Consider the following 144,179-nt stretch of genomic DNA (forward strand, 5'->3'; position numbering starts at 1 on the left):
GAGATTGAACCTGCTGTTGATCTTGATAACCCACAATCAAAGAATCAACATTATGATAAGAGAGACTTCGTTGCTAGGAAGCACTGTAAAGAAAGAGAACCATGGGTTCAGAAACCCATGCCTTTTCCTCCTAAGCCATCCAAGAAAAAGGATGATGAAGATTTTGAGCGCTTTGCTGAAATGATTAGACCTATCTTTTTGCGTAAGCGTTTGACTGATATGCTTAAAGTGAATCCTTATGATAAGTACATGAAAGATATTGTTACAAATAAAAGAAAGATACTGGAAGCTGAAATTTCCACCATGCTTGCTAATTATACTTTTAAGGGTGGAATACCAAAGAAACTTGGAGATCCAGGAGTACCAACTATACCATGCTCCATTAAAAGAAACTATGTTAAAACTGCTTTATGTGATCTTGGAGCCGGTATTAGTGTTATGCCTCTCTCTTTATATCATAGACTTGAATTGAATAAGTTGACACCTACTGAAATATCTTTGCAAATGGCCGATAAATCAACTGCTATACCTATCGGTATTTGTGAGGTTGTGCCTGTTGTGGTTGCAAACGTTACTATCTTAATGGACTTTGTTATTCTTGATATTCCCGAGGACGATAGTATGTAAATTATCCTTGGTAGACCCTTTTTGAATACTGCAGGGGCTGTTATTGATTGCAACAAAGGCAATGTCACTTTTGATGTCAATGGTAATAAGCATGGTACACTTTCCGAGGAAACAATCTCAAGTTCATAGCATAAATTCTATTGGAAAAATTTCAACTATTATTATTGGAGGTTTTGAATTTCCTCTTCCTACTGTCAAAAATAAATATGATATTCTTATTATTGGGGATGTGCATATCCCCGTTGAGGTAACCTAGTGTTATTCGAAATTTCTCCAGTTTCATGCGATTCGGAACGAGTTTGTTAACAAGACTTGATCAACCTTGTTAGTGGATTCCTTTTGATGAGCATGAGATGGATGAAGTTAGAAAGCACAACTCTCTATACCCTCCTTTTACTTTCTGTTATTTAGATTAAGTAAATCAAAAATAGTATTTTCTGTCTATTTTCTGAATTATCCGTGCAATAAAAAAATACCCCGAAAATAAAAGTTCTCCAAATGCCTTGAAAATAAATTTGATTTTTTCTAGAATATTTGAGAATATTTGGCACTGAGAACACATCAGGGGGAGCCAGCACCTGACCACGAGGGTCCAGGGTGCGCCCACCCCCTGGGGCACGCCCCTGCCTCGTGGGCCCATGGTGGCCCCCTCCACTTATTCCTGCACCCACACACTTCATCTTCCTCCCAAAAAAATCACCATCCAGCTCAAGCACGAGTTCTAGCTCATTTTGCTGCCATTTTCGATCTCCTCGCTCAAAGCTCCACTCACAAAACTGCTTTGGGGGATTGTTCTTTGGTATGTGAATCCTCCAATGGTCCTATTAGTTTTTGTTCTGGTGCTTTATTCATTGCAATTTTTTGTTGCTAAGGTGACCCTGTTCTTGAGCTTGCATGTCAAATTTATATGGTCTCGAGCAGTTCTAATGCATGACATGGTCTCGAGGCACTTGTGGGAGTAGTTGCTATCAATTTTGTTGAGTTTGGTTCACTTTTATTTTGAGTTACTAAAATTTTTAGAAATTTTTTCAGAGGAAGAAATATGTCTAGGAAAATGTACCAAGGCGGTTCTTCAAGGAAGCAAGGACCCAGACTCGCAATACATGAGCCGGACGATGAACCACCGAGGGAAGCTCAACTACGGACTTGTGAATGGCCGTCAGAGGAATTTATGGTCAAGGCAGGCATTAAGGATGAATTTGACGCATATGTGCGTAATGCCGATCTTGAGGACTTCTTGGTAGATAAGTGCTCCCAACACTACTACCTTACTGACTCCTTTGTGAGAAGGTTTGAATTCGCGTCTACACGCAATACTCACACTGTCTTATTTCATCTTTATGATAAATTATACACCATGGACCTAGAAGACTTTACTACTGCTTGTAAACTCCCAGAGTTGGGCAATGTCAATGAACCTTGTAAATCTGAATATAAAGACTTTCTTGCTAGTATCACTGTGGGGGAATCCAGAGAAATAGCACAAGCTACCATAGGGAGCATTCATTTTCCTGCTATACAGTATTTTGCTCTCTTCATAGGTAGATGCATTAACGGTGAAGATGAAGCTTGTCACATGTGTGTTCTAGATCTTAGTGTTCTCAAGAGTGTTGTATTAGGTGACAAACAATATAACTTGGGGGCAATTGTTGCATGAAGGTTGCATAATAATGGTTTAGATAGAGACTTGTTTGGAGGGATTTATGCAACCCGTGTGGCTAATTATCTTGGTATACCCATACATGGAAGTGACCCGGAGTTGCCTCCTGCTTATCTAGATTATAATGCCATGGTTAGCCATCAGTTTCTAGAGAGGAATGAACAATTCCTCCAATACCGACTAATCTTTGACAGGCATCACACTGTCCATGTTGTTCTCCCTGCTCCTAGTCTCTTTGACTTTCAGGCAAAAAGGAGATATATTATAACCAAGGAGGAGGCGAATGAGTACGAGAGGAGGACGGAGGAAGCCCGCCTCCAAGCTGCAGCCCGTGAGGCAGTAGCTGCTGCATCTCAGTACGACCCCAGCTACCATTTTGATCCATGGGCATATACCAACTTAGGCCAAAAGCCTAAGCTTGGGGGAGTACTTATTTCTCACCGACATTACATTTATGTTCACACACTCATTCTAGTTGTCGGTGCTCATACTTTTTCATTGTACTATCCATGCTAGTTTAATTTCTTTTTCTAGCTTTCTTCTTGTGTGTTTGAATAACCTTAAGAAAAACCAATAAAATTAGTTAGTTTACTTTCCATGTAGTGTAGTAGTAATAATTAAAAGAAAACCCAAAAAGATTTCTCGTTCTCCTTTTGCTTGTTGCGAGCTTTCCTGTGTAAATAGTTTTATTTCTTTTCTTTTCTTTGGGGGTTGAGAGGAGAAGACCATAATGAAAATGTTGAGTGGCTCTTATATGCTTTATTGTTGATTTAACCAAGAGCCCATATTACCTTGTCTTCTCCCTTGAATTGAATGCTTGCAGATTCCAGCTTAGTCCAATGCACATGCACTATTATTATTATTATTATCCACATCGTTCAGTCGTGCAAGTGAAAGGCAATAATGATGATATATGATGGACTGATTGAGACGAGAGAAGCTGATATAAACTCGACCTCTCTTGTTTTTGTAAATATGATTAGTTCATCGTTCCTGATTCAGCCTATTATGAATAAACATGTTTGCAATGACAATTAGAGATTATAGTTGCTTATGCCATGCTTAAGTAGCTAGGAGTTTATAATGGTTTACCTTGCGTGCCAACATGCTATTAAAATGGTTGTGATGTGGTATGATAGGGTGGTATCCTCCTTTGAATGATTCGAGTGACTTGACTTGGCACATGTTCACGCATGTAGTTGAAACAAAATCAACATAGCCTTCACGATATTTATGTTCATGGTGAATTATATCCTACTCGTGCTTGCACTCAGTGTTGATTAATTTAAATGCATGTTCATGACTGTTGTCGCTCTCTAGTTGTTCGCTTCCCAGTCTCTTTCTAGCCTTCACCTGTACTAAGCAGGAATACTGCTTGTGCATCCAAACTCCATAAAACCCCAAAGTTATTCCATATGAGTCCACCATACCTTCCTATATGCGGTATTTACCTGCCGTTCCAAGTAAATTTGTATGTGCCCAACTCAACCTTCAAATGAAATTCGGTTTTGTATGCTCGAACAACTCATGTATCAACTAGGGCTGTCTGTATCTTCCAAGTTAGGCGGGTTATTCTCAAGAGGAGCGGACTCCGCTCCTCATTCACGAGAAAATGGCCGGCCACTGGGATGCCTAGTCCCATGCTCAAATCAAATCAAAATAATTACAAACAAAACACCCCCAGGATTGTTGTTAGTTGGAGGCACCCGTTGTATCAGGCAAGCCATGGATTGATGCTTGTTGGTGGTGGGGGAGTATAAACTTTACCATTCTGTTTGGGAACCGCCTATAATGTGTGTAGCATGGAAGATATCGAGATGTCTTGGTTGTTATGTCGACAGTGAAAGTATATCGCTCAAAATGTTATTTATCTCTATTTCAAAATCGAGCTCTGGCACCTCTACAAATCCCTGCTTTCCTCTGCGAAGGGCCTATCTATTTACTTTTATGTTGATTCATCAACCTCTTATTAAAAAGCACCCGCTGGAGAGCACCGCTGTCATTTGCATGCATTACTATTAGTTTATATTGGGTATGACTATGACTAGATCTCTTTTACCATGAATTGCAATGTTTAGTCAGTATTTGTCCTTTAAAGGTGCTCTGCATTTATGTTTTGCGGTCTCAAAAAGGGCTAGCGAGATACCATCTTGTTATATCATATTATGATTGTTTTGAGAAAGTTTTGTCGTCCGAGATTTATTATTATTGCTCGCTAGTTGATTATGCCATTGATATGAGTAAACATGAGACCTAAGTGTTATTGTGAATGTGGTTAGTTCATAATCTTTGCTGAAAACTTGATTGCTAGCTTTACATATTTACAACAACAAGAGCAAACAGAGTTTGTAAAAGTTTTTCTTTATCACTTTCAGTTTGTCAACTGAATTGCTTGAGGACAAGCAAAGGTTTAAGCTTGGGGGAGTTGATACGTGCCCATCATATCTACTTTTGCAAACACTTTTGCCCTTGTTTTGGACTCTAACTTGCATGATTTGAATGGAACTCACCCGGACTGACGCTGTTTTCACCAGAACTGCCATGGTATTATTTTTGTGTAGAAATAAAAGTTCCCGGAATGACCTAAAAATCCATGGAGCAACTTTTTGGAATTAATAAAAATATTGCGAAAGAATCAACGTCAGGGGCCCACACCCGGTCCACAAGGGTAGGGGGCACCCCCCTACGGCGCGCCCCTGCCTCGTGGGCCCCCTGAAGCTCCACCGACCTAAACTCCAACTCCATATATTCACGTTCACGGACAAAAAAATCAGAGAGAAAGATTCATCGCGTTTTACGATATGGAGCCGCCGCCAAGCCCTAAACTCTCTCGGGAGGGCTGATCTGGAGTCCGTTCGGGGCTCCGGAGAGGGGGATTTGTCACCGTCGTCATCATCAACCATCCTCCATCACCAATTTCATGATGCTCACCGCCGTGCGTGATTAATTCCATCGTAGGCTTGCTGGACGGTGATGGGTTGGATGAGATTTACCATGTAATCAAGTTGGTTTTTTAGGGTTTGATCCCTAGTATCCACTATGTTCTGAGATTGATGTTGCTATGACTTTGCTATGCTTAATGCTTGTCACTAGGGTCCGAGTGCCACGATTTCAGATCTGAACCTATTATGTTTTCATGAATATATGTGAGTTCTTGATCCTATCTTGCAAGCCTATAGTCACCTATTATGTGTTATGATCCGTTAACCCCGAAGTGACAATAATCAGGATACTTACAGGTGATGACCGTAGTTTTAGGAGTTCATGTATTCACAAAGTGCTAATGCTTTGGTCAGGTACTCTATTAAAAGGAGGCCTTAATATCCCTTAGTTTCCATTAGGACCCCGCTGCCATGGGAGGGTAGGACAAAAGATGTCATGCAAGTTCTTTTCCATAAGCACATATGACTATATTCGGAATACATGCCTACATTACATTGATGAATTGGAGCTAGTTCTATGTCACCCTATTTTATAACTATTACATGAGGAATCACATCCGACATAATTATCCATCACTAACCCAATGCCTACGAGCTTTTCACATATTATTCTTAGCTTAGTTACTTTACCCTTGCCACTGTTACAATTACTACGAAACTGCTGCTATTACTTTTGCCACTGTTACCGTTACTTCCATACTACTTTGCTACTAAATACTTTGCTGTAGATACTAAGTTATCCAGGTGTGGTTGAATTGACAACTCAACTGCTAATACTTCAGAATATTCTTTGGCTCCCCTTGTGTCGAATCAATAAATTTGGGTTGAATACTCTACCCTCGAAAATTGTTGCGATCCCCTATACTTGTGGGTTATCAAGAGGGTGCATGTGAGTCACATGCAAACAAATATCAGAGAGAAATGAGATCCCGAGAGACGGAGTTTTGTGTCTGCGAGAGAGAAAGATATTTCAAAACGAGAGTGATAGCTAGAGAGACATATGAGGGAACACAAGATATCTCAAGGGAGATAGAGTGTGTGTGAGCGACATACAAGAGAACAGTGGAGAAATATGAGACCATGGGAGATAGAGTTTGTGTTTGTGTGTGAGAAAGAGATATTTAAGAGGAAGAGTCGTAGGTTCTCATACCTAAGGAGCGAAAGACATATCTGTATGAGGGGTGTGCGAGTGGCACACAGGGGAATAGTAGAGAGAAATGAGACCCCGGGAGACAAAGTTTTGTGTTTGTGTGAGAGAAAGAGATTCCAGATGGAGAATCATAGTTAGAGACACATAGCAGGGAGCGAGATATACTTAGAGAGAGATAGAGTGATGAAGGTCGAGGGAGAGAGTACCGTCAGTGTGTTACGAAGATAAAAGATCATTGTCGACATATAGGTAGCACGAGAGATACCCGAGAGACGATGAACACTTATAGGTCTAGAGAGATACTCCTATATAAGCATGAGTGATAGCTATATGAGACGAATATCTGGATTAAAGGGGATTCAAATATTTAAACTGGAGATCACGACATCGATAATATCATAACGCAAATTGGTGTATCGAACATGCATATTCATTTAAATTTGGGGACACATGTAATGTTATATAGTTTATCAATATTGGTGATCCATAGATTCTTTAATTAGAATCAATGCATGTTTTATATGAAATTAATGTCTAAATGGGATTACACTATATGTTGCATGTGTGAAACACATCATACATGTTTGAGAAGTAAAAAAAGCCGCATGAACCACACATTAATTGGAGGCAGTTAGCGAGGAATGCATACATTGGATTTCAACATAAAGTGGTTTCAAATATTTGAAAACCCAAATTGATGGATACAACCTTATGAATCTGAGATCATGCCATTTGTAAACCATATTTATGTATAAATGGTGTTGTGCTTTTGAAAGTATATATAAAGAATGATTGATAACCCACAAGTATAAGGGATCGCAACAGTTTTCGAGGGTAGAGTATTCAACCCAAATATATTGATTCGACATAAGGGGAGCAAAAGAATATTCTCAAGTATTAGAAGTTGAGTTGTCAATTCAACCACACCTGGATAACTTAGTATCTGCAACAAAGTATTTAGTAGCAAAGTAGTATGGAAGTAACAGTAACAGTGGCAAAAGTAACAGTAGCAGTTTTGTAGTAATTGTAACAGTAGCAACGGTAAAGTAAATATGCAAAGCACAATATGTGAAAAGCTCGTAGGCATTGGATCAATGATGGATTATTATGTCGGATGCGATTCCTCATGTAATAGTTATAACATAGGGTGACACAGCACTAGCTCCAGTTCATCAATGTAATGTAGGCATGTTTTCCGAATATAGTCATACGTGCTTATGGAAAAGAACTTGCATGACATCTTTTGTCCTACCATCCCGTGGTAGAGGGGTCCTAATAGAAACTAAGGGATATTAGGGCCTCCTTTTAATAGATTACTGGACCAAAGCATTAGCACATGGTGAATACATGAACTCCTCAAACTACGGTCATCACCGAGAAGTATCCTAATTATTGTCACTTCGGGATTGTCGGATCATAACACATAATAGGTGACTATAGACTTGCAAGATAGGATCAAGAACTCACATATATTCATGAAAACATAATAGGTTCAGATCTAAAATCATGGCACTTGGGCCCTAGTGACAAGCATTAGGCATAGCAAAGTCATAGCAACATCAATCTCAGAACATAGTGGATACTAGGGATCAAACCTAACAAAACTAACTTGATTACATGGTAAATGTCATCCAACCCATCACCGTCTAGCAAGCCTATGATGGAATTAATCACGAATGGCGGTGAGCATCATGAAATTGGTGATGGAGGATGGTTGATGATGACGACGGCGACGAATCCCCCTCTCCTCGTAGTTCAGGGCTAGATGGCAGTTCCTTACCTCCCCTCGTAGTTCAGGGCTAAATCTTAGTCCTTTTGTCTTTCAAGTTCCTCATAGTGATCAGCTGATATAACTCCCAAGTGACTCAAAGAATAGAGCTATGCTCCCCGGCAACGGCGCCAGAAAATAGTCTTGATAACCCATAAGTAGAGGGGATCGCAACAGTTTTTGAGGGTAGAGTATTCGACCCAAATTTATTGATTCGACACAAGGGGAGCCAAAGAATATTCTCAAGTATTAGCAGTTGAGTTGTCAATTCAACCACACCTGGATAACTTAATATCTGCAGCAAAGTATTTAGTAGCAAAGTAGTATGGAAATAACGGTAACGGTAGCAAAAGTAACAGTAGCAGTTTTGTAGTAATTGTAACAGTGGCGACGGCAAAGTAACTAAGCAAAGAGCAATATGTGAAAATCTCGTAGGCATTGGATCAGTGATGGATAATTATGTCGGATGTGATTCCTCATGTAATAGTTACAACATAGGGTGACACGGAACTAGCTACAGTTCATCAATGTAATGTAGGCATGTATTCCGAATATAGTTATACGCGCTTATGGAAAAGAACTTGCATGACATCTTTTGTCCTACCCTCCCGTGGCAGCAGGGTCCTAATGGAAACTAAGGGATATTAAGGCCTCCTTTTAATAGAGTATCGGACCAAAGCATTAGCACTTAGTGAATACATGAACTCCTCAAATTACGGTTATCACCGGTAAGTATCCCGATTATTGTCACTTCGGGGTTAACGGATCATAACACATAATAGGTGAGTATAGACTTGCAAGATAGGATCAAGAACTCACATATATTCATGAAAACATAATAGGTTCATATCTTAAATCATGGCACTCGGGCCCTAGTGACAAGCATTAAGCATAGCAAAGTCATAGCAACATCAATCTCAGAACATAGGGGGTACTAGGGATCAAACCCTAACAAAACTAACTTAATTACATGGTAAATCTCATCAAACCCATCACCGTCCAGCAAGCCTACGATGGAATTACTCACGAACGGCGGTGAGCATCATGAAATTGGTAATGAAGGATGGTTGATGATGACGACGGCGATTAATCCCCCTCTCCGGAGCCTCGAACGGACTCCAGATTAGCCCTCCCAAGAGAGATTAGGGCTTGGCGGTGGCTCCGTATCGTAAAATGTGATGAAACTTTCTCTCTGGTTTTTTCTTCACGAAAGCAAATATATGGAGTTGGAGTTGAGGTCGGTGGACGTCCAGGGGGCCCATGAGGCAGGGGCGCGCCCCCCGCCCTCGTGGACTGGGTGTGGGCCCCCTGACGCTGATTATTTCACCAATATTTTTTTATTAATTCTGAAAAGTTGCTCCATGGATTTTTAGATCATTCTGAGAATTTTTATTTCTGCACAAAATTAACACCATGGTAGTTCTGCTGAAAACAACGTCAGTCTGGGTTAGTTCCTTTCAAATCATGCAATTTAGAGTCCAAAACAAGGGTAGAAGTGTTTGGAAAAGTAGATACGACGGAGACGTATCAACTCCCCCAAGCTTAAACCTTTGCTTGTCCTCAAGCAATTCAGTTGACAAATTGAAAGTGATAAAGAAAAACTTTTACAAACTCTGTTTGCTCTTGTTGTTGCAAATATGTAAAGCTAGCATTCAAGTTTTCAGCAAAGATTATGAACTAAGCATATTCACAATAACACTTAGGTATCATGTTTACTCATATCAATGGCATAATCAACTAGCGAGCAATAATAATAAAACTCGGATGACAACACTTTCTCAAAACAATCATAATGTGATATAACAAGATGGTATCTCGCTAGCCCTTTCTAAGACCGCAAAACATAAATGTAGAGCACCTATAAAGATGAAGGACGGACTAAGCATTGTAATTCATGGTAAAAGAGATCCAGTCATAGTCATACCCAATATAAACTAATAGTAATGCATGCAAATGACAGCGGTGCTCTCCAGCGGGTGCTTTTTTATAAGAGGGTGATGGCGCAACATAAAAGTAAATAGGTAGGCCCTTCGCAGAGGGAAGCAGGGATTTGTAGAGGTGCTAGAGCTCGATTTTGAAATAGAGATGAATAACATTTTGAGCGGTATACTTTCACTGTAAACATAACAACTATGAGATCTCGATATCTTCCATGCTACACACATTATAGGCGGTTCCCAAACATAATGGAAAAGTTTATACTCCCCCACCACCAACAAGCATCAATCCATGGCTTGCCCAAAACAACGGGTGCCTCCAACTAGCAACAATCCTGGGGGAGTTTTGCTTGCAATTATTTTGATTTGATTTGAGCATGGGACTAGGCATCCCGGTGACCAACCATTTTCTCATGAATGAGGAGCGGAGTCCACTCCTCTTGAGAATAACCCACCTAGATTGCATGGAAGATATAGACAACCCTAGTTGATACATGAGTTGTTCGATCATACGAAACAGAATTTCATTTGAAGGTTTGGAGTTTGGCACATACAAATTTACTTGGAACGGCAGGTAGATACCACATATAGGAAGGTATGGTGGACTCATATGGAATAACTTTGGGGTTTATCGAGTATGGATGCACAAGCAGTATTCTCGCTTAGTACAGGTGAAGGCTGGCAAAAGACTGTGGAGCGACCAACTGAGAGAGAGACAACAGTCATGAACATGCATTAAATTAATCAACACTGAGTGCAAGCATGAGTAGGATATAATCCACCATGAACATAAATATCGTGAAGGCTATGTTGATTTTGTTTCAACTACATGCGTGAACATGTGCCAAGTCGAGTCACTCGGATCATTCAAAGGAGGATACCACCCTATCATACCACATCACAACCATCTTAATAGCATGTTGGCACATAAGGTAAACCTTTATAAGCTCCTAGCTAATTAAGCATGGCATAAGCAACTATATTCTCTTATTATCATTACAAACTTGTTTATTCATAATAGGCTGAATCAGGAACGATGAACTAATCATATTTACAAAAACAAGAGAGGTCGAGTTCATACCAGCTTCTCTCATCTCAATCAGTCCATCATATATCGTCATTATTGCCTTTCACTTGCACGACCAAACGGTGTGGATAATGATAATAGTGCACGTGCATTGGACTAAGCTGGAATCTGCAAGCATTCAATTCAAGGGAGAAGACAAGGTAATATGGGCTCTTGTTTAAATCAACAATAATGCATATGAGATCCACTTTAACATTTTCATTATGGTCTTCTCCTCTCGACCCTCAAAGTAAAGAAAAGAAATAAAACTATTTACACGGGAAAGCTCCCAACAAGCAAAAGAAGAACAAGAAATCTTTTTGGGTTTTCTTTTAATTATTACTACAAGCATGGAAAGTAAACTAACTAATTTTTTTGGTTTTCCCTTAAGGTTTATCAAACACACAAGAAGAAAACTAGAAAAAGAAAACAAACTAGCATGGATAGTACAATGACAAAGTATGAGCACCAACAACTAGAGTTAGTGTGTGAACATTAATGTAATGTTGGTGAGAAATACGTACTCCCCCAAGCTTAGGCTTTTGGCCTAAGTTGGTCTATGGCCATGGGTAGCCTGGCTAATATCCGAAGTTATAACTGGGGTCGTACTGAGATGCAGCAGCCATTGCCTCCTGAGCTGCAGTATGGTGGCGAGCTACCTCCGTCCTCCTCTTGTACTCGTTTGCCTCCTCCCTAGTGATAACATATCTTCCTTTTGCCTGATAATCAAAGAGGACATGAGCAGGGAGAGTAATATGGACAACGCGACATCTATCAAAGATTAGTCGATACTGGAGGAATTGTTCATTCCTCTCAAGAAAATGATGATTAACCATGGCATTATAATCTAAATAAGCGGGAGGCAACTCCCTATCATTTTCACGTGCGGGTATACCAAGATAATTAGCTACACGGGTTGCATAAATACCTCCAAATAAGTCTCCAACTAAACCAATATTATGCAACCTACGTGCAACAATTGCCCCCAGGTTGTATTGTTTATCCTCTAATACAGCACTCTTGAGAACACAAAGATCAGGAACACACATGTGACATGCTTCATCTTTACCATTAATGCATATACCAATGAAGAGAGAAAAATAATGTATAGCAGGAAAGTGAATGCTCCCTATGGTAGCTTGTGCTATTTCTCTAGATTCTCCCACAGTGATGCTAGCGAGAAAGTATTTATATTCAGATTTACGAGGTCCGTTAACACTGCCCCACTGCTGGAATTTACAAGCAGTAGTGAAATCTTCTAGCTCCATGCTATATGATTTATCTTAAATATCAAACAGGACATTCTGAGAATTACACGAAGATGTAAATTTAAACCTTCTCACAAAGGAGTCAGTCAAATAGTGGTATTGCGGGCACTTATCTTGCATGAAGTCCTCAAGATTGGCATTACACACATATGCATCAAATTCATCCTTGATGCCCGCTTTGACCATAAACTCCTCTAACGGCCATTCACAAGGCCGCACGTCATCTTCCCTCTGTGGTTCTTCATCCTGCTCACGTATTGCAAGCCTGGGTCCTTTCTTCCTTGAATAACCACCTTGGTACATTTTCCTAGACATATTTTTTCCTCTAAAAAATTTCTGAAATTTTTAGTAAATCAAAATAAAAGTGAACCAAACTCAATATAATTGATAGCAACTACTCCGACAAGTACCTAGAGACAATATCATGCATTAGAATTACTTGGGACCATATAATTTAACATGCACGCTCAAGAACAGGGTCACCTAGGCAGCAAAAATTTGCAATGAATAAAGCACTAGAACAAAAACTAATTGGACCACTGGAGGAGTCACATACCAAAGAAAAATCCCCCAAAGCAGTTTTGTGAATGGAGCTTTGAGCTAGGAGATCGAAAATCGCAGCAAAATGAGCTAGAACTCGTGCTTGAGCTGGATAGTTAATTTTTTGGGAGGAAGATGAAGTGTGTGGGTGCAGGAATAAGTGGAGCGGGGCCACCATGGGCCCACGAGGTAGGGGACGCGCCCTGGGCCCTCGTGGCCAGGTGCCAGCTCCCCTTGATGTGTTCTCAGTGCTAGATATTCACAAATATTCTAGAAAAAATCATACTAAATTTGCAGGGCATTTGGAGAACTTTTATTTTCCGGGTATTTTTTATTGCATGAATAATTCAGAAAACAGACAGAAAATACTATTTTTACTTTATTTAAACTAAATAACAGAAAGTAAAAGGAGGGTACAAAAGGTTGTGCCACCTAACTTCATCCATCTCATGCTCATCAAAAGGAATCCACTAACAAGGTTGATCAAGTCTTGTTAACAAACTCATTCCGAATAACATGGAACCGGAGAAATTTCGAATGGCACTAAGTTACCTCAACGGGTATATGCACATCCCCAATAATAAGAATATCATATTTCCTCTTGACAGTAGGAAGAGGAAATTCAAAACCTCCAATAATGATAGTTGGAATTTTTCCAATAGAATTGATGCTATGAACTTGAGGTTGTTTCCTCAGAAAGTGTACCGTATGCTCATTACCATTAATATGAAAAGTGACATTGCCCTTGTTGCAATCAATAACAGCCCCTGCAGTATTCAAAAAGGGTGTACCAAGGATAATCGACATACTTTCGTCCTCGGGAATATCAAGAATAACAAAGTCCATTAAGATAGTGACGTTTGCAACCACAACAGGCACATCCTCACAAATGCCGACAGCTATAGCAGTTGATTTAGCAGCCATTTGCAAAGATATTTCAGTAGGTGTCAACTTATTCAATTCAATTCTATGATATAAAGAGAGAGGCATAACACTAACACCGGCTCCAAGATCACATAAAGCAGTTTTAACATAGTTTCTTTTAATGGAGCATGGTATAGTTGGTACTCTTGGGTCTCCAAGTTTCTTAGGTATTCCACCTTTAAAAGTGTAATTAGCAAGCCTGGTGGAAATTTCAGCTTCTGGTATCTTTCTTTTATTTTTAATAATATCCTTCATGTATTTAGCATAAGCATTCACTTTATCCCCGGTAATGGCGCCAGAAAATAGTCTTGATAACCAACAAGTATAGCGGATCGCAACAGTTTTCGATGGTAGAGTATTCAACCCAAATTTATTGATTCGACACAAGGGGATCCAAAGAATATTCTCAAGTATTAGCAGTTGAGTTGTCAATTCAACCACACCTGGATAACTTAGCATCTGCAGCAAAGTAGTATGGAAGTAACGATAACAGTGGCAAAAGTAACAGTAGTAGTTTTGTAGTAATTGTAACAATAGCAATGGTAAAGTAAATAAGCAAAGCACAATATGTGAAAAGCTTGTAGGCATTTGATCAGTGATGGATAATTATGTCGGATGCGATTCCTCATGTAATAGTTATAACATAGGGTGACACAGAACTAGCTCCAGTTCATCAATGTAATGTAGGCATGTATTCCGAATATAGTCATACGTGCTTATGGAAAAGAACTTGCATGCCATCTTTTGTCCTACCCTCCCGTGGCAGCGGGGTCCTAACAGAAACTAAGGGATATTAAGGCCTCCTTTTAATAGAGTACCGGACCAAAGCATTAGCACATAGTGAATACATGAACCCCTCAAACTACAGTCATCACCGAGAAGTATCCTGATTATTGTCACTTCGGGGTTGTCGGATCATAACACATAATAGGTGACTATATACGTGCAAGATAGGATCAAGAACTCACATATATTCATGAAAACATAATAGGTTGTGATCTGAAATCATGGCACTCGGGCCCTAGTGACAAGCATTAGGCATAGCAAAGTCATAGCAACATCAATCTCAAAACATAGTGGATACTAGGGATCAAACCCTAACAAAACTAACTTGATTACATGGTAAATGTCATCCAACCCATCACCGTCCAGCAAGCCTATGATGGAATTAACCACAAATGGTGGTGAGCATCATGAAATTGGTGATGGAGGATGGTTGATGATGACGACGGCGACGAATCCCCCTCTTCGGAGCCCCGATCAACCCTCCCAAGAGAGATTAGGGCTTGGCCGCGGCTCTGTATCGTAAAACGTGATAAAACTTTCTCTCTGGTTTTTTTCTTCGCGAAAGCAAATATATGGAGTTGGAGTTGAGATCGTTGGACGTCTAGGGGGCCCATGAGGCTGGGGGCGCGCCCCCCACCCTCGTGGACAGGGTGTGGGCCCCCTGACGCTGATTCTTTCGCCAGTATTTTTTACTAATTCTGAAAAGTTGCTCCGTGGATTTTCAGGTCATTCCGAGAACTTTTATTTCCGCACAAAAATAACACCATGGCAGTTTTGCTGAAAACAACGTCAGTCCGGGTTAGTTCCATTCTAATCATGCAAGTTAGAGTGCAAAACAAGGGCAAAAGTGTTTGTAAATGTAGATACGACGGAGACGTATCAATGATGTATATATAATTTTATTTCAATCAAAAATGTATCCTGCCCGAAAAAATAGAATAGAATTTTGATTTGAATTGAGTTGGCACGGTAAACGAGCACTCTGCAAAATTTGAATGAAGGGGGAAAGTTGCAGTAACCGCCTGAATCCAAAATTCGCGAGATGGAAATTACTACTGCCCATCTGCTTGATTTCTATCGGTTTCATTAGGGGTAGGTTTGTAATTTCACTCAAACGTGACATAACCACCTCTCACCCGGATTCATACATGGTGGGTGCCAAAACACAGTGTCTCCTCGACCAAAATCGACTCCCTCCCCGATTCATACACGGTGGGCCCCAAAAACAAACTCTCGTCGGATAGTATCTGGTGTATGCGAGATTACCGTCCTATCCCCAACCGACTAATATTGCTGTGATGTAGGAAATTTGAAACGGGGGCTAAGTTTGTAAATTTCCTCGCATTTGAGACAAGCGAGCCCTGAAGACATGGTCCCCCCTTCCTCTCTACCTCCATTTCCCCATTTGTACTCCGTGGGCGCCAAAACAACCTCTCCACCCCAGCCTCCTCCATCTGCCACCACATCCACCGCCGTCCTCCTCCACCATGCCGGAGCTGATACCCCGACGCCGCCGTCCATTACAAGAGATCGATCTCTCTCATCCATGGCTTCGGACCGGGATCCTTGCATCCCGTCCTCTCGCTTCATCCCCGCCGTCGTCCACCTTGCCGGTGCCGCTCCTACGACTGTCTCGTCCACCGTGCCTCACGGCCACCGTCTACCCACCTAGATCTGCTTCCACGCCACCGACAGCCATCACTACCGTAGCACCGTCAAATTATCAGCAGATGCATACACGGCGCTGCACCGGAGGCGGTACCCTTTTGTATCTGCTCAACTTATTTATCGCAGCAAGAAAATAGATCGCCACTGCTTTACTCTGATTTCTTGTCCATCACTTACTTGCTAGTTGAAAGCAAACATTGGTTGTGAAGTTGCCTTTGTCCGGTTTGCACCTTCAGATTCGCCATGGCATGCTCAACACTATACTTCCAATGCTTATGATTTTCCCCTTTTATATTCCACACTAGTTAAATCACAGTAGACTAAATTTAAAAATTGGGTTGGTCGATTTTTCAGAGCTCGTCGGAGTTCGCCGGTGCGAAGGAAGGGGCTCGGGTGGGGACGATGCAGGGTTGTGGGGGGCGGTGGTGGGGCCTCGCCGAACGAAGAAAACTCGACGCGGGTGGCGGCGGGGGTGGGGGTGTGGGTGGCGGAGGAACATAGGCGGTGGGGGCCGGTGATCCAGCCGGCGGCCCGTGCGGTGTTCTGTATGGGAAGAATCAGAGACAAGGAAGAAGAAGGGTCAGGAAACATAGGATCTTCATCCAAACGCTTGAAATGGTCGAAAGACAGCAGGGAGTTCCATTCTTAATGCTCTCTAGTTCATCATGTGTGGACACTACGCAATGAACATTTTATTATCCAAAATATGCTTGCTCTTCTTTAGCATGTTCCTCTTCCGTTCTTCTTTAATAAGTACTCTCTCCGTTCCTAAACACAAGTCTTTGTATAGATTCCACCATGGACTACATATGGAGCAAAATAAGTGAATGTACACTCTAAAATGTATCTGGATACATTGTATGTGATCCATAGTGGAAATCTCTACCAAGACTTATATTTTGGAATGGAGGGAGTATGATAGTAGTACAGTATGTTCCTTGTAGTGAAGATGAGCAGGTACATTTGCAGTGTAGAGGTCTATACGGTCGGTTGTGATGGACACTTTGAACTCTTCGGGCCTCTTTGATTCGTAGGATTTTGTAAACATGGGAATAGGATTTGTAGTGGCCTGCCCACTTGAATCCTCTAAGAATAGCAAGGAAATGCGGGGAGCTATGTCGCCTTTGAGAGTTACACTGATATTAATAGTACCACACCTTCAGTTGAAGAGAGCTGGTATCCGAAGCATTCTAGCCGTACCGCCAATACTAGCCGTACCGCCAATTTATTTTTGCAGAGCCGGACACTATCCCGGTGTTCACAATCTTCTATAATTTATTCGGAGGAAGAACCCGCCTTGCAATGCCGAAGACAACATGTGTGCCGGACTCGTCGTCATTGAAGCCTGGTTCAGGGGCTACTGAGGGAGTTCCGGACTAGGGGGTGTCCGGATAGCCGAACTATCATCATCGGCCGGACTCCAAGACTATGAAGATACAAGATTGAAGACTTCGTCCCGTGTCCGGATGGGACTTTCCTTGGCGTGGAAGGCAAGCTTGGCGATACGGATATGTATATCTCCTACCATTGTAACCGACTCTGTGTAACCCTAGCCCTCTCCGGTGTCTATATAAACCGGATGGCTCTAGTCCATAGGACGAACAACAATCATACCATAGGCTAGCTTCTAGGGTTTAGCCTCCTTGATCTCGTGGTAGATCTACTCTTGTAACACACATCATCAATATTAATCAAGCAGGACGTAGGGTTTTACCTCCATCAAGAGGGCCCAAACCTGGGTAAAACATCGTGTCCCTTGTCTCCTGTTACCATCCGCCTAGATGCACAGTTCGGGACCCCCTACCCGAGATCCGCCGGTTTTGACACCGACATTGGTGCTTTCATTGAGAGTTCCTCTGTGCCGTCACCAATAGGCTCGATGGCTTCTTCGATCATCATCAACGATGCAGTCCAGGGTGAGACCTTCCTCCCCGGAGAGATCTTCGTATTCGGTGGCTTCGCACTGTGGGCCAACTCGCTTGGCCAACTGGAGCAGATCGAAAGCTACGCCCCTGGCCGTTAGGTCAGATTTGGAAGTTTGAACTTCATGGCTGACATCCGCGGGGACTTGATCCTAGATGGATTCGAGCCACAACCGAGCGTGCCGCACTGTCACGGCGAGCATGATGTAGCTCTGCAGCCGGACAGTACCCTGGAGGCCGCACTCGAAACCGCTCCGATCTTCAATTCGGAGCCGGCTGCGCAGATCGAGGACGGATGCCTAGACACTGTGTCGGGGGCTGCAACCTCTACAGCGATAGAGGCGAACACTGACCTTGTCCCTCATAAAGCTCGTGACTCCGAGGTGCTGGACTCCTCGCCGGACTCCGAACCTCCCGCGCCCTCCCCGATTGAATCCGATTGGGAGTCGATCATGGAGTTCACCGCAGCGGACATCTTTCAACACTCACCTTTCAACGACATCTTGAGTTTGCGAAAGTATCTCTCATTATCAGGAGAGCCCTGGCCGGACTGCGGTCAGGACGGTTGGGATGCGGACGACGAAGAAATTCAAAGCCCACCCACCACCCACTTGGTAGCCGCTGTCGAGGATCTAACCGACATGCTAGACTACGACTCCGAAGACATCGACGGTATGGACGACGATGCCGGACATGACCAAGAACCAGCGCCTACTGGGCACTGGACAACCACCTCATCATATGACATATATATGGTGGATATCCCAAAAGATGGGAATGGCGAAGGAACGGAGGAGGATGACCCCTCCAAAAAGCAGCCCAAGCGCCAGCGTCAGCGGCGCCGCTCTAAATCCCGCCACAGCAAGAATGAAGACTCCGGCACCGGAGATAATAATACACCGGACAACGCCGAAGACAACCCACTCCAGCAAGATCAAGTGCAGGAGGAAGGAGACGCCAGCCCTTATGAAAGAGCGGCAGAAGAAGAGGTAGAGGATTATATGCCTCCCTCCGGAGACGAGGCAAGCCTCGACGACGACGAATTCATCGTGCCTGAGGATCCCGTCGAACAAGAGCGTTTTAAACGCAGGCTTATGGCCACGGCGAACAGCCTCAAGAAAAAGCAGCAACAGCTTAGAGCTGATCAAGATCTGCTAGCCGACAGATGGACTGAAGTCCTCGCGGCCGAAGAGCATGAGCTCGAACGCCCCTCCAAAAGCTACCCTAAACGCAAGCTGCTCCCCCGATTAGAGGAGGAGGCGTATGAACCCGCATCACCAGGAGACAATACGGCTGACCGACCACCCCGTGGTCGCGACAGAGAGGCCTCTAGGCCCTTCACTAGACCCGTACCCCAGCATCGCTCGAAAAGCACAAGGCCACAGGGGAACGCTCCGGACTTGCGAGATATATTGGAGGATAAGGCAAGACAATCAAGATCGATCTATGGATCGCGTGGGCGCCCGACGATACGTGACGACAACCGTCGCGTCGGACACAATAAGTCTGACCGGGCCGAACAAAATAGACAAAGCTCCCTCGAGCTCCGTCGTGATATCGCCCAGTACAGAGGTGCCGCACACCCACTATGCTTCACAGATGAATTAATGGATCATCAAATCCCCGAAGGGTTTAAACCCGTCAATATTGAATCCTATGATGGCACAACAGACCCCGCGGTTTGGATCGAAGACTATCTCCTTCACATCCACATGGCCCACGGCGACGATCTTCACACCATCAAATACCTCCCCCTCAAGCTTAAAGGACCAGCCCGGCATTGGCTCAACAGCTTGCCAGCAGAGTCAATTGGGAGTTGGGAAGACTTGGAAGCTGCATTCCTCGATAACTTCCAAGGCACGTATGTGCGACCACCAGACGCCGATGACCTAAGCTACATAATTCAGCAGCCAGACGAATCGGCCAGACAATTCTAGACATGGTTCTTAACCAAGAAAAACCAAATCGTCGACTTTCCGGATGCGGAGGACCTCGCGGCCTTCAAGCATAACATCTGCGACGAGTGGCTTGCCCGGCACCTGGGACAGGAAAAGCCGAAATCCACGGCAGCCCTCACATCACTCATGACCCGCTTCTGCGTGGGTGAGGACAGCTGGCTAGCACGCAGCAATAACCTCAGCAAAAATTCTGGCAGTCCAGATTTCAAGGACCGAAATGGCAGGCCGCGTCATAACAAAAACAAACGCCACATTAACGGCGACAACAGTGAGGATACAGCAGTCAATGCCGGATTCAGAGGCTCTAAACCCGGTCAGCGGAAAAAGCCATTCAAAAGAACTACTTCGGGTCCGTCCAATTTGGACCGCATACTCAACCGCTTGTGCCAGATACACGGCACCCCCGAAAAGCCAGCTAACCACACCAACAGGGACTGTTGGGTATTCAAGCAGGCTTGCAAGTTAATTGCCGAAAAGAATGACAAGGGGCTGCATAGCGATGATGAGGAAGAGACCCGACCGCCGAACAATAGAGGACAGAAGGGTTTCCCCCCATAGGTGCGAACGGTGAACATGATATACGCAACGCACATACCCAAAAGGGAGCGGAAGCGTGCACTCAGGGATGTCTACGCGATGGAGCCAGTTGCCCCGAAGTTCAATCCATGGTCCTCCTGCCCGATCACTTTTGACCGAAGGGACCACCCCACCAGCATCTGCCATGGCGAATTCGCCGCATTGGTCTTAGACCCAATCGTCGATGGATTTCACCTAACCAGAGTCCTGATGGACGGCGGAAGCAGCCTGAACCTGCTTTATCAGGATACAATGCGCAAAATGGGCATAGACCCCTCAAGGATTAAACCTACCAAGACGACCTTTAAAGGCGTCATACCAGGTGTAGAAGCCAATTGTACAGGCTCAATTACACTGGAAGTGGTCTTCGGATCCCTAGATAACTTCCGTAGCGAGGAGTTAATCTTCGACATAGTCCCGTTCCGCAGCGGCTATCATGCCTTGCTCGGACGCACCGCGTTAGCAAAGTTCAACATGGTGCCGCACTACACATACCTCAAGATCAAGATGCCAGGCCCTCGAGGAGTCATCGCGGTCAACGGAAACACTGAACGTTCTCTCCCAACGGAGGAACATACAGTGGCTCTCGCGGTAGAAGTACAATGCAGCCTCTTAAGGCAATTCTCGAGTCCGGCCATTAAGCGGCCGGACATAGCTAAGAGCGCCCGGAGTAACCTACAACAAGACCACCTGGCACGTTCCGAGCACGCGTAGCATTGCGGCCCCAACCCCAGCCCCTGCAAAACGGCAAAGCAGGTCCTTCGCGTACACCATTACGCTCTGAAGATACCATGGGCATGGGGAGAGGGGCACGACCACGATAAGCTCAGACTGCGGCTCAACCACACCAGGGGCTCTCAAGTGTGTCGTTCTTTTTTTTTCTTTTTACCTTTCATTTTTTACCCACAGGACTCCGTACGTCAGAGGCCCTGTCCGGCAGCAGAACTGCCGAACTCACGATGCAACAGCCAGGGAAGGATAAAGGCTACAATGAATATCCAGGTGGTCTCCATTATGAGCATTTTTATACACCAATCCGCAGCCTACCCCTGGAGGGGGACATGTTTAACAGTCCCATCCCTTGCTTATCGCACTATTTGTATTGTTCTGCATTCATAGCAGCACTTATTGAATAAAACAATGCAACACCTTCTTGCTTATAATTGCATTTGTTTTTTCTACATATGTTCATTTACGGCATGTTGCATCCATACACTTTGGTACGGCTAATATACACCAGGGGCTTATGTTTCCCGCATTATGGTGTGATAAGTCCGATCACTTTCACAAGTGCGGCACCCCGAACTTATAGCACTATATGAATCGGCTCCGAATCATGTCTTGGGTCAATAGTTGGGTTTGCTCGGCTCCCATGTTTTGGTACCTTACGTTCCGTTATATCGGCTAAGGTAGCACTGGGAGAACCACTGCAATTGCGCCCCAGTTGAGCTGGGTTAACGCCTCAGTGGAGAAAGCTAAAACTGACCGTCATGATGAGGCGAGAGCCGGTCGCTGTTTGAGAGGTTTTTTGCGAGTCCTTAAAGACTTATGCCGCTTAGAGCGAGGAGCCAGATCCTCTCCGGCCCAGGCGTGGATAGCGCCCGAAATTCGGCCTTCCGAAGACTAGGGGCTTCGCCGAAATTTAAAATTATAGAATTCTATGGCTAAGTGAGAGTGTTCAAGCATTATAAGTCCGGTTGCCTTGTTCGCTGTGTTGAGCGCCTCCCTAGATGGACCCAAAAATGGGAACAAGAGTGCTCAAGTTTATCCCGAACACCCCAACACTCGTGGCATGGGGGCTGAAGCCGACGACTTGCCATCTCTCAGATTTGGTAAACAGCCGCACAGAAGGTAATATTTTAAATTAACAAGCGTTGCTTAGCGCATATGAACTAAGTTTTCAGCGCACAGGATAACAAAATGCGAGTCTACTCAAATATTACATCTTTGGAGCACTCACCCGCAATAGTGCGGGCGCCCTTCAGCACACTCTTATAATACATCTCGGGCGTGCGATGCTCCTTGCCCTCTGGTGGCGGGTCCGTCATGAGCTTCTGGGCATCCATCTTGCCCCAGTGCACCTTTGCACGGGCAAGGGCCCGACGGGCACCCTCAATGCAAGCGGAGTGCTTGATGACTTCAACCCACGCGCACGCATCCACCAGCCGCCACACCAGGCCGAAGTAACTCCCAGGCATGGCCTCCTTAGGCCACAGCCGAACTATGAGGCCCTTCATAGCCTGTTCGGCCGCCTTGTGGAGCTCGACCAGCTGCTTCAGCTGGTCGCTAATGGGCACCGGATGTCCGACCTCAGCATACTGAGACCAGAAGACCTTCTCCGTCGAGCTCGCCTCCTCGGCCCGGTAGAATGCGGCAGCATCAGACACGCTGCAAGGAAGATCTGCGAACGCTCCTGGAGAGCTCCGAATTCGGGTAAGCAACAGGTAATTAACACTCACATGCTTACTTTGCATGAAAAATGCCTTACCCGCTGCTATTTTCTTCACCGCCTCAATCTCCTGGAAGGCCTTGTAGGCTTCAGCCTTAGAGGCTTTGGCACTCTCAAGAGCCGTTGCAAGCTCAGACTCTCGAGTCTTCGAGTCACGCTCCAAGCTCTCATGTTTTTTCATGAGATCCTGGAGCTCTTGCTGTACCTCTGCCACCCGCGCCTCCTGCTTCTCTCGCTCGGTGCATTCCGCGACCGCATTGCGTTTGGCCGCGGCCACCGCCTCCTTCAGGGTCGCCACCTCGTTAGTGGCCCCTGCAATACCCACGTTATCCTTGTCATTTTTCTTGCAACCAAATCCTTTTCTGTAAGGTACAATTTTAATAAGGTATTGCTCACCTTCTTCTTCCTCGAGCTGCTTCTTGGCATGGCCGAGCTCGTTCTCGGACCGCTCGAGGCTTTCCTTCAAAGTATAGACCTCCGCAATCAGTGCGGCGGAGGTCAGCAGCACAGCCTGCAATCCCATATTGACATATTTTTTATGACTCCTGCGTATCCCTTTTTAAAGATCCTCAGTCTGGCTTTTCTTTCCGAACACCGAACCAAGCATCAGGGGCTACTATCTATGCGGTACCATTTTACATATATTGAAATTCTTACCTCAAAGCCTGTTAGAAGGCTACTGCAGGCTTCGGTCAGCCCGCTCTTGGCGAGCTGAACCTTCTGAATCACCACACTCATAACAGTGCGGTGTTCCTCTTCAATGGAGGCGCCATTGAGCGCCTCCAGCAAATTATCCAGTGCCTCCAGTTGGATGGAGGCAGCCGGCGTCACGGTCTTGCCCTTCTTACAAAGGGGTCGCCCGCCGGACTCTGGAGCCACTGTGGCCTCCGAGGCTGAGTCCGGTGCAAAGTCCGGGAGGTTGTCCTGCGACACCTCCGGGGCCTCCCCCTCCTGGTGGGTCCTTTCCTGGGATCCCACCTCGGCGTCGTCCGCATCACGAGGGGTGGAGGCAGTTGGAAGAGAATCCATATCCGACGCACCTAAGGACCCGCTCGACGAAGCGGGAAGATCATCCTTGGGCGGACTGCAGGGTTGTATGCGGCATTAGAAATACATTATGTGACGAAAGGGAAAAACCTTGAAGTTATTCGGGAGTCCGGATACTTACGTTCTCGCCAGGGGCTTGGCCCTTGGAGGCCAGTCCTCATCGTCGTCGCTGGCGTTGGCAGAGTAGTCCGGGGGAAGATTTTTCCCTTCTTGGACCCTTCGGCCTCCCTTGTTGGGGGCCCTTCCTTTTCTTCCCTCCCCCCGCTGGGGGAGAGGCTTTCTTCTTCTCCTCCTCGCCTTGGTGGGAGGAGTCAGCCCCGGATTCATCATCCGATAGGACCTGAAAATGGGAACTCTTCCGAGTCCCCGTGGCCTTCTTCTTGGCCTTCTTCTCCGGCACCACGTGGGGTGCCGGAGCCAGCAGCCCCGTTAGGCGGGCGTCCGCTGGGTCCTCTGGCAATGGGGCCGGACAGATAGTCCGTTTGGCCTTCGCCAGCCAGTCCTGTCAAAGGTAAAGGGAGTTTAGATCCCGCATAGAGTCAAACTATGGAAAACAAGTGGCATAATCACTTACCTCGTCAGCTGGACGCTGCAGTGGAATCCGCGATCTTCGGTAGCGGATGCGGGAGCCTCGGCGCCCTTGAACAGCACCTTCCAGACATCTTCGTACGTAGTGTCGAAGAGCCCGCTCAGGGTCTGGTGCTGCGCCGGATCGAACTCCCACATGTTGAAACCCCGTCGTTGGCACGGGAGAATCCGGCGGATGAGCATGACTTGGACTACGTTGACAAGCTTGAGCTTCTTGTCCACCAGCTTCCGGATACATGCTAGGAGTCCCGTCAGCTCCTCCGAATTCCCCCAGATCCGGCCACTCTCTTTCCAGGAGGTGAGCCATCTAGGGACGCCGGATCTGAATTCGGGGGCCACTGCCCAATCAGGGTCACGTGGCTCGGTGATGTAGAACCACCCCGATTGCCACCTCTTAATGGTTTCCACGAAAGTGCCCTCCAGCCACGTAACGTGGCACATCCTGCCCACCATGGCACCTCCGCACTCCGCTTGGCTACCCTTCACAACCTTCGGCTTCACACTAAAGGTCTTGAGCCACAAGCCGAAGTGGGGCTGGATGTAGAGGAAGGCCTCGCACACGACGATAAACGCCGAGATGTTGAGGATGAAATTCGGGCCAGATCATGGAAATCTAGGCCGTAGTAGAACATGAGCCCCGGACAAAGGGATGAAGTGGGAAGCCCAGTCCGCGGAGGAAATGGGGAAGAAATACTACCCTCTCATGGGGCCTGGGGGTGGGGATGAGCTCTCCCTCGTCGGGGAGCCAGTGCGCGATGTCGCTGGACAAATATCCGGCGTCGCGCAGCTTCTGGATCTGCCCCTCCATGACGGAGGAGGCCATCCACTTGCCTCCCGCTCCGAACATAGTTGGAGAAGGTTGAGATGAGAAGTGCGGACTTGGGCGCTGGAGCTCGAGTTCGCGGAGATGGATAAGCCAAGGAGGAAGAAGGCGTAGGTAAAAGGGTTGGATCTTTATCCCCTTATATGGGCGGACAAAAACATGTGTCCCCACCGGCCTGGTAAAACTCGCTTATCTCCCAAGCGTGACAATCAATGGCGCGCTTGGGTTACCCACGTCCGTATTGATGGGAATCCCGGAATAAGGGGAACACGATCTCTGCTTCGACAAGATGTGCCAAGGAAACCGCTTCGCTAAACGCGCTGAGTTGGAACAATAAAAACAATTCGAGTAAAGGCTTGGAAGTGGTGTGACGTCACACCACAGAATACGTCAGCAGATTGATCTTGTGTAATATTATTCTCTCTACGGTGGTACGTGGAATTTATTTTTGCAGAGCCGGACACTATCCCGGTGTTCACAATCTTCTATAATTTATTCGGAGGAAGAACCCGCCTTGCAATGCCGAAGACAACATGTGTGCCGGACTCGTCGTCATTGAAGCCTGGTTCAGGGGCTACTGAGGGAGTTCCGGACTAGGGGGTGTCCGGATAGCCGAACTATCATCATCGGCCGGACTCCAAGACTATGAAGATACAAGATTGAAGACTTCGTCCCGTGTCCGGATGGGACTTTCCTTGGCGTGGAAGGCAAGCTTGGCGATACGGATATGTATATCTCCTACCATTGTAACCGACTCTGTGTAACCCTAGCCCTCTCCGGTGTCTATATAAACCGGATGGCTCTAGTCCATAGGACGAACAACAATCATACCATAGGCTAGCTTCTAGGGTTTAGCCTCCTTGATCTCGTGGTAGATCTACTCTTGTAACACACATCATCAATATTAATCAAGCAGGACGTAGGGTTTTACCTCCATCAAGAGGGCCCGAACCTGGGTAAAACATCGTGTCCCTTGTCTCCTGTTACCATCCGCCTAGACGCACAGTTCGGGACCCCCTACCCGAGATCCGCCGGTTTTGACACCGACAGCGACAAAAACAGCTTCTCCGTGGAGCTCCCCTCATCGGCTCAGAAGAACTCCGCAGCGTCTGAAATGCTATGTGGTAGATCCGCAAACGCCCCTAGAGAACTCCAAATCCGTGTCAGTAAGAGGAACCTTTTCTTCACATATTTGCTCTGCATAATAAAGGCCTTACCCGCCGCGATTTTTCTGGCCTCCTGGACTTCCTGGAGGGCACCCTAGGCTTCAACCCGGGCATTGTATGCGCTTTGGCGGGCCTTGGCAAGTTCAGACTCTTGATCCGCAATGTTGCACTCCAAGGACTCGCATTTCTTCACGGCGTCCTCGAGCTCCTGCTAGACCTCACTGACCCTGGCCTCATGCTTTTCACGGGCGGCTTGTTCCTTGGCCGCTCTCTCCTCGGCCTTGGCCAACGTCTTCTTGAGGGTCTCCACCTCGGTCGCCGCTCCTAATAAATATCATGGCACTTTAGTCAACACAAATCATTCATCCTTCCTGAATACAGACAAGGTTATGGCATACCTTGATTATCTTCCAACTGCTTCTTCACACGGGCGAGCACTTCCTCGGTCCGCTCCATACTCTGCTTCAATCCAGAGACCTCAGCAGCATGAGAGGTTGCAGCCCGCAACGACGCCTGCTTATTCACATAGACATGTCAGGTTATTCTTCTGCGAATATTATTTGATCCTCTATTCGGCTTTTCTTTCCGAATCCCGGACATAGTCTCAGGGGCTACTGTCTATACTGTGACATCCTTTTTATAATTGTGTTGCTCACCTCAAAACCTGTTAGAAGGCTGGTACAGGCGTCGGTCAGTCCGCTCTTAATGGACTGTACCGTCTCAATCACCGTACCCATAAGGAAACGGTGTTCCTCAACAATGGAAGTGCCTTGCAGCGCTTCCAGCAAATTATCCGGTGCCTCTGGATGACAGAGGTCACCGATGGAATAGGCGGACCTCCTTCTATCGACAGAGGCTGCTTGCCCGATTCCGGGGCCGTATAGGTCTCCAGAATTGTATTCGGCTGGGGGCCGAACTGGATATGGCCCCCATCGTCGGTATCCATGGGGATTTGCTCCCCCATGTGTCCGGCGGCCGAGGTTTCACCCTCTGGTGCTGCCTTGACTGCCTCCTATGTCTTTCCTTTGCCTGGGGTCCTTCGGGACAACACCTCAGTGTCATCCATGGCCTTGGGAGAGGAGGCCGCTGGAAGGGACCCACTGTCCATCACCTTCGGGTCCAACGAATTCCTTGTTGATGAGGATCGCTGGAGGACGGAACGGTTCAGGCTGCAGCACACGATTTGACATATTAAAACCATGAAGGAAAAGGGCCGGATATATGAGTGGATCTTCAAGTACTTACGACTCGGCCAGGGGCTTATCCCTGGGGCACCATTCTGAGCTGCTATCGGAGTCTGCTGTGGAGTTGTCCGGGAGGGAAGCCTTCCCCTTCTTGGATGCTTCGGCCTCCAGACGCGTGGAGGTCGTCCTTTTCTTCCTTCCCCCCTCAGGGGGGAATGTCTTTCCTCTTCTTCCTCCTCTTCCTCGTTGTTCTCGGTGATGGAGGAATGAGTCTCGGCGTCTCCGAACGTCACATCTGAAGTGCCCTTCTGACGGAGGCCACCTATGGTCTCCTTGGCCTTCTTCTCCGGCGCTTGATAGGGCACCAGAACCAGCATCTTCATCAAAAGTGGAATTGCTGGGTCTTCGGGCAGCGGAGCCCGATGGTGAATCCGCTCCGCCTTCTTTGTCCACTCCTGAGAGAACCAGTAGGGAGGTTTAGGCGTATTCCTCGCGTATGCAAGTAAAGGATACACCTTGAAAACATGAAAAAACTTACCAAACTAGCGGGATGGGCCAAGTCATGCCCACGGTCCTCGGCCGTATCCGACCACGTCTTGTTGGACTTGAAAAGCACCTTCCAGATGTCTTCGTGCATAGTGCCGAAGAACTACAGCAAGGTCTGGTGCTTGGCCGGATCAAACTCCCACAAATGGCAAGTCCGGCTTTGGCACGGAAGGATCCGGCGAACAAGCATCACCTGGATCACATTGACAAGCTTGATATTCTTGTCTATCATGCTTCTGATGCGCATCTGAAGCGCCGTCAGCTCATCTGACGAAGACCAATCTAGGCCTTTCTCTAGCCGGGAGGTGACCCACATCGGGGCTCCGGACTGGAATTCGGGAGCCGTGGCCCAGGTGGTGTCGTGCGGCTCTGTGACGTAGAACCACTGTGGTTGCCACCCTTTGACGGTCTCCACGAAGGCGCCTCCGCACTCCGCATGTTGACTGCTCACGACCGTCGGCTTCACATTGAAGATCTTTAACAATAATCTGAAGTGGGGTGAGATGTGGAGGAACGCCTCGCACACGACAATGAATGCCGAGATGTTGAGGAAGGAGTTGGGGGCCAGATCGTGGAAATCCAGTCCATAGTAGAACATGAGTCCGTGGATGAGACGAATGGGTGGAGAGGAAATCCCAACCCGCGGATGAAGTGGGGGATGAATACTACCCTCTCATGGGGCTCCAGGGTGGGGACGATCTGTCCCTTGGCCGGAAGCTGGTGGGCGATTTCCTTGGCCAAATACCCAGCCTCGCAGAGCTTGGTAATGTCATTCTCCTTAACGAAGGAGGCTATCCACTTGCCCTGCGCTCCAGATCCGGACATGGTTGGAGTGCTCTCTTGGGGCGGAAAAGATGAGAACTTGGGCGCTGGAGCTCGAGAATGGGGGAGGAAGAGAGAGAGAAGGCGTGGGTGAAAGGGGTGAATCCTTATCTCTTTATAAAGGCAGTGAATATCAAGTGCCTCCCCACTCGACCTAAAAGCTCGCCTACTCCCAAGGGCCCTGGAGACGATACGGTGGGATTACCCATGCACGTATTGATGAGATTCATGCAATAAGGGGACACGATCTCTGCTTTGACAAGACGTGCCAATGAAACCTTAGCTCAAAATATGGAGCAGCAGGCTAAAAACGGTTTGAAATAATGGCCGGGCAGCGAGGTGATGTCACACTACAAAAAGTTGTCAGTGGATTGGACTCGTCAAATATTATACTCTCTACGGTTGTGTGTGGAATTTGTTTTGCAGAGCGGGACATGATTCTTGTGTTCAAAGACTATTTTGGAGTATTCGGAGAAGGAACCCGCCTTGCAATGCCGAAGACGATTCGCGCGCCGGACACCTCGTCATTGAAGCCTGGTTCAGGGGCTACGGAGGGAGTCCTGGATTAAGGGGTCCTCGGACGGTCGGACTATGTAGCGTGGGCCGGATTGTTGGGCTGTGAAGATACAAGACAGAAGACTCTCTCCCATGTCCGGATGGGACTTTCCTTGGTGTAGAAGGCAAGCTTGGCGCCCGGATATGAAGATTCCTTTCTCTGTAACCGACTTTGTACAACCCTAGTCCCCTCCGGTATCTATATAAACCGGAGGGCTTAGTCTGTAGAGGCAATCATAATCATACAGGCTAGACTTCTAGGGTTTCAGCCATTACAATCTCGTGGTAGATCAACTCTTGTAATACTCATATTCGTCAAGATCAATCAAACAGGAAGTAGTGTATTACAACCATAGAGAGGGCCCGAACCTGGGTAAACATCATGTCCCCTGCCTCCTGTTACCATCAACCTCACATGCATAGTTCGGGACCCCCTACCCAAGATCTGCCAGTTTTGACACCGACACCAAGCACTACTGGCCGTTGGATATCATCTATATTCCACCAGATTCTGCCACATGTAGAATCTAGAAGACTCCATGGTTGAACTTAGGGTCTATTTTGTTCATGACTAACTTTGCCACAACTAAGCTTAGGCAAAGTGTGTCTGCCAAAAAAAATGTCGCTAACAAAATGGGCACCACAAGTGTGTCAAGATTTGGCAAGAAGTTGAGTCTATGACATGTGGACCATGTAGCTAGAGAAGTGTGGCAAGCCACAAGTGTAGCAATGAACCAAACGTATTCCTAAGATATTGTGGCACGCCTAAGCTTAGGCGTGGCAACCTTAGGCTGCAAACCAAACATCTATACCCCTATATAGTGTGTGAATAACTTTGAAAGTTGGTCGTTGGATGAAGCCAATCCGACGGTACAAAGATGGCAAATCCGAGCACTACTGGTTGTTGGATATCATTGATGCGACTCCAACGTGTCTATAATTTTTGATTGTTCCATGCTATTATATTACCCCTTTTGGATGTTTATGGGCTGTATTTTACATATTTATATCATTTTTGGGACTAACCTACTAACCGGAGGCCCAGCCCGTATTGCTGGTTTTTTTCCTATTTCAGTATTTCAAAGAAAAGGAATATCAAACAGAGTCCAAATGGAATGAAACCTTCGGGAGCGTGATTTTTGGAATGAACGTGATCCAGAGGACTTGGAGTTCAAGTCAAGAAGCAATCAAGGCGGCCAGGAGATAGGAGGGCGCGCCCACTCCTACAGGGCGCGCTCCCTGTCTCCTGGGCCCCTCGGGCGGCCACCGACGTACTTCTTCCTCCTATATATACCTACGGAGCCCGAAAACATCTAGGGAGCCAACAAAAAACAATTTCCACCACCGTAACCTTCTGTATCCGCGAGATCCCATCTTGGAGCCTTCGCCGGCGCTCCACCGGAGGGGGGAATCGACCATGGAGGGCTTCTACATCAACACCATAGCCCCTCCGATGAGTTGTGAGTAGTTTACCATAGACCTTCGGGTCCATAGTTATTAGCTAGATGGCTTATTCTCTCTTTTTGGATCTCAATACAATGTTCTCCCCCTCTCTTGTGGATATCTATTCGATGTAAACTCTCTTTGCGGTGTGTTTGTCGAGATCCGGTGAATTGTGGATTTATGATCAAGTTTATCTATGAGAAATATTTGAATCTCCTCTGAATTCTTTTATGTATGATTGATGCAAGTCTCTTCGAATTATCAGTTTGGTTTGGCCTACTAGATTGATCTTTCTTGCCATGGGAGAAGTGCTTAGCTTTGGGTTCAATCTTGCGGTGTCCTTACCCAATGACAGAAAGGGTTGCAAGGCACGTATTGTATTGTTGCCATCGAGGATAAAAAGATGGGGTTTATATCATATTGCTTGAGTTTATCCCTCTACATCATGTCATCTTTCTTAATGCGTTACTCTGTTCTTATGAACTTAATACTCTAGATGCATGCTAGATAATGGTCGATGTGTGGATTAATAGTAGTAGATGCAGGTAGGAGTCGGTCTACTTGTCACGGACGTGATGCCTATATACATGATCATGCCTAGATAATCTCATAATTATTCACTTTTCTATCAATTGCTCGACAGTAATTTGTTCACCCACCGTAATACTTATGCTACCTTGAGAGAAGCCACTAGTGAAACCTATGGCCCCCGGGACTATCTTTTATCATATAATCTTTCAATCTACTTTTATTTGCATCTTTAGTTTTCGCATCTATATTATAAAATACTAAACATATATTTATCTTGTCATATTATCTCTATCAGATCTCACTTTCGCAAGTGGCCGTGAAGCGATTGACAACCCCTTTATTGGGTTGGTTGCGAGTTCTTTGTTTGTTTGTGTAGGTGCGTGGGACTTTTGATGAGCTTACTACTGGATTGATACCTTGGTTCTCAAAAACTAAGGGAAATACTTACGCTACTATTGCTGCATCACCCTTTCCTCTTCAAGGAAAACCAACGCAAGCTCAAGACGTAGCAAGAAGGATTTCTAGCGCCGTTGCCGGGGAGGTCTTCGCTCAAGTCAAGACATACCAGGTACCCATCACAAACTCATCTCCCTCGCATTTACATTATTTTCCATTTGCTCTCATTTCCTCTCCCCCACTTCACCCTTGCCGTTTTATTTGCCCTCTATTTCCCAATCTTCTCCTCTCTTTTTCGCTTGCGTTTTTCTGTTTGCTTGTGTGTTGGATTACTTGTCGCCATGGCGCAAGATAATACCAAATTGTGTGATTTCTCCAATACCAATAATAATGATTTCCTTAGTACTCCGATTGCTCCTCTTAATGATGTTGAGTCTTGTGAAATCAATACTGCTTTGCTGAATCTTGTTATGAAAGATCAATTCGCCGGCCTTCCTAGTGAAGATGCCGCTACTCATCTAAACGACTTTGTTGATTTGTGTGATATGCAAAAGAAGAAAGATACGGATAATGATATTGTTAAATTGAAGTTATTTCTGTTTTCACTTAGAGATCGTGCTAAACTTTGGTTTTCGTCTTTGCCTAAAATAGTATTGATTCTTGGAACAAGTGCAAAGATGCTTTTATCTCTAAGTATTTTCCTCCCGCTAAGATCATCACTCTTAGGAATGATATTATGAATTTTAAACAAGTTGATCATGAGCATGTTGCCCAATCTTGGGAAAGAATGAAATTGATGATTCGCAATTACCCTACTCATGGTTTGAATTTATGGATGATCATACAAATTTTTTTATGCCGGTTTGAACTTTGCTTCTAGAAATCTTTTAGATTCGGCCGTGGGAGGCACGTTTATGTAAATCACATTAGGAGATGCTACAAAACTTCTTGATAATATTATTGCTAATTATTCTCAATGGCACACCGAAAGATCTTCTAGTAAAAAAGTGCATGCTATAGAAGAAATCAATGTTTTGAGTGGAAAGATGGATGAACTTATGAAGTTGTTTGCTACTAGAAATACTCCTCTTGATCCCAACGATATGCCTTTGTCTACTTTGATTGAGAATATTAATGAATCTATGGATGTGAATTTTGTTGGTAGAATAGTTTTGGAAACAATGCTTATAGAGGAAACTTTAAATCTAGACCGTTCCCTACTAATTCCTCTAATAATTATGGAAATTCCTACAATAATTCTTATGGTAATTTTAATAAGATGCCCTCTGATTTTGAGAATAGTGTGAAAGAATTTATGATTTCTCAAAAGAATTTTAATTCTTTGCTTGAAGAAAAATTGCTCAAAGTTGATGATTTGGCTAGGAACGTTGATAGACTTTCGCTTGATGTTGATTCTCTTAAACTTAGATCTACTCCTCCTAAGCATTATATCAATGAGTCTCTCAAAGCCATGAGAATTTCCATTGATGAGTGCAAGGAAAGAACCGCTAGATTGCTTGCTAAGAAAGATTGCTTTGTAAAGGCGTGTTCTTTTAGTTTCCATGAAAATAATGATGAAGATCTTAAAGTTATTGATGTGTATCCTATTAGATCTTTGTTTTGCAATATGAATCTTGATAATAATGGGACTAGAGATGAGTCAACTTTAGTTAGAAAGCGTCCCAATAATTCAGAGTTTTTAGATCTTGATGCTAAATTTGGTAAATGTGGGATTGGAGAGGTCATGACTTTAAATAGCATTGAACCTACTATCTCGGATTTCAAGGAATTTTATTATGATAAAGGTTGTATTTCCTTGTTGCAATCCGTTGTTAATTCTCCTCATGCTTATAGTCAAAATAAAGCTTTTACCAAACATATCGTTGATGCCTTGATGTAATCTTATGATGAAAAACTTACTTTGGAAGTTTCTATACCTAAAAAACATAATGATGAGTGGGAACCTACTATAAATATTAAAATTAAAGGTCATGAGTGTTTTGCTTTGTGTGATTTGGGTGCTAGTGTTTCCACGATTTCGAAAACTTTATGTGATATTCTAGGTTTCCATGATCTTGATGATTGCTCTTTAAATTTGCACCTTGCGGATTCCAGCATTAAAAAGCCAATGGGAAGGATCAATGTTGTTATCATTGTTGCAAATAGAAATTTGGTGCCCATATATTTTATCGTTCCTGATATAGATTGCAATCTTTCTGGCCCTATTATTCTTGGTATACCTTTCCTTAGAACGATTGACGCGATTATTGATATGAAGGAAGGGAATATTAGATTCCAATTTCCATTAAGGAAAGGCATGGAGCACTTTCCAAGAAATAAAGTCAAATTACCTTATGAATCTATCATGCGGGCTACTTATGAATTTAGTGCCAAAGATGGCACTACTTAGATCTATCTTCGCTTTTATGCCTAGCTAGGGGCGTTAAACGATAGCACTAGTTCGGAGCCAACCCAATTTTATTTATGTTTTTTGTTTTTGTTTCTATTTAGTAATAAATTTTGCATCTACCTTCTGTTTAGATGTGTTTTTATGTTTTAATTAGTGTTTGTGCCAAGTAGAACCTATAGGATAACCTATGGTGACAGTTGATTGATTCTGCTGAAAAACAGAAACTTTGCACGCAGAAATTAGTTTTGTTAAATCACAGAAACGTGCTTTTGCGTTGATTCTTTTTGATTCTCATCAATAGAAAAATTGTCCAGGATTTCCTATTTTGGTAGGATTTTTAAAGTTCCAGAAGTTTGCGTTAGTTACAGATTGCTACAGACTGTTCTGTTTTTGACAGATTCTGTTTTTCATGTGTTGTTTGCTTATTTTGATGCATCTATGGCTAGTATTAAGTGGTATGAACCATAGAGAACTTGGAATACAGTAGGTTTAACACCAAAATAAATAAAGAATGAGTTCATTACAGTACCTTATGTGGTGGTTTTGTTTTCTTTCACTAACGGAGCTTATGAGATTTCCTGTTGAGTTTTGTGTTGTGAAGTTTTCAAGTTTTGGGTAAAGATTTGATGGACTATGGAATAAGGAGTAGCAAAATCCTAAGCTTGGGGATGCCCAAGGCACCCCAAGATATTCAAGAATAGCCAAAAGCCTAAGCTTGGGGAGGCCCCAGGAAGGCATCCCCTCTTTCGTCTTCGTTCATTGGTAACTTTACTTGGAGCTATATTTTTATGGCCCACATGATATGTGTTTTGCTTGGAGTGTTGTGTATTATATTAGTCTTTGCTTTTTAGTTTTCCACAACCATCCTTTCTGTACACACCTTTTGGGAGAAGCCTACTTGATTAGAATTTATTAGAATACTCTATGTGCTTCACTTATATCTTTTGAGCTAGATAGTTTTTGCTCTAGTGCTTCACTTATATCTTTTAGAGCACGGCGGTGGCTTAACTTTGTAGAAATTGCTAGTCTCTCATGCTTCACTTATATTATTTCGTGAGTCTTTTAGAACAGCATGGTATTTGCCATGGTTATAAAATTGGTCCTAGAATGGTAGGCATCCAAGTTGGGTATAATAAAAACTATCATAGGAAGTGAATTGGATGCTATGATCAATTTGATACTTGATAATTGTTTTGAGATATGGAGGTAGTGATATTAAAGTCATGCGAGTTGAGTGATTATGAATTTAAATAATGCTTGTGTAGAAGTTAGCAAGTCCCGTAGCATGCACGTATGGTTAAAGTTGTGTAACAAATTTGAAACATGAAGTGTACTTGGATTGTGCATCCTTATGAGTGGCGGTCGGGGACGAGCGATGGTCTTTTAGTACCAATCTATCCCTCTAGGAGCATGCGCGTAGTGCTTGGTTTTTGATGACTTCTAAATTTTTGCAATAAGTATATGAGTTCTTTTGACTAATGTTTAGTCCATGGATTATACACACTTTTACCTTTCCACCATTGCTAGCCTCTTTGGTATCGTACATTGCCCTTTCTCACCTTGAGTGTTGGTGCAAACTTCGCCGGTGCATCCAAACCCCGTGATACGATACGCTCTATCACACATAAACCTCCTTATATCTTCCTCAAAACAGCCACCATACCTACCTATCACTACAAAAAAAGTCACATCCGTGACATTTTGGGCCGAACGAATTTTTTTCTGTCATACATATGACATTTTTATGACGATAATTGTGACAAAACCCGGTATCATCATAGATGTGGTGGGATCCTACTTCTATGACAAAAAATCATGAAAGAAAATGGGCTTTTCGTCTTGGCGGGCTAGAGACGCAGCTGCATGACATTCTTTGGGCCGTCCATGATGAAAAAAACCGTGGTAGAAGCGAGGGGGAGGAAAATTTCGGGGAGTTGCCGGTTACGGTGGGAGGTCGGGGGCCGAGCGATGCGCGTTTCTCTCATACATGTACGCGCATGTGTGCGAGGCATTGGATCTAACTGTAACCGAGTGAGGCGTTGGGCTCTAACTGAACCCGAGCGATTGCACTGCAGGCTACGCGTTACTGAACCCGAGCGATCGATCGATGGCTGTTAATTGAACCCGATCGAGCGATTCCTTCGCTACTGCTAACTAAAGCCGATCGATTGGATGAACAGTGAGCGTTGCGCGCCGGGGGGGGGGGGGTGGTTGAACAGTGAGCGGTGGCGTTGCCTCTCGATGAACAGGACCCCGTGGTGTGGAGGGCTGGATGAACAGTAAACGGTGGAGTGGTGGCCGTGGAGGGGTGGCTGAAGAGGACCCCGTGGTGTGGAGGGCTGGATGAACAGTAGACGGTGGAGGGGTGCCCGTGGAGGGGTGGTTGAACAGTAGCCGGTGGAGTAGCACGCGGTGGATGCTGGATGAACAGGAGCCTGTGGAGGCTGGAGGAGGTCGACGATAGCCCGTGGAGGCTAGAGGAGGTCGACGGTGGAGATGAACAGTATCCCGTGGAGTCCCGTTTTGCGGTACGCCACACCCCTCCCGATGACCAGGACCCCCGTTTCGACTGTAGGAGGTCGTTTCATCCGTTTTGCGGTACGCCACACCCCTCCCGATCAACAGGACCCCCGTTTCGACCGTAGGAGGTCCGTTTCGTCCGTTTTGTGGTACGCCACACCCCTCCCGATCAAAACGACCCCCGTTTCGACCGTAGGAGGTCGGTTTCCTCCGTTTTGCAGTACGCCACACCCCTCCCGATCAACAGGACCCCCATTTCGACCGTAGGAGGTTAGTTTCCTCCATTTTGCGGTGCACCAGGCCTCGTTTCCATCGCCTGTTCCGTCCAGGCCCTCCCGATGAACACAACCATGCATTCCGTCCTGACCCAGCCGGTTGGCTCCCACGCGTTCTGTTGCCTCTCGATGAACACGACGCATTCCGTTGCCTCCCCATGAACACGACGCATTCTGTTGCCTCCCCATGAACATGAGCCCTTGCCGTACGTATGCGCGAGTAGGCGTTCGAGACCCCGCCCGTATGTACACATACGTGGCCGTATTTTCTTTCTTGCACCCTCGGCGCTGTACGTACGTGTACATGCTACATGTGCGCCTCTACTACGACACGTGCGCGCCTCTACTACGACACGTGCGTGCCTCTACATCGACCAGTATGTACGTACACGTTCGCGACCAGGATGACAATGCTACGTACGCTTCGACCAGGTGGGTCCCGATTGTCAGGCACTTCCTTGCCTGTGAAGATGTAGCCAGTGGGTCCCAGCAGTCAGGGCGGTGAATCGTTTTGTTTTTTTTTGCCCGGACGCACTTCCTTGCGTGCGAAGGTGTAGCTGCTGGGTCCCAGCAGTCAGGGGGCGAATCGTTTTTTTTGCCCGGACGCACTTCCTTGCGTGCGAAGGTGTAGCTGGTGGGTCCCAGCAGTCGGGGGGCGAATCGTTTTTTTCGGACACACTTCCTTGCGTGCGAAGATGTAGCTGGTGGGTCCCAGCAGTCAGGGGGGCGAATCATTTTTTTCCTGGACGCACTTCCTTGCGTGCGAAGATGTAGCTCGTGGGTCCTAGCACTCAGGGGGCGAATAATTGTTTTTGCAAAATACGGTGGCCCTTCCGGTGGGTCCCCACTTTCAGGTGGAGGAATACTTATTTTGCATGTAATAAGGAGGCACTTCCTTGTGGCTGCCGTGGACCCAGCTGTCAGCCTCTAGTACAGTCCACGTCCGATGGAAGTCGTTCCTTGACCACATTGACCACGCCGCGCTGAGAGCACCACGGCGGTGGACGACAGCGAGGCCTAGGAAGGGGACGACGCGGAGCCGGGGAAGACGTGGCAGTGGATGCACACGCGGAGGGGAGTAAGAGGGTTCACTGGTTCGGCTGCGCTGCCGTCGCCGCAGAATAACAGGGGGTGTGGGTGAGTGGAGGGATGGCCTGGCCAGCGGTGGGAGTAGTAGGGGGCGGTGAGGCCTTCGCGGCAGCACAGCCGGCCACGGGAGCCAGGAGCAGGCGGCACGACCGGCGCTGCTTTGGGCGGCTGGAGCAAGAAGACCAGAGGTTGAAGAAGCACGACGGCTGTTGGATGGACATCGTACGGTCACTGCAGCTAGAATCGTTTATATTGAGTAAGTTGACAAAGCCCTTGGTACGTCAGCTTAGTAGGCCCACAGGTCAGCTTCCGAAACGGTGCGCCCCAGATGTCAGGGGGAGGAATCATTTTTTGGGCGGGTGAAGCTAGAATATCCGAGATTGAAGAAGAATCACGTCATCCGTTAGATGGACATCCAACGGCCACTGCTGCCGGAACCGTGTGTTGACTATAAGTTGACAAAGCCTTGCATACGCGTCAACTCTGTTTTTTAGGGACGCGTCAACTTAGTAAGGCCAGAAGTGTGTCATAGAGAGCTTATAGCCCATTTGACATTTGTAAGAATGTGTAGCCCATTTTTGAATTCTAATGGGATTTACTACAACCCATTTACAGTTTGTTAAAAGTACAGCCCATTTCAACCAACCGTTCAAAACAGAATTCAATAATCTTTCCCACATTTTGATGGGATCTAAATATTTTTATCCTAAAATTTCTAGTCAGATTAAATACAATTTCAATATAAATTTATATTACGTAAAAATCAAACGAAACATTGCGCTTGCAACAATTAATGAAATTAAAATTTTCAGTATCCAAAAATAATATTTTATAAAGTAATCACTGCTTGGTACATTTTTTATAGTTACTACCTAGTTTTTATAATTACATCCCATTTATTATTTCTTAAAGTCCATTTTCTTGTTAAGACTAATGCATCCCTCCTAGGAAAGATTTGCAGCCCAGCGGGGCCGAGAATAACAACTTGACCTTGCCTGGGTATTCCTAAAAAAAGTATAGTTGGCTAGCCATTTTCAGCTTGAAAAAAATTAATATCTGCGCTGGATATCTGGCCTGGGCTAGACGGGCCACAGCCCGCCCAGTTAATACCTGCAGCGATGTTTTCGTTATTGTTCAGAGGAGAAAAATTAATATCTGGGGTAAACATCGAAAAACTCTACAGTGCTCACACCTCAAAAACACAAATACAGCTCGAGCTGCTTGGTCCTAGCTGTCGGCTGCTTCTTGTGCAATTCTCTCGTTTATTGACTACTACTTCCTTTCCGGTTTATAATGCTCAATTCAAAAATCACACCAATTAAGGTAGATGGCGAGTGGTGGAATACTTTTTGTAGTTTTGCAAAAGCACCTAATTAATGCTCTTGTTATCCTTAAAAAAATATGTTTATCAATGCATTAATTGCAATGCATGCATGCATAAAGTATATGCATTGGTCAATTTTCTCTTAATACTTGCATGCACCTTGGAATCTGAACATGTGATGAAAAACAACCAAATTGAGCCTTATAAAATGGAAAAACTAAAATTTTGAGATAAGCCCTATAAACCGGAAAGGAGGGAGTACATGGGTTGACAATGGTGTGGGACCATTGTGTCATGAAACCAGGAGGAAGCAAAATAAATTATATATATATATATATACATACATACATACGTACATAAACACTATTCTAATCACAAGATCAGAATAATATTCTGATCACAACCTGACCTTCCCAAGTAACGCGCCTGAACTTCTCTCTGTACTAACCTGACCTTCAGGCTATCGTCGCAACCGTGGCTTCCCCTACGAGTTTTTCTGATCATTCGTGTTGTTTGAGGTGTAAGTGTAATGTGGACATGTTTTTTAGAGTCTAAATGCTTGTTTTGATTCGGATTCTAGCACGTTGGCGGATTTGCTCTCGGGGTCGTGATGAACTTCTGTCTGTTACAAGTTTAATGCATGTTTTGGATGTTGTCTATGTTCTGGAACGATGCGGATTAGGTTTTGGTACAAGTTTGGAGAACAAATTCTTTGTTATTTCAAAAAAATTTGAAATCGCCCGAGTTCTTCATCCGCCCAAGATGCAACCCGCGTTTCTGTTGATTTCTAGTTTTTCTTTATAGTTTGCTTTCTGATTTGCGTACTTTAGTGAAATTCGAGGCTTACTAATCCGTAATTTTTAATCGGGAGGGTCCTTACAGTTGATTTCTAGCAATTTGATGTTTGCACTCCCGCGGGTTTTCTGATGTTATTTTAGCGGGTTTGAAATTTTCCCTCTGGTCGTTCCAGTTGTCGAAAGGTAGTTGCCAGATCATTTCCAAGGGGTGTGCGGACGTGTTGCAATCTTGGGCAGATGATTTTATGCTTCAGACGAATTTGTTTGTTCATTATTTCTAGATCTTATAATGGTCGTTGTACAAGCTGGACTTCTACGTTTTCATACCTAAACTTCTTCTTTTCCTTCGTTAGATTCTGTTGGGGCTGGGCCGGCTCGGATCGGGATCAGGGGAGGATCAGGTGGATCATGTTGGTTTTGTCCGGGTTTCTGTGCTGGACTTCTGCGTTTTCATACCTGAACTTCTTCTTTTCTTTCGCTGCAATATAATGCAGCAAGTCCTTTGTATCAGAATCCGTTACTAGATTTCTTCTGCAATTTTTTGTTGTAGCTAGTGTGTAAGCGTGGAGCTGGACTTCAGTAGATGCTGGACTTCTTTCTAATTGATGGTTGAACTTCCGGTTTTCCACATTGCATTCCATATTTCGCAAGGCGAAGGTGCATCGTGCTATATTTTTTTCTTTTTTTTATAATTTTAGTTCCTGAGATGTTATTTTTAGAGTTTGTCTCGCGGGCAATCATGGGATTAGTCCAAGTATGCATGCACCTTTTTTGCAGATCATCTAAGGGTCGTTGTACAAGCTGGACTTCTGTACTGTTCATACCCGAACTTCTGTTTTTCCTTCTTTTGCAATGTAATGGAGCAAGCCCCTCTGTATTTCTTTCTGTTTTTATGTTATTTTTCGTACTTTTGCATTGCTTTGGATTTTTTTGATAGTCCCATGAGCAACCGTGTAATTTTCGTACGGATATGCGTATATTTTCTTTTTTTCTAGTATGTTTTTGTACTAATAGTAGTTGGTGGCCTTCAGTGAATAACTAGCCTGAACTTCTGTACGCTAATCGTTTTTATAATGTTAATTTTGAGGTTTTCACAAAAACCCAAACTTCTCCATCTTTTCTATTTGAAATTCTTTTAAAATATAATTATGTTTTGTTATCTTAAGATTTAAATAATTGTAGACATTGAAATAGGCATTGGGCCTATTGACAAATGCGGTAGCGCGAGGCCGAGCAGGGGGGAGGGGGGCGGGACCCCCCTCCCCTCCCCCTACGAGGCCAAGACAGGAATGAGCCGGAGCATGCGACGACGCGGCGTGCCATGTCGTCGCATGCGGAGGCGAGTCCGTCACATCCGTGACCCCACTATCTATCTTAGGGTTTTTAGGGTTTAGGGTGCGTGCGGTGGGGGGTGGAAACAGAATAACCGCATTGCGTCCTGTAAAATCCTAGCGCGCAGCAATGCGGGAGTGTGAGGCCGAGCAGGGAGGGGGGAGGAGGGTCAGGACCCCCTCCCCTCCCCCTGCGAGGCCGAGACAAGAACGAGCCGGAGCAGGCGACGAAGCGGCGTGCCACGTCGTCGCATGCGGAGGCGAGTCCGTCACATCCGTGACCCCACTATCTATCTTAGGGTTTTTAGGGTTTAGGGTGCGTGCGGTGGGGGGTGGAAACAGAATAACTGCATTGCGTCCTGACAAATCCTAGCGCGCGGCAATGCGGTAGTGCGAGGCCGAGCAGGGGGGGAGGGGGTCAGGACCCCCCTCCCCTCCCCCTGCGAGGCCGAGACAGGAACGAGCCGGAGCAGGCAACGACGCGGCGTGCCGCGTCGTCGCTTGCGGAGGCGAGTCCATCACATCCGTGACCCCACTATCTATCTTAGGGTTTTTAGGGTTTAGGGTGCGTGCGGTGGGGGGTGGAAACAGAATAACCGCATTGCGTCCTGTCAAATCCTAGCGTGGAGCAATGCCGTAGCGCGAGGCCGAGCAGGGGGGGAGGAGGGGGAGGGACCTCCCCCTCCCCTCCCCCTGCGAGGCCGAGACAGGAACGAGCCGGAGCAGGCGACGATGCGGCGTGCCGCGTCGTCGCTTGCGGAGGCGAGTCCGTCACATCCGTGACCCCACTATCTATCTTAGGGTTTTTATGGTTTAGGGTGCGTGCGGTCGGGGGTGGAAATAGAATAACCGCATTGCATCCTGTCAAATCCTAGCGCGCAGCAATGCGGTAGCGCGAGGTCGAGCAGGGGGGGAGGGGGGAGGTTCCCCCTCCCCTCCCCCTGCGAGGCCGAGACAGGAACGAGCGTCGCGTCGTCGCATGCGGAGGCGAGTCCGTTACATCCATGACCCCACTATCTATCTTAGGGTTTTTAGGGTTTAGGATGCGTGCAGTGGGGGGTGGAAACAGAATAACCCCTTTAGTAGTGTATTTTGCCATCTATTTTTTGGTTTTGAGGATATCGGCGTTGCTGTTTTTGTGATCTTATCTCATCATAATAGATGCATTCAAATGGTGCATTTATTTTATCTACACATGTATTTACTATTTTAGCTGTTGGGGGGTAAAACTGTAAATTTGGTGTAGCTGCAAGTCCCACGACAAATACGCATTAATGGACCATCTGCCTCGCCACCACTTGTCAGAAATTTCCTCTCCCTCTGTCGCTCGCTCTCTCTTCCCTCTCCGACGCTCCGCTGCCTCCTTCAACTGCTACTCCCCATGACCCCTCCGCCCCTGTCCCATGCGCTCGCGAGTGGAGTAACCGGCGCACTCCCCCGCTCCTATTACTCCCCCGCCCCGCGCTCTCCCTCGCCCAGCCCGCTCTCCTCTGCTCTGAAGCGAGGGCGGCAACTTCTTGCGCGTGGCATTGTGGGAAGTGAAGAACCGCCGCGGATTCGTGCTTGGAGAGGTACAAACGGTGCGCGGCCCCCTTCCCCCTAATGCTTGTATTCACTTTCACCAGATCTATGGAGGCCTGCCCTGTTTGCTCTCGCGTCCGCCTCCTACCCCCTTTTTTCTGATGGTTTGGTGGGACATTAGGTAGGGTTCTTGGGCGTGTGTTGGTTGGAATGCATTCCCCCGCGGCCAGATTTGTTTGTGATATGCTTGTGTGTGGATTTTCATTTCCCCTTTGCTGATTTTAGCAGTCAGGTGCATGTCAGAGAGGTTGTGGTGTGATTGTTAATGCTAGATCTGTTGTATCTAATGGCATTAGTGCTATGGATTTGGAGGTCTAGATTATGTTTGGGACATTGTAGTTAGTTTCTGGATAAGTTTTTTGTTGTGCTTGCCTATATGTGCTACTGTCATCTATTTCATACTTGTTGGTTCTAGTTGTTTGTAGTAGGTTCTAGTTTCTAGTGTTTGATTCAGTTTCCTTTTTTGCATTTTGTTGTATGTTTTTGTAATTGCTAACTATATGGAATTCATCTTCTGTGTTTACAGGTTGTTCTAGTGTTTGGGCATTCATTGAGGCGGTTGTGTTGCCATGGCTTCAAAATCATCTCCGGGTATCTTAATGTAGTTGTATCTTTTTTTTAAATAGTAGTTTTGTTATATGTGTCTGCCCATATCTTCATTTGGTATTTATGTTGGACTGCCAGTCTTAGTAGTGTGAACTTCTAACAAGTTTTGTGTGTATGCATTGTTACACATAGTTTATGTGTGTGCCATTTCATGTTTAAAATGTATATCTTTGTTTTTTGTTTTGTTGTTATCATCTTCATGGCATTGATATTTAGTTTTCCTGTGAAATACTATTCGTGGTCATGCTACATCTTTTTTATGTGCTATTTGCTTGGGTCACGTAGTTTAATTTGGTTGATCTTCTGTTATGCACATTTTGTTTTACTGCTTTGTTATGTATCGTTGAACTTCTGGACATTCATGATGTATGTAGTAGCACCTCTGGTGTAGATTGTTTTTATGTTTAGTTTGTAGATTTTTTTGTTAGTTTTTTTTGTTTACTGCTTTGTTAGGTATTGTTGAACTTCTGGGTATTGGACATTGTTCTAAAAGTAGAAGTCCTTTTGGTGTAGGATTGCGGATTAGAACTCAGCTGCCTTTTTACTTGCATTTTTGTAGTTGGTGATGAGTTGAATAGTTCTGAAAAAAATGCCTGCGATCAAGATGGAGCTTCAGAGGTTAATACTGATGCTCCAATATCTGATGCGGCTAAATCACCCATTATCCCTTTGACTGTGATTGCCGAGGTTGCTTCGAGCCTTGAGATTTTTTCAAGCCTTGAGGATCTTGCTTCTGTGGCTCTTGCTTCACCTAGTATGTGAAACGCCTTTTCTTTTCATTTTAAAGTTTTGATCCATGTTTTTTTAGTTTGTTCATGTTGTTTGTTTTTGTTTTTGTTCTTGACTTTTTTTTATTTTTTGCTTTGATTTTTTGTGTTCTTTTGTAGATGTGTCGATAGAGGAGGAAGCTTTGAACACCATCAACGATGTTTTATCTGATTTGGGTTTATCAGAAACCCCTGCTGCTGCTGAGGAGGAGGCTCCGTCAGTCAAAGGTTGTGATCCCATTCAGGATCCTTTGTGCTCTCTTCAGATGTTAGAGATGCAGTCGCAGTCTGTTGATGGCACTGAACCTGTCACGCAACCCGAGGATGTGCCTATTCAGCTTCTCCTGGAGGACCAACGTAAGAGGAAGAAGCAAGAAGATTTTGACAAGAAGAGGGCGGCCCGCCTTAACAAAGGTTCTGATGTTCCTGGATCTGTTCGTGCGGCTGAGCTCACTGTTGATGAAGACGTGCCATGTGGTAGTGCTGGCACTGTTGTCCCTGTTAAGAAGAAAATCAAGAAGACTGCTACAAGGAAGCTAGTAGTTGGTGCAGTTACTCCTCGGAAGAGCCCACGTGTTTCAAGGCCTGCTGAAGTTGTTGAAGATGAAGGGTTAGTCCTTGGTGGTACGCCACGCCATAGTCCTCGCGTGCTTGCCACTGCCGCGCCTACACCTTCTCCGCTTGGTGCTAGTGCATCTGTTAAGGGGAAGAAATGCGGCGTGAAGCGCAAGGTTCCACCTGCAAAGGTCAACAAGGGTGCGAAGAAGCGTTCTCTTGTTAATCCAGAAGACAAGGATGATGCTGACTTCAATGCTGATGATGAGGACGACGTCGATGATGACACTGCCGCTACTCAGGTATGAATGTCTCATGTTTACTGTTTTTTAGAGCATTTGTCGCTATTGCTGTAGTTTTATTGTTTTTAGCACTGCCTTGGCGTACATAGCCGAGCTTCTGCTCCATCTTTGTATAGACGAATAAATTAGCCGACGTGCTTTTGCTTTTATGGTATTACTGCCTTTGTGTACATAGTTGAACTTCTGGGTATATACATGAATAAATTAGCTTAACTTATTGGTATACATGTTTGATTACTGCCTTAGTGTATATGGTTGAACTTCTGCTTTTTAAATTTCCAACATTCTTGAAAGCATGTTTACTAGTGTTCATACATGGTTGTACTGCCTATGTAGACATAGTTGGACTTCTGAGATACATGTTTCATTACTGCCTTGTTGTACATGGTTGAACTTCTGCTATATAAATTTCCAAACAATTTGAAAGCATGCTAACTTCTGGTCATACATGGTTGTACTGCCTATGTGACATAGTTGGACTTCTGTTATTCATTTTTTATTACTGCCTTGTTGTACATGGTTGAACTTCTGCTATGTAAATTTCCAACATTTTGTTAGCATGTTAACTTCTGGTCATACATGGCTGTACTGCCTATTTAGACATAGGTGGACTTATGAAATGTACTGAGCGTGTAATTTTGTAGGCACTAGTGGAATTATGGTGTAGCTTGTGTGTCACATTGTGTATCTCATTTTTTCTAGTATCAGCTTGTGGAGCGGCCTGAGAGGAGGAAGAGAGGATGCAAAGCGCCCGAAGAAGGTGGCCAAGGAGGAGGTGAGGCGAAACGTTTTAACAAGACGGTTCGCTGCTCACTTGGAGAGGTGAAGACGTGTGCGAAAATGCTACAGCTTAGGCACAAGACGAGGGTTATCAAGGCTGGTTTTGGTTGTGTGTTTGACCTGAAGGTTGATTCCAACATTTCTCGCCCTTTGATGGGCAACATCTACATGAGGATTGACCCTGCAACCATGGTTCTGGATATGGGTGAGGCGAACAAGGTTCTGCGTATTACAAGTGATGCTATTCACCATCTGTTTGGATTCCCTCAAGGTAATCGTACCCCTCCTAGGCCTTCGAGTGATGGGTTTGATGACGCTGTTATGAGGTTGAAGGGCAAGCTTGGGTACGCTAGGAGTGACGACATCAAGACAAAGGATCTGCGGAATATCCTCGCGGATATTGTGAAGGATGAGACGAAGGATGATCTTGCTCTGCAGGTGTTTTACCTGATTGTTTTCATGAAGGTGGTTATCCCTGGAACGTCTACACGAGTGCCAGGGAGGCAGCAATGGCTGAGAATCTTGTGTTTGAGGATATGGCAGATATGGACTACTGCCAGTTGGTTGTTGATGACCTTCGAAGTGTTGTTATTAGGTATCAGCAAGGTACTAGCAGAGGAAAAGCTGTCATAGGCTGTGCCATCGCGCCGCTTCTTATGTACCTGGACTGCCTTATCATTGGCAAGACGCCTAATGTTGACTTGAGGACGCCTCGCATCAATTACATGGATCAGGCCAAGCTTCTTGAGCTCGCTGCGGCTGACTTGGTCAGGAAAGGTGATGACGACCCAGCCAACTGGGTGTTAGGGAGACTACTTGTGAGTGTTTCTTATTTTCTGTGTAGTTAGTACTGCCTTTTGTGTGCATGGTTGAACTTCTCCTATGTACATAGATGACCTTCTGTTTGATATAGACGGGGGTAAATTTGCTGAACTGCTTGGCTTATATGGTATTACTGCCTTTGTCTACATATGTGAACTTCTGGATATATTCATATGAAATAAGCTAAACTTTGTTGTTGCACATGCATGGTTGAACTTCTGCTATGTAAATTTCTAACATTTTTGAAAGCATGTTAACTTCTGGTCATACGTTGTTATACTGCCCATGTAGACATAGTTGGACTTCTGAAATGTACTACGTGTGTAGGCATTATTCGAATTTTTGGTGTAGTTTGTGTATCTGATTGTTCTGCCTTTTTTTCCTTGTCATTGTCTTTTTTCTCAGTATCAGCTTTGTGGTACTAACTTGAACTTCTGCTACTGTCTTCTGTATTTCTGCTTCCATGTTCTTTCATTTGTTGTGCGACGTGTTGATTTTTGTTTTCATATATGCAGTGGAAGACACAGGCTGAGGTTGTGTTCTTTAGGGTCATCGAACGCCCTGTTCTTACTATGCCTCGTGCCGCCGGCCTAGGTAGTGGAAGTCCTCCGAGATTTGAATTCTCGCGGGATGTTAACATTGGTGCCCCCTGTAGATCCAGGAGGTTCTTCTGCCCGTGTGAGTGCTGCAGGTGGCGTTTCTTCCGAGAGTTTGTTTGATGCTGCGAATATTTCCCTTTCTAGGATTGATGGACTTCTGGAAACTGTTTGTGGAGAGATGGCTCGTGTTCCGACAACGGTTGAGCGCCTTAGTCGCGTGGATGGTATTCTTCCTCCTGGCCACGGTTTTGATGCTGAGTCTTCGAAGGAGCTTTTGTCGATTGAAGCTAAATATCTTGCCGAGCTTCGTGAGAGCACTTCCCACCTCCAGGCTAGTTTTGTGTTGTTCAAGGAAATGCAGGACGCCCGATGCAAGCCTTTTGAAGATGAGGCGAGTGTTGTTGTGAGAGAGATTCAGTGGCAGGATCCCGTTCATTTGGGTCGTGAAGGAGGCCATGTGGAGCGTATCGAAGAGGTTTGTTTTATGTTGGCTTTTGATATTTCTTTTGCACTAGTGTTCATTGTTAGCTTTGAGTTATTACTGTTATGCAGTTATAGGGTGACCTTCTCTGTTTATAGGACCTGAACTTCAAGTGCTTATGCACCTGAACTTCTATGACTGGCCCTTTTTGTTCCTTTTTGTATCTTATGGTAGTTTGGTATGTTATCTGCTATGTTTACTGTATTTGGACTTCCATGATGTGTCAGTTGTGATAGCTGACCTTCTCTGATTATGTAACGTGAACTTCTGATGATTAGGTATTTGTTTTCTACATGATTATTTTCTAGTCTTTTTTTTCTTTTTGGTACTAGTATTTTTCCTGGGTGACCTTCTCTGTTTATAGGGCATGAACGTCAAGTGCTTCTGCACTTGAACTTCTATGACTTTTGATGACTTTCCCTTTTTGCCTTCTTTTGCATCTTAATGGTAGTTTGATATCTGGTCTACTATGTTTACTGTATTTGGACTTCCATTATGTGCCAGTTGTGATACCTAACCTTCTCTGATTATGTAACATGAACTTTTTGCTGATTAGGTATCTGTTTTGTACATGATTAATTTTCTAGGCTGTTGATGATGGTGCTGGGGTTAGGGAGGATGTTTTACCTGTGCATGATCCTTGCCCCTCTAGTGATGTATTAGTTTATGAGGTTCATGGCAGTGAAAATAAGGTACCATTTTTTCTTGTCCATTTGTCTTGTTGCCCCTGAGACGGACTTGCTGCCCCTGTGTATGAGGTTCAGTCAGCCCTTTTTAAGGACTTTTTGTTTCTTTTTGGAGCAGCAGAATGATGATGTTAGTGTTGCTCCAGAGAAGGCTGCAGACATGTCCGTCTCAGGCACCGGCTGCTCCGACGGGGTGGTCCTGACTGAACCTCAGTCGTCCATTGGCGCTAAGGTTTCTGGAGCTGAGTAGGGCAAGACAACTGGAGACATTATTTTGGAGAAATATCATGTTGAGTCTGCTGTACAAACTGGTGGTAGTACTGCTGCAAGCCTGGAGAAGTATCCTGCAGCAGAGCCATCAGTTGATGTTGATGCTGTACAAACTGGTGGTAGTACTGCTGCAAGCCCGGAGAAGTCTGCTGCAGCAGAGCCATCAGTTGATGTTGATGCTGCACAGGCACAACCAAATGTTTTTCTTGTTTCAGAGTCTCTGGTTGCTACAGCTGCTGCTGGTGTCCTTCCCAACGACGTTGCAACGTCTACTGAAGACGACGATGAAGATACCGAAAGCGATAGCTATGGAGAGGAGGTTGATCATTCCAGTGCTGCCGCTGGTCTAGGCAAGGATCCATGAAGAGAGGAGCATGCTTCTCTCTTCTTTCCCCATCCCCTCCCCTCTATGTTGTTTGGTTTTTAGTCCATGATATCCCCTGTGAACTGCCTGTGTGGTCTAGGTTGAACTTCTGGTTTTGTTGTTTGCCGTGTGGGTTGCAAAGAATGTTAAGTGAACCTGTTTTTCTATGTGGGTGGATGTTTGTAATGCATGTGTTGTGATGTCTATGATGCTGTGGTTTTATCCTTTTCTGATGTAGCAGCTGAGATGTGCTTATGTGCTTTGAGTGTTTCTGTTAATTGTTATTTTCTTTTTGGTGAGCAGATAGCGACCTTGTCGTCGTCCGAAAGAAGGTTGATGACTTTTATTACAGTGTAACTAGGCCTAGGAATGATCGTTCCAAGAGGTGAGTGCAGCTGCTCAATATTTACATCATTCATGTACCCCCTGTGAATTGTCTGTGGTTTCTTACCCGAACTTCCCAACTCTATGTACCTGAACTTCTTGTTTTTTATTTCTCTGGTGCTGAACTTCTGGCCTCTTTTGTACTGTACTTCCTGTTGTGATATAGCTGAATTTCTGTGCTAACATGTGTTATGAACTTCCTGAGTTTCCTGATGCTGAACTACTTTTACTTTCTGTTCGCTTGTTTTAGATCAATGATTATGTTCCAAAACAAGGAGTGTGAAGCTTCTGTTGAAGATGTTGCAGTATCTTTTGGTCCTCGCGGAATGCTTCGGTCTAATGTGGCTGAGTGTGCACTCTACTGTCTACGTGCGAAGTACCAGGGATCAGGCAAACTCACCTGCCCTATTGGGTTTGTGTAAGTCAACCATACAATGATTTCTTTTTTGTTTTTCCCTACCATTTTTTAGTTTAAACTTGTTTGTCTCGTTTTTATTTTGTATGTTGGTGTTGCCTGCATTATTTTAGGACAAGATTTTCAAAGGTCAATTTGATTCGCGTGTGAGGAAGTACTTCATGGCGAGTGGTCCAGATAGCATGGATGCACATGATTCGGTATGCAATATCTTGTTCTTTGCCTCTGTATTAGTTTTGCAGTGCGGTCCATTGTGTTAATATTTGTTTTTTTTCTTTTGTGCCGTTCTGATGTTAATTCTCATTTTTTAATGATTCGTGTGTTTATGATGCTTAGGTTGTTTTCCCTACTTTTGACCCGCCTGAGGTTCCTGCTTCCATGGGTGGTGTCGGTCATTGGGTGTCGGTATTCCTTGACCTAAAGAATTCAAGGTTCCAGCTTCTCGATTCCTACTATGGACCAAAAGATGAATGTGTGGTACGCCTGTTTCGGCAGATGACCGACAACATCAAGAGGCTTTGGAAGGATGCCAGCAACGACAGGGAGACACCCTTCAGTCCAGTTAGCATCGACAATTTCCCTCTGGATTGGATTGATGTCCCCCAGCAGCAAAACAAGTATGAGTTCCACTTTTTCTCTTTTATCTCATCTGTTTAACTGTAGTTGTACTTAGGCTGCGACGTGTTTAATTCGTTGGCTTTCTTTTTCTGTTCTAACACCATCTTTTTACTTCGTTTGATGGCAGTATCGACTGCGGTTTCTTCATGCTTACGAATGTTAATTCGTATCATGACGGGGTTCTTGCAAATTATTCCCATGGGAATATCGGGGATATCAGGAAGACATGGCTGTACTCAATGGCTTCTTCTAACCTGTTTGAGACAGACTTCCAATCTCTGTTTGGCTACTACACATGTAAGTATTTTGGAAGTTGGACTGCTTACCTGCACTTCATCTTTTATTCTACCTGAACTTCATATCTTTTTTTTTCTAATTGAACTTGAGAGATGATGGCTTTCTATGGTTTTTGTTAGCTGTAGTTGAATGATTTCGAGTTCATCGGTTTATCTTGAACTGTGCCTCTGGTTGTACCTGAACTTAATTTAGTTTTTTACTGCAACTAATTTTTTTAGGTCAGCTTGAGTAGTAACCATGTCATCTTCATTAGTTGGACTGCACATTGTGATGTTCCTGAACTTTAGTTTGTATTTTAATGGTGATGTTTTCTCTTCTTTTTTTTCTTTGACAGTGGATCCGTTAGAGTTGACCGATTACCACTACTCATTCCTCGGGTGACAGGAATACCAGCCTAGGGAGGAACCGATGAGTACAGCTCCGATAGAAGATGATAGACCTCGGACCCTCATTCCTTCCAAGTTGGGGGAGCAGGCTTGTGGTATTCTTGGTACTCCAAAAACCCCTTGCTACAGGAAGGCTGATGCAGTTGAAGCAGCCGAAGCAGAAGTGATTTCGTCCGATGATGATTTTGAGAAGATTGCTTACCTGAAGAATGTTAAACGTGCCGCTGGAACTGTTGCTGGTAGAGGTGGGAAGAATGCAGTGATGACCAGGAGGAAACCGGCAGTTGAGTCTGGGAACATAATTACCTCCAAGCGAGCATCAAGATTGCCTTTGAAGTGGCGTTCTCCTGTCCCTCCCCTGAAAAAATATAGTTACCCTCATCTACCCGAGGCCCGGAAGTTGAAACAGTATGTGCTGAGTAAAGACGGACTGGAGAAGTATTCTGGGTGAGTTACCCTCATCTGTCGTTCCCATGCCTTGGAGTTGTAGTGTCTGACCTTCTATTGTTGTATTGTCTGAACTGCCATTGTTTTAGTATATGAACTTCTGTTTTATGTCTCCTCTTGCCTTTTGATTTATAGTGTTTTGACTTTTGTTTTGTTGTTGTATCTGAACTTCTAATATATTTTTTACCATCGTTTTGTATTCTGCGGGACAAGCTAATGCATGTTTTCCATCCCTGGGAATGTGATTGACCTCACAGGAAATTTCCTTTATAGGCTTTTCGGTGAAGGGCAGCAGATGGAAGGAGATATAATGGATTATCTCATAAATTTGTGGAAGGATAACCCGGAGACCTCTGAGATATTCTCTAATCCTGACAGGGTTGTACTTAGTCCCTACATCATACAGGTTTTAGTTCTTTGCACCCCTATCTCCTTTTTTTGCCTTAGTTTTGTTGTAGTGGCATCTGTGAGGTGTTTTAATTGTGTTTTGGTGAATGCACAGTACTGCCTAGAGTATGATTTCTTCGCCTCAAAAGTTCCAAATTTCGATGCAAAAAATTCGGCTAACCTCCTCCCAATGTTTGTTCGCAAGGAAGAAGACCTTCTTAACGCAAAGCTGGTTATAAATCTTGGTTTTTTCTTAATTTCATGTGCATCCTTTTGCTGAGTTTGTCAATAAGTTTTTGTTCATGCCGTTTCTTCAGTACATATGCTTTATAGTTTGTGTTCACCGGTCCTTTCATTCTTGCAGGTTTTAATGATTCTATTCAAGCCAATTGGCACAATGGCGCACTACAGTGTGTACGTGGTGAATCAATATCGTGGGAGCAGTGACATCCTCGATTCACTTTCTTACGAAAATATGGAAACGTCGCGATCGAGTTTCCACGGGGACTGCCAAAATATCGTGAGTGTTTCTTAGCCTGGACATCCTTTCACATTCTCTTGTTTGACACGAAGTTTATTATGCCTTGTGTTTACAAAATATGTTGATGTCTCTGTTTTGGTAATACTGCTTGAACTGACTGTCATTTAGAAGTTGAACTTCTGCTATTTTTGTTTTAGTGGATCTTATGCAGGTGTCGCTTTTTTATGTACCTGAACTTAACTATTTTTGACTTCATCTAATTTTGATATTTCTGGCAGATGAAGAGATTTGTTGGATTTCTCGAGGAGGTGTACGGCAAGGCTGCATACAAGGCGAGCAAGCAGCCTAACTGGGTGACTATTGCAAAGAGGCTGACTTTCATCGATGTTCCGAAGCAGAAGAATAACGATTGTGGCTTCTTTGCTGTGAAGTTCAGCTCTTCGTTTAACGGCGATGAGATTGTTGAAGATTTTGGTGATGTGGAAGTATGTTCTGTCTTTGTTCTTGTCTCATCATCCTTTTGATTTTTCTTGTGTGTTTTTACTGCGACGCTCCTGCTGTGGTTTTAGATATGCGTTACTTAACCATCATTTTCACCTGTCTTTTGTTTGGAGGCTACTGTAGATGACTGGAAGGCTGAGTTCATGCACACTCTAGTTTTTGGTGAGAAGAATGAAGTCGTGCGTTCAGAGCTCCCTGTAGAGATCCAGTCCTTTGGCCCGTGAATTTGAAGCATTAGTTTCATTGTAGATTTGATTTCGTATAGATTTTTAGGTTTGATAATGATTGGAATAGTTCTGTAAAGATTTGGGTGTAAGAATGTTTTTAGTGATTTGTGTATCTAGTATATGTGAAGCACTATTACTTATGATATTGTGGACAAATGCATTTGGTGTGAAGAATGATTTGGCTTTTGTGAATTTCAATGTGCTGCGTTGTAATTCAGTATCCATGTGTTGAATGTTTTTTGCCCCAATAGATGTACCTGAACTTCTGCCTCAGTTTTGGTTGAGCTGCTTCATTTTTTGGGGGGTTGTTTATTTCTGGGCCCCCAACGTATGATTGTAGAGTTGAACTTCTGCTTTGAGAATGCGGCTGGGCTGCTGGTTTCAGATGGAGAGGATATTCTGTGTTGTGTAATGCATTGGTAATTTTGAACCCAACCAATATGTATGCTTTTGTGTACATTTGTTTTTTTGTGTCTTTTCAAGTTGGAATGTATTTCATATGTAAATTTGTGCAGAGGTATTGTTGACGTTTCTTTTATCTTTGTCGGCATTGTACATGAACTTCTGCACGTATCCAAGGAGAACTTCACGTTTGAATGTGTTGTTCTAGGCTTGCTAACCTTAGTTTATGCGGCGAAACTTTATTTTTTAAGCATATTCTTTTCCTCAATCGATTTTACATTCCATAACTTCTTTTGTAAGCTGACATGAACTTCAAAATTGTATGATTATTTGCTGGTTGATCTTTTATGGAATACATCACCAGCACATATCTTCATCTCATAACATACCAGGACTTCTACAGTAATAGTACTTGAACTTCACAGTGTATGTTTTTCAATTTAACACTGCTTGCGCTTTCATGCAATACATCACCAGCACATATCTTCATCTCATAACATACCAGGACTTCTGTAGTAATAGTACTTGAACTTCACAGTGTATGTTTTTCAATTTAACACTGCTTGTGCTTTCATGCAATACATCACCAGCACATCTCTTCATCTCATAACATATCAGGACTTCTGCAGTAATAGTACTTGAACTTTATGTTACTAGGGGATGATGACATAATGTTCTGCACATTGACATGACATAAGTTTGCATTGTGTTAATTAACCTATTCTAATTGTTCATCAGCCTTGCGCTCCTCCTAGGCTTTGGTGGTAGAGGTTTTTGCTTGTCATGTACCTCTTACTCTTCATCATCCTCTTCCTCTTCATCGTCGTCTTCCTCTTCCTCTTCATCGTCGCATTCCAATTCCTCTTCCTCTTCGTGTTCCTCTTCTTCGACATTGTCTTCATCTTCATCTTCCACCACCTTCTTGTTGGTGGCTCTAGGTCTTGTTTTCTGTTTCTTCTCTTGCATTTTTCTTGTCTTTTCAGCATCTGCGCGCTTCGGGCATGTTCTTGCATTATGTGGTTCATACTTCTTGCATATGCTACAAAGCCTGCTGCTTGCTTTTTGTGGGTGCGGTCCCTTCTTTTGTTCCATAACTTTGGGCTGCTGTTTTTGAGATTTGGGTTGCTTGACCTCCTCAGCATTGTTTCCTTCCAAGAGTGTTGGACAGGTCAGCTTGTTGTGTCCTGCAACCTGGTTGCACACACTGCATTTCCTGTGTCCAAGTGGCACTCCATTCTCGTCGTGCACGACGACTCTTCCTGCAGGTGGTGCCTTTATTTGAGCTCTCTTGTCACTTTTCTTTGCTGCAGTAATTTTCTTCCTACCCTTTCTTTCAGAATACAACGGCAATTTCATCATCTCTTGCTGTCGCTGCTCCATTGACTGGCCATCACCCTGCTTGCATTGGCTGGCTTCAGTGGCGGTGTTGAGCATTTCAGCTGCATAATAATGAAGGTCATCTTCAATTGCAGCGTCCTCTTCAGCCATCCTTTCGTCAGCATCCGCTTGATTTGCTGAATTTATTGCATCAAGCTCTTCCACAAGCCTCTTTAGAACATAGAATGCTCTGTCATATTGCTGGTCACATCTCATCGCTTTCTTGTTAACCATCAAATTCAGCTGCAGCAATATGTCTTGCTTCGATAGCCTTGAGCTGCCATCCGATGCCGTTGTGTTGTAGTCCCTTGTATCAAAAGTTGGTTGTGATCTTGCAGTCTTTGTGTACCGTTTGACGATATACTTGTTTGGAAAATTGTCAGGCTTGAGGTAGTCAAGTATGTTCATGATGTGAAGGCAGAACAGGCCTGCATTTTTGTGATGAATGCAGAATGCATAGTTTGAGAGCCAGCAATGAGTTTCATAAATTTTGATATGATACTACCAGTCTAGATATTTAACGAGGTTGTTTTTTCGCTCACCTGTGTGTGTCCAGAGCTTGCATTCACACTCGTATATTTCATTCTCTGGGTCAGCTACAACCTAGAATTCATGCTTTGACCAGGAAAATCTTTCTTCATCATCATGGCTAGGCTTGTTGTGGTAGTACACAAGGTACTTAGTTGGCTCTGCTGTACACTTTGCGCGGAATAGCGTTGCCTTTCTCATCCTATTCCTCATCTCGGTGTACACGGCTCTCGTGTACTTGGTGGACATGTCTTCCTCGTAGCTGTAGGTTGTTTTTGTCATAGGATTGGTCTGCACATGTCAAAAAGTGAGGTATTAGTCGAGGCAGAGTCATGGGTTTCATTTTTAAAAAATTCAAAGTGCACATGTTGAAGGCAAAACAGAACATGATGGGGGTGTTTTGTACTTGTCATCTTACCATGCTGGTCATTGTTTGCTCGTTCTCCTTCTGCATCCGAGTTTGTATGCAAGCATTGACCCGCCTAGCAAACTTGTGTAGGTTCTGGGTCCCCTTGACAAACCCTTTCTTTAGCACGTGGTTCATGCTCTCGCTTCGTTGTGTGGAAGTCATTCTAGCACAGAAAATGTTCTTCTAATATGCTGAAATCCACATCTTCCTATCACTCCAGAGCTGCATCATCATCTGGTGGTTCTCCAGTTTGTACTTGCGCATGAGTTTAGCCCATGCATCTTCAAACTCCGTTGGCATCAGCGGCCAGTTTAATATAGTTGTGAACTCCTCTTTGAATGTTTTATACTTTTTGTACAGCACCGCGAGGTATTCCCTGTACTTCTTCAAGATGTGCCAACGGCATAGCTTATGGACGGTGTTTGGAAATGATTGTGGTATAGCTTTCGCCATCGATGGGCATTGGTCTGCATGAATTAAAAAAATGAAACTTGATTCTTTTTTTGTACCGATGGTGAACTTATGTTGTACAAGTACTTGAACTTCAGATGAAGCAATATGAATATCTAAAAATGGCACATATATTTTTTTTCTTACAGCAGTGTTCTTGAACTTCTGTGGTACCATTGCTTGAACTTCACATAAATAACTATATTTTTCTGAACATGTTACATGTTTTTTTCTGAACATCTTTTTGTCCTTGAACTTCTATGATTGCTGTACTTGAACTTCAGATTCATGACTAGTTTTTTTCTAAACATGTGACAGATAAATTTGCTTTCTTCTACTGTTGGTTGGACTTGTGTGCTAACAGTGGTTGAACTGCTTGTTGTATATTATTTTCAGATAAAACCAAATATACCCAATACAGACCCACAGACTGAAAAGATGATGAAACTTGAGGAGTTTTTTATTTGAACTCACCTGTTAGAATGCATGTTGGGTGCTTGTTATTCATGCACCGTAGAAATGTATCGAACAGCCACTTGAATGACTTTGCATCTTCGTCTCTTATAAGGGCAACAGCAAATATCGTTGACTGCAAGTGATGGTTTGTTCCAACAAACACTCACAGGGGCATATGAAATCTGTTGGTCTTGTAAGTCGCATCGAGTGTTACGCAATCGCCAAAGTCTTGATAGGCTCCTCGGCAGCTTGCATTGGACCAGAAAATGTTTTTAATTGACTTGTCCTTGTCCACTTGGATGTCATAGAAAAACTCATCATTTATCGCCTTCATGTCTTTGAAGAATGAAACAAGTTTCAATACATCATCCAAATCATCTTTCCGCGCATTCATGGCTTTCCTGCAAATCACATGCAAAGATGCATTTGTTTATTTTTTGCTAGCAAAGGATTGTGAGCTAGGATGCTATTTTTACATTGCAGTATGTTGGTGTTTGAGTACTTACTGGTTTAGTAGGTCTCATCCGGTCATGCTTAGGAAGTAGCTTCCATCTTCATTTTCAGATAGCATGGACATGATTGTCGTGTGCTTGACATCATGGTACTGCAAGAGCTTTACGTACTCCAAAATAGTGGGGCCATAATTCTTGTGTGAGTGCAAAAACACCAGCATGTCATCAGTTTGCATGAGCTGGTGATTATGATTGTACTCAATGTCCACTGCCACGCATGTGCCATCCTCCTGCACCTTCACCCTCATTCTTGCATTGCAGCCCGTCCTCTGTGATGTTTTGTTTCGCTTCCTGCTGGCCTCTGAAACTGAAGATGTGTGTATCCCCTGGAAGGCGCAAACAAAATACTTGTGGTTGTCATTTCCACCCGTCTTCCTGATTCCAAAACCAGCGTGTCTGGCATATCTGTTATAAAATTCCCTTGCTTTCTCTACATCTTTGAATCGCATCTTTAGTCTTCGTATTAGATAATCCGGTAGATCTGGCGTCTGCAGAAAAAGAAAAATAAATCCAAACAGCACCTTAAAATGCAGTTTATGAACTTGTTATTCTGGAGGGAGCAGAAAATTTGCAGATAATACAAGATGCGTATATATATATATTTTTGTTTCACTTACGTGCGTGTATGATCGCAACTCCGCCGGTGTCGGCTGCTGTCCCTCTAGGATGGGGCATGGAGGAGTAATCATAGCAGGATGCAGCAGTGGATCACGAGGAGGAAGTATGGCTGAAGATGGCCTCTCTCTTGTTTGCGTCCTTTTTGCTTGAGGTGGTTGTGGAGGTATTGCGATCCTGGTCTTGGTTTGCTCTTTTGTTCTGTGAAGCAATCCATCTACCTTTTGCCCTGTACAATTCTGACTTGTAGCATCAGCAGCAGGATCAAACGGTGGTAGTGTGCAGATCACTCTCCTCCGTGTGTGTGTTGCTGTTGGATTTGTCCTGCGATCCGGTTTAGTTACTTCGCTTTGGCATTGATGAGGCACACCAGGATAACCTCCAGAGTTACACGCAGGACTTGAGCTAACCCCCTCCTCCATCGGCGTGCTTGGGAGTCTGCTGGTGGATACAAAGAATCCGCGGGGGATTTCCGGCGTCACCCAATTAGGTGGAGGCGCAAACTTGTGCGGATAGGGCTGTGACGCAATTTTCGGGAGTATCCGTGTGTTTCGGGTGTCATCCATTTTTTGTCTGGAGCAGGTTGGTAATGCTGTTGGTGCGTTTGAGGTGTGACCCATTGAGAGGGTGGTGCAACGCATACAGGCTTTGCATTGTGTACTTGCTGCTGGGAACTTCTAAGCTTCTTCATGCGTCTCTCGTCTTGCTGACATAAAAGGAAAAAATGTCTGTTAGCACACAAGTTATATCTGCATATACCTTCATAACTGAACTTAGCATTATCCACAGACTGAACTTCTCATATAAAAGTGGTGAGAGACATCACACTATGCACTGAAGTGAGCGTCTGCCAATGCCTTTGTACCTGAACTGAGCACCCTTCATAGAATGAACTTCACATCCTGTTTTTTAATTCTGCAATATTATATTACTTATATGTACCTGAACTAAGCACTCTCCACAACCTGAACTTCTTGTTTTGCAAAGGGGAAATACTGTCTACAGTTAAAAAACCTGAATCTTCATGGGTTTGAATGGTTGGACTGCTAGTGCAAACCATCCTGACCTTCATGTGATATCACATGCATGTTCTATTTTCCTTTATTTTTGTTTTGCACAGAACTAGATACATTTCCAACCTGAACTCTAGCACACTTACTAGTGGAACTTCACATTGCTTTTCCACATGTGAATGCAGGCAGATTTTTAAAAAGCTTTTGTAGCCTGGACTGAGGCTCACACACTACCTGAACTTCACATGGCTGTAAGCAAATAACAAACCGAAAGAAGGAAGAAGTTCAACCATACCCTGGCTAGAAGTTCAGCCAACCTTTTTCCAGCAGCTGATAGGCCACCTTGAGAACAATTCGTTGTGGACGTAGGAGAGGAATTCCATGGCAATCCATGTCTTGCAGGGGGCGCGAAGTTCATCTGCACGAAGCAAGAAGGTCAGAGAAGGCAAGATTGAAGAAGAAGGCAAAATTGGGAGGAAGTTCATGTACTGTTGCCGCTGAATTTGAGGGCGTAGCAGATGGCGCCTCCGCGGAGGAGTTGCTCCGTTGGTCGCGCCGCTCACGGTAGCTTGCGGCGGGGCCGTCATCTGGTCTGCCAAGGCTTAGGGCAGTGGCGATGGGACGAGGATGCGGCTTCCTGAAGTCCATGGCGGCTTCGCCGCGTCCACACGACGCGGGCTCCCTCGCGCCGGCGTCCACCGTCGCTCGCTCGCTCGCGCCATGGCCGGCCAGGAGCTGGAGACGGAGGGGAGGCAGCGGACCCGGCCGGCCAGGAGCTGGGGAAGGAGGGGAGGCGGCGGATCCGGCTGGCCAGGAGCTGGGGAAGGAGGGGGGCGGCGGATCCGGTGAAGATCGGCGGCGAGAAGGGGAGAAGGTCGGGGATTAAGGGGAGGAGCGGCGAGGAGGGGGGTGGGTTGGCTCGGATCGATGGATCAGGTGGATTCTATCGGGGCAGCTCGGGATCGGGGAATCGGGTGGTTGGGCCGGGCAGTTCTGGGAAGTTCGGGAGGGGTCCATCGGGCCCTATATAGGGGCTTCCGTGATCCAAATAACTATTCTAATCCTGGGATTAGAATAGTGCTGTCCTATATATATATATATATATATATATATATATATATATAATAAGGAGGCACTTGCGTACGTGAGGCTATGGACCTGGTGGGTCCCCATTGTCATCCTCTCCAAGTAAAGCCATCTCCTCGCCCATGCACGCTTTCCGCCCGAAACAGTCAGCACTGGCCGCCCCGCTTCCCGATGCAGGCGATTGCTCCGCCTTCAAATGACACAAGTGTCGTCCATCCGTCCATCTGCCGCACACATTAATGATACACAGTTGCCGAGGCAGCTACTCCGGTGCCACACGTCCGTCCCTCTGCCCGCCCACCATTGCTATATAAACTGCTGCGCCGGCCATAGCCGCAGTCATCCGCATCCGTTCCCTTTCTCCTGTCCACACCACTACTGCCCACCATGGCTTCCTCACGCTCCAGCGCTCTTCGGGACGGGCGGACGATGGACCACAAGGAGATGGCAGCCATTGCTGCCGACCGGCTGGCCGGCAGGCAGCCGGAGGACGACGATGTCCCAATGGAGAACATGGTAGTCGACAATCCGGTGACAACCCCCTCCTCCACGCCATCCTTGCTGGTGCATTGCACCATGACCATCGGCGAGGCCCATGCCCAATATATGGACAAGGTGAGGCAGATGCGTGAGGAGCAGTTCCGGGAGGCGCAGGCCGACACCGTCTACAACCACCATCTCCTCCAGAAGCACCTGCAGGCGGAGGAGCAGATCGCCGCGGAGCAGGCGGAGCAGGAGGCGCTGCTCGACTCGTACCGCTCCACCCGCAAGGGCCGCCTCGAGCATTGGCGGTACCGCATGGAGGTGGCGGAGGCTGCGTCCGCCTACAAAGAGGCTAGCAAATAGGGCGATGAAGTGGGCAAGGCGCTGTTTGGCGAGACCGAGGATGAGGCAGAGGAAAATGCCGGCTCCGACGAGTCCCCGCTCCGCTGGCATCGATGAGGCCCTACTCCGCAGAGGCCCCGTGTGACACTCCAAAAATTTTATTTGGTTTTCAGCAAAAACTTTGTTGGATTTGAAGAAGGCCATTTAAATTCTTCCAAAAATCTCTCTCTCAAAACTTTTTTTCCCTTTGACAAGGTTTTTATTTTGGCATCTTCTTCAAGCCTGGTATTGGTTATTAAAATCCTTTCTTCTGTTTGCCCTCTTCTCAAAATTATATTTTTGGGATTTGTTTTCCTTTAAAAGAAAACCCTAGAAAATTTGGGACTTCTCTTTTGTTGAAACCACTCATGATTTTACCATGCCTCATATGGTAAAACTTCCCAAACCCCCTCCTTCCACTTTGGGGCAATCCATATATTCTGTCCCAACAAGTTCAACTCATTTTTGGATTTTATTTCATTTATTTCTTTCCCCAAAACAATTCTGTCCATTATTTTGAGCCTAGGTGATTTGCAAAGCAAGTACCTTAATGCCTTTGATTTTTGACCCCAAACCAACTCCTCTGGATGGTCCTTGGTAACCACAACCTAGAACCATCAAGATCCACTCTTCTTCTTTTCAAAATTTTCAAATTTCAGCCTCTACAAGTTTGGACCAGATTTGTCAAATTTGGTGAAATTCATATCTCCTCTTCTCCAAAAATTCCACCAAAATTTAGGCAGCCCCAGATGCAATGAGAGGCCACCCCACCAAAGATCAGCTCAAGCAGAACCTCCCACATACCAAAATCATTCTGTCGAGCACCTGGCCAGCACTGTTTCTATGCACATTCAGTAAATTCAGATATTCAGAAGTTCAGTGTCGTCAGGGATCGGTCACCTGTCAACAGTGCGCCCTGGCGCATTGCGCACGGCCTCTTCTCCCTGGCCGGAGCGCCACACTCCCCCTTGGATGGATGGAGGCGTCGGTGGCGGCGAGCCTCGCCGGTGTTGGCAGTTTCTGTGGTGGCTGCGCCACCAGTGGCGGCCAGCGAGGGCCCGAGCCCGCTCGCCACACCACCCGTCGCCGCCCATCGTTCCCTGGCCCTCCGCGTGGCTCATGCACGCCAGCGCACCCCCGTTGCACCATCAACGTGGCCGACAAGCACAGGGCACACCCTCTGCCGCCGACGGGCCCGCGCCGCCCCGTTCCGTCAAACACCCCCCAAAGCTTCTAATCCTAACGCGTTTAGTGCGAAAATGGAGCCAGTAGACCTCCACGATGAAGCTCAACCGCTAAACCACCCCGACCAAGCTCTGCGCCGCCATAAATATCGCCGGAGAACTCCGTTCACGGCCACCGCCTCGGATCGCCTATAAAAGGGAGCCCCGAGCTTGCTCTCGTGCACGCACCACCACTGGACCTCACCAACACCACGCCAAGCCTCTAGGAGGACCTCGAGGAGGCCTCCTCCCCCGACTCCGGCCGCCCTGTTCCGCCTCGGCCTACACCTCGATTCGCTCCGGTGAGGCCGTCCCCGGCACCCAAACCTCGTCTGCAATCCCCTCGAGCACCCAGTAGACTAACCCCCACTTCAATTTGCGCTTCGCAGCACTCTCCGGCGAGAGCCAACCCCTCCCAAACCGCCGTCCGCCGGAGCCAGGGCCACCGTCGACACAGTGCTCGCCGGCGACCACCACCACCACCCACCGATGCAGAATGATGCACTGAGAACGGAGGTACCACCCGATCCCCTTGCCTCGCCGTGGATCGCCGCCGGCAACCACCGCAGCTCTCGGGCGCCGACGAGCTCCGTCTCCCTCTTTTAAACTTTTAAACCTGACAGGTGGGACCCGCCTGTCAGTCTCTCATTTTTATTAAACGAACTGTTTTAGAAAGCGTATTCTGGCAAAATGCAATTTCCAGTTTGAATCGTTTTCTGGACTTTTCTGCTTAGCCCCCTGGGGAGTTTCTGTTTCATTACAAAAAGGTCCCTGAATTTAAAACCCTTATAACTTTTAAATAGAGAAGGATTTTTGTTTGATTCTTTTTCTGTCCTCTTTAAAATTTTATCTAGTTTTTTATCAGATTTATTTGAAAAAAATTTGGAATACTTTTGTGCACCTCACGGTATTTACGATAGTGCATATATTTCTGTATACCTTAGATACCGAAGGAGGTGACGGAACCGCAAACTTCACCGAGCTAGGCTCCGACTAATCAGAACCAGGCAAGCATGTTTGAACTTTTGATATGATGAGTGTCTTGGCATTGTTTGCATTGAGTAGTTTTCATGGCATGTTTATGAGCATCTTGATGAATGTCATGTTACATGCATAGATGAGGCAAGTGAGTTTCGAAAATCCATTTGTTGTTGGATATAAGTTTGCATGGCCATGTGATGGCATGAGAATGGGTAAGATGGTAGTGTTGTGGCATGCCAGTCTTACGCCAGACTATTTGACTTCAGTGTCAAAGTGAATCAAGTCACATTCCCATTCATTTCCTTTCAGGTACTACCACATGTTTTCCGCAAGGAATATGGCTTAGTAAGTTGCAAACCACTTTCCTGGTACACACCAAATAGAGAGGCTGGGATGAGGGTTCCATGGCCCTGGATTAAAGCCCGTCATCCAGTCAGGGGGCATGGGTGTTTCCGGTTGGGACCGAGAGGGGGGCACCCCTTAGAGCGCGCGTATAGAAATTTGATCCCATGCTATTCGAGGTTGTGGCCTCCCCATCTCAAAGTTTTTCTTGGACGTTGTCTAGGGTGTTTCCTGGCATCGTGAGGTGGAATGGGTGTGTACTGGTTAGATGTGTTTTCTTCTGAAATACCGTAAACGGAACTAGTCCTTCGTGACTACAAAAATCCGTTGGCTGTGGACATTTAGTACAAACTCTGCAGAGTCAAAAATTCCTTTGAATCATCTTATCCATGTCCAAGTACTGTGTTCAACTTATCTTGTCGAGTTTCAATCTCGGTGACAGAAATTCCGGAGAACCACATGGGTGTTAATTCCGGTTAAATGTTTATTTCCCATGGATGGACTAACCCGGTTATTATCATGTGTTGAATATTTTCCTATGAGTATTACTCTTGCAAGTTTAACAGATATGAATAATAAATTTAAAGCACTTTCCGCGATGTCGCTCAGACGTCCGACTGCAGCATTGTTTTTTTATTTTTTTACTTGATATAAGCCCTTTCTGTGATGTCGCTCAGACGTCCGACTGTTGCAATATTGTTATTTACTTTTAATATAAGCCCTTTATGCGATGTCGCTCAGACGTCCGACTGTGGCAATATTGTTATTTACTTTTAATATAAGCCCTTTCTGCGATGTCGCTCAGACGTGCGACTGTGGCAGTATTGTTATTTACTTTCAATATAAGCCCTTTCTGTGACGTCGCTCAGACGTCCGACTGTGGCAGTATTGTTATTTACTTTTAATATAAGCCCTTTCTGCGATGTCGCTCAGACGTCCGACTGTGGCAGTATTGTTATTTACTTTTAATATAAGCCCTTTCTGTGATGTCACTCAGACGTCCGACTGTGGCAGTATTTGCTATTTACTTTCAATATAAGCCCTCTCTGTGATGTCGCTCAGACATCCGACTGTGGCACGTACGTCTTTTACTTTCAATATATTACGTGCTATCGCTTAGACGCCGGACTGCGGCATGATTTATTTATTTGTTCACCCTTCGTGGCGTCGCTTCAGACACCCGATTTGTTTTTAGTTATTTTTACTACCGTCTAACTTTCTTATTACTAAATAATGTCATGCAAGTTCATCATTTGTATGTGTATTACAAATTACTCATGTCGCATTCCTGCATGCATTTATTATATCTTATGTCTGAACTGTCTTGCGAGTACTTTCAAAGTACTCACCTGGCTTGTTGATTTGGCCAGATGCTGACGAAGGCGATCTCATGGATGAAGAGTTTGATAGCGAGTCTGACGCCTAGAGGAGTCCTAGTCAGTCTCGTGCGACCCTGTATTTGGTCACTGTGTTATATCCACTTCTGCCACCCAAATAAATTCATCGAGCCTCACCTCGACGCTCGATGAGCTGCCAGTTTAGGAGTCGCGTTATCCACTCCACTGTGATATTTCCACCACCACTTTATTCTCGAGTCAGTAGTATGCCACCACACCATTGTGCCATACCTGCCTTTATGTATAATTATTGGCGTGTCAATAAAGTGTTGAGCACCCCCAGCTCGACCTTGTAATATATTTAATGCTACTGGCTTACTGTATCAAGATTTTGTCTACCAGTTAGGAGGATTTTTCCTCATACTGGTCTAAAAAGATCGGTTTCTCAATAAGTATTTTATTGGAAAACCGGTCGTGACAAGCTTGGTATCAGAGCCAGGCTGACTGTAGGAAGCCACTAGGTGCGATCACTAATCGGTTATTAGCATGATAGAGCTAATTCTTATTTTTGCAAATGTAGACATTTTCTGACAGTCAGCATAAATTTATGATCTGACCATTCAAAATTTTTGCCTACTTTTGTAGATGGCTGACAACAACTGGGAGTCTCAGATGTTCGCCAACGTGCCTGATGGGTTCGTCAAGCATCTCTCCTTCATCGTCCAGGTCGTGATGGGGCCATCTATGCGCCCAGTCTTCACACTCTATCAGCACAAAGTCAACGACAGTCGGACCATGCACCAGGCCGCGGTGCAATTCAAGGGAGGGCGTGTTGAGTTATGCCACTTCCGGTTCTTGGGAAGAGCCATGCCTACGGAGATGCATGCTATGCAGATGGCAGCCCGTGAGGTGATAGCTCGTCTCAGGGATGTCCTTCCTTCGATGAAGACTCGTCGTTACCGCTACCTTCCATGCCACATGCCATACGCCTGTCACTACGCGTTCTCTTGCCCCAGAGGAGAACGAGACGAGGCTTTTGAGATGCTTATCGAGTACCTCCGGGCTCTAGAGGCAGCCTTCGACAGCCTGGTGGATGACTTCGTGGCTACCCGCATGGACTCAGTCCATGGCTGTGCCGCTAACAGGAGGGAGCTCCTGCACGCCGCACCGCCACTGACTTTCGTCTCGTCCTCCGCATCTTATGCACCTACCACTCTCGCTACTCGTCGCCTGCCTTCCACCGAGGAATTCAACCAAACCATTGCGCCCACTCCAGTCCGCTCTGCACCACCCATTGCGCCCACACCAGTTCGTGTTGCTCCGCATATGGCAACCGCTCCATCTACTGAGCGCAGCGCTTCACGTCTGGAACCTATTACCAAGGAGGAGGTTGAGTCCCCAGCCTCACTGCGCCTCACCCTCGGCAGGGCAAAGGAGATCCTCACCATCTCCGACTGAGTACGCTTAGCCGTCATGCGATGTACCACTCTGTACGATATGTTCATATGTACATAAGTTGTGAGAAGTAGCTTGTTTGCGCATCATGTAGGAACTGGAGAAGTGCACTAGCCTAAATAACATGTCAGGAATATGTACACATATCCTGAGTGATGTATTGTATAATTACCACCTGCGTGTAAGATATGTAATGAGCAGTCCTTCTCCGTGCGCAATCGATTCTTCTTTTTAAAAAATCCTGGAGCATTTAAATTTTTTCCTGGTATTTATGCATTTATTGGAATTTTGCGACTCTTTTCCCTTTCTTATGAGTTTTACAAAATATATCCCCAGAGTGAAAAATGTCTCGTCCTTGGACACGCTCCATGCCAACTCCGTCAGAGGAAAATTATGGCACACAACCAAGCAACAATTTCACACAAGGGCAGTCAAGTCAACAGGACAGTAAAACATCACTTTCCCAAATGTGCCGGCTTTATGAGCAAAGTCAGCAACAACATCAGGAAATGATGAACCAAGTCATCAATATGGGAAATCACCGTGGACAGTATTAGCAGCAATCCAAGTTATCTGAGCTACAGAAGACGCGTCCCCAAACATTTTCTCATACTGACAAACCTCTTGAGGCCGAGGACTGGCTTCGAGACATGGAAAGAAAATTAATTATTGCACAGTGTTCAGATCTTGAGAAAGTGCTATATGCACCACACTATCTCACTGGAGCAGCTGCATCGTGGTGGGAAAATTTCCTACACATGCACCCCAACGAAAATAATATAACCTGGGAGGAGTTCAAGGAAGGTTTTCGTGGGGCACATATTCCTAAAAGTCTTATGAAGATCAAGAAGAGAGAATTTGATGACCTCAAACAGAGGACCATGATGGTGTCAGAAAACAACAGTCAGTTTACTCTATTGTCTCGCTACACCAACGAAGAGCGTATGACTAAAAGCAAGAAGATGGAAAAATTCCTAGACGGTCTGGCACCCGCGCTCCAATGCCAGCTGGTTGTGCGCACCTTCCCAGATTTTAAAATGCTAGTGGATAATGTCACAGCCCTAGAATTTGTTTGCAAGTAGTTGCATAATCATCCATGCATCATGTTTAAATTTAAAGGAACTTGAAATGGGGATTGTTTAAACCCTAGCACCAAATGAATCCAACTAGGGTCAAAATAAAATCTTTTTCATTGAACTCAAAATGCCCTCTAAAAATGTTCAACATTTCTTGTTTGAGGTGGAAGCATCTACCAAAAATGGTTTATATTTTTGCAGGACATATTGGGCTCTGAATTAAATCATACTCTATTTGCATTTGGGCATTTAAATGCTATACAATATTTTAAATGCTAAAATAATCATAAACTAAAATGTTTACTGTTGGTTATATTCCAAACAGTGGCATTGAATAGTTTCATGATTTTTGGTAATGTCCTGACATTTTTAATAAAGCCCTAAAGACTACAGAATAATAGAAAAACAGAAATAAAAGAGAAGGAGGGAACTTACCTGTCGCAGCCCAGCTGGCCAGCCCACCTGGCCGGCCCAGCCCAGCGCCGCTGCCAGTCATCGCCTACCTCTGCCAGTAGGCAGAGGAGGGACACCGCAACGTCGCCGAGCTCGCCACGCCACCTCCCTCCTTGCCTGCCTCACCGAGGCGCCTCGAAGCCTCCTCGGCGCCGCTCTAGACCTCCCTGACCCCCCCTCACTCTCTCCCGTGCCTCTCCCCTCCTCTGTTTTCTCTCCCTCTCGCGCCCGAGCGCAACCGCCGACACCGACCGTCACCACCGCGGCCACCAGCATCCCCACACCCAGCCAGCTAGTGCCCGAGCTCCGCCTCCTCGCGCTGAACCTCTCCACGCCGAAGGAAACAAGCCGGAGGGCCCCGCTTCATCACCATCGTCGCCGCCTTCGCCATCGGTCGCTGGATATCCGCCTCGCCGCCCCGCTCGCTCCGACGCTTCCCCGGCCCCTCCATCTGCACCGGCCAACTCGCCATGAGCTCCTCTTCTTTCTCCCCCTAGCCACGTCACTCGAGCCGCCCCTAACCCCGTTGGCCATCACGACCGAGAGCTCGGCTCCGCCGGCCATGTCGCCGTCGTGGCCACAGACGCGTAAGCTCGAAACCGAGCGTGTCACCTTGCTCAGCACATCGCCAGGAGGCCGTAGCACCCAGCCGTTCGCCCCGCCGTGCCCCACAGCACCATTCCCAACCTTGCCCGAACTCCGGCCGCCGCCGAGGTCGATGCCGCGATCGACTCCGGCCACCCCTGCCGCTAACTCCAGTCCATTTGGATGCGGAAGAGCACCAGCAACGCGTAGAGCCCCTCAGTCGCTTATTTGGTCGCCGGAGGAGCGTTTCCGATGCCCTCCGCCGTCGCGGGCGTCGCCGGCGACGAGCCGCGGGTCAACTCCGGCGAGTTTGACCCGGGTTTGACCGCACTTTGACCCGCTCTGGCTCACTGACGTGTGGGCCAGGCACTGTTTATTTAGGTGTTAGATTAGTTAACACTAATTAATTTAGTTAGTTAACTAAACACTGACATGTGGGCTCATGCCCCCACTGACACTTTTAGTTAGGATTAAATTAGCACTAACACTCCCTGTTAATTAGCCTAGACACTGACGTATGGACCCCACTGGTCAGGTTTGACCTGGACCAGCCCCGTTGACCCTGTTGACGTCACAGTGACGTAGTGCTGATGCAGTAATGCCTTTTCTGGATTTTTTTTATTTCAGAAAATAGCTAAAACTTCTAAAAATCATAGTAATTCAACCTTGACTCCAAATCAAACAAATTATATATGAAAAATTATCAGAAAAATTCAAGGAATCCATCTGTACCATTTTCATGCATGTTTGAACAATGTTTGTCCTCTGTTTTGGACAAAACAAATAAAGGGCATTTAAATAATCATATATGGAGTTGGAATTTGAATCATGTATTCAAACCAACTTCATTTAAATCATAGCTAGGTGCATTAGCCCAAAACACATTCATATTGCCATGCCATAGCATGCATCATATTGTGCATTCAATTGATCGTGTTTCTTCTGTGTTTGCCGGTGTTGTTCCCCCTCGGTAGACGATGTTCCGACGTTGTGATCGTTGACACTGATGAAGACTCAATGCGATCTTCAGAAGTGCCAGGCAAGCAAAACCCCCTTGTTCATTCCGATACAATCCTACTCTCTCACCCTGCTCTCTTTTACTGCATTAGGACAACAACGAGTCATTTGCTACTTGCTACGGTAGCTGAACCCCTTTATCCTCTGCATGACCTGTCATTGCCACAGTAAATAGATGAAACCCACTAGTATGAGTAGGAGTTGTTTGAGCCCTGTTGTGCCTACTCATTCATGTTTGTTTGTCATGCCTGCTACTGCTTAGAGTTGAGTCAGGTCTGATTCATCGGGAATGAATCAGAGGTGTGTGAACATGTCCTACTGTGTGTGAGCTAAGTGTGTGAACACAATTTGGTAAAAGGTATCGGTGAGAGGCCATGTAGGAGTACATGGTGGGTTGTCTCATTGAAGCCGTCCTTAGTAACTGAGTTCTGTGTTTGTGATCCATGATTCAGCTACTACCATGCATTGGGCCCTGAAATATGACCCCGCTTGACTTCTTAATCACCCTTGTCCTCTGTCCAGGAGTGGCAAGTAGTTTCTGGTGTTTGTAGTAAGCTGGAGGCCATGGGCAGCGCTGACCCGAGGGGTGGGCTGTGATGCGGTAGGCACGTGGCCGGGTATACCGGGCGCCCGTTTGGTGTCACGGAACCCTGTTCACATCGTTTGGGGCTGTGAGCGAAACCCCGGCCGGATCTCCTCATGGATGGAACCCGAATAGGCGATAAACCTGGACTAGATACTTGAGTGTTTAGGTAGGTCATGGTCTACACCCAAGTCGGCTTTTGCTTGAAGTCTGCCGAGCACATGTCGTGTGCAGACGCTAAGTGGTGGAAACATGTATGAAGAAGTACACCCCTGCAGGGTTAACATAATCTATTCGAATAGCCGTGTCCGCGGTAAAGGACTTCTGGGTTGCTTATATCAGTTCATAGACAAGTGAAAGTGGATATCCTAAAATACGCAAGATAAGCGTGAGTGCTATGGATGGCGTTCTCGTAGGGAAACGGGAGCGGATCCATAGTGGTGTAATTATATGGTGAATATGTGGACTCGTGTGCGCCACCTCAAAAGAGTTACTTGCAGTCGTAGTTCAGGATAGCCACCGAGTCAAAGCTGGCTTGCTGCAGTTAAACCCCACCATCCCCTTTGTTGATAATGATGCATATGTAGTTAGTTCTGATGTAAGTCTTGCTGGGTACATTTGTACTCACGTTTGCCTATTTTATGTTTTTGCAGAGAGACTTCAGTCTCACTAGTAGTTTTGCGTGGACTTCGACGTTTAGCTTGTTACCTCAGCTACGATCTTGTGCCCTCGGCAGGATCTGGTAGTTAGTCAGGCTTCTCGGCCTTTTTCTTTTGTAGATGTCTGTACTCAGACATGTTAAGCTTCCGCATGTGTTTTGACTTGTATGCTCTGAATGTTGGGTCACGAGACCTATGTTTGTAATATCTTGCTCCTCGGAGCCTATTGAATGAAATACTTGAGTTGTAGAGTCATGTTGTGATGCCATGTTGTATTTGCACATATCGAGCATATTGTGTGTATGTTATTGAAATGCTTGGTATGTGTGGGATCTGAGTATCTAGTTGCTTATCCTTAGTAGCCTCTCTTACCGGGAAATGTCTCCTAGTGTTTCCACTGAGCCATGGTAGCTTGCTACTGCTCCGGAACACTTAGGCTGGCCGGCATGTGTCCTTCTTCGTTCCTGTGTCTGTCCCTTCGGGGGAATGTCAAGCGATGAGTACCGGAGTCCTGTTAGCCCGCTACAGCCTGGTTTACCGGAGTCCTGCTAGCCCAGTTGCTACAGCCCGGATTCACTCGCTGATGACCGACATGTTCGTTGTTGGGTCATGTATGCCTGTCCCTGTAAGTTAGTGCCACTTTGGGTTCACGACTAGCCATGTCAGCTCGGGTTCTTCGTCATATGGATGCTAGCGGCACTATCATATACGTGAGCCAAAAGACGCAAACGGTCCCGGGCCAGGTAAGGTGGCACCCGTGGGAATACCGTGCGTGAGGCCGCAAAGTGATATGAAGTGTTACATGCTAGATCGGTGTGACTTAGGATCGGGGTCCTGACAGCTTTGGTATCAGAGCCTGACTGCCTGTAGGATTACCAAGCAAAACTTGTCAAAGTTGAGTCTAGAAATGCTTTAGTTATATGTAGGGGACTTGATTGTGGGATGGAACATAAGGCTCTTTTTACTCCTTATACCTCATGGCCTTCTGATCTAAGTCAACCTCTTCTCTTCTACGGGGATTTAGGAACTAGGCTTCTCATCTATCTACTAGGATGACGACTTACTTTGTTAGAGACATATAGGATTGATAGTTTCAAGCCTCAATTCAGTTTCTACTACTTTTAATATGTTCTCAGTCGAACCAGAACCTTGATATGATGTTGTTAAGTGACTATGCAAATCCTTGTGAATGTCTCAAATCTTTTCTGAGCATTTACAGCCGTTAAGCTGTCCGAGTCATCCCAGGTTTCTAAATAGTCTGAAGCATTTGCAAAATCCCCTCCTCCCGTTCCGATGTTCCTTTGGGCCAGATTAAGCACACTAACCGGTGCGTTGAGGTAATTTATTGCCTTGACATATATGTTGGAGCTATTATTATGACCCTAGGTGTTTTAGGGAGTCACCTAGTAATTTAGCCATGTTATCTGTTCCCAGTGTGATGATTCTGGCCTTTATTCCTGAAAGCATCTTGTGATGCCACTTAGTATGTAGGTATTCCACTTCTGGGTTTTGAACCCGAGATTCACCCCATTTACCTCATGTTGATAGTGTTTTCTAGTTCCTTTAGGAAATTAGTAACCTATGCATTAGTCCTCGAGGTCCATGGTATTTTCCTTCTTCCAAATACTATGAACCACTTATGGCAGTAGTTTGTTGGATCAAAAGATCATAACAGGAGTGCTCTCGATGGGTTCTCTATTCTATATTGCGACTCTGCCAGTTCAACTTTTTTTGCATGGGTTATCCGGAAGAAATTTGTTGAACTTGGTTCAACATACTAATCTATGCATCCACAACTCAGAAAACCGTATGTTCCTTTGAGTTGTCCCGCTTTAGTTGTCTTCCGACCCTCGTCTATCAATTGATAGTCAAGAGTATGCATGCATTCGTTCATCGATGCCTATTATCATTATGGTCCGCCAAGCCATTTTATTCCGGAATGACTAGGAGAAACAAACTCCTGTACCTTGTCCATTTCCAGGATTGGGTCAAAGCAGTCGTACTCCACAGATCAAATTGCTAATCTAGCTTTTGCTCTGTTCTACCTTGGAGTATTATTATCTTTATATTAAGAATATCATGGGAATTGCACACCATCCTATGAACTCTTGATACAGTGATACTTCTTATCATCATTATTCATTCCTCGGTTTTGTGTTATTGTAACCAGAACGCCGACAAGTGAATCATGATGTGTGAAATCAATACCGCTAGCAACCATGTTGCTTAGTGGTTAATGGATGAAAATCTCATTCTTAGTGTGTTGGTTATGGAATCATCATTCTAAGATTGATTGTGCTACCTAGTCCCTATTTCCGGTGCACTCTTCGGTCGTTGAGTTGGGATTTTGGCAATCCCTCACTCATTTGATCATATCGTCTTGCCCTGAAAAGCAAGATTGCTCTCGAGCTTAGTAACATATTGGTGGTTCGTGATTTTCTGATTATCTTCTCGGAAGTATCACCAGGTCGTCACCTGACCACTATGTTGAGTTCGTGATCAAGTTGGTTTCATATAAACCACCCCTTCTCCAAGAATCTGTGTTGCATACCCCTGAGCTGTTTGGTCAAGCTAAACAACAACTTGGAGAGTTGGAAGATGGAAGCTTGTCTGATTTAGTTCATCTTAAGGGATATCTTGCATGTGTGTTGAAGAAAGATGATATATTCATTTATTGATCCTCGTGACCAGTTGTTGGACCTATTGTCTTGCCAAAACTTTGATTTGAGTATGGGTTATCCTCAAATCAAATCAGAACCAATGATGTTCATAATGTTGTCTTACTCGTGAATTTTCCTTGAGCGTACACCATTAAATCTTTTGGCTCTGACCAATAATAGAACCTTGTTCACATAGTTATGGAATTCCATCTCCATGGGAATCTGGATGAATTGTTGTTGAGCCCATCGACAACATCCTTGTCTTCTCCATAATTTTGCTGAACATTAAGCTAGTATTGGAAACCTTTGAAAGCATTTCTTCATGCTAGTTGATGAAGCATATGTTCAGATGAAAGAAGTGACTTCCTCCAGTTCATGTGCATTTGATGCAAGTTGCCGCCGTCGATTCGAGAAATTCAATATTGCTTCCTTTGGAATCATCCCAAATCAGTCATGCATACGTGTGAAGTATTCTGTGGTTCGGAGACTTGCAACCTCCATTCTATATGTGTCCCTAGCACACCAAGCCACTGATTGATTTGTTCAAGTTTAATAAGTTCTAAGTGCTAGTCCCGAAGGTACCGGACAAATTTGTACAAGATTTTGTTATCCTCGATGATGGTTTCCCACCTGAACTCGGTAGTGTTTTATTATAGGACTACCACGTGGTCATGCTTGTCTGAGATAGCGTGTTCACATGTGTGTAGCAGAACCAGCTCATGTTTTGGAGCTTACTACCGTAGTCCATTTCCCGAGAATCTCGCAACATCATCTCGTCGATTTGTGTTGCAAACTTTCATTTTTCTTTCTAGACTCGATGAGTCTGAATTATTCTGACAACAACCAGATCTGAATCTCAGGCAGATGTGATGGTTGGAACATTTCCCAAGAACTATAATATTGGTCTCGCGATAACCGGTAAAGTGGATGTCATGGCCAACACACCCCGCCGGAAGATCTATTATTGTAGTATCTTGATTGAAGAAGTTGGTCACCTCCCCATAAGGATCTCGTAGAATTTATTATAGTAGTTGTTCCTTATGTATTCTTAAGTTCTCGAAGTCCGACTTTTACTTGATGTTCTAGATATTAAACCATATCTACGAATGGGATATGCTAGTGCATCAAGGAGAACATTAGAAGCAGAGGGCTAAATGTCTCTCGGTCGATCATCTAGATTTTGTTTCCTTGGCCTCGCTAAGGTGAAATCTGAGAAAGTGTTATCCCCCTTTGCATCCGCATCGTCCATCGCTATTCATCATGGTAGTATGTTGTGTTGTCAGCACCCTTGACACGGATGTTGGTAAAACCTTGATGATTATAGGAATGCTCAAAGTTCTTGAGAGCACGCGCAAGTGTTAGGTTTTATCGTCGGCATTAATTGCATATTGCTCCCAGTTTTCTTCGGTTATGCTATAACCATTCCAACAGTGGATTCACTCTCTACTGTTGAGTTTCTCCCAGTTACCAGAATCATTCCCATCATTTGCATGTTGTTCCCAGCTTGCACCGCCATCGTGCCACCCTACTCTGGACTACCCTTCTCATTAATTATTGATCATGATCATTTTCAAAGTGGTCCTACCATGGGTCTCATCCATTTTCGGTGATAAGCAAAATCATCCCTTGTGTTGTCTTCCACAAGGTAATCCACATCATCCATTCTGGCCCGAGAATGTCATTCTTTCGGACTCCTTCAAATGATCGACTTGTGATTTGCCTTAGGCAGGTATAAAGAGTTTCAACGATCCTTGAATCAAAGGTAATTCTTTTTGCCACTTCAGGTGATATTTCTACGAGTCACCTTCCCTTAAGTGCATCGTTATTGTATCATGGCAACTCAACTGCTCGCTACGTTGACAACCGTTCACCACCCTCTTAAGTGTGGAATTGTTGTCTACCTAGTGGACCTTCACCATCTGTTCCACTCCATCCCTTTGGATGAATGCTTCGTATCTCAGCTCGAGAGATGTTTTTACCTCTCACTCCATGAGTTAATCTTGAATACTCGATCTTCAAGGAGATCGTCTTCTGTAGAGTCTCTTTCTGTCGTCATCGTGTTGGATGAAGACCTTGCAAGCAAAGACGTCAAGATTGTTTTGAGTCAACAGATCAACACCTCGAGAAGACAGTTGGATCTTGGAGCTCATGTTATTAGTTTGTGTCCCCTTTGTCTTCTTACCTCACGCCTTGAATCTCGGGGGCGAGATTCTTGTTTAGTGGGGGTGAGTTGTCACAGCCCTAGAGTTTGTTTGCAAGTAGTTGCATAATCATCCATGCATCATGTTTAAATTTAAAGGAACTTGAAATGGGGATTGTTTAAACCCTAGAACCAAATGAATCCAACTAGGGTCAAAATAAAATCTTTTTCATTGAACTCAAAATGCCCTCTAAAAATGTTCAACATTTCTGGTTTGAGGTGGAAGCATCTACCGAAAATGGTTTATATTTTTGCAGGACATATTGGGATCTGAATTAAATCATACTCTATTTGCATTTGGGCATTTAAATGCTATACAATATTTTAAATGCTCAAATAATCATAAACTAAAATGTTTACTATTGGTTATATTCCAAATAGTGGCATTGAACAGTTTCATGATTTTTGGTAATGTCCTGACATTTTAAATAAAGCCCTAAAGACTACAGAATAATAGAAAAACAGAAATAAAAGAGAAGGAGGGAACTTACCTGTCACAGCCCAGCTGGCCAGCCCACCTGGCCGGCCCAGCCTAGCGCCGCTACCAGTCATCGCCTACCTCTGCCAGTAGGCAGAGGAGGGACACCGCGACGTCGTCGAGCTCGCCACACCACCTCCCTCCTTGCCTGCCTCACCGGGGCGCCTCGAAGCCTCCTCGGCGCCGCTCTAGACCTCCCTGACCCCCCTCACTCTCTCCCGTGCCTCTCCCCTCCTCTGTTTTCTCTCCCTCTCGCGCCCGAGCGCAACCGCCGACGCCGACCGTCACCACCGCGGCCACCAGCATCCCCACGCCCAGCCAGCTAGTGCCCGAGCTCCGCCTCCTCGCGCTGAACCTCTCCACGCCGAAGGAAACAAGCCGGAGGGCCCCGCTTCGTCGCCATCGTCGCCGCCTTCGCCATCGGTCGCCGGAGATCCGCCTCGCCGCCCCGCTCGCTCCGACGCTTCCCCGGCCCCTCCATCTGCACCGGCCAACTCACCGTGAGCTCCTCTTCTTTCTCCCCCTAGCCACGTCGCTCGAGCCGCCCCCTAACCCCGTTGGCCATCACGGCCGAGAGCTCGGCTCCCCCGGCCATGTCGCCGTCGTGGCCACAGACGCGTAAGCTCGAAACCGAGCGCGTCACCGTGCTCAGCACATCGCCAGGAGGCCATAGCACCCAGCCGTTCGCCCCGCCATGCCCCACAGCACAATTCCCAACCTCGCCCGAACTCCGGCCGCCGCCGAGGTCGATGCCGCGATCGACTCCGGCCACCCCTGCCGCTAACTCTGGTCCAGTTGGATGCGGAAGAGCACCAGCAACGCGTAGAGCCCCTCAGTCGCTTATTTGGTCGCCGGAGGAGCGTTTCCGACGCCCTCCGCCGTCGCGGGCGTCGCCGGCGACGAGCCGCGGGTCAACTCCGGCGAGTTTGACCCGGGTTTGACCGCACTTTGACCCGCTCTGGCTCACTGACGTGTGGGCCAGGCACTGTTTATTTAGGTGTTAGATTAGTTAACACTAATTAATTTAGTTAATTAACTAAACACTGACATGTGGGCTCATGCCCCCACTGACACTTTTAGTTAGGATTAAATTAGCACTAACACTCCCTGTTAATTAGCCTAGACACTAACGTATGGACCCCACTGGTCAGGTTTGACCTGGACCAGCCCCGTTGACCCTGCTGACATCACAGTGACGTAGTGCTGATGCAGTAATGCCTTTTCTGGAATTTTTTTATTTCAGAAAATAGCTAAAACTTCTAAAAATCATAGTAATTCAACCGTGACTCCAAATCAAACAAATTATATATAAAAAATTATCAGAAAAATTCAAGGAATCCATCTGTACCATTTTCATGCATGTTTGAACAATGTTTGTCCTCTGTTTTGGACAAAACAAATAAAGGGCATTTAAATAATCATATATGGAGTTGGAATTTGAATCATGTATTCAAACCAACTTCATTTAAATCATAGCTAGGTGCATTAGCCCAAAACACATTCATATTGCCATGCCATAGCATGCATCATATTGTGCATTGCATTGATCGTGTTTCTTCTGTGTTTGCCGGTGTTGTTCCCCCTCGGTAGACGATGTTCCGACGTTGTGATCGTTGACACTGATGAAGACTCAATGCTATCTTCAGAAGTGCCAGGCAAGCAAAACCCCCTTGTTCATTCCGATACAATCCTACTCTCTCGCCCTGCTCTCTTTTACTGCATTAGGACAACAACGAGTCATTTGCTACTTGCTGCGGTAGCTGAACCCCTTTATCCTCTACATGACCTATCATTGCCACAGTAAATAGATGAAACCCACTAGTATGAGTAGGAGTTGTTTGAGCCCTGTTGTGCCTACTCATTCATGTTTGTTTGTCATGCCTGCTACTGCTTAGAGTTGAGTCAGGTCTGATTCATCGGGAATGAATCAGAGGTGTGTGAACATGTCCTACTGTGTGTGAGCTAAGTGTGTGAACACGATTTGGTAAAAGGTATCGGTGAGAGGCCATGTAGGAGTACATGGTGGGTTGTCTCATTGAAGCTGTCCTTAGGAACTGAGTTCTGTGTTTGTGATCCATGATTCAGCTACTACCATGCATTGGGCCCTGAAATATGACCCCGCTCGACTTCTTAATCACCCTTGTCCTCTGTCCAGGAGTGGCAAGTAGTTTCTGGTGTTTGTAGTATGCTGGAGGCGGTGGGCAGCGCTGACCCGAGGGGTGGGCTGTGATGCGGTAGGCACGTGGCTGGGTATACCGGGCGCCCGTTTGGTGTCACGGAACCCTGTTCACATCATTTGGGGCTGTGAGCGAAACCCCGGCCGGATCTCCTCATGGATGGAACCCGAATAGGCGATAAACCTGGACTAGAGACTTGAGTGTTTAGGTAGGTCGTGGTCTACACCCACGTCGGCTTTCGTTTGAAGTCTGCCGAGCACATGTCGTGTGCAGACGCTAAGTGGTGGAAACATGTATGAAGAAGTACACCCCTGCCGGGTTAACATCATCTATTCGAATAGCCGTGTCCGCGGTAAAGGACTTCTGGGTTGCTTATATCAGTTCATAGACAAGTGAAAGTGGATACCCTAAAATACGCAAGATAAGCGTGAGTGCTATGGATGGCGTTCTCGTAGGGAGACGGGAGCGGATCCATAGTGGTGTATCGATATGGTGAATATGTGGACTCGTGTGCGCCACCTCAAAAGAGTTACTTGCAGTCGTAGTTCAGGATAGCCACCGAGTCAAAGCTGGCTTGCTGCAGTTAAACCCCACCATCCCCTTTGTTGATAATGATGCATATGTAGTTAGTTCTGATGTAAGTCTTGCTGGGTACATTTGTACTCACGTTTGCCTATTTTATGTTTTTGGAGAGAGACTTCAGTCTCACTAGTAGTTTCGCGTGGACTTCGATGTTTAGCTTGTTACCTCAGCTACGATCTTGTGCCCTCGGCAGGATCTGGTAGTTAGTCAGGCTTCTCGGCCTTTTTCTTTTGTAGATGTCTGTACTCAGACATGTTAAGCTTCCGCATGTGTTTTGACTTGTATGCTCTGAATGTTGGGTCACGAGACCTATGTTTGTAATATCTTGCTCCTCGGAGCCCATTGAATGAAATACTTGAGTTGTAGAGTCATGTTGTGATGCCATGTTGTATTTGCACATATCGAGCATATTGTCTATATGTTATTGAAATGCTTGGTATGTGTGGGATCTGACTATCTAGTTGCTTATCCTTAGTAGCCTCTCTTACCGGGAAATGTCTCCTAGTGTTTCCACTGAGCCATGGTAGCTTGCTACTGCTCCGGAACACTTAGGCTGGCCGGCATGTGTCGTTCTTCGTTCCTGTGTCTGTCCCTTCGGGGAAATGTCACGCGATGAGTACCGGAGTCCTGTTAGCCTGCTACAGCCCGGTTTACCGGAGTGCTGCTAGCCCAGTTGCTACAGCCCGGATTCACTCGCTGATGACCGACACGTTTGTTGTTGGGTCATGTATGCCTGTCCCTGTAAGTTAGTGCCACTTTGGGTTCACGACTAGCCATGTCAGCCCGGGTTCTTTGTCATATGGATGCTAGCGGCACTATCATATACGTGAGCCAAAAGGCGCAAACGGTCCCGGGCCAGGTAAGGTGGCACCCGTGGGAATACCATGCGTGAGGCCGCAAAGTGATATGAAGTGTTACATGCTAGATCGGTGTGACTTAGGATCGTGGTCCTGACAGCTTTGGTATCAAAGCCTGACTGCCTGTAGGATTACCAAGCCAAACTGGTCGAAGTTGAGTATAGAAATGCTTTAGTTATATGTAGGGGACTTGATTGTGGGATGGAACGTAAGGCTCTTTTTACTCCTTATACCTCATGGCCTTCTGATCTAAGTCAACCTCTTCTCTTCTACGGGGATTTAGGAACTAGGCTTCTCATCTATCTACTAGGATGACGACTTACTTTGTTAGAGACTTATAGGATTGATAGTTTCAAGCCTCAATTCAGTTTCTACTACTTTTAGTATGTTCTCAGTCGAACCAAAACCTTGATATGATGTTGTTAAGTGACTATGCAAATCCTTGTGAATGTCTCAAATCTTTTCTGAGCATTTACAGCCGTTATGCTGTCCGAGTCATCCCAGGTTTCTAAATAGTTTGAAGCATTTGCAAAATCCCTTCCTCCCATTCCGATGTTCCTTTGGGCCAGATTAAGCACACTAACCGGTGCGTTGAGGTAATTTATTGCCTTGACATATATGTTGGAGCTATTATTATGACCCTAGGTGTTTTAGGGAGTCACCTAGTAATTTAGCCATGTTATGTGTTCCCAGTGTGATGATTCTGGCCTTTATTCCTGAAAGCATCTCATGATGCCACTTAGTATGTAGGTGTTGTGACACTCCTAAAATTTTATTTGGTTTTCAACAAAAACTTTGTTGGATTTGAAGAAGGCCATTTAAATTCTTCCAAAAATCTCTCTCTCAAAACTTTTTTCCCCTTTGACAAGGTTTTTATTTTGGCATCTTCTTCAACCCTGGTATTGGTTATTAAAAACCTTTATTCTATTTGCCCTCTTCTCAAAATTATATTTTTGGGATTTGTTTTCCTTTAAAAGAAAACCCTAGAAATTTTGGGACTTCTCTTTTGTTGAAACCACTCATGATTTTACCATGCCTCATATGGTAAAACTTCCCAAAACCCCTCCTTCCACTTTGGGGCAATCCATATATTCTTTCCCAACAGGTCCAACTCATTTTTGGATTTTATTTCATTTATTTCTTTCCCCAAAACAATTCTGTCCATTATTTTGAGCCTAGGTGATTTGCAAAGCAAGTACCTTAATGCCTTTGCTTTTTGACCCCAAACCAACTCCTCTGGATGGTCCTTGGTAACCACAACCTAGAACCATCAAGATCCACTCTTCTTCTTTTCAAATTTTTCAAATTTCAGCCTCTGCAAGTTTGGACCAGATTTGTCAAATTTGGTGAAATTCATATCTCCTCTTCTCCGAAAATTCCACCAAAATTCACGCAGCCCCCAGATGCAATGAGAGGCCACCCCACCAAAGATCAGCTCGAGGAGAACCTCCCACATACCAAAATCATTCTGTCGAACACCTGGCCAGCACTGTTTCTATGCACATTCAGTAAATTCAGAGATTCAGAAGTTCAGTGTCGTCAGGGATCGGTCACCTGTCAACAGTGCGCCCTGGCGCGTTGCGCACGTCCTCTTCTCCCTGGCCGGAGTGCCGCACGCCCCCTTGGATGGATGCAGGCGTCGGTGGCGGCGAGCCTCGCCGGCGTTGGCAGTTTTTGTGGTGGCTGCGCCACCCGTTGCGGCCAGCGAGGGCCCGAGCCCGCTCGCCACGCCACCCGTCGCCGCCCATCGTTCCTTGGCCCTCCGCGTGGCTCATGAACGCCAGCGCACCCTGGTTGCACCGTCGTCGTGGCCGGCAAGCACAGGGCACGCCCTCTGCCGCCGACGGGCCCGTGCCGCCCCATTCCGTCGAACACCCCCCAAAGCTTCTAATCCTAACGCGTTTAGTGCCAAAATGGAGCCAGTAGACCTCCACGATGAAGCTCAACCGCTAAACCATCCCGACCAAGCTCTGCGCTGCCGTAACCATCGCCGGAGAACTCCGTTCACGGCCACCGCCTCGGATCGCCTATAAAAGGGAGTCCCGAGCTCGCTCTCGTGCACGCACCACCACTGCACCTCACCAACACCACGCCAAGCCTCTAGAACGACCTCGAGGAGGTCTCCTCCCCCGACTTCGGCCGCCCCGTTCCGCCTCGGCCTCCACCTCGATTCAATCTGGTGAGGCCGTCCCCAGCACCCAAACCTTGTCTGCAATCCCCTCGAGCACCCAGTAGACTAACCCCCACTTCAATTTGCCCTTCGCAGCACTCTCCGGCGAGAGCCAACCCCTCCCGAACTGCCATCCGCCGGAGCCAGGGCCGTCGTCGACACAGTGCTCGCCGGCGACCACCACCACCACCAATCAACGCGGAATGATGCACTGAGCACGGAGGTACCACCCGATGCCCTTGCCTCGCCGTGGATCGCCGCCGACGACCACCGCAGCTCTCGGGCGCCGACGAGCTCCGTCTCCCCCTTTTAAACATTTAAACCTGACGGGTGGGACCCGCCTGTCAGTCTCTCATTTTTATTAAACGAACTGTTTTATGAAAGCGTATTTTGGCAAAATGCACTTTCCAGTTTGAATCATTTTCTAGACTTTTCTGCTTAGCCCCATGGGGAGTTTCTGTTTCATTACAGAAAGGTCCCTGAATTTAAAACCCTTATAACTTTTAAATAGAGAAGGATTTTTGTTTGATTCTTTTTCTGTCCTCTTTAAAATTTTATCTAATTTTTTATCAGATTTATTTGAAAAATATTTGGAATACTTTTGTGCACCTCACGGTATTTACGATAGTGCGTATATTTCTGTATACCGTAGATACCGAAGGAGGTGACGGAACCGCAAACTTCACCGAGCTAGGCTCCGACTACTCAGAACCAGGCAAGAATGTTTGAACTTTTGATATGATGAGTGTCTTGGCATTGTTTGCATTGAGTAGTTTTCATGGCATGTTTATGAGCATCTTGATGAATGTCATGTTACATGCATAGATGAGGCAAGTGAGTTTCGAAAATCCATATGTTGTTGGATATAAGTTTGCATGGCCATGTGATGGCATGAGAATGGGTAAGATGGCAGTGTTGTGGCATGCCAGTCTTACGCCAGACTATTTGACTTCAGTGTCAACGTGAATCAAGTCACATTCCCATTCATTTCCTTTCCGGTACTACCACATGTTTTCCGCAAGGAATATGGCTTAGTAAGTTGCAAACCACTTTCCTGGTACACACCAAATAGAGAGGCCGGGATGAGGGTTTCATGGCCCTGGATTAAAGCCCGTCATCCGGTTAGGGGGCATGGGTGTTTCCGGTTGGGACCGAGAGGGGGGCACCCCTTAGAGCGCGCGTATAAAAATTTGATCCCATGCTATTCGAGGTTGTGACCTCCCCGTCTCAAAGTTTTTCTTGGACGTTGTCTAGGGTGTTTCCTGGCATCGTGAGGTGGAATGGGTGTGTACTGGTTAGATGTGTTTTCTTCTGAAATACCGTAAACGGAACTAGTCCTTCGTGACTACGAAAATCCGTTGGCTATGGACATTTAGTACAAACTCTGCAGAGTCGAAAATTCCTTTGAATCATCTTATCCATGTCCAAGTACTGTGTTCAACTTATCTTGTCGAGTTTCAATCTCGGTGACAGAAATTCCGGAGAACCACATGGGTGTTAATTCCGGTTAAATGCTTATTTCCCGTGGATGGACTAACCCGGTTATTATCATGTGTTGAATATTTTCCTATGAGTATTACTCTTGCAAGTTTGACAGATATCAATAATAAATTTAAAGCCCTTTCCGCGATGTCCCTCAGACGTCCGACTGCGGCATTTTTTTTATTTACTTGATATAAGCCGTTTCTACGATGTCGCTCAGACGTCCGACTGTGGCAGTATTGTTATGTACTTTTAATATAAGCCCTTTCTGCGATGTCGCTCAGACGTCCGACTGTGGCAGTATTCTTATTTACTTTTAATATAAGCCCTTTCTGCGATGTCGCTCAGAAGTCTGATTGTGGCGGTATTGTTATTTACTTTTAATATAAGCCCTTTCCGCGATGTCGCTCAGACGTCCGACTGTGGCAGTATTGTTATTTACTTTTAATATAAGCCCTTTCTGCGATGTCGCTCAGACGTCCGACTGTGGCAGTGTTGTTATTTACTTTTAGTATAAGCCCTTTCTGTGATGTCACTCAGATGTCCGACTGTGGCAGTATTTGCTATTTACTTTCAATATAAGCCCTCTCTGTGATGTCGCTCAGACGTCCGACTGTGGCACGTATGTCTTTTACTTTCAATATAAGCCCTTTACATGGTGTCGCTTAGACGCCCGACTGCGGCATGATTTATTTATTTGTTCACCCTTCGTGGTGTCGCTTCAGACACCCGATCGGTTTTCAGTTATTTTTACTACCGTCTGACTTTCTTATTACTAAACAATGTCATGCAAGTTCATCATTTATATGTGTATTAAAAATTACTCATGACGCATTCATGCATGCATTTATTATATCTTATGTCCGAACTGTCTTGCGAGTACTTCCAAAGTACTCACCAGGCTTGTTGATTTGGCCATATGCTGAGGAAGGCGATCTCATAGATGAAGAGTTCGATAGCGAGTCCGACGCCTAGAGGAGTCCCAGTCAGTCTCGTGCGACCCTGGATTTGGTCACTGTGTTATATCCGCTTCTGCCACCCAAATAAATTCATCGAGCCTCACCTCGATGCTCGATGAGCTGCCAGTTTAGGAGTCACGTTATCCACTCCACTGTGATATTTCCACCACCACTTTATTCTCGAGTCAGTAGTATGCCACCACACCATTGTGCCATACCCGCCTTTATGTATAATTATTGGCGTGTTTGTAATAAAGTGTTGAGCACCCCCAGCTCGACCTTGTAATATATTTAATGCTACTGGCTTACTGTATCAAGATTTTGTCTACCAGTTAGGAGGATTTTTCCTCATACTGGTCTCAAAAGATCGGTTTCTCAATAAGTATTTTATTGGAAAACCGGTCGTGACACCCTGTGGCGCCAACAACGAGGCAGAGGACACCACCGGCTTCGCCGAGGCCCCGCGGAGCCAACAATGAGGCAGAGGAGACCGCCGGCTCCGCCGAGGCCCCGCCCCAACAACAACGAGGCAGAGGACATCGCCGGCTCAGCCGAGGCCCCACCCTACCGGCAACGTGGGGGAGGATTTCCACCGCTCCGCTGAGGCGCCGCCCGCCGGCAACGAGACAGAGGATGTCACCGGCTCCGCCAAGGCCCCGCCCCGCTACCAACGAGGCCGCGCCACACAGAAAACGAGGAAGAGTAAAACACGGTAGGTTGCTGCCGCTCGGGTCCAAGTAAGGCCACCGCTACTACCCTCCGGTTGAAGCCAAGCTAGGCGGGTTGATCATTGACGGCTGGTTAGCTTCTTGGCGGCGACGTGGAGTCGGAGAGCTGCGCTGGAGAAGAACGCTGCTTCTACTTAACTGCTGGTGCAATTGGCTGACTGACACGTGGGCCCAACAGGCCACATGTCAGTTGCACAACTGCACCTGCAGTTAAGTCACTGAAGCTTTTGTTCGGCTCAGCGGGACATAGGTGGGTAGCTTCAGTTAATTAATTATACCTCCAGCGCACCCCTTTTTAGTTGAAGAATGTATGAAATGTAATGAAATCCTGCATGTTTATATGAAATCCGACCGTGTATGAATGAATTTATTTAGATTAGTTCGAATTCCTGTATCACTGGCATTGGATGAACATGCAAAACAATACGTTCCAGCATTATTCCCAGGGTGATCACCTCGTTTGCAGCAGTTTCACATGTACTCCCTCCAGTCCTTTCTAGTCTACATACAAGTTTTGTATGCAGTCAAAGTATCTCTACTTTGACCAATCTTATACAAAAAAGTATGCACTTTCATAATGTGCAAAGTAAAAAGGAAAAGAAGGAGTACAAAGAGTTTGAGCAGCTTTTTAGCATTTCTGTACATTGCAATCAAACACACAGGCCTGGCAATTCATAGAGAACATTCAAAACAATCGATGATTATGCATCTCAGCGACTCACAAGTCAGAGGAAATATTTACTTCACAACTAAAGAATAAAGAAAATTTTGATTAACGCTGCTGACAGCAAAGGGCGTCCCATTCGAAAATATCAAACGCATATCTTGCCAAAATCTATGAGCAAAATTTGACAAGGTTGTCCCATTCCAAAATATCAAATGCCTACGATTGTGGAATGGGCAGGGTTTGCCATCAGTTCGGACATTGACATGGAACCTCGTGCTAAATAAAGAAGCTATTCTTTTTGTGCAGTTCCACCAAAATTGTAACGCCCCAAGACCGACGCTTCAGAAGACTTTCATATTTTCGTGATCACCATGTGTTTCTTTTGTGCTTGCTCTTTTATTTTTGCATTGCATCATGTCATCATGCCATCATGTCATTAATCTTTGCATCGCAACTCAACTAATAAATTGCATAGATGGTTGATCTATTTAAATCGAGGGAAGGGTGACCTCTCTTTATAACATATCCTCCCAACATCAGGGAGCTATATTAAATATTTCTTTATTTTGGAGATCACCATAACACACTTGCAAATAAATCCCAATGCCTTTGTTATCTCAATTCTTGGTCTCAACTCTGCCCATAAATTCTTTCGTCATTTTCCCGAGCTCCACCAAATTTCTCAACATTTTTGGACATACCGAATACCCACTTCTTTCTCACACTCATTTGAATTAAATTCAAATGAGGTGGAATTCAACTCCACGCCCACGCTCACTTTCTATTTTCTTGGATCAAGCTTATTTTTGTGAGTCCATGGAAATTAACCCCTTGCGCATTTTCTTTCGCTAACCCCCTCTTCATTTTCCTTCTCTCTAATGCTTTTCTGTTATAGAAATTAAAGAGAGAGAGGAGAGAGCCCAGCCCAGCTGCACCTTCTAGCAGCAGCATGCCACTAGGCCAGGCCGGCCCACCAAATCCCTTGAGGCCCAACCCTTTCTAACCCTAGCCAGCCTCCCCGATCCCCTTGACCCCCTCGATCTCCATCTCCGTCCCGCAGTGCCGCCATCCCTCCTGCTCGATCTCCTCGCTCGCTGGCCTCCTCTCGGTCCATCCCCTCTCCCTCTCCTCCCTCGCGCCGCCAGAGGAGCCCCTCTCCTCAATCTTCCCCTTACCCTCCTGTGCGCCTCCACCTCGCCCTTCCTTCTCCCCCCGCGTTGCCATCGCCTCCCTCCACCGCTTCGCCACCATGCATCGTCGCCGACCTGCCTCGCCTCTGTTTCCTGCGACCCCGCTCCTCGCCATCCTTTCCCCCTGCGCCAAGTCCGTCACAGTGCCCGCCTTCTCCTATCATGCCCGTCGCCCGCCATGGCCCGCAAGGCCATCAGCATCCCCGCGTCCCTGCCGGCTCCCGTCGCCCCTGCCTAGACGCCTGCTTCGCCTCCCTATGCTCTAGTCGCACTGTCGTCTAGAGTTCCAAGTCCACCCCCTCCGTTGTTCGTCCCAAGATCAGGCGAGGTCACGGCCGGATGTGACTCCGGTGGCCCGTCTTCGTCGGAGTTGACCTCCATCGCAGGCCACCCGCCAAGCCGCAGGAGCTGTGTTGCTGCTGCCTTGCTTCTGCATCATTCGTCAAGTCCCGCTGGAGGCCACGCGCAAGCTCACGTTGACCCCATCGGCGTGGATCCCATTCGCTAGAAGCCACACGCTACTCATCGCTCGAATCCCAGCGGCCTCGTTCGCCTCCTCGCTGCTGCCCTCGAGTGCCATCGATGCATCTTTGTGGCGAACCAGCCAGTACCTCTACGCACGGATACACCAATACCGTCTTGGATAACGTCAACTACCACGACAACCATGTCCCGTCAAGTTCGTCTACGGAATGAGTACCACTACGCCTGAATACCGTGGATGCACCAAGTTTCACTACAAGATGTACCACTACCGTCACCAAGATCGCGAGTACCTCTACCGCCGCCGTAAACAACTACTTCCACGACGTCCGTGAACCACTACTTCCACTACCGCCACGAGAACTACTAATTCCACTACGGCCCGTGTACCACTACCGTCGACCCTCGAAGATTTTGTGGACGTCAAGTTCCACGTCGTGACCCCGAACAACTACGAAACGTGTACCACTACTTCCACGACGTCCCGTGAACACCTACTTCCTCTACATTGCACCGAACTTGATCCACCCCGAAAATGCACGCTTCGAAGGTATAACCCGACACGACGCCCGAGAACGAATGAATGTGTGTTGTATGAGATGCTCGTGTTTGCATCGTGTCCGAGAGAGGTCTTTGCACATTCCTTGTTTGCCATGCCGCCTTCCCATGGGAACCCGGAATCCGGGAGCACCCCACCATCCTTGCGTGACACGCTCACGCCCACTTCTCGGTATCTCCGTGAGCTACCGGAAACAATATGTTGTTGTGACATCATTTTCGGATTCGTTGTCGTGGCACCCGTTTCATTCCGCCATGGTGACCAAATGCTACATAACATGCTCATGTCAACATTTTCATAAAAATTTCATAAAACTTGCATATGTCAATCCGCATCATAATAACAACATTTAAATGCTTAAAATTGTTGTTTGCTTAAAAATTGCTAAATGACATGAGGATTTTTCAGAATTGTTGTTTGTTGTTCCGGCCTCATTTAAACTTGCCTAGATAGGTAGTTTAATTATGCTTCACCTCTTGCCATGTTTAACAACATTTAATATTGTTTGGTAGCATAAACGAGATTAAACTAAATATGTCAATGTGGTGTTTTGAGCTCCACTTTACTTGTCGTATTGTTTGTTGCACTTTGCCATGCCATGCCTATTTAAACCGGACATGCATCATACTTGGTTGTGCATCGTGCCATGCTTATGTGATGGTTGTTTACCATGTTGTTTGCTTCTTTCTGGTTTGCTTCTCTCGGTAGCTTTGGTTTCGTTCCGAAGTTGTGAGGAATTGTTCGACTACGTCCGTTTGTCTTCTTCATGGACTCGTTCTTCTTCCTAACGGAATCTCAGGCAAGATGACCATTACCCTCGATATCACTTCTATCTTCGCTTGCTAGTTGCTTCGCTCTATTGCTATGATGTGCTACCTATCACTTGTTTACCATGCCTCCCATATTGCCATGTCAGGCTCTAACCTTTTCACCCTTCCTAGCAAACCGTTGCTTGGCTATGTTACCGCTTTTGCTCAGCCCCTCTTATAGAATTGTTAGTTGCAGGTGAAGTTGAAGATTGCTCCATGATGGACAGGATTATGTTGGGATATCACAGTATCTCTTATTTAATTAATGCATCTATATACTTGGTAAAGGGTGGAAGGCTCGGCCTTATGCCTGGTGTTTTGTTCCACTCTTGCCGCCCTAGTTTCCGTCATACCGGTATTATGTTCCTTGATTTTGCGTTCCTTACGCGGTTGGGTGATTTATGGGACCCCCTTGATAGTTTGCTTTGAATAAAACTCCTACAGCAAGGCCCAACCTTGGTTGTAACATTTGCCACCTAAGCCTTTTTCCCTTGGGTTCTGCAGACTCAAGGGTCATCTTTATTTACCCCCCCCCCCCCCGGGCCAGTGTTCTTCCGGGTGCTGGTCCAAACCTGGGCGATGTCCGGCGCTCCCTGGGCAACCAGGGTCTATGCCAACCCGACGTCTTGCCCATCTGGTGTGCCCTGAGAAAGAGATATGTGTAGCTCCTATCAGGATTTGTCGGCACATCAGGCGGCTTTGCTGGTCTTGTTTTGTCATTGTCGAAATGTCTTGTAAACTGGGATTCCGAGACTGATTGGGTCTTCCTGGGAGAAGGAATATCCTTCGTTGACCGTGAGATCTTGTGATGGGCTAAGTTGGGACACCCCTGCAGGGTATAAACTTTCGAGAGCCATGCCCGCGGTTATGTGGAAGATTGGAATTTGTTACTATCCGGTTGTAGAGAACTTGACACTTGACTTAATTAAAATGCATCAACTGCGTGTGTAGCCATGATGGTCTCTTTTCGGCGAAGTCCAAGAAGTAAACACGGTCTTGGTTTTATGATTGTGCATAAGCAGTTTTAGGATCACTTCTTGATCACTTCTAGCTTCTCGACCGTTTCGTTGCTTCTCTTCTCGCTCTTACTTGTGTATGTTAGCCACCATATTTGCTTAGTGCTTGCTGCAACTCCACCTCATTACCCTTTCCTACCCATAAGCTTAAATAGTCTTGATCTCGCGGGTGTTGAGATTGCTGAGTCCTCGTGACTCACCAGATACTATCACAATAATTGCAGGCACCGATGATACCAGTGCAGGTGTTGCAACCGAGCTTAGATGGGAGCTCAACGAAGATCTTGGTTGTTGCTATGTTTTGTTTCATGTTGATCAGTAGTGGAGCCCAGTTGGGACGATCGGGGATCTAGTAGTTGGGTTATCTTCTTTTCTTTTGGCTTCATCCGTAGTCGGACTATGTGTGTACTCTGATTGAAGGATGATTTTATTATATGTTCATTGTGTGAAGTGGCGATTGTAAGCCAACTCTTTATCCCATTCTTGTTCATTACATGGGATTGTGTGGAGATGACCCTTCTTGCGACAAAACCACCATGCGGTTATGCCTCTAAGTCGTGCCTCGACACGTGGGAGATATAGCTGCATCGTGGGTGTTACAAGTTGGCAATCAGAGCCATCACCGACTTAGGAGCCCCCTGCTTGATCGAATCGCTGACGTTGTTGAGTCTAGAACAAAATGTTTTGAGTCTTAGGATTATATATATCGGAGAGTAGGATTCTTTTTACTCCTCAGCCGCTTCGTCGCTCTGGTGAGGTCTCCTGACGTAGATGTTTTGACTTTCCTCTCCTCAAATTTCACTAATTTTTTTTAGGATCACGTGGGTATCTTGGAATCGTTCCGATATTCTTATGACGAGAACATTGTTCTTTGGTGCCTCCTAACATTTAGGGGTTGTGGCAGTGTCCCAGGGAGTTGAGCTCCGAGGTGTTGTCGTCATAATTTTATCGTTGCAGTTCTGGAATACCTGAGTTTTGCCGGCATCGAAAATCTCTTTTATGAAGTTGTTGGTGAGATAACCTCGATGCCACCCAGTACTGGGGAGTTCGGGAGTATTGCCATAGCTTGTATAACGGATGCTTTTCGAAGGTTGAGGTACACGATTTCCAAAGGTTTCTTGGTTATGTGTTGACGGATGGATACAACTTGGATGTAGGGATTGTTAGTTTTGGGTGAGATATATATTGCTTCCCCTGTATCCCCAACACCGGATTGCATAACTAGAAAGTTTCGGGAGTTTTATAGGTGGGAATTCAAGTAGCTCTAGTTTTTTTCTTTCCGACAGATGCATGATATGAGATTGGGGTTCGACGTCTAGCGGTCCGCCTATCCACGGTCGTTTTTACAGTGGTCTCGTTGTGTCTTAAAGAACCGTTGGCTATGCTAGTTCGGGGACGCTTCGTATGTCATGTGCACTGACTTGTACATGATGGTGTTGTACGATCGAGCCCGTATGGGCCCCACCATGAAAACTTCAGACGAAATCTCTATCATATGTTTGTTTCTGGCTTATTCTGCAAGCCAAATCCTTTGTTTTGTTTTATTTGTGGTATTCAAGTTGCTTCGAAGTCAAATGTTGATTCCATACCTTTCCTAAGCGGTGTTCTCATATTCCTATGTGAATACTAATCCTTCTTATTTATCGAGATTGTCATCCCAATTCTATTTCCAACCGGTGCGCTTCTCTTCGAGATGATCCCATCATTCTCTCCATCGGCAAGATCGATTCTCAGTTCTTTGCAACAGTGTTTGTTTAATCTGTCCCCAAGGTACCTTTGTTTTCCCGCCCTCCCACCCTTTTTCTTCAAGGACTTTGGTTTCTTAATCAAGTATCCATCTTATGGATGTGAAGTTTCTTCATTCTTTCCTTCAATGTTCTTACCCGGTGATTATCATGAAGTCGGCCAGGAGTTTCAAGTTCATCATGCTCCGTTCTCTTTTCTTCTCTGGTGGATCCAGTTCAAGCTTTCGGTGTGGATCATATACATTTCCTTGTTTCAAATGCTATCTCATGCCGGTGCATCTCATAATCGTTCACCTCTCTCTATTCGTATCTAGAGTGCTAAAGATATCTCAGAAGAATCATGCTTCCATTCTTAATCCGTTCAAGTACTTCGAGGTTTTTCTCTCATTCAAGCTATTTAATTCTACCGGTGCAATCTCTAATTCAAGCAATTGTTCAGTGGTGTTTTCTCTTTAGTGGGCCTAACCCACAGGTCATTTCCTAGGATCTTACCTGACTCTTCTAATTTTCGCATAGCCATTCCCAAATTCTTATCGAAGTTTGACGTAAGAATGAATTATCATCAGTCAAATGTCTTTCTCCAAGATCTTTCAAATTCTTTCGTCAAGTGTTCAACCTTTCTAATTTTCATTCTGGAGTGTCTCAACAATTCATGGTGGTGTTTATCGTCGTCAGTCTCGGATTTTGAAGACCGAAGAAGAGTTCCTCTTAAATCCTTACCCGTTCTTCAAGAGATTCATGGTTCTAGCTTTATGCCATCCTCTCATAATTGTTTTTGATTGTGCCAATTCTTTTCTTACCACCCGGAGCATTTCATGAGTTGTTTCCATTTCTTTCCTCCGAAGGCCATCATGTAATAATTCTTCATTCTCAGCATGTAGCTATCGTTCTCCAAATCTTGCCGATGCATCATTCAAATATCCTATAATCAGTTCATGATCTCTTCGTTCTCAGGTATCTAAATCCCCTCAAGTATCTTCATTTGTTTTCCAATTCTTCCCGGTGAATTGTGCCTTTGCTACTTTCATTTTGAATTCTTATGGTGGTTCATTCAAGATTTCACTTTCTTTATTATCATATTAATTCATTCGTTGTTTTCCAAATCCCACTGGTGGCTCCATCAATACCTTCTAAACTTTACGCTATATCCCTCTTAATCCTTTCTACGAGAATAAGTAGTATGCCAAATCCGTTGCTTGTCATCAATTTAAATTGGTGAAGGGTACGCATAACGTAATTATTATTATTGTTTCATCCAAGTGATCTAGTTTTTTTTCTTTCTAGAGTTGTTCGTCATGTCACATTTCCCGGTTCGAGATGTTTCACCTTTTCGTTTCCAGAGTTCCAAGTTTTCCGCTTTATCTCGTCATGAAGATCCATCTAAATCATCGCAAGGCTTCACCTTGTGTTCTCAACTTCTCTTTCTATTTATCATCCTTTTATTACCGGAGTTCTTCATGGAGGCTCTACATGATGGTTCATCAAGGACTCCTTTCATTCTCGTTTGTTCTTCAAGATTTTTTCTCGAAGTTAAGATCTGCCAAGCTATACTAAAAAATAAACATGGTCCCAACACATGTTTGGTTGGAGGAGTTCAAGCATTCTTCATCATGCATTCCAAAGTGCAATTCTTTCTACCTTATGTTTTGAGGTGGTGTTATATCATTCTCTACAATTTTCATTCATGTTTCACGATTCACATGTTGTAAATAACGAGGTATTTTAAATCCATCAATCTCTTCTTTGGAGTTATCTTGGTATAGATTTTACCTAGAGCCTTCCCTAAGGAATGTTGTATTGTGGTGCTTATCAATGATCCAAGTTTTCTGCTATCCTCTCGGCAAAAGCAGTTTTCATCTCTTCGTTGATCTCAAGCAAGCATTTGTTTTTGGTAGTGGCATAATTTCACCTCAAATTTTGAGAAGTGTTCCATAAGCCCACTACAAGCTTATTCGTTTCGTTGTTGGTTTTCCAACAACTCCGTTATAACCTTCTTGGAAGGGTGCTTTTCAAGCTCATTTGTGGCAGAAGTTGGCATTTTCTTCTCCATTTTGTTATTCCAATGATCTATCTTCTATTCTTTCTTCCGGAGGCATTGTGATGTTGATCTTTTCACTCATCATCTCAATTGTGAGGATCGTGTTCTTTTCGTGCTTATCCATTTAACCAGAGTGTTGTGTCTTCTCTTCAAGCTCTTTTCATCTTATCAAGTCTTGCATCTCTTTTCAACCGGAGTGTTGTCCGAATTTGTTCTTCCTTGTTCCTTGTTTATCTCGTTTCAACCAGAGTGGTTCCAATTCCTTCTTGTCCATTATACTCGTCATTCATAGCTTTTCAACCTCTCAAGGTTCTTTGGTTTCACTCTTTTGTCAAAGAAGCAACTTAGTTTTACCTCCTCTCTTCCTCTTCCGTTTTCTCTCTGGTGCCATCCTAGATATCGGGACGAGATCCTCTTGTAGTGGTGGAGTGTTGTAACGCCCCAAGACCGACGCTTCAGAAGACTTCCATATTTTTGTGATCACCGTGTGTTTCTTTTGTGCTTGCTCTTTTATTTTTGCATTGCATCATGTCATCATGCCATCATGTCATTAATCTTTGCATCGCAACTCAACTAATAAATTGCATAGATGGTTGATCTATTTAAATCGAGGGAAGGGTGACTTCTCTTTATAACATATCCTCCCAATATTAGGGAGCTATATTAAATATTTCTTTATTTTGGAAATCACCATAACACACTTGCAAATAAATCCCAATGCCTTTGTTATCTCAATTCTTGGTCTCAACTCTACCAATGAATTCTTTCGTCATTTTCCCGAGCTCCACCAAATTTCTCAACATTTTTGGAGATACCGAATACCCACTTCTTTCTCACACTCATTTGAATTAAATTCAAATGAGGTGGAATTCAACTCCACGCCCACGCTCACTTTCTATTTTCTTGGATCAAGCTTATTTTTGTGAGTCCAGGGAAATTAACCCCTTGCGCATTTTCTTTCCCTAACCCCCTCTTTATTTTCCTTCTCTCTAATGCTTTTCTGTTATAGAAATTAAAGAGAGAGAGGAGAGAGCCCAGCCCAGCTGCACCTTCTAGCAGCAGCATGCCACTAGGCCAGGCCGGCCCACCAAATCCCTTGAGGCCCAACCCTTTCTAACCCTAACCAGCCTCCCCGACCCCCTTGACCCCCTCGATCCCCATCTCCGTCCCGCAGCGCCGCCATCCCTCCTGCTCGATCTCCTCGATCGCTGGCCTCCCCTCGGTCCATCCCCTCTCCCCCTCCTCCCTCACGCCGCCAGAGGAGCCCCTCTCCTCGATCTTCCCCTTCCCCTCCTGTGCGCCTCCACCTTGGCCTTCCTTCTCCCCCGCGTCGCCATCGCCTCCCTCCACCGATTCGCCACCATGCCGTACGAGCTGCTGCTCCGCTCCACCACCATGCATTGTCGCCGACCTGCCTCGCCTCGGTTTCCTGCGACCCCGCTCCACGCCATCCTTTCCCCCTATGCCAAGTCCGTCATGGCACCCGCCTTCTCCTATCGTGCCCGTCGCCCGCCATGGCCCGCGAGGCCATCAGCATCCCCGCATCCCCGCCGGCTCCCGTCGCCCCTACCTCGACGCCTGCTTCTCCTCCCCGTGCTCCAGTCGCGCTGTCGTCCAGAGTTCCAAGTCCACCCCCTCCGTTGTTCGTCCCAAGACCAGGCGAGGTCACATCCGAATCTGACTCCGGTGGCCCGACTCCGTCGGAGTTGGCCTCCATCGCAGGCCACCCGCCAAGCCGCAGGAGCAGTGTCGTTGCTGCCTTGCTTCTGCATCGTTCGTCAAGTCCCGCTGGAGGCCACGTGCAAGCTCACGTTGACCCCGTCGGCGTGGATCCCATTCGCCAGCAGCCGCACGCCACTCATCGCTCGAGTCCCAGCGGCCTCGTTCGCCTCCTCGCTGCTGCCTTCGAGCGCCATCGATGTATCTTCGTGGGGAACCTGCCAGTACCTCTACGCACGGATACACCAATACCGTCTTGGATAACGTCAAGTACCACGACAACCATGTCCCGTCAAGTTCGTCTACGGAATGAGTACCACTACGCCTGAATACCGTGGATGCACCAAGTTCCACTACGAGATGTACCACTACCGTTGCCAAGATCACGAGTACCTCTACCACCACCGTGAACGACTACTTCCACGAGTCCGTGAACCACTACTTCCACTACCGCCGCAAGAACTACTACTACCACTACGGCCCGTGTACCACTACCGTCGACCCTCGAAGATTTTGTGGACGTCAAGTTCCACGTCGTGACCCCGAACAACTATGAAACGTGTACCACTACTCCCACGACGTCCCGTGAAAGCCTACTTCCTCTACATTGCACCGAACTTGATCCACCCCGAAAATGCACGCTTCGAAGGTATAACCCGAGACGACGCCCGCGAACGAATGCATGTGTGTTGTATGAGATGCTCATGTTTGCATCGTGTCCGAGAGAGGTCTTTGCATGTTCCTTGTTTGCCATGCCGCCTTCCCGTGGGAACCCGGAATCCGGGAGCACCCCACCATCCTTGTGTGACACGCTCACGCCCACTTCTTTTGCACCGGTATCTCCGTGAGCTACCGGAAACGATATGTTGTTGTGACATCATTTTTGGATTCGTTGCCGCGACACCCGTTTCGTTCCGCCATGGTGACCAAATGCTTCATAACATGCTCATGTCAACATTTTCATAAAACTTGCATAAAACTTGCATATGTCAATCCGCATCATGATAACAACATTTAAATGCTTAAAATTATTGTTTGCTTCAAAATTGCTAAATGGCATGAGGATTTTCCGGAATTGTTGTTTGTTGTTTCGGCCTAATTTAAACTTGCCTAGATAGGTAGTTTAATTATGCTTCACCTCTTGTCATGTTTAACAACATTTAATATTGTTTGGTACCTTAAACGAGATTAAACTAAATATGTCAATGTGGTGTTTTGAGCTCCACTTAACTTGTAGTATTGTTTGTTGCACTTTGCCATGCCATGCCTATTTAAACCGGACATGCATAATACTTGGTTGTGCATCATGCCATGCTTATGTGATGGTTGTTTACCATGTTGTTTGCTTCTTTCCGGTTTGCTTCTCTCGGTAGCTTTGATTTCATTCTGGGGTTGTGAGGAATTGTTCGACTACGTCCGTTTGTCTTCTTCATGGACTCGTTCTTCTTCCTAACGGAATCTCAGTCAAGATGACCATTACCCTCGATATCACTTCTATCTTTGCTTGCTAGTTGCTTCGCTCTATTGCTATGCTGCGCTACCTATCACTTGTTTACCATGCCTACCATATTGCCATGTCATCCTCTAAACTTTTCACCCTTCCTAGCAAACCGTTGCTTGGCTATGTTACCGCTTTTGCTCAGCCCCTCTTATAGCATTGTTAGTTGCAGGTGAAGTTGAAGATTGCTCCATGATGGACAGGATTATGTTGGGATATCACAGTATCTCTTATTTAATTAATGCATCTATATACTTGGTAAAGGGTGGAAGGCTCGGCCTTATGCCTGGTGTTTTGTTCCACTCTTGCCGCCCTAGTTTCCGTCATACCGGTATTATGTTCCTTGATTTTGCGTTCCTTATGCGGTTGGGTGATTTATGGGACCCCCTTGACAGTTCACTTTGAATAAAACTCCTCCAGCAAGGCCCAACCTTGGTTTTAACAGTTGCCACCTAAGCCTTTTTCCCTTGGGTTCTGCAGACTCAAGGGTCATCTTTATTTACCCCCCGGGCCAGTGCTCCTCCGGGTGCTGGTTCAAACCTGGGCGGTGTCCGGTACCCCCTTGGCAACCAGGGTCTATGCCAACCCGACGTCTTGCCCATCCGGTGTGCCCTGAGAATGAGATATGTGCAGCTCCTATCAGGATTTGTCGGCACATCGGGCGGCTTTGCTGGTCTTGTTTTACCATTGTCAAAATGTCTTGTAAACCGGGATTCCGAGACTGATCGGGTCTTCCTGGGAGAAGGAATATCCTTCGTTGACCATGAGATCTTGTGATGGGCTAAGTTGGGACAACCCTGCAGGGTATAAACTTTTGAGAGCCGTGCCCGCGGTTATGTGGCACATTGGGATTTGTCAATATCCGGTTGTAGAGAACATGACACTTGACTTAACTAAAACGCATCAACTGCGTGTGTAGCCGTGATGGGTCTCTTTTCGGCGGAGTCCGGGAAGTGAACACGGTCTTGGTGTTGTGATTGTGCGGAAGCAGTTTCAGGATCACTTCTAGCTTCTCGACCATTCCGTTGCTTCTCTTCTCGCTCTTACTTGCGTGTGTTAGCCACCATATTTGCTTAGTGCTTGCTGCAACTCCACCTCATTACCCTTTCTTACCCATAAGCTTAAATAGTCTTGATATCGCGGGTTTTAAGATTGCTGAGTCCTCATGACTCACCAGATACTATCACAACAGTTGCAGGTGCCAATGATACCAGTGCAGGTGTTGCAACCGAGCTCAGATGGGAGCTCAACGAAGATCTTGGTTGTTTCTATGTTTTGTTTCATGTTGATCAGTAGTGGAGCCCAGTTGGGACGATCGGGGATCTAGCAGTTGGGTTATCTTCTTTTCTTTTGGCTTCGTCCGTAGTCGGACTATGTGTGTACTCTGATTGATGGATGATTTTATTATATGTTCATTGTGTGAAGTGGCAATTGTAAGCCAACTCTTTATCCCATTCTTGTTCATTACATGGGATTGTGTGAAGATGACCCTTCTTGCGACAAAACCACCATGCGGCTATGCCTCTAAGTCGTGCCTCGACACATGGGAGATATAGCCGCATCGTGGGTGTTACAAAAATCAACCAAATTCACGCGTAGCTTCTTTGATTTCGCCCTTATATGTTGCAACGCCTTGAACTTATGGGCACCTCCTTTCTTGTGGTGGAAATCAATGATTCGAAGTATTCATGAACATTTTGTGCAGTTCCCATTGAAATCAAGCTGAGCACCCCTATTTGCACAAATACAAAAAAGTGATTAGTATAAAGCATACTGTACTATGAATTGACAATTTCAACAGGCACATACATGGTACATGTAGAGTACACTTTAAGAAAAATGGAACTCACCAGAAAGAATCCTAGAACAATGTTGTACTCGCGCATCACAGCAAAAAAATGGAGATTTGTCAGTCCTTCTGAGCTGAAGTTAGTTTGGTCTTCTCGGGAGTAATGTAACCATCCTTCAACTGCTCCTTCTAATGAGAAGATAGACAGGGCTTCTCCATCCAAGCATAATCGGAACTAGTCACTTCACGTACTCCATATTCTTCTTTAGAGGAAGATGGTCCTGTTGTGCAAAGACAAGAGGTCTACTAAATGCTAGCATCCCTGTTTGCTCGAAAAGAAGGAAAGGAAATATTTAAAACAACATAGATGAAGAACTTCTCAAGGACAATACCACTTTTTCATGACAGTATCTAAACAGTAGCACAACACCAATAGAGATGACAAAGCTCAATCATATGGACGAAATCAATGGGCGAGTACCAACCTTTGTCAGGAGGCTGATTGTGTAGAGCATATAGATGAAGCACTTCTCCGAAACCATCTGTTGCTATCTACGGGGGTGGCCATGCTTACTATATACTCCTCGATTAGTTTAATGTTTCCAACATCTTCTTGCGCAGTTCCACTAAAACATATGGTATCTTCAAAGAAGATCCTTGTTTGCACAAGTAGAGATAATTACGTATGTCATCAAATCAGTGGCAAAACAATTGCTTGTTCCATCCATAGCAATAAATTAAGATGCAAAACTATATCATTACTTGTGTCATCACAGTTCCAGTGCTTCATTACAGCACCGAGAGTTGATTTTTGTTTTTCTTCCGCTTGTTCTTCCCCTTCATCACTTGGTTCAATAACAGACAAGCTTCGCCTTCAATGTAAGATTTGGCATGTCGATTAGGGAGCACAAGTATAGTACTAAACTTAATTTTCTGATGAAAGTGGCAAAATACAGGCCAGTAGTTGTGAAATATCCTTATCTTACCTTAATGGGATATTACAATGCACATACAGATTCGAAGTCTTGTCTCCATTTGTGCAGTTCACTAAAATCAAGCAACATTATCGTACAAGTAGCACAACATATGAAAGCACACTGCAAAATCATGTGAAAGAAGGCTAGTACTGACCTCTCATGATGCGGAATTCAAACAACTCACAAGAAGAAGATCTGAACCAAATTCGCCTTAACAAATAGGAAGTAAGATCTCCTCTTGTATAGTTCCACTAAGATCAAGCAATCAAGCAATGTTGTTGGTGTGACATTTTGGTTGAACTGCACAAAACACTCTTAAAACAAAAGTGTTTTGTGCAGTGCAACAAAAGGTCACAATGGCAACGAGGTGAATTAGATAACCCTGTTTACACAGAGGTGCAAAGGAAACAATTAGTGGTCTATAACGGTGGATGACACAAAAGCTAACAAAAAGAAGCATCTACCTTATCTAAATGGGAAAGAAAGCAAGACAGTAGCATTTCTCAAATGGTGGCATTGATTAATATTAACATAGAGATTATATTAACAATAAAATTCGTTAAACATGTAATTTGCTTTTAACTGTGGCATTGCATCAATTTTCCAGCGGCATTATTAGAGGGTGTTTGTTTACAGGGACATTTTGGTGTAGGGACTAAAAAAACTCCGTGTCTGTCCCATCTAAACCAAACATGAGGGACTTTTAGGGACTAAAAGTGGACATTTGGGACTAAAGAAAGAAGACCCCGAGGGAGTCTTTTTGGGACTTTTTCCAACAGTTGCCCCTGCCATGCATCGCACCTTGTTTCTATTAGTTCATTACTAGGGGTAACATGGTCTTTTAGCATGTCATTTAATAACCTCTAGTCCATGTTTAGTCCCTGGAACCAAGCAGGTAGGGACTAGGGAGTTTTTAACCAAACAGGGCCTTAGATTAACAACAGCTAATGAGTTGCATGGGACAGTGGACGCACCAGCACCATGTGCATCTACCGATGTACTGTGGTCATGCACAGTCTGTTGCAACAAAGAACAAACAACAAAGGAGCATATTTGTGTTGGTCCCGGTTTTGTTATCTTTAGACACCTTTCCCTATGTGAGCGCCGCAAATCTAGTCCTGCTCAAACTCTACAGCCTTGTCCCTTCCTTTCCTTTTTGAACTAGTACTTTCGCCCCTTCCTTTCCTCTTTTAACCACGTCCTAGATTTATGCGATACAACTTTCCCCACTACTTTCCCCCATTCCTTTCCTCTTTGAACCACGTCCTAGATTCATGCTATACAACTTTCCCCCTTCATTTCCTCTATGAACCACGTCCTAGATTCATGCTATATACAACTTTTCCCACTACTTTCCCCCACTCCTTTCCTCTTTGAACCACGTCCTAGATTCATGGTATACATGCAGCTAGAGCAATGCATGTGGAGTAAGTAAAATATACCTTAAGGTTCTTGGGGTGTGGTTAGGTGGGCGACGGGACGGCGGCGAAGAAGAAGGGTTCGGAGGCCCCCCCGCGCCGCCGCTGGGTGGAAAGTGAACAGCTGCGCCGGTACTGGATTCCCTTCCTCGCCGACGGTGACAGCATTAAGCCTCCTTCCCTTCTCGGCGGACGGATCCTGTCGGCTCTTTGAGCAGCAGTGAGGGGAGAGAGACGCCAACGAAGTCTTGTTTAGATCTGGAGAGGGTGAGAGAGTGTGAAGAGAGCAACTACAAGCGCTGAGGCTCGAGCGGGAGAGGGCGAGAGAGTGTGAAGAGAGCAACTACAAGCGCTGAGGCTCCAGCGTGTATATATATACTGGAGAGAGAGTGTGAAGCGTGCAAACCCTAGAAAATATTTTGACCAGTCAAAGAATCCTCCTGGCAAAAAATTATGCTCAAGTGTAGTTATCGAACCCGAGACCTCAAGTTTGATGAGTGAACAGGCTAACCAGCTACACAACCCTCCTGTTATGTTCAACGAGAGGAAAATAACCTTTTATACATTCCTGCATTCGTGTGACAAGCATGTCATGTTTTTTTTGTGTGTGTGTGGGAGTCATTGGGATTTCAATCATAATCGTGTCATGTGGCTTTGGTGGTAAGACTATCCACAGTGGTGCAGAAATAATGCAGCCTTAGTCACCTTACCTCTCTCCATGTAGTACGTTGGGTCCCACCAGTCAGAGGGTGAAACAAACAAATTAATAAGAAAAATTAAAAGCGCCAGCAGTGTATCTTACCTCACACATCTCGCTACTGCCCGGGAACACTCTCCAGTTGATCCGTCTTTTCGCTCATGTACTATTTTAAGTGAATCCTTATTATAACATGCACACAAATTTTGGGCACTTGTATTCGACTTAAGTCAGTGTGCCACCGTATCTCGTATACTTACTACTCCCTCCATCTAGGTGTAATAAGTCACATTAGAAGGTGCAACGGGACCAAGTTGCGTGCGTGTGCGTGTGTGTGTTGAACAGCATGTGTGTGTTAGAGAGTGCGACAGATCGACCTACTCCTACAGAGATATGGTGTGTAGTGTACGATTTTATCCGCGAGAGTCGGTGCATCCTCTCATTTCCGGGCATGTCCGATAGGGACATGCGGACAGCTGCCATGCCCGCTCCTGAGCAGCCTGGCCCACCCAAAGCCCCTCCATCGCCCGCGCGCGCTTCCCGCCTGAAATGGTCAGCACCGCTCCAAAGAATCGGTGCCGCATTCATGCCCGGGTAGAGCGGACGCGACCTGTCACTGGCGCAAGAGTGATGGTTGCTTCGTCCGTCCGACTTACTGCTGGGTCTATGTGATTTCACGGCTCATTTGTCTTTATTACTGAGGTGGTAGGACTGCTGGATGTCCCACGCTTTCGGCGAAAGGAGGTACTACTACTACTAGATTACAATTTTCTCCATTCTTACAGCGGAGGAGTGCAAGAGCAGTGAAAACACGTAGGCTCAATGATTACATGGCTCACCTCACACTATCACCGTGCGACACCTAACTCTTTACATAGTACTCCCTCCGTTCCTAAATATTACTAATTGAGTCCCCGCGCATTGCCGCGGAATAGCGGCATATAGAACTAAAAAAACTCTATAACCGCATGACAAATGTGATAGCCAAACTAAATAAACTCCCATCATCATTTATATCATCCCACGTAAGGAAAAAAGATCAGCCAACTCCTACTGCATAATGGGATTATATTTTTCTTTTTGGCATGTTAATGGGACTTAAAAGCTCACTTACATGCATGCTACCGGTGCATGCTTGCATGCAGACATGTTGATGTGATTTAAAACCCACTCACATGCATGTGCCACGGTATTTCTGCATGCTTGCATGTGGCTTAGGGCGGAGCCTCTCAACGTCTAGATCAGACGGCTATTATGGACTGATTTACTTCATCTAAAAGCTACATCAATTTTGATGATGTGGCTCAAGGAGAGAATAGAGAATTCCTAGTAGTGGGGGCTAGCTATTACTAGTAGATAAGTCTTTGTAGAGATTCCACTAGGTGAACTACATACGGAACAAAATGAATGAATCTACACTTAAAATGCATCTATATACATCCGCATGTGGTTCATGGTGAAATCTCTACAAAGACTTATATTTAGAAACGGAGGCGGTACTAGTATAGTACTACGTACTGTAATTTATCAGCGAGATAAATATGTACAATGCTATGAAGCTTCCAGCTTCTATTACATGTATCCTGCGTCCAAGGTTGCCTGTTGCAACATTTCATCAAATACAACGGAGATTAACATGCATGCTATTGCATCTCAATGATTGACAAATCATAGCAAATATGTACTCCCTCCGTTCCAAAATAAGTGTTTCAACTTTGTGCAAACTTTAGTACAAAGTTGTACTACTACTAAAGTCGACACTTATTTTGGAAATAAGGCAGCTAAAGAAAAAATGATCCATGCAGTCCCTAGCCCTTGAACCATGAACCCAGACCAGGCTTCAATTTGCTGGCAACGTTTGAGCTTCCTAATAAATGAAGTTTGCAACCTTTTGACCATCAGATCATTTTGTGCAGTTTCACCAAAATCGAGATGAGCATCCCTGTGGAAAAAAATTGAAGAAGCGTGATTAGAATAATATTACTGGGACTAGTTGATGAGACATAAACTCATCACAAATACAGTACGTAGAAGCCAGTAGAGGTATCAGGTATGTGCGGGGCAAAGAAGTAGAGAAATATCCATAAGGAGTGATGTGGGGAGCTGGAGCAGTGGTGCAAGCCGACTGTAAAGGGAGTTGTACCTGAGGGAAGTAGATCAACCTTGAGGAGGGCGGCGGGAGGCGGCAACTGCCCACGTCGCGGCAGTGAGCAAGGGACGAAGGCAACCTCACCGGCTTTGTGAGAGAGAACGGCGGGGACCCCTGATCGGGACGTGCCGACAGTGGGTTTTCGCCGTCGGCGATGGCTACCGCATCTACACTAAGCATCCACCCCTTCCCCAAGCGGACGTGATCCACCAGGATGTTAGAGATGTGGCCACAGTCGTTTGTGCAAGAGAGTGTGAAGAGAGCAACCCTAGCAAACAACCGTGTAGGCTGGCCCGTCCTAACTATGTATATAGTGGAGCGGTTTCCTTTTCTCTCCATATGAACCTATCATATTGCGTACGTGCCACTAAACAAAAAAAAACTTTATTTATAAATGACACGACACCTACTACTCATTCTCCTATAACCTTGCGCTTGGCATCTCCAAAATATTAACCTTGCGATTGGCTCTTCGCCTCTTCGGGAAGTCGAGCAATAATGGTAGTGCAGTATATATCGTTCCAGCTATATGAGACCGAATGAATTGCTACACGTCCACCACGTGGGCGAGGGTCGAGGGGCGAGGGAGAGTCCTACTACCTCCGTCCTGGTTTATAGGTCCCTTTTATAGTTTGTGCCAAATTTTGACTAAAGATTTAACTAACAAAATGTTAATGCATGTCAAGAAAAATTATCTCATTGGATTCGTATTTGAACATAGTTTTCAAAAATATAATGTTTGGTGACATGCGTGAACATTTTCTTAGTTTAATCTATGTTCAAAATTTGGCACGAAATACAATGGGGACCAATAAACCCGGACAGAGGTAGTAGTACATATGGAGCAAAATGAGTGAATCTACACTCTAAAATACGTCTATATACATCAGTGTTTGGAGTATGTACTAGTAGTTCATATTGAAATCTACTAAAGGACATATATATTCCAAACAATTTGATATAATATCTATAACCAAGGTAGTAGGGACGAGGAGTAAATGGAGGGAGTAGTAAATTTTTCTCCTCGTCCTGCGAGCCACCGCGCGCATGGGCGAGGCAGCGGGCGTAAGGTGGAGCAAGCTTCACCTCATCCTGCGAGCCACCGCGCCCGTGGGCGGGGGAGACGGCGTACTAAGCAAGCTTCTCCTCGTTCTGCGAGTTGATGGGACACATCAAAAGTACTCCAGTGTATAGAGCCTTGCCTCTAAGGTAGGCCCCACATGGTTTGCCTCATTTTTTTTAATTTAACATAACGCGTCAAGTCGCAATTTGTTTGTTCACCCATGGTAGCCGATCCTCCCTCCACCAAGTGGACAACCAGTACACATGCCAAATTACCACGTGGGCTGCCTTTTTCGTACATAAATGAGCTCCACCGTGTACCTGCGCAGGTGTGGTTGGGAAAGAGACGGGAGTACATGCACCGGGCATGCACCTCTTCTCTTCGTGCTCATCCCCCACCTACGTGGGTGTGTGAGAGAGATACAAACCGCGTTCGTGAGTGTGTTTTGTTTTGGGGTGGGGGTGGGGGGTGGGGTGGGGGTTGATTTCGTGAATTATTTGTGGGAATATGTGTCGATGACATCTCAAACCAAATTTTGCATGCAATGTGTGTGAAATGGAGGCCTATCCATATCATACATAGAGGGTCGGGCAATCCACGAGAAGAGAGGGAGGAGTCATAGCTATCGATAGAGTCGAAGAGAGGATCAAGTGGGTGGGTGCGAGATCGATGAAGAGAGCCATCGAAATTGTGTGTGTGTGCAAGTCAAAGATATAGCGCGACTGGCCTACCGGAACGTTAGAGGGCACATGTCAAGTTTGTGTGTGGTAGGGAGACATGACTAGAGCGCTCGATGTATCGGTGTGTGGGGGGGGGGAGGGGGTGGGGGAAGGGGTAGGCAGAGGCCTAACTATAGAGGTAGAACGACTCGTATATGTGTTGAGAAGGAGAGACCCAACTATGTCTTGAGGGAGATCGGTCGACATCCATACATAACTGAAGGACGGGAAATATGATGGGATAGAGAGAGAGAGAGGAGAGAGAGAGAGAGAGAGGGAGGGAGAGGGAGGGAGAGGGGTAGAGTGCTGGATGGGTGATGGAGTTGCTTCTCGAAGATGTTGGGAGAGGCCTACTAGACAAACTGAGGGTGGAACTACAATGTTATCAATAAGAGTGGGGATGTGTTTCTGTGTGTGCCTGTGCTTGATAGATTTGTTGGGACGCATCCATGGATGATGAAGGGGAACCATGTGTTTGGTAAGCAAACCTAACTAGATCGGTAGATCAATTGTTGTTTGTCGGAGGAAGGGAGAGACACAACTAATGAGGTAAATCGATCGACGTGTGGGTAAAAATGAGTTATAAGGACCTAGCTAGCTATATGTGTAGCGAGAGATCGGTCGGTGTACGTCCATTTGTTAGAGGCAAATAAGGCCCAGCGAGATGGATAGACAGAGAGAATGGAGCTAGGAGGTGGTGTGAGAGGCCCAACTACTACCTAGATAGGGGGAGGAGTGTGCGGTTGTGAGATCGATGAAAAGAGGGGCGAGAGTTTACATGTATGTTTGACCCTATGAGAGACACGAGGCAAGGACACATAAAGGAGGAGATTGAAGGTGTGTGTGTATGTTGTAGGCAGGTATCGCTGGAGAGGTTTATCGATCGGTGTGTGTCAGAAAGGAGTTGTGGGGACTCTAGGAGAATGACCTAAAGAAAATAAAATGAATGTGCCCGGTGGATAGAATGCCGAGGGAGGGGGAGGGCGAGGAGGGCGTGTGCATGCACGAGAGAAAGTTAGTGGTAGCTACAAAGGTTAGAGGGTTGTGTGGGTGTAAGAGACTAACAAAGATCATAATTTGATATGAAAGCGGATTCATATATTTGAATAGGAGATCATAGTGTTTTAAACATTGCATGCATGAATATAGCGGTGATACACGTGTTGTGCACATGTTATACCATAATGTGATAATGCATGGGGTTTGCAACTCACAGCTAAATGACGAACAATCTAAACCATACTATACATCAAACAATCTCACATTTTATTTGAATTTGTGATAATGTGCGGCGTTTGCAGCTTACAACTAAATATCGAGCAATCTAAACAATACTATATATCGAACATTCTCATATTTTATTTGAATTTGTGGTAATGTGTGGTGTTTGCAACTCACATCTAAATACTTGTAGGCGTAGGGGGCGGGGCACCATACATAATGTGATAAACACATTATACATATGAGACATGGTTTAGATTATGAATATCTAGCTAGAGCTAGAAATGTAATGTGATTTGAAATCAAAATAAAGTGGATTCAAAAAATCTAGTTCGAGTTCATATAATACACATAGTTCATATGTAACTCGAGACTACTCATGTGGTGTGCTGTGAAGATAATACACAAATGATGGTTTAACTTGACAATAATGATGATTGTAGATCTTACTAAAACAAAGAAACAAATTCAAATGCTTTGACTTCACAACAATCATTACTGTAGATCTTATTCAAATTTAGTTCATATTGAAGCGGTAGTATATACGTTTGGAATGCACTAAAACGTTCATTTGAGTAGTAGGTTGCATGCATTATACACATAGAGAAATATTTTAATTGAACATAACATGAATTCAAAGTTTTGAATGGCATTTGTAGTGCGCATTGATTTGGTACAATACACATTAGGCTTGTCTGGAAATTTCAACCCGCGCCTTGTTAGCCCGAAATATTTAAGATATATCTTTGTCTCGTTGTGCTCCGACAACTCCCTCCATCTCAACCCGTGCCTTGCTATTCCAAAATTACAAAGCACGCGAAAACTCCCACCTCCTGTGAAATCCCGACACACGAAATGCCCGTGGCACCCCTGAACCGAAAGAACCGCCTCAAATCGGTGGGGGGTACTTTCGTAACTTACACCACATTTCGGACAAGCGCGTCTCTAAGCCATGGTTCCCCACTGGCATGCCATCCGCCCACCCATTCGTACACCGAGGCTGCAAAAACCCGCGACGAAACCCCACACCCTGCTCCGTCCGCCACCCAGCCGGAGCCTCTTCCCCGACGATGTCGTCCACAGCAACACCTCAACGTCCCTCATCCACCGTACTGGATGAGGATCCATCGTCGATCTCATCGTCCCGCCGGTTCAGCCATCGCGTCCTCCACCTCCAAGGAGCTGCCCCGATGTTCCCCTCGTCTTTTGCGCCACCTCCATTCCCACACCACCGTCTTCACCCGCACCACTGGAAGAGCATCATCATCACCGTTTCCTCGAATGAAGCTGCGGCCTAATCGGCGCCACCAAAGAGGTTGTACACTAATCGCCGCATTTTCTTCTTGATTCAATCTCACGGTGGTGCCGACGCTCGGTCCCGAGCCGACACGGCGCGGCTCCATCCACGGCGGCGTCGCCGGCCACTTCCTCCACGACGTCACTCCCTCGGCGGCGACGTCGACATCAGTAGGAGCTGCTGCTGCTTTATCTCTCGCTCGCGCTGCTGCTCTGCTCTTGCTCTCGGTCCCCTTCCTGGTCTGCTCTTGCTATTGCTCTTGCTAGCGCTGCTACTCTCGCTCTCGCTCTTGCTCTTGCTTGCGATGCTGCTCCGATTTGGCTACACTTCAGTCGACTGAATCGACTTTTGGGTCAGTCGATTTTGAAGGGGTGGGCTCGCCGGGGTGGAGGAAGAACTAGCCGCAACGGGGAGGGGGGCTCGCCGGAGAGGTACCCCACTATCTATCTTAGGGTTCAGGATGGGGGCGGTGGTCGCCGGCGTTGGCGGGGCGTTGGCGTTGCGGTGGCGTGGGGATCGCCGAAGAAAAAGCTCGACATGGGGGGGGGGGGGCTAGAGGGATGGCCGGGGAGGCGGCGGACCGGCGGTGGGGAGTGTTTTCGGGGCGGGCGGGCGGCGGGGGGGCTGCTGTTTGGCCGGTGGTGGCTGGTAGCTCAGGGGGTGGAGGTTAAAGATGAACCACAGGCCCTTGATTTCGTATCCAACGGCTGCAAAATCCACTGACCAGAGATGAAAAAGTCAGTCGGCCGAGGTGTAGCCTGACCTTGCTAGTGCGTTCAGTTTCGACAGCAAAAGTCAGTTTCGACAGCAAAATTCAGTTTTGACAGTTAAGTTCAGTTTGGACAGTTAAGTTCAGTTTCGACAGTTAAGTTCAGAGATGAGCGGCTGATGTATTTTACATCTAGCACTTTGTGGTTACGTATTTTATGTCATGTATTGGGGATGCTATTAGACTTCCACTCAGGTTAACGTTGTTCATTGTCTCTCTTGTCCTGCTTCAGCCTCGGCGTCGTACAACTCACCAGGGCTGCTCCAACGACAAAACCCTCCATCACAGCGGAGCAGTACCTCGGGCTCAATCTCCAGACGCCTAAGATCTTCTTCCCCTCCTCCGACAGCAAAGTCAGCTGGCGCATCCTCACCGGCCAACCCAATGACGCTGAGATTGACATGGCTTCGCCAAAGAGGTTGTACACTTGTTGCATCTCTTTTTTACTATACATGTTATATATATTGTCCACAGAGCACACAGATTTGTTCCTTTAGTGTCTCCTTGAAAGAAAAAACGTAGGAATTTTAATTTTCACAGGTCCTCCTTTTCAAATTCCTATTCATGAAGTACAAGACTAAGAGATAGTAGCATAATATCATTATAACCGTACATTTTCTTGTGGTTTGAATTAATCTCACCATGCTTCTTTGCATCCTGTGATCTTCCAATTGTTGCAAATCAAACACCTAGGTTGGCAGAAATCCTATGTTTTTAAATTCTCTGTCTTGCACGTGCATTCCTATCCTATTCATGTCTATTTCCTATCCCTGCATTGTTGGAATCCTCCAATTCAAACGAGCCCTTACAGAATTACTTCTCTTACAGATAGTTGTCAAAAAAAACCTTGTGTGGTTTGTCCTGCTCCTGCTGCGCCGTTGTCCACCCCAGCTCAGCTGCTCCAACGACAGAAGGGTCCAGCACAACAGGGATCCGGCCTCTAGACTGTCTTTCACCGCCTCAGATCTTCTTCCCCGCCGCTGGCAGCCATGAAAACTGCATTACCATCATCAACCGAGCAGATGACCTCAAGGACTACATGGGTCCGCAAGAGAGGTCGCACTCTTTCGTGTCTGCTTACGTTATGCATCGCTTAATATTACATGCTACTTTATCGTCCTGTTCACCGATTAGACTCTGAGTCAGCTCCAAACTAATGTTCAAACTTGAGTTTTTAAATGGTTGTGGGGTACATATCGGGGCCGCTATCAATAGTATCTATCTACTATCTGGTTAATCTCCGGTGTCTACTATGAGTTTCATGTTGGGTGGGAAACAAACAGTAAAGAAGGCATTATCTATATTTTTTAACTGCGGCCATTATCTGCCTGCTATTATTGGTTTTGGGTCTATCCACAAGTTGCTAGCTACCATCACTCTGGATTTCTGCATGCACTCCTTACATAATCTCACTATGTTTTATTCCTATGCATGACAGTTATTGTAAACAATGGAACTGAACATGTAGAGCAAAAGAGACGAGCCTTGCGTGGCAACAAAATTTCATGCAGATGTTGCTCCATGGTAGGCGCAAAGGCCCCCCCCCTCCACGCATTTGGATTGTAATCGAGAGGAAGATATCTGTTCTGAGGGGGATTCAGAAGGAGAAGACAACTCCTATTTACCCCCTGAGGTCTTCGCTCTAACTTGGCATGCTGATGTTGGTTATATCATGCATATGATGTCTTGCATTGCTTACTTTATACATCAAATATGTCATCTGCTTAGTTTAGACATCCTTTGTGCGAATGCCATCTGTTTAATTTATTCATTGTTTATGTGAATTATGCAACGCCATATATTTTAGCCATGCATCATATATGTGAATTTTGCAATGCCATCCTGCTTAGCTAGTCATCTTATATGTAAATTATATCAAGCCATCCTTTTTTCGTTACATATTACATTTGTCAACAATGTTAGTACATTCAACTACTCTTGGTGTGCATCAGCCATTTGACACGGTGAGGGCAAATTCTGGAGTGAAAACAAGGTCTTCAGAGCAGACTATGCTATCTGATGAAGCGCATATCTCGCTGGTTACGGATAGCTCCTTAGAGGAGGATTCAGAGACAGATGACCAGTCCTATTCCCCCCCCCCCTCGAGGTGTATGCTCTAACTTGGCAGGGTTATGTTGCTCATATCGTGTGTATGGTGTCTCGCATTGCTATGTCATTTGATTAGTTTAGACATGCTTTGTGTGAATGCCACCTGTTCAGTATCTAATTACCATATATGTGAATTATGCATTGCCATCTTGTTGCAAGACATTATATATGTGAATTATACAATGCTATCTTATTGCAAAGGCATTATATATGTGAATTATACAATGCCATGCTCTTTAGCCAATCATCATGTATGTGAATTATATCATGCTATCATTTTTTTGTATTATGTGTTCCATTTGTCGACAACGTTTGTATATTCAACTACTCTTCCTGTGCATCAGCCATTTGAAGTGGTGATGGAAGTATCTGGAGTGAAAACAAGGTATTCAAAGCAGACAATGCTACCTGCTAAAGCAGACATCTTGCTGGTTACAGAGAGCTCCTCAGAGGAGGATTCAGAGACTCATGACCAGTCCTATTTCCCCCCCGAGGTCTATGCTCAAACTTGGCAGGGTTATATTACCCATGTCATGCATGTTGTCTTGCATTGCTTAGTTTTTACATCATATATGGATTCCCATCTGCTTACTTGCTTACTATATAAATCATATATTTGAATTGTATCATGCCATCATGTTTACATAGTACATACACATCATGTATCTGAATTATGGCATGGCAACCCATTTAATAAAGACATCATATAGTTAGATCATCTCATCATGTTTAGTGTTTACATTCATCATATTTTGAATTATGGCATTCTATCCGTGAATGTATGTGAATTATGGCATGCCAACCTATTTAATAAACACATTATATAGTTATGTCATGTCATCCTGTTTACATAGTCTCATATTTTGAACTATGTCTTTCCATCTTTTCTAGTTAGCCATCATAATGTGAAATTGTGTCATGCTATCATGTTTAGTTAGCCATCATATATGTGAAATTGTGTCATGCTATCCTGTTTGGTTAGACAACATAAATATGAATTATTTCATGCCCTCTTTTATTCCCCACTATCCATTGCACCTGTCTATCATACAATGTCTATACTTTAAATTACTTTTCTTGTTTATCAGCCATTTGAATTGGAGAGCGTGATGGCAGTATCTAAGGGAGTAACAACACGGTCTTCAAAAAAGATACTGCTACCAGTTGATGCAGATAGAACAACGGTTGTACTTGCCTAAGGACCAGATCCACCACACATAACCCAGACTCTCGCAGATTGTACCCCTACCCATTTGGACAGAGAACCAGCTACACCCCTTCTAACCCCAACCCCAGCAGATAGTAACCCAGTTCCAGTTGACACAGCACCATCTCCACCACAGAGCACCCAAACACGAGCAGCTAGTAAGGGAACTGCAGTGCCCAAAGCATGAGGACCACCACTCCGAATCCCAACTCAATGCTTAAAGGAGAAGAAAATTTGTTCTCAGGTCAGGTTCTGTAGCTATGGTTCATACTTCTTTTCTCTTGCATTACTGTATTTATTCATACCAACTATTTTCAAATTTGAAGGACGGAATTGAAACTCCAATGGCGCAACAGGTATGTTTTAAACCTGTTTCTTTAACTGGTTTGCTGTTGTAACCTGCTCTATGTTGATTTCAGTTTCAATTGAATAAACAGTTATGTTCTCATGTCATGCACATTACAAGTGTTGTTATTGCTCTATAGTTACCCACACTTATATTCTGTCTATTCTGCTTTGTCTTCAACAAATATTATTTGAACTATGTCTCTATCTTGATTTGGCAACAAAAACTAGAATGATATAGACCATAAAGTGACCATGGTACATAGATATATGTTTGTTTCATGCTGTTATCCTGTCCACTTTACTACTGAACTCAATTACCAAAATGAGTTTCATATACAACATGGTAAACATGTGATGTGTCTGCTTGTTTCTCTTTTAGAATGCGGACAAAATATTGGAGAACAGTATTGCGTTATCCAATGGTAAAGGAAGTAATGCAGATAAGGTTCAAGATAGTGAGACATCCCTGTTGGTCTCCAAGAAAGCTGATAAAAACTATCTTGACGACAGTGAGGGAACCCAAAAGTCCTGTCTTGATGTAGTGTTCAAGTTACTGGCCACTACTGCTGGCACAAGCTCTTCGAACTCACTGCCTGAATCAGTTCATCTTCTTGAGTCTCAACTTCAAGTTGAAAGACATCGATCAGATGTGCTGTGATAGGAAGCTGAAGGACCGAGGAAGTCCCTGCAGAATTCAGATGCATATTTTCTGGTGCAACAGCAAGCGCTGGAGGATTTAAGCTCCAAACAAGAGAAAGTTAATAAGCTTGCTAAGCATCTTGCCAGCATTATGGGTACCCAGGATATTGTTTCGTGAGATCTTCTGAAGTGGTTTCAGTTCTGGATTTATTTTGTTGCGACGTTTATTTGTGCTGGTCGCCAACTTTGACAACCAGTGTATATGATATGCTGCTTTGTTCCCTATATTTGCACTGGTGGCGAACTTTGATGCCCAGTGGATGTAATATGTGTAATAGCCGTGATAGCCTAGCGTTAGTTGCTTGCTTATTTATTTCCTTGTTGTCTTGTTTATTTGTTTGCTTGTAGTCATTGCAGTTCATTTTCCGCGGTTTGCTAGTGGCTGCAATAACCTATTTTTTAAAAGTAGGCCACAATAACCATGGGCTAATATTTACAGTAGTGACACTGGGCCTCCTACTGGCCGTAGAAACAGTGGGCCTTCTACGGGCCGTAGAAACAATGGGCCTCCTATGGGCCGTAGAAACAATGGGCCTTCTGCGGGCCATATCATCAATGAGCCTTATATGGGCCGTATGATCGATTGGCCAAACAGACTGCATTATGGCTGTAAACGGGCTAGAGTTGGAATCGTCCGTTCATGGGCCGACCATAATGGGCCATCGTTAATAGACCGTATTTGATGATGCTATGAAAATGGCCCAACGTATTAACGGACCACAAACGGGTCGACTGTAACCACGGGCTGAATTTGGCCCACAAGCAGAAAATGACAGTAACAGACCGTAAGTAAATGAATGCTAGAAATGAGCCCAAGAATAAATGGGCTTTGAGAAGGCCGAAAGATAACATGGGCTAGAAACGGCCCAACGGAATAACGGGCCGTTAATGGGTATAAAGTGATACACTGTGCATTATGGGCCAGTTTCACCACGGGCCGTTAATGGGTGTAAAGTGATACACTGTTCATTACGGGCCAGTTTCACCACGGGTCATTAATAGGCCAAGAGTTACATAGGGCCTCATATGGATCGAAAGACGTCATGGGCCATACATGCGCCAGAAGTGAAAACGGGCTGGAATCATATTGGATGGCCCAGATGACGCTACTGGGCCTAATTCGGATAGGGTGAAAGCATAAGTTCTCCCTGGGTGGTTTTAGTAATTAATGTCAACATATCTCTTGTTGGACTAACACTTTTACCTAGTATATTTCAGATAAGTTCAACAATGGAGTGGCATGGACTAAAGGATGTGGAACCCCTTCAAGATGCTAAGGACAAAGGATTGGCTCAAGCTCCAAGATCAAGACTCTACATTTTCTATTTTAGTGATCCAAGATCACATTGAGTCTATAGGAAAAGCCAATACTATCAAGAGGGGATGAGGTGTTGCTTAATGGCTTGCTTGCTCAAAGTTCTTAGTGATATGCTCCAAAGCCTTCAACTACCTTCTCACAACTACATATGTCCTAAACCCAAAGTCTAACTTGGCCCCACCAATTCTTTCTATCCGGCGCCACCGAGTTCAGATGTCATAGCCACTGCCACAAAACCTAGGCAAATCGGTCTCACCGACAGGGATCTCGGTCTCACCGAGATGAGATTGTAATCTCTCTGTGTATGTCCATTACCAAAATCGGTCTCACCGAGTTTGAGCAATCGGTACTACCGAGATTACAATGCAAACTCTCTGGTTAGCTTATTACCAAAATCAGTCCCACCGAGTTTGCGTAATTGGTCAAACCAAGTTTGCCTGACCAACTCTCCAGTTAGCTTGTTACCAAAATCGGTCTCATCGAGATTATGTTATGCCCTAACCCTAATCATATCGGTCCTACCGAGTTGCATGTCGGTCCCACCGAAAAACAGCATGCCACTTGTTCCTGTTTTACTTGTGATCCAGCTCCACTCAATGAATCTTGTCCTCTACAAGCATCACATTTTTATCAATGCTTTGTGCTGTGACTCAAGGACCAAACCCATTCACGACAAATTCCAGAAGGCCCTTCTTGGCAATTGATGTCAAAGGGGGAGAGAGAGATCACATCAAAGCTTATCACTTCCAAAGGGAGAGAGAGAGTATCACCTCCATATGGGGAGAGAGAGATCTTCATGGGGAGAGAATACTCAAGAAGAGAGTAATTCTCAAGGATCCCAGATGCTTGGTGTTCAAGAGGAGAGATGTCACATGTCTTCATGAGGGGAAAGAAAGACATGTTCATATGTGCTTATTTGCATTATCTCTGATTTTTCTTTTTTGCTCTAATTTTCCGTTCCCTATCTTCTCCCAGTATCCCATGCTAGATTCAGGGGGAGCTAGACATCTAAGAGAAATAAATCATTTAAATTCATTGCACATCTTTACCTGTGGAGACATGTCTAATCCAATGTGGTACTCAGTACTCACTCTCTACATGTCATCCCAGTCTTGGTATTCTTGTGGTTTCTTCTGTTTGCTCTGGCTAGTAGGTGTATATGTGTTATGTAACCTTGTTTACGCAGGTTCATTCCATCCTAAGACAACTCAAGACCACAAGGTAAGTATATGCATCACAGTCATGTGTATGAGGAATTCTTGCTAATGTACATATTGTTTGCAAGAAGGACTCATGAGCATGAAGGTACATTTCCCACATACACATCTATTGCTATCTTTTGCTCTGATGCATATGGCCAAGATACATGTAACACGTTGCTTACTCTGTCATGTTCATGCATTCACATGCTTTTATATTCCATATTCACTGATTGCATACATGTAGGGGGAGCCTAGGCTTGTTACATGTCTTTCCAAAGCTTTACTTGCTATTCTCTATATCTTTATCTAAAGCCTTGATGTATGTTGTCATCAATTACCAAAAAGGGGGAGATTGAAAGCACAAGTGCTCCCTGGGTGGTTTTGGTAATTAATGTCAACATATCTCTTATTGGACTAACACTTTTACCTAGTATATTTCAGACAAGTTCAACAATGGAGTGGCATGGACTAAAGGATGTGGAACCCCTTCAAGATGCTAAGGACAAAGGATTGGCTCAAGCTCCAAGATCGAGACTCTACATTTTCTATTTTAGTGATCCAAGATCACATTGAGTCTATAGGAAAAGCCAATATTATGAAGAGGGGATGAGGTGTTGCTTAATGGCTTGCTTGCTCAAAGTGCTTAGTGATATGCTCCAAATCCTTCAACTACCTTCTCACATCCACATATGTCCTAAACCCAATGTCTAACGCGGCCCCACCGATTCTTTCTATCTGGCGCCACCGAGTTCAGATGTCATAGCCACTGCCACAAACCCTAGGCAAATCGGTCTCATCGACATGGGATTGTAATCTCTCTGTGTATGTCCATTACCAAAATCGGTCTCACAGAGTTTGAGAAATCGGTACTACCGAGATTACAATGCAAACTCTCTAGTTAGCTTATTACCAAAATCTGTCCCACCCGAGTTTGCGTAATCGGTCAAACCGAGTTTGCCTGACCAACTCTCTGGTTAGCTTGTTACCAAAATCGTTCTCACCGAGTTTGTGTAATCGGTCTCACCGAGATTACGTTATGCCCTAACCCTAATCATATCGGTCCTACCGAGTTGCATGTCGGTCCCACCGAAAAACAGCATGCCACTTGTTCCTGTTTTACTTGTGATCCAGCTCCACTCAATGAATCTTGTCCTCTACAAGCATCACATATTTATCAATGCTTTGTGCTGTGACTCAAGGACCAAACCCATTCACAACAAATTCCAGAAGGCCCTTCTTGGCAATTGATGTCAAAGGGGGAGAGAGAGATCACATCAAATCTTATCACTTCCAAAGGGAGAGAGAGAGTATCACCTCCATATCGGGAGAGAGAGATCTTCATGGGGAGAGAATACTCAAGAAGAGAGTAATTCTCAAGGATCCCAGATGCTTGGTGTTCAAGAGGAGAGATGTCACATGTCTTCATGAGGGGAAAGAAAGACATGTTCATATGTGCTTATTTGCATTATCTCTGATTTTGCTTTTTGCTCTGATTTTCTGTTCCCTATCTTCTCCCAGTATCCCATGCTAGATTCAGGGGGAGCAAGACATCTAAGAGAAATAAATCATTTAAATTCATTGCACATCTTTACCTGTGGAGACATGTCTAATCCAATGTGGTACTCAGTACTCACTCTCTACATGTCATCCCAGTCTTGGTATTCTTGTGGTTTCTTCTGTTTGCTCTGGCTAGTAGGTGTATCTGTGTTATGTAACCTTGTTTACGCAGGTTCATTCCATCCTAAGACAACTCAAGACCACAAGGTAAGTATATGCATCACAGTCATGTGTATGAGGAATTCTTGCTAATGTACATATTGTTTGCAAGAAGGACTCATGAGCATGAAGGTACATTTCCCACATACACATCTATTGCTATCTTTTGCTCTGATGCATATGGCCAAGATACATGTAACACGTTGCTTACTCTGTCATGTTCATGCATTCACATGCTTTTATATTCCATATTCACTGATTGCATACATGTAGGGGGAGCCTATGCTTGTTACATGTCTTTCCAAAGCTTTACTTGCTATTCTCTATATCTTTATCTAAAGCTTTGATGTATGTTGTCATCTATTACCAAAAAGGGGGAGATTGAAAGCACAAGTGCTCCCTGGGTGGTTTTGGTAATTAATGTGAACATATCTCTTGTTGGATTAACACTTTACCTAGTATATTTCAGACAAGTTCAACAATGGAGTGGCATGGACTAAGGGATGTGGAACCCCTTCAAGATGCTAAGGACAAAGGATTGGCTCAAGCTCCAAGATCGAGACTCTACATTTTCTATTTTAGTGATCCAAGATCACATTGAGTCTATAGGAAAAGCCAATACTATCAAGAGGGGATGAGGTGTTGCTTAATGGCTTGCTTGCTCAAAGTGCTTAGTGATATGCTCCAAATCCTTCAACTACCTTCTCACATCCATATATGTCCTAAACCCAATGTCTAACTCGGCCCCACCGATTCTTTCTATCTGGCGCCACCGAGTTCAGATGTCATAGCCACTGCCACAAACCCTAGGCAAATCGGTCTCATCGAGATGGGATTGTAATCTCTCTGTGTATGTCCATTACCAAAATCGGTCTCACAGAGTTTGAGAAATCGGTACTACCGAGATTACAATGCAAACTCTCTGGTTAGCTTATTACCAAAATCTGTCCCACCGAGTTTGCGTAATCGGTCAAACCGAGTTTGCCTGACCAACTCTCTGGTTAGCTTGTTACCAAAATCGTTCTCACCGAGTTTGTGTAATCGGTCTCACCGAGATTACGTTATGCCCTAACCCTAATCATATCGGTCCTACCGAGTTGCATGTCGGTCCCACCGAAAAACAGCATGCCACTTGTTCCTGTTTTACTTGTGATCCAGCTCCACTCGATGAATCTTGTCCTCTACAAGCATCACATATTTATCAATGCTTTGTGCTGTGACTCAAGGACCAAACCCATTCACAACAAATTCCAGAAGGCCCTTCTTGGCAATTGATGTCAAAGGGGGAGAGAGAGATCACATCAAATCTTATCACTTCCAAAGGGAGAGAGAGAGTATCACCTCCATATGGGGAGAGAGAGATCTTCATGGGGAGAGAATACTCAAGAAGAGAGTAATTCTCAAGGATCCCAGATGCTTGGTGTTCAAGAGGAGAGATGTCACATGTCTTCATGAGGGGAAAGAAAGACATGTTCATATGTGCTTATTTGCATTATCTCTGATTTTGCTTTTTGCTCTGATTTTCTGTTCCCTATCTTCTCCCAGTATCCCATGCTAGATTCAGGGGGAGCAAGACATCTAAGAGAAAGAAATCATTTAAATTCATTGCACATCTTTACCTGTGGGGACATGTCTAATCGAATGTGGTACTCAGTACTCACTCTCTACATGTCATCCCAGTCTTGGTATTCTTGTGATTTCTTCTGTTTGCTTTGGCTAGTAGGTGTATCTGTGTTATCTAACCTTGTTTACGCAGGTTCATTCCATCCTAAGACAACTCAAGACCACAAGGTAAGTATATGCATCACAGTCATGTGTATGAGGAATTCTTGCTAATGTACATATTGTTTGCAAGAAGGACTCATGAGCATGAAGGTACATTTCCCACATACACATCTATTGCTATCTTTCGCTCTGATGCATATGGCCAAAATACATGTAACACGTTGCTTACTCTGTCATGTTCATGCATTCACATGCTTTTATATTCCATATTCACTGATTGCATACATGTAGGGGGAGCCTATGCTTGTTACATGTCTTTCCAAAGCTTTACTTGCTATTCTCTATATCTTTATCTAAAGCTTTGATGTATGTTGTCATCAATTACCAAAAAGGGGGAGATTGAAAGCACAAGTGCTCCCTGGGTGGTTTTGGTAATTAATGTGAACATATCTCTTGTTGGATTAACACTTTACCTAGTATATTTCAGACAAGTTCAACAATGGAGTGGCATGGACTAAAGGATGTGGAACCCCTTCAAGATGCTAAGGACAAAGGATTGGCTCAAGCTCCAAGATCGAGACTCTACATTTTCTATTTTAGTGATCCAAGATCACATTGAGTCTATAGGAAAAGTCAATACTATCAAGAGGGGATGAGGTGTTGCTTAATGGCTTGCTTGCTCAAAGTGCTTAGTGATATGCTCCAAATCCTTCAACTACCTTCTCACATCCACATATGTCCTAAACCCAATGTCTAACTCGGCCCCACCGATTCTTTCTATCTGGCGCCACCGAGTTCAGATGTCATAGCCACTGCCACAAACCCTAGGCAAATCGGTCTCATCGAGATGGGATTGTAATCTCTTTGTGTATGTCCATTACCAAAATCGGTCTCACAGAGTTTGAGAAATCAGTACTACCGAGATTACAATGCAAACTCTCTAGTTAGCTTATTACCAAAATCTATCCCACCGAGTTTGCGTAATCGGTCATACCGAGTTTGCCTGACCAACTCTCTGGTTAGCTTGTTACCAAAATCATTCTCACCGAGTTTGTGTAATCGGTCTCACCGAGATTATGTTATGCCCTAACCCTAATCATATCGGTCCTACCGAGTTGCATGTCGGTCCCACCGAAAAACAGCATGCCACTTGTTCCTGTTTTACTTGTGATCCAGCTCCACTCAATGAATCTTGTCCTCTACAAGCATCACATATTTATCAATGCTTTGTGCTATGACTCAAGGACCAAACCCATTCACAACAAATTCCAGAAAGCCCTTCTTGGCAATTTATGTCAAAGGGGGAGAGAGAGATCACATCAAATCTTATCACTTCCAAAGGGAGAGAGAGAGTATCACCTCCATATGGGGAGAGAGAGATCTCCAGGGGGAGAGAATACTCAAGAAGAGATTAATTCTCAAGGATCCTAGATGCTTGGTGTTCAAGAGGAGAGATGTCACATGTCTTCATGAGGGGAAAGAAAGACATGTTCATATGTGCTTATTTGCATTATCTCTGATTTTGCTTTTTTGCTCCGATTTTCTGTTCCCTATCTTCTCCCAGTATCCCATGCTAGATTCAGAGGGAGCAAGACATCTAAGGGAAAGAAATCATTTAAATTCATTGCACATCTTTACCTTTGGGGACATGTCTAATCCAATGTGGTACTCAGTACTCACTCTCTACATGTCATCCCAGTCTTGGTATTCTTGTGGTTTCTTCTGTTTGCTCTGGCTAGTAGGTGTATCTGTGTTATCTAACCTTGTTTACGTAGGTTCATTCCATCCTAAGACAACTCAAGACCACAAGGTAAGTATATGCATCATAGTCATGTGTATGAGGAATTCTTGCTAATGTACATATTGTTTGCAAGAAGGACTCATGAGCATGAAGGTACATTTCCCACATACACATCTATTGCTATCTTTTGCTCTGATGCATATGGCCAAGATACATGTAACACATTGCTTACTCTATCATGTTCATGCATTCACATGCTTTTATATTCCATATTCACTGATTGCATACATGTAGGGGGAGCCTATGCTTGTTACATGTCTTTCCAAAGCTTTACTTGCTATTCTCTATATCTTTATCTAAAGCTTTGATGTATGTTGTCATCAATTACCAAAAATGGGGAGATTGAAAGCACAAGTGCTCCCAGGGTGGTTTTGGTAATTAATGTAAACATATCTCTTGTTGGACTAACACTTTTCCTAGTATATTTCAGACAAGTTCAACAATGGAGTGGCATGGACTAAAGGATGTGGAACCCCTTCAAGATGCTAAGGACAAAGGATTGGCTCAAGCTCCAAGATCGAGACTCTACATTTTCTATTTTAGTGATCCAAGATCACATTGAGTCTATAGGAAAAGCCAATACTATCAAGAGGGGATGAGGTGTTGCTTAATGGCTTGCTTGCTCAAAGTGGTTAGTGATATGCTCCAAAGCCTTCAACTACCTTCTCAAGTCCACATATGTCCTAAACCCAACGTCTAACTCGGCCCCACCGATTCTTTATATCTAGCGCCACCGAGTTCAGATGTCATAGCCACTGCCACAAACCCTAGGCAAATCGGTCTCACCGATAGGGATCTCGGTCTCACCGAGATGGGATTGTAATCTCTCTGTGTATGTCCGTTACCAAATTGGTCTCACCGAGTTTGAGCAATCGGTACTACTGAGATTACAATGCGAACTCTCTGGTTAGCTTATTACCAAAATCGGCCCCATCGAGTTTGCATCATCGGTCAAACCGAGTTTGCCTGACCAACTCTCTGGTTAGCTTGTTACCAAAATCGGTCTCACCGAGTTTGTGTAATCGGTCTCACCGAGATTACATTATGACCTAACCCTAATCATATCAGTCCTACCGAGTTGCATGTTGGTCCCACCGAAAACCCTAACAGTCACTAGGTTTACTAAATTGGTCTGACCGAGTTTGTTGATTCGGTCCCACCGAGATTGGTAAATTGTGTGTAACGGTTAGATTTTGTGTGGAGGCTATGTATACCCCTCCACCTCCTCTTCATTCATGGAGATAGCCATCAGAACAAGCCTACACTTCCAGCATCCTATTTCTGAGAGAGAACTACCTACTCATGTGTTGAGGCCAAGATATTCCATTCCTACCATATGAATCTTGATCTCTAGCCTTCCCCAAGTTGCTTTCCACTCAAATCTTCTTTCCACCAAATCCAAATCCTGTGAGAGAGAGTTGAGTGTTGGGGAGACTATCAGTTGAAGCACAAGAGCAAGGAGTTCGAGCATCAACGCACCATTTGTTACTTCTTGGAGAGTGGTGTCTCCTACATTGGCTAGGTGTCACTTGGGAGCCTCCGACAAGATTGTGGAGTTGAACCAAGGAGTTTGTAAGGGCAAGGAGATCGCCTACTTCGTGAAGATCTACCGCTAGTGAGGCAAGTCCTTCGTGGGTGATGGCCATGGTGGGATAGACAAGGTTGCTTCTTCATGGACCCTTCTTGGGTGGAGCCCTCCATGGACTCGCGCAGCCGTTACCCTTCGTGGGTTGAAGTCTCCATCAATGTGGATGTACGATAGCACCACCTATCGGAACCACGACAGAAACATCCGTGTCTCCAATTGCGTTTGAATCCTCCAAACCCTTCCCTTTACATTCTTGCAAGTTGCATGCTTTACTTTCTGCTGCTCATGTACTCTTTGCATGCTTGCTTGTTATGTATTGTGAGTGTTAAACTTGTGCCTCCACTCCAACTTAAAGAAGTTAAAAACTGCAACTTTGGGCACTTAGTGTCTAATCACCCCCCCTCTAGACACTTCTTCTCGATCCCTTTCATAGGGCGTAACGGGCCTTGGGTTAGCGGGCTGTAAATGCGCTATATGCGAACAAGCCGTTAACAGGCTTTCCATGGGCTGGCCCACCACCTTTTGACCAAGTCAAGCGGGCCGGCCTTTTCACAGGAATGGGCCTCTGTTGGGCCGTGCCACGTGTCGACGTATCATAGGCGCCTTCCATCCAATGAGTGGATGACATCTGTCCCAACGATGAGCCGACATGTGTTTCCTCCAGCCAATGATGATTTTACACGTGGAAAATCCCCATTGGTCGGGGCTGTTAACGGGTTATCGGATCCAAAACCCGACCCGATATCTTAACGGTGTCTCGTTACGGTGGATGCCACGTGTCGGTCACCCTTGACGAAAGCACTTCTGTGACGCGCGATTTATCGTCATGGAAGTGGACACTTCCATGATGATAATTTTGGTAATGTCATGGAACACTTCTACGACACCACAGGTATGACTATCTTGATTCTGTCATAAAATCGTCATGGATGTACATGCATGACAAAAAACGTGACCTACTGTGACAAACACGTATCATCACGGAAGTGTATTTTTTTGTAGTGTATTATGGAATTTCCATAGCCATTCCGAGATATATTGCCATGCAACTTTCCACCATTCGGTTTATCATCATGACATACATTACTTTTGTCATATTGCCATTGCATGATTATGTAGTTCATATCGTATTTCTGGCAAAGCCACCATGCATAATCTTTCATACATGTCACTCTTGATTCATTGGGCCATCCCGGTACACCGCCGGAGGCATTCATATAGAGTCATATCTTGTTGTAGTTTCAAGTTGTAATTCATGTGTTGTAATCAATAAAAGTGTGATGATCATCATTGTTAGAGCATTGTCCCAAAGAAGAAAAAAGAAAAAGAAAAAAAAAGGACAAAAAGAAAAAAAGAAAAGGCCAAAGAAAAAAGAAAAAGGAAAAAAGAAAAAGAAAAAAAAGAAAAAAAAAGAAAAATGGGCAATGTTATTATCTCTTTTTCCACACTTGTGCTTCAAAGTAGCACCATGTCCTTCATATAGTGAGTCTCATATCTTGTGCTTCAAAGTAGCACCATGTTCTTCATATAGTGAGTCTCATATGTTGTCACTTTCATATACTAGTGGGAATTTTTCATTATAGAACTTGGCTTGTATATTCCTACGATGGGCTTCCTCAAATGCCCTAGGTCTTCGTGAGCAAGCAAGTTGGATGCACACCCACTAGTTTTCTTTTGTTGAGCTTTCATTCATTCATAGCTCTAGTGCATCCATTGCATGGCAATCCCTACTCTTCATGTTGACATCAATTGATGGGCATATCCATAACCCGTTGATTATCCTCGTCAATGTGAGACTTTCTCCTTTTTCGTCTTCTCCACACAATCCCCATCATCATATTATATTCCACCCATAGTGTTGTATCCATGGCTCACGCTCATGTATTGCATGAAAGTTGAAAAAGTTTGAGATTATTTAAGTACGAAACAATTGCTTGGCTTGTCATTGGGGGTGCAGAATTTGGGAACATCTTCGTGTGACGAAATGAAGCATAGCCTAACTATATGATTTTGTAGGGATGAACTTTCTTTAGCCATGTTATTTTGAGAAGACATGATTGCTTTGATTAGTATGCTTGAAGTATTACTATTTCTTTTACCAATACGAACTTTTATTTTGAATCATTTGGATCTGAACATTCATGCCACAATAGAGAAAATTACATTGAGAATTATGCTAGGTAGCATTCCACATAGAAAATTCTGTTTTTATCATTTACCTACTCGAGGACGAGCAGGAATTAAGCTTGGGATGCTTGATATGTCTCCAATGTATCTATAATTTTTGATTGTTCCATGCTATTATATTACCCCTTTTGGATGTTTATGGGCTTTATTTTACATATTTATATCATTTTTGGGACTAACCTACCGGAGGCCCAGCCCGTATTGCTGTTTTTTTCCTATTTCAGTATTTTGGAGAAAAGGAATATCAAACGGAGTCCAAACGGAATGAAACCTTCGAGAGCATGATTTTTGGAACGAACGTGATCCAGAGGACTTGGAGTGCAAGTCAAGAAGCAATCGAGGCAGCCAGGAGATGGGAGGGCGCGCCCCCTGTCTCCTGGGCCCCTCGGGCAGCCACCGACTCACTTCTTCCTCCTATATATATACCTACGTACCCCGAAAACATCCATGGAGCCAACAAAAAACAATTTCCACCGCCGTAACCTTCTCTATCCGCAAGATACCATCTTGGAGCCTTCGCCGATGCTCCGCCGGAGGGGGGAATCGACCATGCAGGGCTTCTACATCAACACCATAGCCCCTCTGATGAGTTGTGAGTAGTTTACCATAGACCTTCGGGTCCATAGTTATTAGCTAGATGGCTTCTTCTCTCTTTTTGGATCTCAATACAATGTTCTCCCCCTCTCTTGTGGAGATCTATTCGATGTAAACTCTTTTTGCGGTGTGTTTGTCGAGATCCGATGAATTGTGGGTTTACGATCAAGTTTATCTATGAGAAATATTTGAATCTCCTCTGAATTCTTTTACGTATGATTGAGTTATCTTTGCAAGTCTATTCGAATTATCAGTTTGGTTTGGCCTACTAGATTGATCTTTCTTGCCATTGGAGAAGTGCTTAGCTTTAGGTTCAATCTTGCGGTGTCCATACCCAGTGACAGAAAGGGTTGCAAGGCATGTATTGTATTGTTGCCATCGAGGATAAAAATATGAGGTTTATTTCATGTTGCTTGAGTTTATCCCTCTACACCATGTCATCTTTCTTAATGTGTTACTCTGTTCTTATGAACTTAATACTCTAGACGCATGCTGGATAGCGGTCGATGTGTGGAGTAATAGTAGTAGATGCAGGCAGGAGTCGGTCTATTTGTCACGGACATGATGCCTATATACACGATCATGCCTAGATAATCTCATAATTATTCGCTTTTCTATCAATTGCTCGACAGTAATTTGTTCACCCACCGTAATACTTATGCTATCTTGAGAGAAGCCACTAGTGAAACCTATGGCCCCCGGGTCTATCTTTTATCATATAAGCTTTCAATCTACTTTTATTTGCATCTTTACTTTTCGCATCTATATTATAAAATACCAAAAATATATTTAGCTTATCGTATTATCTCTATCAGATCTCACTTTCACAAGTGGCCTGAAGGGATTAACAACCCCTTTATTGTGTTGGTTGCGAGTTCTTTGTTTGTTTGTGTAGGTGCGTGGGACTTTTGAGAGCCTCCTACTGGATTGATACCTTGGTTCTCAAAAACTGAGGGAAATACTTATGCTACTATTGCTGCATCACCCTTTCCTCTTCAAGGAAAACCAACGCAAGCTCAAGACGTAGCAATCATCTACATTCCACCAGATTCTGCCACCTGTAGAATCTAGAAGACTCCATGGTTGAACTTAGGGTCTGTTTGGTTCATGACTAACTTTGCCACAACTAAGCTTAGGCAAAGTGTGTCTGGCACAAAAAGTGTGGCTAACAAAATGGCCAAGGGGCTATTTGGTTTGAGACTAAGTTTGCTAAAGCTTGCCACATCTAAGGTTAGGCAAGTTTGACCAACTTAGGTGTGTGTTTGGTTCAATCCACATCTTAGGCAAGCCACACTATGGTCCCACATCACATACACACAAAAAGTGTGGCAAGATTCCCTTAGGCTTGCCAACTTGTGGCTCTCATTTTAAAGAACTAACCTTAGGCAAGTTTGGCAACATTGTATGGCAAAGTGTGGCACTCCTAGGCCTAGAACCAAATAGCCCCCAAGTGTGGCAAGATTTGGCAAGAAGTTGAGTCTATGACATGTGGACCATGTAGCTAGAAAAGTGTGGCAAGCCACAAGTGTGGCAATGAACCAAACACATGCCTAAGATATTGTGGCACGCCTAAGCTTAGGCGTGGCAACCTTAGGCTGCAAACCAAACAGTCCCTTAAGCATAATGCACAAACCACCAGAATCCCATGCATGCAATGCATGTGTACCTTACTAGTTGGTAGTGAAGGAAATATTCCCTAGAGGCAATAATAAAGTTATTATTTATTTCCTCATATCATGGTAAATGTTTATTATTCATGCTAGAATTGTATTAACCGGAAACATGATACATGTGTGAATACATAGACAAAACATATAGTCACTAGTATGACTCTACTTTACTAGCACATTAATCAAAGATGGTTATGTTTCCTAACCATAGACATGTGTTGTCATTTGATTAACGGGATCACATCATTAGGAGAATGATGTGATTGACATGACCCATTATGTTAGCCTAGCACTTGATCGTTTAGTATATTGCTATTGCTTTCTTCATGACTTATACATGTTCCTGTAACTATGAGATTATGCAACTCCCGTTTACCGGAGGAACACTTTGGGTACTACCAAATGTCACAACGTAACTGGGTGATTATAAAGGAGTACCACAGGTGTCTCTGAAGGTACATGTTGAGTTGGCGTATTTCGAGATTAGGTTTTGTCACTCCGATTGTCGGAGAGGTATCTCCGGGCCCTCTCGGTAATGTACATCACTATAAGCCTTGCAAGCAATGTGACCAATGAAGTTGGTTACGGGATGATACATTATGTAACAAGTAAAGAGACTTGCCGGTAACGAGATTGAACTAGGTATTGGATACCGACGATCAAATCTCGGGCAAGTAACATACCGATGACAAAGGGAACAACGTATGTTGTTATGCGGTTTGACCGATAAAGATCTTCATAGAATATGTAGGAACCAATATGGGCATCTAGGTTCCGCTATTGGTTATTGACCGAGAATAGTTCTAGGTCATGTCTACATAGTTCTCGAACCCGTAGGGTCCACACGCTTAATGTTACGATGACAGTTTTATTATGAGTTAATAAGTTTTGATGTACCGAAGTTTGTTCAGAGTCCTGGATGTGATCACGGACATGACGAGGAGTCTCGAAATGGTCGAGACATAAAGATTGATATATTGGACGACTATATTCGGACACCGGAATTGTTCCGGGTGATTTCGGAGAAAACCGGAGTGCCGGGGGGGTCACCGGAACCCCCCCGGGAGAGTTAATGGGCCACATGGGCCTTGGTGGGAAGAGAGAGGGGCGGCCAGGGTGGGCCGCGCACCCCCTCTCCCTCTGGTCCGAATTGGACTAGGAGGGGGGGCGGCGCCCCCCTTTCCTTCCCCCCTCTCCCCTTCCTTCCCCCTCCTAGTAGGAGTAGGAAAGGAGGAATCCTACTCCTACTAGGAGGAGGAATCCTACTCCTACTAGGAGGAGGATTCCTCCTCCTTGGCGCACCCCAAGGGGCCGGCCGGCCTCCCCCCTTGCTCCTTTATATACGGGGGCAGGGGGGCACCCTACAACACACAAGTTGATCTACGGATCGTTCCTTAGCCGTGTGCAGTGCCCCCCTCCACCATATTCCACCTCGGTCATATCGTCGCGGAGTTTAGGTGAAGCCCTGCGCCGGTAGAGCATCATCATCGTCACCACGCCGTCATGCTAAGGAACTCATCCCCGAAGCTTTGCTGTATCAGAGCCCGGGGATCGTCATCGAGCTGAACGTGTGCTGAACTCGGAGGTGCCGTACGTTCGGTACTTGGATCGGTCGGATCATGAAGACGTACGACTACATCAACCGCGTTGTCATAACGCTTCCCCTTACGGTCTACGAGGGTACATGGACAACACTCTCCCCTCTCGTTGCTATGCCATCACCATGATCTTGCGTGTACGTAGGAAATTTTTTGAAATTACTACGTTCCCCAACAGTGGCATCCGAGCCTAGGTTTTATGCGTTGATGTTATATGCACGAGTAGAACACAAGTGAGTTGTGGGCGATACAAGTCATACTGCTTACTAGCATGTCATACTTTGGTTCAGCGGTATTGTTGGATGAAGCGGCCCGGACCGACATTACGCGTACGCTTACGCGAGACTGGTTTTACCGCCGTGCTTTGCACACAGGTGACTAGCGGGTGTCTATTTCTCCAACATTAGTTGAACCGAGTGTGTCTACGCCCGGTCCTTGCGAAGGTTAAAACAGCACCAACTTGACGAACTATCGTTGTGGTTTTGATGCGTAGGTAAGAACGGTTCTTGCTCAGCCCGTAGCAGCCACGTAAAATTTGCAACAACAAAGTAGAGGATGTCTAACTTGTTTTTGCAGGGCATGTTGTGATGTGATATGGTCAAGATGTGATGCTATATTTTATTGTATGAGATGATCATGTTTTGTAACCGAAGTTATCGGCAACTGGCTGGAGCCATATGGTTGTCACTTTATTGTATGAAATGCAAACGCCCTGTAATTGCTTTACTTTATCACTAAGCGGTAGTGATAGTCGTAGAAGCAATAGATGGCGTAACGACAACAATGCTACGATGGAGATCAAGGTGTCGCGCCGGTGACGATGGTGATCACGATGGTGCTTTGAAGATGGAGATCACAAGCACAAGATGATGATGGCCATATAATATCACTTATATTGATTGCATGTGATGTTTATCCTTTATGCATCTTATCTTGCTTTGATTGACGGTAGCATTTTAAGATGATCTCTCACTAATTATCAAGAAGTGTTCTCCCTGAGTATGCACCGTTGCGAAAGTTCTTCGTGCTGAGACACCACGTGATGATCGGGTGTGATAGGCTCTACGTTCAAATACAATGGGTGCAAAACAGTTGCACACGTGGAATACTCAGGTTAAACTTGACGATATGGCCTTGGAACACGGAGACCGAAAGGTCGAGCGTGAATCATATAGTAGATATGATCAACATAGTGATGTTCACCATTGAAACTACTCCATCTCACGTGATGATCGGACATGGTTTAGTTGATTTGGATCACGTAATCACTTAGATGACTAGAGAGATGTCTGTCTAAGTGGGAGTTCTTAAGTAATATGATTAATTGAACTTAAATTTATCATGAACTTAGTACCTGATAGTATTTTGCTTGTCTATGTCTGTTGTAGATAGATGGCTTGTGCTGTTATTCCGTTGAACTTTAATGCGTTCCCTGAGAAAGCAAAGTTGAAAGATGATGGTAGCAATGACACGGACTGGGTCCGTAACCTGAGGATTATCCTCATTGCTGCACAGAAGAATTACGTCCTGGAAGCACCGCTGGGTGCCAGGCCTGCTGCTGATGCAACTGACGACGTTAAGAACGTCTGGCAGAGCAAAGCTAATGACTACTCGATAGTTCAGTGTGCCATGCTTTACGGCTTAGTACCGGGTCTTCAACGACGTTTTGAACGTCATGGGGCATATGAGATGTTCCAGGAGTTGAAGTTAATATTTCAAGCAAATGCCCGGATTGAGAGATATGAAGTCTCCAATAAGTTCTATAGCTGCAAGATGGAGGAGAATAGTTCTGTCAGTGAACACAAACTCAAAATGTCTGGGTATAACAATCACTTGATTCAACTGGGAGTTAATCTTCCTGATGATAGTGTCATTGACAGAATTCTCCAATCACTGCCACCAAGCTACAAGAACTTCGTGATGAACTATAATATGCAAGGGATGGACAAGACTATTCCCGAGCTCTTCGCAATGCTAAAAGCCGCGGAGGTAGAAATCAAGAAGGAGCATCAAGTGTTGATGGTTAACAAGATCACCAGTTTCAAGAAAAAGGGCAAAGGGAAAAAAGGGGAACTTCAAGAAGAACAACAAACAAGTTGCTGCTCAAGAGAAGAAACCCAAGTCTGGACCAAAGCCTGAAACTGAGTGCTTCTACTGCAAGCAGACTGGACACTGGAAGCGGAACTGCCCCAAGTATTTGGCGGATAAGAAGGATGGCAAAGTGAACAAAGGTATATGTGATATACATGTTATTGATGTGTACCTTACTAATGCTCGCAGTAGTACCTGGGTATTTGATACTGGTTCTGTTGCTAATATTTGCAACTCGAAACAGGGACTACGGATTAAGCGAAGATTGGCTAAGGACGAGGTGACAATGCGAGTGGGAAATGGTTCCAAAGTCGATGTGATCGCAGTCGGCACGCTACCTCTACATCTACCATCGGGATTATTTTAGACCTAAATAATTGTTATTTGGTGCCAGCATTAAGCATGAACATTATATCTGGATCTTGTTTGATGCGAGACGGTTATTCGTTTAAATCAGAGAATAATGGTTGTTCTATTTATATGAGTAATATCTTTTATGGTCATGCACCCTTGAAGAGTGGTCTATTTTTATTGAATCTCGATAGTAGTGATACACATATTCATAGTGCTGAAACCAAAAGATGCAGAGTTGATAATGGTAGTGCGACTTATTTATGGCACTGCCGTTTAGGTCATATCGGAGTAAAGCGCATGAAGAAACTCCATACTGATGGGCTTTTGGAATCACTTGATTATGAACACTTGGTACTTGCGAACCGTGCCTTATGGGCAAGATGACTAAAACGCCGTTCTCCGGAACTATGGAGCGAGCAACTGATTTGTTGGAAATCATACATATTGATGTTTGTGGTCCAATAAATGTTGAGGCTCGCGGCGGGTATCGTTATTTTCTCACCTTCACAGATGACTTGAGCAGATATGGGTATATCTACTTGATGAAACACAAGTCTGAAACATTTGAAAAGTTCAAAGAATTTCAGAGTGAAGTGGAAAATCATCATAACAAGAAAATAAAGTTTCTACGATCTGATCGTGGAGGAGAATATTTGAGTTACGAGTTTGGTTTACATTTGAAACAATGTGGAATAGTTTCGCAACTCATGCCACCCGGAACACCACAACGAAATGGTGTGTCCGAACGTCGTAATCATACTTTACTAGATATGGTGCAATCTATGAAGTCTCTTACTGATTTACCGCTATCGTTTTGGGGTTATGCTTTAGAGACGGCCGCATTCACGTTAAATAGGGCACCATCAAAATCCGTTGAGACGACGCCTTATGAACTGTGGTTTGGCAAGAAACCAAAGTTGTCGTTTCTTAAAGTTTGGGGCTGCGATGCTTATGTGAAGAAACTTCAACCAGATAAGCTCGAACCTAAATCGGAGAAATGTGTCTTCATAGGATACCCAATAGAGACCATTGGGTACACCTTCTATCACAGATCTGAGGGCAAGATTTTTGTTGCTAAAATCGGATCCTTTCTAGAGAAGGATTTTCTCTCGAAAGAAGTGAGTGGGAGGAAATTAGAACTTGATGAGATAATTGTATCTACTCCCTTGTTGGAAAGTAGTTCATCACAAGAACCGGTTCCTGTGACAACTACACCAGTTAGTGAGGAAGCTAATTATATTGATCATGAAACTTCAGATCAAGTTTCTACTGAACCTCGTGGGTCTACCAGAGTAAGATCCGCACCAGAGTGGTACGGTAATCCTATTTTGGAAGTCATGTTACTTGACCATGATGAACCTACGAACTATGAGGAAGCGATGATGAGCCCAGATTCCGCAAAATGGCTAGAGGCCATGAAATCTGAGATGGGATCCATGTATGACAACAAAGTGTGGACGTTGGTTGACTTGCCCGATGATCGACAAGCCATTGAGAATAAATGGATCTTTAAGAAGAAGACTGATGCTGATGGTAATGTAACTATCTATAAAGCTCGACTTGTTGCGAAAGGTTTTCGACAAGTTCAAGGGGTTGACTACGATGAGACTTTCTCACCTGTAGCGATGCTTAAGTCTGTCCGAATCATGTTAGCTATTGCTGCATTTCATGATTATGAAATCTGGCAAATGGATGTCAAAATTGCATTCTTGAATGGATTTCTGGAACAAGAGTTGTATATGATGCAACCAGAAGGTTTTGTTAATCCAAAAGGTGCTAACAAAGTGTGCAAGCTCCAGCGATCCATTTATGGACTGGTGCAAGCATCTCGGAGTTGGAATAAACGCTTTGATAGTGTGATCAAAGCATATGGTTTTATACAGACTTTTGGAGAAGCCTGTATTTACAAGAAAGTGAGTGGGAGCTCTGTAGCATTTCTGATATTATATGTAAATGACACATTATTAATTGGAAATGATATAGAATTTCTGGATAGCATAAAGGGATACTTGAATAAAAGTTTTTCAATGAAAGATCTAGGTGAAGCTGCTTACATATTGGGCATCAAGATCTATAGAGATAGATCAAGACGCTTAATAGGACTTTCACAAAGCACATACCTTGATAAAATTTTGAAAAAGTTCAAAATGGATCAGGCAAAGAAAGGGTTCTTGCCCGTGCTTCAAGGTGTGAAGTTGAGTCAAACTCAATGCCCGACCACAGCAGAAGATAGAGAGAAAATGAAAGATATTCCCTATGCTTCGGCCATGGGCTCTATCATGTATGCAATGCTGTGTACCAGACCTGACGTATGCTTAGCAATAAGTTTGGCAGGGAGGTACCAAAGTAATCCAGGAGTGGATCACTGGACAGCGGTCAAGAACATCCTGAAATACCTGAAAAGGACTAAGGATATGTTTCTCGTATATGGAGGTGACAAAGAGCTAGTCGTAAACGGTTACATCAATGCAAGCTTTGACACTGATCCGGACGATTCTAAATCGCAAACCGGATACGTGTTTTTATTAAACGGTGGAGCTCTAAGTTGGTGCAGTTCTAAACAAAGCGTCTTGGCGGGATCTACATGTGAAGCGGAGTACATAGCTGCTTCGGAAGCAGCAAATGAAGGAGTCTGGATGAAGGAGTTCATTTCCGATCTAGGTGTCATACCTAGTGCATCGGGACCAATGAAGATCTTCTGTGACAATACTAGTGCAATTGCTTTAGCAAAGGAATCCAGATTTCACAAGAGGACCAAGCACATCAAGAGACGCTTCAATTCCATCCGGGACCAAGTCCAAGTGGGAGACATAGAAATTTGTAGGATACATACGGATCTGAATTTTGCAGACCCATTGACTAAGCCTCTCTCACGAGCAAAACATAATCAGCACCAAGACTCCATGGGTGTTAGAATCATTACTATGTAATCCAGATTATTGACTCTAGTGCAAGTGGGAGACTAAAGGAAATATGCCCTAGAGGCAATAATAAAGTTATTATTTATTTCCTCATATCATGGTAAATGTTTATTATTCATGCTAGAATTGTATTAACCGGAAACATGATACATGTGTGAATACATAGACAAAACATATAGTCACTAGTATGCCTCTACTTGACTAGCTCATTAATCAAAGATGGTTATGTTTCCTAACCATAGACATGTGTTGTCATTTGATTAACGGGATCACATCATTAGGAGAATGATGTGATTGACATGACCCATTCCGTTAGCCTAGCACTTGATCATTTAGTATATTCCTATTGCTTTCTTCATGACTTATACATGTTCCTGTAACTATGAGATTATGCAACTCCCGTTTACCAGAGGAACACTTTGGGTACTACCAAATGTCACAACATAACTGGGTGATTATAAAGGAGTACTACAGGTGTCTCTGAAGGTACATGTTGAGTTGGCGTATTTCGAGATTAGGTTTTGTCACTCTGATTGTCGGAGAGGTATCTCCGGGCCCTCTCGGTAATGTACATCACTATAAGCCTTGCAAGCAATGTGACCAATGAAGTTGGTTACGGGATGATGCATTACGTAACGAGTAAAGAGACTTGCCGGTAACGAGATTGAACTAGGTATTGGATACCGACGATCAAATCTCGGGCAACTAACCACTAGTAGAAAACGGAGCTTTAAAACCGGTTTGTAAGGGCCTTTAGTGCCGGTTATGGAACCGGCACTAAAGTGTGGGCACTAAAGCCCCCCCCCCTTTAGTCCCGGTTCGGCATGAACCGGCGCTGAAGTGCCACCACATGGCGTGAGCTCGCGCCCTAGTATGGGGGACCTTTAGTACCGGTTGGTGTTACCAACCGGTACTAAAGTTTTTTTTGAATTTTTTTTTTGAAAATTTTGGAAAAAAAATTTGATTTCTTTCGATTTTTAATTTTTCTGAATTATTTGATGATTTAGTCTCTAATCACCTCTCTTAACTGCTCAAGTGTGGATCACTCATTCCAAATCATCTAACTTCCCGACCGGTCACCCATCCCTCTCACTACTCCAGCCCGAGCATGCTTAACTTTCGGGTTCTATTCTCCTTCGTTTCCGAGTCTGCACTTGTTGTTTTCCTGACAATAGTAAGATGTCAATCCTATTAACCCTCTGGAGTTTAGCTTGAGCATGAAGTCACACATTTCGCCGTTTGAGTTTGAAACTATTATTCTAAAAAAACAGTAATTATTTAGTAACGCTAATATTTCTTGAATAAGTTTGACCATAGTTTGACCAAAATTCAAAAAATTGAAATAATTATTTAGTAACACTAATATTCTTGAATAATTATGTAGTAACATTAATACTTCTTGAATAAGTAGTTTGACCAAATTTAACCAAATTTTTTAAAAAAAACTAAAATTTGACCATATCTTTTTTTCCTTTTCGAATTTGAGGATTCTAAAAAATTCCAAACAGGCCATAGGCGGTCTCCATCGGATGCGGATTTTCGTGCTGAATTTTTTGATATATTATACGTTTTTTTCCGACATCGTATGCAAAAGTTATAGCCGTTTTACATTTTCCCTACACTTTTTGCAAAACATGTCCAAATTTAAGTTTTCAAATTTTCCTAACTAGTAGATATAGTAATATACCTACCTCTCGAAGGGTTTTATTTTTTGAAGTTTTTATCATTTTCTTTTGATTTTTTCAAAACTGAAATGGCGATACACGGGGGGGGTAGAGTTTGAAAATTGGCCCCTTTAGTACCGGTTCATGGCACGAACCGGTACTAAAGGCTTGTCCCCTTTAGTACTGGTTCGTGGCATGAACCGATACTATAGGTTAGACCTTTAGTACCGGTTGGTAACACAAACCGGTACTAAAGGGGCTCGTGGGGACCCGGCCTGACGCCAGCTTGCCACTACCCCTTTAGTACCGGTTCGTGGCACGAACCGGTACTAAAGGCTCAACACGAACCGGTACTATTGATCGCAGCCACGAACCGGCACTATTGATCACATTAGTGCCGGTTTTTTTACAAACCGGCACTAATGTGCTTCACATTTGACCCTTTTTCTACTAGTGAACATACCGATGACAAAGGGAACAACGCATGTTGTTATGCGGTTCGACCGATAAAGATCTTCGTAGAATATGTAGGAACCAATATGGGCATCCAGGTTCCGCTATTGGTTATTGACCGAGAATAGTTCTAGGTCATGTCTACATAATTCTCGAACCCGTAGGGTCCGCACGCTTAACGTTACGATGACAGTTTTATTATGAGTTTATAAGTTTTGATGTACCGAAGTTTGTTCGGAGTCCTAGATGTTATCACGGACATCACGAGGAGTCTTGAAATGGTCGAGACATAAAGATTGATATATTGGACGACTATATTCGGACACCGGAATTGTTCCGGGTGATTTCGGAGAAAACCGGAGTGTCGGGGGGGGGGGAGGGGTTACCGGAACCCCCTGGGAGAGTTAATGGGCCACATGGGCCTTGATGGGAAGAGAGAGGGGCGGCCAGGGTGGGCCGCGCGCCCCCTCTCCCTCTGGTCCGAATTGGACTAGAAGGGGGGGCGCCCCCCTTTCCTTCCACCCTTTCCCCCTTCCTTCGTCCTCCTAGTAGGAGTAGGAAAGGAGGAATCCTACTCCTACTAGGAGGAGGATTCCTCCTCCTTGGCGCGCCCCAAGGGGCCGGCCGGCCTCCCCCCTTGCTCCTTTATATACGGGGGCAGGGGGGCACCCTGGAACACACAAGTTGATCTACGGATCGTTCCTTAGCCGTGTGCGGTGCCCCCCTCCACCATATTCCACCTCGGTCATATCGTCGCGGAGTTTAGGCGAAGCCCTGCGCCGGTAGAGCATCATCATCGTAACCACGCCGTCGTGCTGACGGAACTCATCCCCGAAGCTTTGCTGGATCGGAGCCCGGGGATCGTCATCGAGCTGAACGTGTGCTGAACTCGGAGGTGCCGTACATTCGGTACTTGGATCGGTCGGATCGTGAAGACGTACGACTACATCAACCGCGTTGTCATAACGCTTCCGCTTACGGTCTACGAGGGTACATGGACAACACTCTCCCCTCTTGTTGGTATGCCATCACCATGATCTTGCGTGTACGTAGGAATTTTTTTGAAATTACTACGTTCCCCAACAGGTAGTATTAAGACAAAAATTCTGGGTTTGGCACGAGCTCGTACTACGGGAGCACCATAAGGCCTGCCGCAGGAGTTACATTTCCCTCTCAGGGCCCACCGGGCCGAGCTTCAATGGCTTAGTGCACCGGCCTATGAGTCAATGACATGTGGACCTTAAATGCGGCTGGCCCACATGTCATTCTCATGGTGGTGGCGTGGTTCACGACTCACTCGTTTGAGATGAACCAGCCGGTGGTGGCGTGGCCATGGCGAGGGTGCCACAGCTGGGCGTCAGGGCGTTATAAGGCATAGATGGCCACACCGGCGGGTACTACCTGTAGTACAAAAGTACTCCAGCTGAGGATTGATGCCCAGGATGAAATGTGTCACAGCCGCTGGAGGAAAATTTAATGGTGCGGGAGTACAGATCGGAGCACAGCAGCGGAGCAGGCAAACCACGTCCAATCGGGTGTGGCTGTGGTAGAAAGTTGATGGTCACCGCAGTTCAGCTGGCCCGCATGTCATGCACACAAAGTCAGAGGAGAGGTGGGGCCGAGAGGGATGAGGTGCACGTCGGGGGGGTGAGGATCCCCTGATGTGAACAATCCTACCATTATGTCACTAACATGTGGGTCCCCCCAAGCATGGGTCCCACATGTCGGCGAAGGAAAGGCAGGGTAAGGCAGTGATAGCCACGTCAAAGGATACATGTCCACGTCGAGGTACGTCGTGCCATGGGTTGGAGCGGCGTCGTGGGAATCATGTGTGGGTGTGGCAGCGGTGGAAACAAGAAACGTGATGGTCGCCGTGGTTCAAATTACATGGACAAGTTGTCATGTCTGCTGATAGATGTATATCAAAACTAGAGTGTTTATATTTCAAGGATGTGAATAAGTATTATTCTACTACATTGGATCCATTGCAACGCACGGGCCACCACATTGGTAGTAGTAGTCTCTATCTCTATCTCTAGAGGCCTTCCCTTGTTCATCCTTTTCTCTCACAAGATAAACTACTCATACAAATGCATCTTGATGTTCCGTGGAACGCATGAGGATGTTTCCTTGGGAGTCTCTCCAGCGCGGCGTGGCCGTAGTTGCAAGTTGACGCCCCTTGAGATGTCGACGTTAAGGGGCACTTGGATTTCCTCCGATGAGCAGGTAAGATGAGTTTGATCACGTAGTAAATGCATTCTAAAGACTACTTCCGTGTCCATTTCCTAATTCTCCCCCTGCCCACTGTTTCACAGGTTAGGCTCGGTGCGAGTGGAGATTGGCTTGCATATGTACGGGGGGGGGAGGGGTACCAACATCAATTTGCACAACATTTACAACGGTGACACTGTTCCCATAGAACCTTTGTCCAACATTGGGATCAGCCATGCAATGGGCCACAACATGAATTGGTATGATGGAACCACAGTGAGATTGAAGAAGATAGCACGAACCTTGCAAATGGCGGTCAAAGGTGGGCCATGCTATCAGCAGCCGATTTGTTATCGTACGAGTACGAAGACGCTGTGCTCCATTCTAACCGCATCTTCGCAGTGACAAACCAGGGGACTTGTTTCATATGGGACACATCCTATGATATACTCCCTCTCTCCCAATTTATTTGTTTTGAATCTTTTTGTTTTATAAGTTTCAAATTCAAATTTAGATCTCCCCATCACATGTTGAGATTACAATGTCCATTAAATCGTTGTGTGCATGTATAGTAAAGAAACAAATCTCGAGTTTGGCACGAGTTCATGCAGCGGTAGCACCACAAGGCCTGGCGCAGGAGTTACACTTCCCTCTCAGGGCCCTTGGGACTGAGCTTCAGTGCCTTACTACACCTGCCTTTGATTCAATAACCTATGGACCCGATAGGTGGCTGTTCCACATGTAATGTTCCCAAAGGCAGAGGGGCAGTGGGGCCGAGAGGGGTGAGCCGCAGGTCGGGGGACGTGTGGTGTCATGAGTTCGAGTGGCGTCGCGGGAATCGTGTGTGGCTGTGGTAGAAACTTGATGCTCGCCGCATTTAAGGTGGCCCACATGTCATGCACACAAAGGCAGAGGGGCGGTGCGGGCGAGAGTGGTGAGGCGCACGTCGGGGGACGTGGTGCCGTGGGTTGGAGCGGTGTCGTGGGAATCTCGACTGGCACTGGATGAAACGTGATGGTTGCCGTAGTTGAACTTCCATGGACAAGCTGTCATGTCTACGGACACATGCATTGGATACCGATCACTAGATGGAGTAGTAGAGAAAGCTAGGCGGATCAATAGTTCCTTATAGTCAAGCGGACCCACACTACTACTTGTTCCAAAGACATGCACACCATCGAAATAGTCCATCTATATCAATATACACCGAGAGATTTGTAAAGCACACATGGATCTGAAAGGTTCAGGCCCATTGACTAATAACCTCTCTTACAAGCAAGATATGATCAAATCCCATAGGTGTTGGATTCATTACAATCACATAGTGATGTGAACTAGATTATTGACTCTAGTGCAAGTGGGAGACTGTTGGAAATATGACCTAGAGGCAATAATAAAATGGTTATAATTATATTTCCTTGTTCATGATAATTGTCTATTGTTCATGCTATAATTGTATTAACTGGAAACCATAATACATGTGTGAATACATAGACCACAACATGTCCCTAGTGAGCCTCTAGTTGACTAGCCCGTTGATCAATAGATGGTTATGGTTTCCTGACCATGCACATTGGATGTCATTGATAACGGGATCACATCATTAGGAGAATGACGTGATGGTGTAGGACCTTGAGAAGAGGTGTCTAGAGGGGGGGGGGACTAGACACTAAGTACCAAAGTTGCAGTTTTTAGCTTCTTTAAGTTTAAGTGGAGTTTAGGCACAAGTTTAACATTCACAACAGATAGCAAGAAAGCATGCAAAGAGTATATGAGCAGCGGAAAGTAAAGCATGCAACTTGCAAGAATGTAAACGGAAGGGTTTTGGAGGATTCAAACGCAATTGGAGACACGGATGTTTTTGACGTGGTTCCGATAGGTGGTGCTATCGTACATCCACGTTGATGGAGACTTCAACCCACGAAGGGTAACGGTTGCGCAAGTCCACGGAGGGCTCCACCCACAAAGGGTCCACGAAGAAGCAACCTTGTCTATCCCACCATGGCCGTCGCCCATGAAGGACTTGCCTCACTAGCGGTAGATCTTCATGTTGTAGGCGATCTCCTTGCCCTTACAAACTCCTTGGTTCAACTCCAAAATCTTGTCGGAGGCTCCCAAGTGACACCTAGCCAATCTAGGAGACACTACTCTCCAAGAAGTAACAAATGGTGTGTTGGTGATGAACTCCTTGCTCTTGTGCTTCAAATGATAGTCTCCCCAACACTCAACTCTCTCTCATAGGATTTGGATCTGGTGGAAAGAAGATTTGAGTGGAAAGCAACTTGGGGAAGGCTAGACATCAAGATTCATATGGTAGGAATGGAATATCTTGGCCTCAACCACATGAGTAGGTAGTTCTCTCTCGGAAAATGTATGCTGGAAGTGTAGGTTCAGTCTGATGGCTTTCTCCACGAATGAAGAGGAGGTGGAGGGGTATATAGCCTCCGCACAAAATCTAACCGTTACACACAACTTGCCAAACTCGGTGGGACCGAATTGAGAAACTCGGTCAGACCGATTCAGCAAATCTAGTGACCGTTAGGATTTTCGGTGGGACCGTTATGCAACTCGGTAGGACCGATATGGTTAGGGTTAGGGCATAACGTAATCTCGGTGAGACCGATTACACAAACTCGGTGAGACCAATTTTGGTAATTAGCTAACCAGAGAGTTGGTCGGGCAAACTAGGTGGGACTGATTACACAAACTCGGTGGGACCGGTTTTGGTAATAAGTTAACCAGAGAGTTTGCATTGTAATCTCGGTAGTACCGATTGCTCAAACTCGGTGAGACCGATTTTGGTAATGGACATACACAGAGAGATTACAATCCCATCTTGGTGAGACCGAGATCCCTTTCAGTGAGACCGATTTGCCTAGGGTTTGTGGCAGTGGCTATGTCATCTGAACTCGGTGGCGCCGGATAGAAAGAATCGGTATGGCCGAGTTTGACTTTAGGTGTAGGTCATATGTGTGGAAGTGGGAAAGTAGTTGAGGGTTTTGGAGCATATCACTAAGCACTGTGGAGCAAGAAACTCATTAAGCAACACCTCATCCCTTCTTGATAGTATTGGCTTTTCCTATAGACTCAATGTGATCTTGGATCACTAAAATATAAAATGAAGAGTCTTGAGCTTGAAGCTTGAGACATTCCTTTGTCCTTAGCATCTTGAAGGAGTTCCCACATCCTTTAGTCCATGCCACTCCATTGTTGAACTTATCTGAAACATACTAGATAAAAGTGTTAGTCCAACAAGAGATATGTTGACATTAATTACCAAAACCACCTAGGGAGCACTTGTGCTTTCAATCTCCCCCTTTTTGGTAATTGATGACAACATACATCAAAGCTTTAGATAAAGATATAAAGAATAGCAAGTAAAGCTTTGGAAAGACATGTAACAAGCATAGGCTCCCCCTACATGTATGCAATCATGTGAATATGGAATATAGAAGCATGTGAGAGCATAACCATGATAGAGTAGGCAATGTGTTACATGTATCTTGGCCATATGCATCAGAGCAAAGAATATTAAAGAAAATACCTTCATGCTCATAAGTCCTTCTTGCAAAACAGTATGTACATCAGCAAGAATTCCTCATACATATGATTGTGATGCATATACTTACCTTGTAGTCTTGAGTTGGCTTAGGATGGAATGAACCTGCGTAAACAAGGTTAGATAACACATATACATCTACTAGCCAGAGCAAACAGAAGAAACCACAAGAATACCAAGACTGGGATGACATGTAGAGAGTGAGTACTAAGTACCACATTGGATTAGACATGTCCCCAAGAGTAAAGATATGCAAAGAATTTAAATGATTTATTTCCCTTAGATGCCTTGCTCCCCCTGAATCTAGCATGGGATATTGGGAGAAGATAGGGAACAGAAAATCAGAGCTGAAAGATATAAATGAATAGAGCTAATGCAAACTAATGCAAATAAGCACATATGAACATGTCTTTCCCCTCAAGAAGACATGTGGCATATCTCCTCTTGAACACCAAGCATCTGGGATCCTTGAGAAATACTTTCTACTTGAGTATTCTCTTCCCCTGGAGATCTCTTTCTCCCCCTGAGGAGGTGATATACTCTTCCTTTGATGTGATCTCTTTAAATGATAAGCTTTGATGTGATCTCTCTCTCCCCCTTTGACATCAATTTCCAAGAAGGGTTTGATCCTTGAGTCACAGCACAAAGCATTAATAAAAATGTGATGCTTGTAGAGGACAAGATTCATTGAGTGGAGCTGGATCAGAAGAAACACAGAATAAGTGGCAAACTGTTTTTCCTGTTGTGACATCGGTGGCACCGAGTGGTATGCTTCGGTTTTACCGAAAGGATTCGGTTGGACCGAAAACAACAAATCGGTGAAATCGAGTTCATCGCAGAGAAAACACTTGTCACCTCAGCTCACTTAGACTATTAAGGTCTCACAAAGATTTGCAAGGAATTTACTGAAGGATATGCAATGAATTGGATGCAGAAAATGCAGAGCAAATAGAAAGAAATCTAGATGAAGTTTGTTTTTGAAAGGGGAAACAAATATGCATGAGAAAAATGCAAAAACACAGAAAAGAACACAAGAGAACTTCATCTAGAGATGGTCAACGACAAAGTCACCTATGTTAGAGTATATTGACTTAGGAGTCAAGTGAGATCACTTGATCATAGGTCATACTCATCGTTTAAGCTCAAAATGGGGTTGCCATTTTTCGTTTAAGCATCTTGATGTATTCACATCTTGTCGAGTTGCTTTAGCTCATGACTTGGAGTAAAGCTTCTCTAAGATGGAATAACATACCTTGGTTGGTGGTGTTGTCCATGTAGTTGAACTTGTGTGGGTTGCTCAAGGTTGATGTAGCTCATCAAGAGTTGGGAGCACCACTTGGAATTTGAGTACATCTACCTACATGGGTTAGTTCTTGCAAGGAAGAGCACTTGTGTATCCAAAAACGACAATCATGAAGCTCAACATAGAATTTGTCAAAGGATATGTTTGAATGGTTCCGTGCTTCCTTGTCTTCAACCACCATAGTGTAGAAACTTGATGATGTAGAGATTGCTCAAGATGTGAGTAGATTACAATCTCATGAAATTAGATTCATCCAAGTACCTACATGGGTTAGATAA

This window comes from Triticum aestivum, chromosome 2B, assembly GCF_018294505.1.
Source record: "Triticum aestivum cultivar Chinese Spring chromosome 2B, IWGSC CS RefSeq v2.1, whole genome shotgun sequence".
Classification (NCBI taxonomy): Eukaryota; Viridiplantae; Streptophyta; class Magnoliopsida; order Poales; family Poaceae; genus Triticum; species Triticum aestivum.